Raw genomic sequence first — 143,186 nt, forward strand, 5'->3', positions numbered from 1 at the left:
CTCTCCCCCTCCGTCAGCTTCCTCACCGACGCAAACCGCCACGTGCCCACGGACGTACAGTGGTGTTTTGGCTCGATTCGTCGTCGTCGTCTTCCTCCCTGCGCTCCCTTGGCCGCCTCTTCCCCGTGAGATCTTCCTCCTGTTCCCTCTCATCGCCTAACACCGAGCTCATGCGTGTGCACACGCGTCCGCGGTGCCGGACACGTATCCACGGCGACGCCAGCTCGGCCTCCACGCCTCGCACCTATTTAAGGCCTCCCCCGAGCCCTCCGAGCGCTCCAAGCTCTTCCTCACCCTCCTAGCAACCTCCCCGACCCATTCGTTCGACTCCAGAGCCCTCATCGCCTCGGTTGGCCGCCATGGCCGCCGCGGCCACGCTCCCCGATTGGCTCAAGCCGAAGCCCCTCTCCTAATTCCTCCTCCACCCGTAGCCCAACCAGACCCCGGCGAACCTCTCCCATCCCTCTTTTCCTCGCCGGAGCCGCTGTGGCCACGCGCCCAAGTTTCGGCCGTCGCCCTCGTTCTCGGTCGCCACAAGCCGCCATCGTTCCGCTCCGTCCTGGCGCTGCTGCGGGGTGCAGACGGGTGCGGGATGTCTCGCCACACTCGCTAGTGCCCTCACTCCGGCGGGAGGTGGCCGGAGATGGCTGGGCCGGCACCGGCCTCGCTGCTGCCTCCTCTGCTCTGCGGGCGCGCGTCGGGCGAGAGGAAGGAGATGAGGCCGCTCCCTGCCAGCTGGCCATGGACCCCGCGGTCCCACCTGGCAGTGGCTCAAGCCGCGGCCCCACCCCTGCTGACTGGATTAAGTGGAAGCGTAAACCCGTTAGTGCGTTTTCGCTTTCAGAAAGCGTCTTTTCCTTCTCCTTCAGCCAGAGTACGCTTCCCTTATCTGAAAACGTATTCCATGTCTGTGTCAGCAAGGTATGCGTTTTCCCTGAAGCGAAGGCGTATTCTTTAAAGTACGCTTTCTGTTTTTCTGTCCAGGCCCAATTTGTTCAGATTTTTCTTACAGATAGGTCCCTGGCAGAAAAACAAGTGTATCTTTTCAACCGTAGCTCCAAATCAGGTGATTCTGAAGCCCACGTATTCGTTTCATCGAGCCCGTTCTGATGGAACCATTTTCACCATGTGTTTGACATTCTGAAAACGACCATTTTGCCCCTGCCCTTATTCATCCCCCTCCGAGAGAGTACGTTTTCCGGCGATCCTTTCCGCGAGTTTCTCGCAGTTTCTGCCGGTGATTTCTTCCACCCCAGGCAAGCCACACCCTCCATTTGCATCACTGTAATGCAGTGACATGGTTTAATCTATTTGAACTTGTTTAAAATATTGCTTTAGCTACATGACTTTGTGCATGGCATTTTCTCGGAGTATTATTTTGATCTTGTTGTTGCCATGCTATTGTTTGGATTACTAGGAGTTATGTTTGTAGTTGATGAGTATCATGTTGCCATTGGAGTATTGGTGGTTGATATTATGATTGTTTTCATGATGATATCTGTTATTATATTTTTGGAGTATTACTTTGGATGTCATGCTGCCATTGGATTATTAGTGGTTAGTATGATTATTTTCATGATGCTAGTCGATGTTCTGTTACTGTTGCTTGGAGTATTAATTTTGGAGATGATGTTTACGTGTGGATCTTAGCTGGATAGCTTTGTTCTTGTTATTGGAGTAGTAGACTTATTGTTTTCAGATTCATCATGATAGAAATGTTACGCTATCCTTGGAGTATTTTGATATGATGATATTATGCTCAGATTATTTGTTGGATATTGCTATGACTTGGATTATAGTTTGATAGTTGATATCAGAGTATCATTTATCACAGTTATATTTTTGGGGATAAATTCCGTCATTAAGTTGGTCAGGTGCCACCGAACCGGGCTTTCTCAAGTGCAACCACATTTGACTTTATGGGAAGGCCCTAATGTGATGCTATTGCCGTGTCTCTCGCCGGTGCCTCCAACGAGGGAAAGTTATGGGCGAGCGCTACCCTGATCAGGCAGGCGGACATAAGCCTTGTGTGCCCGTAGTTGGATTTTGCGCGCTTTTGTCCCCGTTTGGGACCGTTTTTGTTTGCCACGACGGTGGCCGTTGGTGCCTTTGGTAGGCGCGGGGCCACCCCGGACTGAACCCAAAGGGGGTGTTGGTCGGAGTGGTCGGGAGAGTGTCATGGCAGTAGATCGGATTTGTCGGAACGCCGTTGGTCCACCCGAATGGGAGTGCGAGGCCATGGGGTTCCGTGGTGTGGGTACAGTGCGCTACCTCTGCAGAGTGTGTGTTTAAGCTATCGATAGCCGCGTCCGTACTAGGTCACACCGTTTGATCAACACTCTCGTGACGGAATGACTTATAGTTGATTTATATGATGTATGTGAGCGGTAACAGTTTGGCAGGATGTTGATGATGATGTTGAGATGATCTTGAGGATGATCATTCAGTTTGTGATGTGGTCACGAGGTGACCGTGTGGATATGTTGATCACGAGGTGATCATATGGACCACGAGGTGGTCGAGATGGTATATTGCTTGGTCGGTTAGCCAAGAATGAGATTGTTGTTGGGAATGAGATGTTGGTTTATCAGTATTGTAGTAGTTTCATATCATGCTTAGTAGTTGCTGTCGTATCATGGTAGATGTTAATTTAATTAACCTGCTTAATGCTATGTTGTTGTCTTGCCTTGATGCTTTTGGTTGTTGTGAGCTTGCAAGTACATTCAATGTACTGATCTGGCGTGTCATGCCAGATGGCAGGTGATGTCGTGATTGCTTGTCATGGTTTCCGTTCGTGCGAGCTAGATCGTGTCCCAGCCAGAGTCCCTGCGGAGTGGAGTTCACCACCTTCGTCGTTGTTCCGCTGCTAGAAGATTTCCGCCGCTTCGAGTTGTTCCGCTGCTAGCATAGAGCAAGTGTAGTATCGCAGGCGTAGTGTCGTCGTGCTGATGTGAACCTTTTAACATCAGACCTTTGTATTTATTCTTGTAATAAGAGATGATTTGTTCTATGTCAAGCAGTGCCGTATTCCAGAGACTTCTCCTCGATCTCTGGGCTGGAATACGGGGCGTTCTGGTTTCTCTGATCCGGGGTGCCACAGGCTTGGTATCAGAGCAGGTCTGGCTATAGGACGCCCTAGTCAGGGCGAGCGGTAGAAACCGGTAGAAATCTGTAATTTAAAGTCCGGCTTGTATATTGCATTTGGTTACTGCATTTGTTTGTTGCATAGCATGCATATAGCCTTATTATTTGTTACTAACGGTTTATCTGGTGAGTGTAGCTGGTATCGGTTCGGATCCACTACAGCTCAGCCTCTGCATTTCTCCAGTTCCTTTTTCTTTCGGTGTTTGGTGTCATTTCTGTCCCAGCAGAGTGATGCCAAGTGATCCCGACACTGTTTGCAGAAATGGTGCTCAGGTATCGCGCCGATGTCTTTCTTTCAGTCTCGCCTATCGTTTCGGTGATAGACATGCTTCTATCCCGGATCATTCTTTTATTTTTTTCGTGTTGGCAACCCTTAATGATCTTAGCTATCAAAAAAAAGGGCAAAGTCAACAGCCTCCGTTTTTCCTCGCTATCCTTATTTCTTGGACGAGTACAGATCTTTTTTCGTCTGCTTGATAATAATGTGGTTGCGACCTTCGTGTCCCACTACATGGTTACCGAGTGCGTCCTCGCCTCCGAGCTAGTCCATGTTGCTACCTGGCTAAGCTAGCACTTGGTGTAGCGCTGTTTACACCAATTTTTCCACACATTTATTCGTCCTCGTGCACATCGTCACAGCATGCTAGATCGTAGAACCGGAGATTCCGCGAAAATTGTGTGCTTAAGTAGACATGCATGTTGTGTGACTAGCAGTAATATGTGACATTGATTGTGTGTGAATTGATTGTTGTTGTGTGCTCTTGTTAGTTGAGTTTTCTTTTGCTTCTTTCTTTTTGGGCCCCGGTATTACATTATTTTCCCCTATAAAGAGTTGCTCATCAACTGACACCGGACTCGAAGAAGCAATAAGGATTTCAAATAATTGGAAGAAGCTCAGCTGAACATTATGGTCCACCCAGTCAACTGCATTATGGCATTAATATCTGCTCAGAATACCAATAGTGTCTTGGATTGATTATCAGCATCAAGTCCCCATCAGTACCAAATCCTCACAACGGTAATGATCAAGTCAGCAGCAAGACAAGTCAGGTACAAGCCCAACGGTATATTTTCAGGCAGAGGTATGGATCATATACAAAGTTTTGGCTCAACAATGCATGATGCTTGAAATATGTTATCATCTGAAATAAAGCCAGAATGTGACATGCTCGAGGAAGACAGTCAAACCATTTTTCTCATGCAAATAATCAGCCTCAGAATATTATGGGCGTGTGTATGGATTTCAGTCTGCATATCAGTATGAAGTTTTGGATATAAGAAACCCAGTATTATTCCACACGCTATAGGAAGAAATTTATGAGGCAAGGCTCCTCAATTTTTCCTCAGCATGATATGTGAACAATTTCCGGCACACGATACCTGGTCTTTCTCAACAAGATACCTCGGTAAAATCTTCTGACAGACGGAAATGAATTTTTCTCAACAAGCAAAACCGAGCAGAAACTTCTCAAGTACGGGACTCAGGCTTCTCCAGCACAATAATCAGACCAAGCTTCGTGTGTAAGCTATAGAGCCTTTTTCTGCACGATACCCAGACGAAAGATTTGAGCAGAAGTTAACAAGTCCTCCTCAGCAAGCTACTCGGATGACTTCACTCGTAAGCCATTCAGTCTGCGTCAGTATCATACTATTACACCGTCCTCAGAGATTATATGATGAGTTGCCAATATATGGCAGTATCGCTCAAGAATCAGACTCATAACATTTTTGTCGGAAGCACAAATCAGTCAAGGCATAGGTCTTCTTCAGAAATCAAGTGTCTGATTACGTATCTTTCCGCATATATGGTGAACATGTATCCCCAGTCATATCAGTCACTCATATGAGATGCGGCAAGGATCCAGCAGATATACCTAAGGAAAGTAAGGATTCAACAACCTCACGTGTCAAGTAAAGGAAAATAAGCATAGATACATCTCATGAATTACAAGGATCGACAAGATCTAGGGATGACATCACAGAATCCACAGTCTTGACAATGGTCATCAAGGTCATTATTCCCACACCAAACAAGGTGATATCATGAAACCTTGTCACCTTCTTGTATGATTGGCCTCAGCAATGAGTTCCGTACAGCTATAAACCCCGAGTATATGTCATATATGTGCGGACACAGGTCAGAAAAACAAGCACAAGGAATAATGTCAAAAATATTAATCACATCCATGGGCATACGAAGAATCAAGGACAGGCGTGGCCAAGTTATTTCAGCAAGCTATCCTGACAAAGAAAATCATGATCGTTAAAAGGTGAGACCGACAACAAAGGTATGATGATTTTGCACGACCATCAGGGTCCGGATACCCCAAGTCAGTTGGAGGCCATAATTCCATATGGATCCACAAAAACATACAACTTCAGCGGCCTACTCTATTTACAAGGATTTTCATATCCCGCTGACCCGCTTGACATGGTTAGTGTGGAATATCCAAGTCTGTTCTGTCAGATCCAAGATTCCTTTGCAACCTCAACAGTTTGACCTCAGCGGCAGTGTTAAAACATATCACAGCGTATTACCAAAGATGGGTATACCTACAAAATGAGAAATTCAAAAGCCGAATAATCAGCTCAGACCCGGTATACTCGCCGATGGAAAATCAAGTACACGGTCAGTCTATCAGGAAAGGCATTTGTCCGTCAGCCCCCTGTCGGGCAAAGTCTCAGGATGTAAATATTTGAGGTATGACATAGCTATAACTCCATACACCGTTATATTGCTCACGACAGAAGGCAGTCAAATCTCTGGTATATGCCACATGCTCGAGCCAAAGGAAATAAATCAAGATAAATCAGTGCCACCTATGAGCAGTCAGATCCCGTCAGAAGATGGCCACGATTAATTCTAAGCATTTATTGAACCCAGAAGGCTTGCATTTATTTGAAGCAACCCCATGACAGAAGTAAAAAGGTTTTCATGACCAAAGGAAAATTTATGCTCAGATCCATTGGATATCATCGCAGATATGAGAAAATTCACATCAGCAAAAGGAAGTGGTATATGAGAAAAAAAACCATCATAATTTGGGGAAAGGTGAAGCAAGCCACCCCAGAGCAAGGTAAGTTGATCATCTGAAATTCTTGGGGGAACAATAAATAAAGGAAAAAAGGATACCCGAGTTGGAAACAGTATCCTCAAGTCATACTTGTTCCCAGAGCAACTAAATCTCGAGGACGAGATTTCTTTAAGGAGGTAAGAGTTGTAACAGCCTGGATTTTGGCCCTTTTCTTTTTCTTTTGATTTATTTGGTTTTTGCTCTATTTTTCTTTTTGAAGTGGTTCTGTGGCCTTGCCACCTGGGAAATCATCCTCATTCCCCCTCCCAAGTGGCTCGGCATTCTCAAAACCTTGCCAAGATCATGTCACTTCACTCCTTGACCAAACCCTAAAATCTTTTCTAGGGAATATTCCTTTTTCTAATAAAGGAATAACCCTATCTGCCCTAGGTTGTGAAGCAACCCATATTTCTTTCCATCCAAAAATTCCCAATTAATTCTCAAAATTTCTTTGGGTCATATGTTGATCAAATATGCCCAAACTTCCCTGTCCTAGCCCAACAATAATTCCCCAATAATTATTCTTCATTTCTGTCCTGAACGGCACTTTGTGAAGGAAGTGTCATTTATATTTTCCTAGTGGCTCCCAAGATTTTTGGGCATGCTTGTATATCCAAATAATTGCCTCATGCACAAGTTCAACTTTATTTGTCGAGCCATCTTCCTGAGTGAATTTTCAAAGTTTCTGTCAGACAGAAGGCTTTGTGAAGGAAGTACTAGCTAGGAGTATCCAAATGAGTTAAACTTTTGCACACTCCTTAATGTGCTCATATTAACCCCCTCCACCCATTTTCAGCCTCATCCAATCATCTATGTGAGCACAGGAGCAAATATTTGATTCTGGCAATATTTTCAGGTTGTGAAGCAAGTGTATTTTATATTGCTTAAAAAATCCTGATAAATTACCAGATCATTATTCTACACATAAAACATCTCTCCACTCAATTTGGCATCCATTTCATGGATCCATTTGATCACCAAAATTATTTCAAGTTTCTGGACAGAAATGATGCTTGTGAAGCAAGTGCAATTTTGGCTTGTCCATTTGGCATGAGCTTTTTACAGCATCTTTATATGTCCATATCATGAGGATTTGGCAAGTAGCATCCCATTCCATAACACCATGTGAGTGCATCATCCAAATCTTGATTATGGACCAATTTTGGGGTTACACAGCAACTATATTAGTTTGTGCTCCATTATGCTCCAAAACCTCCAGGATCATAATCCTTCCGTAGCTAATCATCCCAGACAACACCATTTGACCCAATAAGTTTCCTGTTGATCAGCAGTGCTCTGCCAAGTTTGTTTCAGTAAACTTCAGAGCTTAGTTACCATTTAACCACAGCACCCCAAATCAAGCCATAGCATCATAAATGATTCTCCATGGAAGGACTAGATCCCAGACATAGTTTTCCATCATCTACAGCCCTCCCCGTGCCATGTCATGTGGTGACCACACAGATGGCATGCACATTTACGCGCTCTGTGCGCTGTGAAGTGTCCAGAGCACCGTTTGTGCATTGGCACCGCTCCCTCTCGTCGTCTTAGAGCTCGTGAACCTGTCCAGTGGCTGCATCTCGTCGTCGCCGTTCCCCTGGACCCCTCTCCCCCTCCGTCATCTTCCTCACCGACGCAAACTGCCGCGTGCCCACGGACGTACAGTGGCGTTTTGGCTCGGTTCGTCGCCGTCGTCTTCCTCCCTGCGCTCCCTTGGCCGCCTCTTCCCCGTGAGATCTTCCTCCTGTTCCCTCTCGTCGCCTAACACCGAGCTCATGCGTGTGCACACGCGTCCGCGGTGCCGGACACGTATCCACGGCGACGCCAGCTCGGCCTCCACGCCTCGCACCTATTTAAGGCCTCCCCCGAGCCCTCCGAGCGCTCCAAGCTCTTCCTCACCCTCCCAGCAACCTCCCCGACCCATTCGTTCGACTCCAGAGCCCTCATCGCCTCGGTTGGCCGCCATGGCCGCCGCGGCCACGCTCCCCGATTGGCTCAAGCCGGAGCCCCTCTCCTAATTCCTCCTCCACCCGTAGCCCAACCAGACCCCGGCGAACCTCTCCCATCCCTCTTTTCCTCGCCGGAGCCGCTGAGGCCACGCGCCCAAGTTTCGGCCGTCGCCCTCGTTCTCGGTCGCCACAAGCCGCCGTCGTTCCGCTCCGTCCTGGCGCTGCTGCGGGGTGCAGACGGGTGCGGGACGTCTCGCCACACTCGCTAGTGCCCTCAATCCGGCGGGAGGTGGCCGGAGATGGCTGGGCCGGCGCCGGCCTCGCTGCTACCTCCTCTGCTCTGCGGGCGCGCGTCGGGCGAGAGGAAGGAGATGAGGCCGCTCCCTGCTAGCTGGCCGTGGACCCCCCGGTCCCACCTGGCAGTGGCTCAAGCCGCGGCCCTGCCCCTGCTGACTGGATTAAGTGGACGCGTAAACCCGTGAGTGCGTTTTCGCTTCCAGAAAGGGTCTTTTACTTCTCCTTCAGCCAAAGTACGCTTACCTTATCTGAAAACGTATTCTGTGTCTGTGTCAGCAGGGAATGTGTTTTCCCTGAAGCGAAGGCGTATTCTTTAAAGTACGCTTTCTGTTTTTCTGTCCAGGCCCAATTTGTTAAGATTTTTCTTACAGATAGGTCCCTGGCAGAAAAACAAGTGTATCTTTTCAACCGTAGCTCCAAATCAGGTGATTCTGAAGCCCACGTATTCGTTTCATCGAGCCCGTTCTGATGGAACCATTTTCACCATGTGTTTGACATTCTGAAAATGACCATTTTGCCCCTGCCCTTATTCATCCCCCTCCGAGAGAGTACGTTTTCCGGCGATCCTTTCCGCGAGTTTCTCGCAGTTTCTGCCGGTGATTTCTTCTACCCCAGGCAAGCCACACCCTCCATTTGCATCACTGTAATGCAGTGACATGGTTTAATCTATTTGAACTTGTTTAAAATATTGCTTTAGCTACATGACTTTGTGCATGGCATTTTCTCGGAGTATTATTTTGATCTTGTTGTTGCCATGCTATTGTTTGGATTACTAGGAGTTATGTTTGTAGTTGATGAGTATCATGTTGCCATTGGAGTATTGGTGGTTGATATTATGATTGTTTTCATGATGATATCTGTTATTATATTTTTGGAGTATTACTTTGGATGTCATGCTGCCTTTGGATTATTAGTGGTTAGTATGATTATTTTCATGATGCTAGTCGATGTTCTGTTACTGTTGCTTGGAGTATTAATTTCGGAGATGATGTTTACGTGTGGATCTTAGCTGGATAGCTTTGTTCTTGTTATTGGAGTAGTAGACTTATTGTTTTCAGATTCATCATGATAGAAATGTTACGCTATCCTTGGAGTATTTTGATATGATGATATTATGCTCAGATTATTTGTTGGATATTGCTATGACCTGGATTATAGTTTGATAGTTGATATCGGAGTATCATTTATCACAGTTATATTTTTGGGGATAAAATTCCGTCATTAAGTTGGTCAGGTGCCACCGAACCGGGCTTTCTCAAGTGCAACCACATTTGCCTTTATGGGAAGGCCCTAATGTGATGCTATTGCCGTGTCTCTCGCCGGTGCCTCCAATGAGGGAAGGTTATGGGCGTGCGCTACCCTGATCAGGTAGGCGAACATAAGCCTTGTGTGCCCGTAGTTGGATTTTGCGCACTTTTGTCCCCGTTTGGGACCGTTTTTGTTTGCCACGACGGTGGCCGTTGGTGCCTTTGGTAGGCGCGGGGCCACCCAGGATTGAACCCAAAGGGGGTGTTGGTCGGAGTGGTCGGGAGAGTGTCATGGCAGTAGATCGGTTTTGTCGGAACGCCGTTGGTCCACCCGAATGGGAGTGCGAGGCCATGGGGTTCCGTGGTGTGGGTACAGTGCGCTTCCTCTGCAGAGTGTGTGTTTAAGCTATCGATAGCCGCGTCCGTACTAGGTCACACCGTTTGATCAACACTCTCGTGATGGAATAACTTATAGTTGATTTATATGATGTATGTGAGCAGTAACAGTTTGGCAGGATGTTGATGATGATGTTGAGATGATCTTGAGGATGATCATTCAGTTTGTGATGTGGTCACGAGGTGACCGTGTGGATATGTTGATCACGAGGTGATCATATGGACCACGAGGTGGTCGAGATGGTATATTGCTTCGTCGGTTAGCCAAGAATGAGATTGTTGTTGGGAATGAGATGTTGGTTTATGAGTATTGTAGTAGTTTCATGTCATGCTTAGTAGTTGTTGTCTTATCATGGTAGATGTTAATTTAATTAACCTGCTTAATGCTATGTTGTTGTCTTGCCTTGATGCTTTTGGTTGTTGTGAGCTTGCAAGTACATTCAATGTACTGACCTGGCGTGTCATGTCAGATTGCATGTGATGCCGTGATTGCTTGATTGCTTGTCGTGGTTTCCGTTCGTGCGAGCTAGATCGTGTCCCAGCCAGAGTCCCTGCGGAGTGGAGTTCACCACCTTCGTCGTTGTTCCGCTGCTAGAAGATTTCCGCTGCTTCGAGTTGTTCTGCTGCTCGCATAGAGCAAGTGTAGTATCGCAGGCGTAGTGTCGTCGTGCTGATGTGAACCTTTGTAACATCAGACCTTTGTATTTACTCTTGTAATAAGAGATGATTTGTTCTATGTCAAGCAATGTCGTATTCCAGAGACTTCTCCTCGATCTCTTGGCTGGAATACGGGGCGTTCCGGTTTCTCTGAGCCGGGGTGCCACATCGGGATAGTGCGGTTCTTCTCCGAGTTGTACATGTCGGATCCAAGCTTTTGCAAGCTTGAGATGCGTTCCAAACAACGGTGCCCGGGCCACGGGCTCATTCCCACTCGTTGTGTGGCCTGGGGAGGAGCCAGCACGGGGAGATGTTTCCTTGGTTGCCCACATGATGTAATTCACATAGATTTTCTCTGTTTTGCCTTACATTGTTGCCAAGATTGCATTTTTGATGAGATTATTGATGTTGCAGCTTCCTGATGAATGTGAATTGGTTGTTTGGGTTGACCCTCCTCCTCCAGATCGTGTTGGACGTGCTATCGAGGAACTACATGGTGGGCTAGAGCGAAGTTGGCTCAAAGCTCATCGTTTAGGGAGGAGGGTGGCACATCTAACCAAGCTGATGGAAACATGCGCATTTTTATGATTGTTGGCATATGCATTGTGGCGTATTTATTTCCTTCGAAGAATGCATATTAGGTGATGCTGTAGGCAGTGAGATTTTAATGTGTTTGGTTGCTGAAGTTGAGTAGAATTTGCTGTGAGTGGTTCTTGGTGGTGAACCTTTGATGTTGTGCACATTTTGCAAAGGAAATGAGAAGCATCAGCTTGGTCTTGTGATTTTTTTTACTGTATGTTTTCTTTATTTTGGTACTTTAAATGGCAATGCATCAGTGTGGTCTTATAACAACAGATTAAATTGCAAGACTGTATCAGAACATGGCAGGTTTATATGAGTTTAGAAAATGACCAAAACTTGATCACAGAGCACTTCACAGAAACATCCCACATGATTTAAGACCAACAACAACACATGATCAATAGCTCCCCTAGAAAAAACATGATCAATAGCCCAGAATCAGCAGCAAGATATGGCCAACGACAACACATCAGTTAAGATAGTTGGACAGATATTCAACAGCAACAACATCATAAATCACGCATAGTTCACACAGCAAGATATGACCGAAGCACCTCGTGCTGACAGAAGATGGCCAGCTCAAGCCATCAAAAGCCAGGGGACTCCTCGTACAAGGTCAGTAAAGACCCGCCATGCCGCCGGAATCCAGATCCACTACCGGTGCCGGGCAACCGAGTAACCAGTCCGCGTCACAAAACTGCCTCCGCCACACCACCACTATTGCCGCTGTTGATCTCCGCTACCGCGGCCGCAGTTGGTCACCGCCCTCCAGAGAGAAACATACATAGATAATTATTTTTAGACTTGTGTGCTTCATGAGTTGCTTTGGTTGGGAGGAAACAGGAGTATACCTGGTACGGTGTGATGAACGGCTAGTTAGCCCAGCAACGAGTCAACCTAAGCCAGGGTGGCTGGCTTCCCTGGTTGGCTGGTTTGTCTTGAGCATTTTACATTACGTATTTCTCTACTCTGTACCCCGCTAATCATGGACCAATCTGCTTACTTGTGCTGTTCTTGCGCAACGTTGACCTTGGCGCCAATAATCTGGAGGTGTACCTGCAAGCTAGCTATTGGATGAGCTCGTTGCCTTGCAGTTGACTTGAGGTGAATAGATATATAGCTGCGTGTCAAATGATAAGGTTTATCACATGTACGTGCAAGTATCTTGGTTGCATGACTCTTTGATCTTGAGATGGCTAACCGCTCATCCCAAGCGCCTTTGGCTGCATTGCATGACTCTGGGTGAAGGCTCTACTTATATGTCGCCGAACATGTACCTTTTGTCCAAGTTAGCTAGCCCCTCTAAGCGCCGGCTGCACAGGTTGTAGCATCTCTGGCTCTCTGCACCTGCACGTTGTCGCGGTGAACTGGAGCGATCATCGCCGAGAGCAATGGCGGCCCCGTGGTTGCTGCTCCTGCTCTGCGTGGCCGGAGGCGTCCCTCGTGTTCGTTGCCAGAGCGCGCCCGACAGCACTGGTATTGAGCTCCAACATCTCGTACGTTATGCTAATTCAACTCGCATGCAGGCAGGCAAAGGCTCAAGCATCATGTCCATGCTCTCAGGTTTCATCAGCATCGACTGCGGCCTCTCGGAGCAGAGCAGCTACGTGGACGATGCCACCGAGCTGGCCTACACCTCGGACGCCGGCTCCAACTACAACGTCTCGGCCGAGTACATCGACCAGTCCCACTGGAGAAGCCACCGGCAGGTGCTCAGCCTCCGCAGCTTCCCCGGGCCACCGGGGCGGCGCGGCTGCTACACCCTCCCGTCCTTCGTGGCGGGGACGTCCAAGTACCTGGTCCGGGCCACCTTCATGTGCGGCGACTACGACGGTCTCAACAAGCCCCCCATCTTCGACCTCTACCTCGGCGTCAACTTCTGGAAGACGGTGAACATCTCGAGGCCCGACGCGGTGCACGTCGCGGAGGTCATCGCCGTCGTCCCGGACGACTCCCTGCAGGTCTGCCTGGTGAACACGCGGTCCGGGACGCCCTTCATCTCGTCGCTGGAGCTGAGGCCGCTCAAGGACACGCTGTACCCGCAGGCGAACGCGACGCAGGGGCTGGTGCTCCTCGGCCGGCACAACTTCGGCGCCGCCGATCTGATCAGGTACCCGAACGACACGTACGACCGTGCGTGGACCCCGTACACCAACCCGGAGGACCAGTGGACTACCATCTTGACGTCGTCCAGGGTGGCCATGGAGGTTGAGGATCGCAAGCCGCTCTACGACGTGCCCTCGGTGGTGATGCAGACTGCCGTTCGGCCAAGCAACACCACCAGGAACGTCATGTGGTTCCCCTGGGACGCCGAGCCCAACCACGTCTATCCCATGCCTGGGTACGTACAGTACTCGATTGATTATGCAAAACTTTACAGCCTTTTTGACGAAAAAATCATAAATTTTATGAAATTCTTTCATACTTTTTTAACAGCACATATGGTTTCACTTTCAATGGGTTTTTGATGAAATCCACTGAATTTCTGTACACATTAAAATATTTACCTTTCGGTCAAAATATTTCAACAATTTTTTCAATAGTACACAAGAATTCAAATATTTTTTAAAAATTCTAATATTTGGTTCAATTCAAGTGAATGTCTCAGCTTTTGGCCGAAATGAAAACCAAAATTCCTGAAATTCACCGAATATCGGTGATTAAGGCTGTCACTGAAATATTTCTGAAACTAAAAGTGGAAACCAATGTGACATCAATTTTTACTCAAAATCTTTGCATTGGAGACCGAAAAAATCATAAAAGAAAGTACTCCTAGCTAGTATAGTTTGTAACCAGATCAACAATACTTCCTTGTCTAACCAAAATACACGTACCCATTGCAGGCTCCTGCCTGTCTTCTATTTGGCGGAGCTGGAGACCGTGGACAGCAAGCAGGAGCGGCGTCTGTTCCTCATCAGCCTCAACCGGCCCAACTCCTCTGCTTCGTGGCTCATAGGCGACTTTGATTACCTTGTCACCACCGTCGTCTCCAGGACTACTAGGAGCCGCCAACGCCACGACACTGCGACCGATCATGGAGATCAACTCCACAATACTACCGCCATTCATCAACGCCGCAGAGCTTTTCACCCCTATTTCCACCGCCGGGGTTGGGACCGACGCTCAGGATGGTGAATACTGACTCTGGAATTTTCTTAATATACATAGATGCACATGGGCTGACTAACTTGCGCTGTTTTCCCCCCTTGTGTTACTGAAAATATAGTATCTGCCATCACTGCAATCAAGGCTAAGTACCAGTTGATCAAGAACTGGGTGGGTGACCCATGCGCCCCAAAGAACCTAGTGTGGGATGGGCTGAACTGCAGCTATCCCATCTCCAGACCTCAGAGAATCACAAGCGTGTAAGTCTGAATATGTTTTCTGGCAGGCGTAAGGGGTTAATCTGTCACACAATGAGAGTTGAGCATAAAATGTGCTGTCTGAACTACTGTGCATTTCTACAGAAACATGTCATTTGGCGGTTTGAGTGGTGATATATCATCATACTTTGCCAATCTCAAAGCTATCCAGTACCTGTAAGTACTGTTTTTTTAATCCATTTTCAAAATGAATTTTGGCAGTACAGCGCACTATTACGTATGCTGGCATATGTGTTAGGGATTTGTCACATAATAACTTGACTGGATCAATTCCTGATGGTCTTTCACAACTACCCTCTCTCGTGCTACTGTAAGTACTTCTGAATCATGTTAACTTTGGTATCTATTATCTCCATATCAAAATGTAAGAATAATCCCTTAGGTTCTTTTTAACCAAAAAACGACTCTAAAAAGGTAAAATTATACGGGGAGTGCTTCGGTACAACCCCCCCCCCCCCTAAAACGTATAATGGATAGTATGGTCATTTCACATTAGGTATAGGAATACCCACCCGACGCCGTACGTCCGCGCGCGACGTCGTACGCCCGCCCGCGTATGCCGCACCCGTCGCTGTACGTACGCCCGCCCGCGTACCCGCACCCGTCGCCGTACATCGCCGCCGTACGCCCACACGTCTCCACGTTGGCGTCGACAGTTATTGGAGAGAAAAAAAAAAGACACGGTAGCCGCCGACGCCCGCCGTCGAAACCCTGAACCCTAACGCATCCACGCCGTCTCCACGTCGGCCCCCGTCTGTACGAAGTCGCCGTCGCCCGGGTCGCCGCCGAAACAGGCCGCCGCGCGTGCCCCGGCGCCGTTGCCGCCGCGTTCCATTCCCGTCGCCCAGATGGCCGCCCACCCATGATCTACGTCGCCGCCTCCCTCCGCGCACTACGCCTGCTACGACCAGCCATCGTCCTCACGCCGTTGACACCTGCCTCCGCCGGCCAGCAACATCACGCCGTCATCACGTTCGTCATCGGAGAAAATGGATCCGGCTGAAATCCTCGCCGCCGTGCAAGAGGTTGGTTTGAGACATCGTTGTGCTTGATGAAATAATTGTTTTAGGGATGATGTTACACGGTGTTTGATTGATCTTAGAATTTTTTTTTAAACATGTATAGTTAGAGGAGGAGGGCGATTATGATGGCGATGATTACGGCGAGGACAACGAAACCTCGTCACTGAATATGGATGAACCTACTGAGGAGAACTACATGAGTTTGGATGAATCTTATAGTGGCAATGTAAGTGTGATCAATGTTGATAAGAACAATAAATATGATAAACCGCACGGACAATTACATGTTTTTTTGCATCATGCAGCGACATGGCGATGATGATGATGATATGGATATAGATGATTCATTTGCTGAAAGTGCACTCCGGGTATGTTTTTAAAAAAATCAGAGAAGAAATGACATAATAACCATATGAGTGCTTACATGTATTTTTTTGCAATGTGCGCAGATGGACGAGGACGGGGACTTTGTGAGGAATATTGTGGACGATGAAAGTGACAAATCGCACGTTGATGCATCTCATGATGACAGCTCCAGCAAAGTAAGTTTTGAAACTTACATACATTACATATTAAAATAATAACTGACAGACATAAATGGTTTAATGCATTAATTTACAGGGAGATGTAGATGCTACAAGCGGGAAGGATGAGCATGTTGGTGATGATCTGTTTAATTTCGACATCGGATTTGATGAATATCAGCAAGAATCATTGGACATGCATTGGAAGGTCATGAGGAAGACGTTCAAGTCACTAGGAGAGGCTTACAATTTCTATAACCAGTATGCTTTCGAGCGTGGTTTCAGCGTAAGAAAGGACTCACTGAAATATTCGAAAGGTCCTGAGGGAACTAAGCGCTTGAGAAAGTATATGTGTGCGAGAGCTGGGAAACGACAGGCAAAACTTTGTACAATGGAAGGCAGGACCCACAGGCTGAGAGGGGAGACTCGTTGCTTCTGCGATGCGCATATAACTTTGAAACTTGATAAAGAGCGTGACGTTTGGTATGTCAGCAGTTTCAGTGATGATCACAGTCACGTTCTAGCTAGACCGGATGAAGTCACGTTTCTTCGGTCTCATAATCAGATAAAAGAATATCAGAAAGCTGAGATCTTAACTATGGCAGGTGCTGGAATCAGGAAACATATGATTTATGATCAACTCGTCAGTAGGTACGGGTCATATGCAAAGGCTGGTTTTGGCAGGAAGAAGCTTTATAACATGTGTTATAGAGAAAAAATGAAGTTGCTTGCACAAGGTGATGCAGACACTGCCATTGGGATCATGATGACCAGAAGAGAGAGGGATCCAGATTTCTTCTTTGAGCACACCGTCGATGATGAAGGAAGGCTGAAAAACCTATTCTGGTGTGATTCTCAATCACGTCAAGACTATGCTGACTACGGTGATGTGACCATCTTCGACAGAACATACAGAATGAATAGGTATGGCATGCCATTTATACCTTTTGTCGGTCTGAACAACCACCGTTGCACCACGGTATTCGGTTGTGCTCTTGTGTCTGACGAGACGGAAGATTCATATGTCTGGTTGCTTGAGACGTTTTTGAGGGCTCACTGTCAGAAGAGGCCCAGGTCAGTAATTACTGATGGAGATGCAGCTATGATTAAGGCCATCAGAAAGGTACTTTCAGAGGTTTGGCATCGTCTTTGCTCATGGCATATTGAGAAGAACATGCAGAAACACCTTCATCATAAGTCTCTAAAGGAGTTCAGGTCTCTACTTTATTATGCCACTTCAAAAAAAGTATTTGAGGAGAGATGGGTAGCGTTTACCGCCAAATGGCAGTCGGAGAAAACAAAGACATGGTTACGTAGGATGTACAAGAAGAAAAGGCTTTGGGCTGCATCATATCTGTCTGGTGGGTTTTTCCTAGGTATGCGAAGTACCAGCGAAGTGAGAGTCTGAATTCATGTCTTCACTTGCATCTAGACTCCGGTATGACTATTGTTGATATGATTGTGCACTATGAGAACTGCATAGTTCGTCTCCGTGAGAACGAGGTGCATGACGATTACACAAACTCACAGACAGTCCCAGTACCAGTATTGGACGAGTGTAAAGATATTGAGAAATCAGCTGCCCGTGAGTTCACTGCGGCAAACTTTTATATCTTACAGGAAGATATGAAGAAGGCACGGGAGCTTGAGGTCCTTGAGAGACTGAGAGGAGCAGACACTCACAGATTCATACTGACATGGAAGGAAAATAGGGATATCAGATTCACTGTGGACTACACCCCAGGTAACTCCAAAGAAACCGTGAAGTGCAGTTGCAGAAGCATGTATCGCAAAGGACTTCCTTGCAAACATATTCTTCACGTTCTGATTCAGCTACGCTTACGTGAGATACCTAAGTGTTTAGTACTGCGGAGGTTGAGCCAAGTTGCAAGGGGTGGACTTCCCGTGAAGCGCACTAGCGATCTGTTTGCGTGGGGATGGGCAGGTGCAGGGGACAGAGCTAGGTACAGCGAGTTGACTATCTTATCTGCCGAAGCAACTCATAAAGCATGCCATAAACCATTTTTATTCGACAAGTTGAAGGCGGCTCTGAGGGACATAATAGATAATGATTACACTGAGGAGGATGAGCCTGGTGCGGAGGTAAAGTTTGTGAACGACGATGCATTTGAGCCTAATCAAGATCATGGTCTTGTTCGTGATCCCGCAAAAGTTAACACCAAAAGGGCACCAAAACAGAATGTTAAAGGCCGCGGTAAGGATGGTCTTGATGTCACTAAAAATGAGCGACCTAAAGCTTTTGATGAGAAAAGCAAACGTCAATGTGGACAGTGCGGTCTTACGGGTCATTATAAGTCCACGTGCCCTCAAAATCCTAAGTATGATTTTCGTATGTTATTGTAAATCTTATTGTTCAAACCAAATTTATTTGTTTATTGTGAATTAACACATATCTTACTGTTTTGGTATGTAGGAACTTTGCTTGAATTCTGGAGTATTAAAGATTGCTTCGCCCTTTGATTCAAGACAGTTTTTTGATGGATTGCTAAGGAAGATTGCTTCACCCTTTGATTGAAGACAGTTTTTTGATGGATTGCTTCTATCTATGTGATCTTTTATAATTGTTACATTATGTTATATGGGACTTATTGTACTTTGTTGATGTCAGAGTATTTGCTACGATACCGACATAAGTATTTGTTTGATGACAGACTATGTAAAGCAAGAAGTATTTTTACTATGTTTATTTTGATGTGCTCATTATGCACTGTAGTGCCGTCGCTATTTACTGTTGATTTTCTGCACTGTACGGTCGTCGTCGCTTACAACCCCGTCGTTTTTATTTTTTATTTTTAAAAAAGCCCGACAAGTGCGCCGGCGGCACTGTCCCACAGGGCAGCGTCGGACGGCAGCACTGTCCCATAGGGCAGCGTCGGACGGCGGCAGCAGAGCGAGTTAATCAGAGGAGTTCGACTGCCTATGTGCCGCCGTGTATATAGGCCGGTCGTCGCGCGCTCCGTCGGGCGAGGTGGGACTAAACATTTCCCGTTGCCCCGCGTAGTACTTGGGCCGTCGTCGCGCCGCGTGGTACTTGGGCCGTCGTCGCTCCGCGGGCTGTGCAGTGTTATTGGGCCGGCCCACGCGGTCACGCGCGTCGCTGCAGGCACGGCGGCTGCGATAGGAAAGGTTTAGTCCCACCTCGCCCGACGGAGCGCGCGACGACCTGCTTATATACCCGGCGGCGCATATGCAGTCGAACGCCTCCGATTAAATCGCTACGCTACCCGTCGTTCGACGCTGCCCTGTTTGACAGTGCCGTCGGTCAAGTCTGACGTCAGACTGGCCGGCGCACTTGTCGGGCTATTTTTTTAAAAGAAAAACTAAGAACGTCGGTGTTACAAGCGACGGCGGCAGTGCAGAAAAACAACAGTAAACAACGACGGCACTACAGTGCGTAATGAATACATGGGCATTTTTTTAACATTTACCAGTACAGGAAAACATGGACTGTTATATCCAAACAATTTGACGACGGCACAACTATGAATATGAATAATTCAAATTTAAAGACAATGGCATGAACACAAAATAATAATCCAAATGTCATTCTCGACTTAAATATTCAAAATAGTAGTGTCTTCTCCGTCACAAGATATCAAAGTCGAAATAAATGTAAACATTATTTGAGCCTACAAAATTTTCTAGTACATAAATTTTGCCACATTTATTTCTTCTTTGCAAGCCGGGTAACTTTGTCCTTCACATCGTTGAGCGTATTTCTCTCCGAAAAAATAAGCTGCGCAACCATTAAGTCCCTCGATTTATCAATTGACCCCTGTTAGAACTTCATATTAGTACAATCCAAATAGTATTACATAATGAATTCAATTGAATATAAGCATTTGAAATAAAACCAGACCTGGGAAAAATGGCTTGTCCATTTTTCACCATTCCAATATTGAAAGCATCGAAGAACAAATATTCCACATGAATTGCTGGTCCATACAAACAACGTTTCATGAGCTCGCATTTCAGGTAAGATATTAAAATAATATGAAAGTGTTTACTCACCCGTCTTCTTGTTATGGCATCGTATACGTGTTGATAGGCCAGGTAGACACATCCGGATAATTCACAGCACCGCTCGCATTCGCATCACGTATGTCATATCCAAGTTGTTTTCTCTGTTCATATATATAATAGCACGGAAAGAATTTAACATAGTTCAGTTACTAAATGATAGTTTCAATATGCTCATGAAAATTTATGCCGTACCAGCTCCTCAACTTTGTCTCTAATTTCACTGTCAAGTTCGGATCCCATCAAAGAATCAAGAACCTGGAACTCTTCCTTCGGGCGATGCATGACGACCGAAACCCAGTGGGTATTTCCCTTATTAAGAGGAATATAAATCTGCATCACAACGAAAATATGATGTAATCAACACATACTCTCTTATTATTTATATCCCATATATGCATACATTAAGGCAGTTGAACTTACCTTATCTTTTTTAAAATACTCATCGGTGCATCTATTCACGGGTCCATTCTTCTTCGCCACAACTTCGTTGTCATTTTTTCCTGGCTCGGTGTCCGGTCTAAATTCAAGTAACCAATTGACCAGCCAGGTTGGCATTATATGACGATCGTCATCAACAACTCCCAACAGATACGATGAATAAGCATTGATAACCTGAAAATAATTTAAATGATGTATAACAATTCCAATTTGCATTGAATGCTAATAGAAAACACAACAATAACTTACATCACCGGTTAGCCATTGATGGTCAAGAATCTTACAAGCCCTCTCTGCACTGAGACCTTCGCGCATGCCATCATTGAATATTTCCTTCTTTCTATGTTTTGCTGACCGCTCATAAGCACGAACAAACTTAACACTAGCTTTAATCACATCGTATTCATCTTGAAAGACTTCTTTCTCGAATAGTTCTACAATACATGATGGTAATATGTTAATAAGTCAATGATAAGTAGTAAGTTCAGCTCGAAAACAATATGATAAAACTCACTTGCTTTTGTTGAACGTTTTGCACGCTTTGTCGGTATAACTGGCACATAAGGAGACTTTATAAGGTTTGATACCTTCCGCTTCCGTTTCCCTACAACCTCCTCCTGTACCTCATCTTCTCCAATAGAATCTACGGATACACGTGATGCGATTTCATCTGTTCCTAAAGATGTAATGGATTTCTCATCAGATACCTCAGGAACTTCGATAGGATCTTCTTTATCACCCTTGAAACTATCAAAATATTCAGGTGTGCAATAATAAGGTCTCTTCTCTTCAGAATCATTAATATCATCTTCATCATCCTCTTGCACATTCTTTTTTCCTGGTGTTTTGAAATTGTCCATGTCAGGATTATATAGAAATTCTTTACGAGGTTTTCCACCATAGTTTCTAGTTTCACTATTTTCACCATACTCATTCTCTTCTTCTTTTTCAATATCACCGGCTTTGTAGAATACAACGCTTTTGTTCAATTTCTCTATGACCCTCTGTGGTTAAAAATTAGTTGTAATTAGTTATGTGACACATCAAAAAACAAAGTGAACGGCAAAATAAGAAAACTTGTACCTGTGCGCATAGCTCCGGCATACGAAGCATGTCCTTACGAATGTGCTTCAGCTCAGTCAAATCCGATCCATAATAGGGTTCTGGGTAGCTGAAGCCTCAGATGTACTCACACCTGTTCTCCTTCCAGTAATGTTAGACTTTCTCGTACTGGATTTCTTGTTATTTTCAGCATGTTCCATTCTAATTTTGTTTAATCGGTACTCTTCAGTAATGGTGTCATCGATCTACAACATAAATAAGAATCATACAATCGTATTTAATTAATAATTAATTGCAGACTTTAAATGAAAAAATATATATTTAACGTATTACCATTCCAACACCACGACCATATTGAAAGTCGTACTTGTCTCTTTTCTCTGGTGCCGCTTCTGTCCAATTCCTCATCAAGGGGCTCAACAGCGCTAAAGGATCATACCGCGAACCGGTGCTTGGCTGCACCTTCTCCCAATATAGATACTGCAAAACAAAAAACTACCATTTAGCATCTGTTACACTATTATACATAATACAAATATTCAATTTAAAAAATAAATCATACCTGCAGAAGTGCTAGGTTGCCACGTGGCCATTCCCTAACACGGCCGGGCTGCAAGACCATACCAATCTCCGACAAACAAAACCGCAAAGTGAATGCGTTCCAGTTGAACTTTTTTATCTGCCTGACATCTTGCACTAGTGCATAATAATTCTTCGGAATGTACTCATCAGACACTGGTGCAATTATAGTCCCTAACAGGACGAGAAACGCCATCCGAACAAATTCATCGTCCGTGTTTTTATTTCTCTCAATCTTCTCAATAAGATCATCAATCAATATTTTACCATTCTTCTTGTTAACAAAACTAGATGGATTTTTTTATTGCTTTTCCTTGGTCCATACTCAAAAAACTAGAAACATCTACTCCTTCATTCTTCAAACCAAATATAGCGAACACATCATCAGGCCTCAGTGAAATCAACCCTTTTTTTCCGGCTGCCTCTTGGACCATGAATTTTTTTACTACTAGGATTGTAACCATGAATCATAAGTGCAAGCAAATTATCACGCATCTCTTGACCGAAGGTATTCGTAACATGCCCTCCATCTCCGTTTCGTAAAATGTAAATCGTTGACTTGGTGTTAACTTATTAACAAGACTAACCCACTTTTCTACGGAACATGCAATCACACCATCGATGTCCATACTGCATATAATAATATCTATGTGACGTCGCATGCAGCTAATGTGTTATATTATGATGAAAATAATAAAAAAAATACCTACCCGACGGTGACTAGTGCGGGCGACGGCAACCACAACGGCTGACGGCGACAGGTGCGGATGACGGCGGACGCTGACGGCGGGTGGTGACGTTGACTAGTGCGGGGTGACGACGGGCGTTGACGGCGGGGCGACACTGTCGGGCGGGGACCGACAGTGTGGGCGGCGGCGGCCGACGCGGATCAGATCGGGCGCGTCGTCGGCACGTACGAGGCAAAAGTGCATGCGCGACGTGATTGGGCGACGTGCGTGATTGTCGGGAATATTCCCTCACCTAGCGACGGCTCGTGCAGATATTTGCGGCGTCGGGTCCGCGGCAATTATTAAGTGGGCGACGGCCCGTTGATTTTAATAAGCATATGTCTACAGTATCAGTGTGGGCGACTGCTAGTTTAATCCCACCTCGGCCGTTGAACGACGCCCCGACCAGCTTAAATAGCCGCGTCAGTTAACCCATACATGGTCATATTTAATATTGTGATATGGCTCTACATAACTGCCCGGCAATACAACTGTCCGGGCTGTACTGCCCGGGCAGTTAGGTAAAGTCACATCGCACTATTAAATATGTATTTATTTATTACTAGAATTTTGTATTTTTTTAAATTTTACACGAAAAACAAACATGTTTCTAATATTTTTTTACTCCGTCAAACGTCACGAAACTTTTTTCACACGTTGGCATCACCATCCATAACACCCACGCCAATTTACATATTTTTCCGACACTCTACGGATTTTCTATGATTTTCCGGGCCAAAAACCCCGAAAACACTGCCCGAACGTGACGCAACGTGCGTTCGTAGTCGGATTTCGTTCATCTATGGCGTGCGGTACCCGGGGGGTCCCCACACGCGCTGGCAAAAGTTAGGTGCATTCCGGCGAACCGCACGGGCACTTGCTGTGGAAGCCGGTGGTTTCGATATGGGTTGAGGGGACCCTTGGTTGTACGTCTCTCCGTCGCATCTGCCAAACTCGCTGATTTTTTTCCACGGGCCACAGTGACCATGCAGGACACGCACGCCAAAATTTGTCGCGTTTCGACGCTCTACGGATTTTCTATGATTTTTCGGGCCGAAAACACTGCCCGGACATGACGCAACGTGCGTTCGTAGTCGGATTTCGTTCATCTCTGGCGTGCGGTACCCGGGCGGGTCCCCACACGTGCTGGCAAAAGTTGGGTGCATTCCGGCAAACCGCACGGGCACTTGCTGTGGAAGCCGGTGGTTTCGGTATGGGTGGAGGGGACCCTCGGTCGTACGTCTCTCCGTCGCGTCCGCCAAACTCGCTCATTTTTTTTTCACGGGCCACGGTGACCATGCAGGACACTCACGCCAAAATTTGTCGCGTTTCGACGCTCTACGGATTTTCTATGATTTTCCCGGTCGTAAACCCCGAAAACACTGCCCGGACGTGACGGAACGTGCGTTCGTAGTCGGATTTCGTTCATCTCTGGCGTGCGGTACCCGGGCGGGTCCCCACACGCGCTGGCAAAAGTTGGGTGCATTCCGGCAAACCGCACACGCACTTGTTGTGGAAGCCGGTGGTTTCGGTATGGGTGGAGGGGACCCTCGGTCGTACGTCTCTCCGTCGCATCCGCCAAACTCGCTCATTTTTTTTCCACGGGCCACAGTGACCATGCAGGGCACGCACGCCAAAATTTGTCGCGTTTCGACGCTCTACGGATTTTCTATGATTTTCCGGGCCGAAAACCCCGAAAACACTGCCCGGATGTGACGCAACGTGCGTTCGTAGTCGGATATTTCATCTCTGGCGTGCGGTACCCGGGCGGGTCCCCACACGCGCTGGCAAAAGTTGGGTGCATTTCGGCAAACCGCCCAGGCACTTGCTGTGGAATCCGATGGTTTCGGTGTGAAAAGATGTGTACGGAACACTTTTTTCTGTTATGTTCAAATATGCCCAAATTTTTGTATCGCGTTGTATCTACATGAGATTCATGCATGCCAATTTTCTGTGCATTTTGCATTTTCTACGGTTTTTGGCGTCGTACGTCCAAAAACACTGTTATTAATCAAAATTATTTCATACTAAATTTTTTAAAAAAATTACAAATTCCTTCTTCTAATTTCGTTTTTTTCCTTTTCCTTTCTTCCTCTCTTCATATTTTCTTTTATATAATTTTTATTATTCATTTAATTTTACTGGTAAACTATTTAATTTTAATTTCTTTCGGGTCATTTTATTTTATAAAATGATTCACTTTTTTTAATAATTTTCATTCCAACATAACGATAGTTCATTCAACATTACGACAGTTCGTTTTACATTAAAACATAAAAAACTTAATTAAACAGGACTTAACCGAAATTAATTAAACATAACGACCTAATCTAAACCTAATCTACTCGTCGTCGTAGGAGGCAGCGAGGTCGACGATCTCCCCCGCACCGACGTCACCGTCGCCGTCGTCGCTACTCTTGCCGCCGTCGTCCCAGTAGCCGCCTCCGCCGTCGCCCTCCTCCGGAGCCACCTGCGGCTGCACCGCTTCGATGGCCGCCGCCGCATCCAGTGCGGCCTGCAGCTCGGCTGCCTCTGCTGCCGCCGCCATAGCCGCCGCGGCGTCGAGTGCGGCCTGTAGCTCGGCGGCCTCTCTCGCCTCCGCCGCCGCCACCGCGGCCGCCGCTTCTGCCTGCGACGCCCGCAGTGCGATGAGGTAGCCGGGGCAGTCGTCGGGGTCGCCGTCCTCGCGCCGTGCAAACTGCTCCGGCGGGATCTCGACGACGGGAGGGAAGGCGGGCCGGGCGAGGCGGGAACCGGACGGCGGGACGAGCTTGGAGACGGCGCGGCCGCCGGAGGGGGACGGCGGGGCCGACGCGGGGCGGAAGACGAGCCGTGCGGGGCAAACGACGAGCCGCCGGTCCGCGACTCCCGATGAGCCTGCGCGACGACGACCTAGTAGTCTTTGCCCTTCCAAAACCTAGCGCGGCCGACGATGTTCCACCGGCCGCCCTCGTGACGGCGGAGCTCATCCGGCGACGCGCCGGGCCCCCTCGTCGGGTACCCGTCAGCGGTGATGCGGAAGACGTGCGGCAGACGGCAGCCGGCGGCACCATCATCCCGAGACGGATGAGCTCGTCGGTCTCCGGCGTGCTCAGGCTCATCGGCCACGAGCCGCCTCTGCCGCCGGACGCCATGGGGGCCGCCGGGAAGGGAGCTCGTCGGCGGTGGAGCGCGTCGGTGGGTGGGGTGAGCGGGGCGAGGTGCGTCGAGTGGAGTGGGGGAGGCAGTCTGGTAGGTGACCGACGCCCGGCGTAACGCCGGCATTAATGGCGCATCGGGCCGGCGGCCGCCTCGGGAACCGCCCTTGACCGACGCCTAGACGGCACGCAACCGCCCGTCCCACACGTCACGTCGTGTTTTTTTGTTTTTCTTTTTTTTTCATCTAGCCGACGCCACGTCGCCACGAGTACGTCGCTCGACAGGTCGCGTCGTGTTTTTTTTTCTTTGGTCGTCGTCGTACGTACGCGGACGGCAGCGTGTACGGGGAGTCGACATACAGCCCTGTCGCGCGGGTACAGCCCCGTCGTGCGGGCGGCGGCTTTTTAAGTGCTGGGACAATCCTACCCTTTTTAATGAAGGGGTACGGAGCGATCTCAGTCGTTGTTGTATTTAGGGGTTGTACCAAAGAAGAAGTGAAATTATACATGTCCTTTCAATTGTTGATACTTACGACACTTTTCTTCCGATGTCAAAACTGTTTGGTTCCTTCAGAGATTTGACAGGCAACAAGCTTAGTGGAACGATTCCGTTCGGCCTTCTGATACGAATTCAAGATGGCAACCTAACTCTAAGGTGAATCAATCAGATACGCCTCTGCCGCCATTTATTTTATTCCCACGCCATGCTAATCGCTTCCTCTTTTTGATAGATATGACCACAGTCCAAACCTTTGCAGCAACAGCAGTTCTTGCCAGCCTATGCAAGCGAACCGAAACTCTAAAACCACCGGCTACATTGCTGTTGTTGTAGTGGCATCCGTGGTTGTAGTAGTACTAGTGGTACTACTACTCTTTTTCGTAATAAGAAGAAAACAAGGTGAGCCTAAGAAACACTTGGCATTAGCACAACTACTGTTCTACCTGTGTCCATTTGTAACTGCAAGCAGTGGTGATGATGCCACAGTGGGTAACACTTGTTTTGTTCTTAATTGCCATATGAAGAACCGGCAAATGTACATAATGAGGAAAGTGACGTGCAATCGCGCAATCGTCGATTCACATACACGGAACTGAAGGTGGTAACATCCAACTTCCGGCGAGTGCTTGGGGAAGGAGGGTTTGGCCTCGTATATGATGGCTTCTTGGAGGATGGTACTCAAGTTGCAGTCAAGCTGCGGTCTCAATCTTCCAATCAGGGTGTAAAAGAGTTCTTGACAGAGGTAATGCATGATCGAGTATGTAAATAGTCACCTAGATTCGTTTGGACGGTGTCTAATTAATCTGTTTTCTTCTGGCTCAGGCACAAAACTTAACAGGGATTCATCACAGGAATCTAGTCAGCCTGATTGGCTATTGCAAGGATGGGGAGTACATGGCCCTTGTATATGAGTATATGTCCGAAGGAGACCTCCAACATAAACTCAGAGGTCATTTCAACTCTAGGAGCATTTGGAATCTCCATTTTCGAGCTCCCCGATGCTAACACTCACCATGTTCTGCAGGGAGAGATCACAATGATGGATGTTTAACCTGGAGACAGAGGCTCCATATTGTACTGGAGTCCGCGCAAGGTAATACATTCTTCTGGCTTGGATTATGTTCTCCCATCATTTGTTGGTTTTGATCTCTGGGAATTTGCATGCTAGCACATGTGGAGTAGCCAATGTCAATGCACTCAATGCTATGATGTGCATGCAGGGCTCGAGTATCTGCACAAGGCATGTAGCCCGCCTTTCATACACCGGGATGTGAAGACGTCAAACATCCTACTGGATGCAAATCTAAAAGCTAAGGTTGCTGATTTTGGCTTGATGAAGGCTTTCAATCAGGATGGTGATACCCATGTATCCACAGCCAGGGTGGTTGGCACACCAGGCTACCTTGCCCCCGAGTATGTCTCCTTGCATTAAGTTCTTGAGAATTCAGTATAATTCTAGTGATGTGACTGAGACGACTAAGCACAAATCGATCACATATGTGTACATATGCACTGCAGGTACGCAACAGTCCTAGAGCTCACTGAAAAGAGCGATGTGTACAGCTTTGGTGTCGTGTTGCTGGAGGTGATCACGGGGAAGCCTCCATTCGTGCAAATCCCGCAGGCGCAACCCATTCATATTGTCAAGTGGGTGCAGCAGCGCCTTTCATCTGGGGACATCGAGGGCGTGGTGGATGCACGCATGCAAGGTGACTATGATGTCATCGGCGTGTGGAAGGTCGCCGACCTCGCGCTCGAGTGCATGGCGCAAACTCCCGCGAAGCGACCGACGATGACCCGCGTGATTGCGCAGTTGCTGGAGTGTCTTGAACTCGAGGAGAGCCGCGGCACCATCTACACCAGCGTCAGTGGCGACACGAACGGCATCGTCAACACCGCTAGCACCAGCGATGATCCCAGCTCAAGTTCTATTATGTACGCCACCACCGACCAGCCCGCCTCCGATGTCGCCCAGAGCAGTGCAGCGCTCAGGATGGGGCCTGACTATAGCAGGGCGTCAACGGTGGCCGCCGGTCCTGCAGCACGATGAGGCTGGCCGAACTTTGTCGCCCATGCCTTTGTGCATCAAAAGGGCTCGGAGGCTTTAATTATGTAACTCATTTCTATTTTGAGGGATTGATCATGGAACATTTGGCATTTGGGTGCTCAACTGATTTTCTCGATTCCAATTCCTACTGAGTTTGCTGGCCAGGGTTTCAATCGTAGCGACCGCCAACTCATGCTATCCTACTGAGGTCCCTTCCTTCACTGCTTCTTCCTACTAGCTCTGAATCCACAGAGAAAATGGCCATGGATGCTGTACATGAGTCTTCTTCCGGGAAGACCAAAGCTCAACAGAATAGGTCTCCCTCCCTCCCTCCTCCGCCGCCACCCGCGAGGCGCCGGGGAGGGCCCCAAATCCCCGCCGCCGAACACCCCTCCGCCTCCCTCCTCCTCCCTCGCCGCCGCCAAAGGGCACAGCCGAGCGAAGCCTGGTCGTCGCCGGCGGCGGCGGGGCCTTCTCGTCCCCCGCGCGTGGGGGTTGGCACGGATCCGATCCCGCGGGCGGGGCGCTGCGCTCGGTGTCAGGCGTGGCGGCGCCCCGGAGCAGGCCGGCGATGGTGGCGTGGCGTCGCGCGGCGGATGGCATGGTGGCGGTGCGGGCTGGTGTGGCGTCGGCGGCGGTGCTCCGGCAGCGCCTCGGCGTCGCGTCCGGCGCCGCGGGAGGCTTCTCGCCGTGGTCTCTAGTGGGGGGCGGCGCGGCAGCGGCGGTGGTGAGCTGCTCCCTCCCAGTCGGGCCCTCGCGGCTGGGTGGCGGCGCTCTGCTCGGGCGGGTCCCTCTGGTGGCGTCTTTGGGCGGCGGCTGCGACAGCTCGGCCACCCTCCCTCTTCGGCGTCTGGCGGCGGCCGATGCCTCCTTCGACGCGGGGGCGGAACTCGGTTTCGGGGGGGAGCTGGAGCCGGCAAGGCGTCGATCGTGGCCATGGGCCACTTCTCCACCTTTCCCTTCCCCCGGTCGATGTCTGGTCGCGGCCCTTCCCGTGGCAGCTGGCCGCCGGCGATTCTGGAGGTGGTTGGGGTTGCAGATCTTAGCAAAGCCGTGGCCTTTGGTTGCTACAGGGTGGTCTCATGGCGGGGCGGTGGCCCTGGCGGTGGGAGCCGTACGTTGGTCGTGGGCAGGCTGCGCGGCTCGAATGCCGGCAGGCATCCATGGCCGCTTGGGCGGCATGGCTGCGGGTGTTGGCGGACCGGGGCGACGGAAGAGCTGAAGCACCGGGGTACATCACCTACCCAGTCTGGGCACTGTTCGATGGCGACGGCGTCCGTGGACGTCGTGTCCTCCTTGCAGGCTCCGTCGTGGTGCTTCTACCCCTTTCATCTTACTCCGGGTGAAAACTCGATCCTCGGATCGGACGGTGGCGCGTTCGTGGTCATGCCCTTCCTGGAGGCATCGTCTTGGAGTCCTCGGTCCGGCATATCCGTTACACATCCTCCCGGACGATCGCCCCTCGGTCGTGTTCTCCGTCGGCTCTAAGCGGATTCGTTTTGGTCATCTTGTAGGTGCTTTGTAGTCGTTGTGGTTGTGTGTCGGTGCCCGGCATTCATGTATCTTGCCTTGGGTGTGTGGTGTACGTTTGTATCGGATACTTTGTTGTTGACTTGTTGTGGTTCGTGATTTATAATATAAAGCAGAGGGAAACTTTTTTTTAATGAGTCTTCTTCCGGTTCCTACGGTGTGGGTTTTGCCGCCACCGTGGTCGTTGCAGCCCTCTGTGATCCCCGAAAAGATGTGTAATTCGTACTGATGGCACCTGAGGCACGGCACCCGGCCGCATTCAAATCAACAGCAGCCATGGATGCTGAGGCAATTTTCTCTGAAGGAGAGCAAAGTCTTAGAACCATCCTTTGCCACCAGATCTACATCATTTGTGGAAGGTACGGGAGGCAACGGCATAGAATTAAGGGTGCACGCCGGTGCACTCTGTTCTACAGTAATTTGCTGCCGGTGGGAACGGCGGAGACTACGGCAGCGGCGCCGAACCATAGACGAACTAGAGCTTCTCCGGAATGTCTACAGACACCGCAGTAGGCGGGGATTCTGGCATAGCTAGAAAATCATCGACGGGGTCAACCGGCCTCACCTCTGGGGCGCCTTCCGAGGAATGGGGCGCGGCGGGGTCGAACTCCGCCAAGGCCGGCGCCGCAGTGGATGGGGATGGCGCCCATATCGTCGCCGGCGACGAGCCCCTTTGGCCCCCGTCACCGCGGAGGCGTACTCTGCGCCGAAGTCGAGTCCCCTGGGCGGCAACCACATGGACTCCATCTCCTCCGGGGTGCCCAACAGGAGCGACCACCAGAGGGACTCCAGCCTCGCGCTGAAGATACTGGCGTCGTCTCCGCCCGGCCCGGCTTCGCCCGCCGGGGAAATCATGGACGGCTGGAGGCGGCGAGGGAGGCGAGATGGGCCGTGGGGCGGGGTTCCCCGAGCACGGAATAGACCGAGCAGCCCAGCAGGAAGTTCGCTAAGGCTCTATGTTGGGCTTCTATAAGGCTGGTTGGGGGAGTAACTTAAACCAGTAACATGCGTATGTTACTGGTCTATGTTACTACTTCTTCTATAGTGCATAGTATTATAGATTAGTATTATAGATGATCTCATTTATTGTCATGCATAACACATAGTAGCATCACATTTATTATGTTATGATATCTATCTATGTTACTATAACCATCTCTTTCTTCTTTAATTGCCTGCCACATAAGCATGTTTGCGAGTACCAAGTGCATGATACTACTTATGTTACCCCACTATGGCTAGCCTAACAGCTTCACACAAAAAACAAAGAAGAGGCCCAATCAAATGACATATGCACCGCTGGCTGTCCACCTTCGGAGTTGCTATTTCTCAAAACAAAAACAAAAACACTTCGAACTTACTTTCCAACAAATAATTATAATTTTTAATATTTTGGGAAATAACACATATCTATTACTCAGCGACAAATAATATGGATCCGCGACAGAATAAAGATTCACGATACCTGGCATCCCAACATAATAAAATTTACATTAAAGTCTCTCGAAACCATCGAACGGCCGTGCCACTGACAAAACGAGTCGTCAACGCTATGTTATTGTTGTTCCCATACCGAAGCCGACGAGACCCTGTCGATGACAATGTGCTCGTGCCCATGAGGACCAACGCCCCAGATCCACTGTCATCATCGTTGAACTCTTGAATCAATCTGAAGAATCCGACATCAAATCTCGTCGGTTGCGTACGCATAATGAGAAACCCTAACCTCGTCGCCTCGATGAGCCGGTAGGAATCTACGTCGGAGATCTGTCTAACCCGTCCCGAGAGATGAAATCGAGGAGGATCGGAGACTGAAAAATCGACTCAAAGATGAAGTGTTGTCATCTGCTTGAGTCCCCCCTCCCCCCCCCCCCAAGTACTAGAACCCTATCTATCTGTAGCCGAGGCACCCAGATTCTCCTCATTGACACCGATCATCAGAGTGGCAAGCAGAGGGGAGGCGATTCACGGACTCGCCAACGAAGATCGAGGGAACGAAGACTTTGCCTAGTCACCTTCCAAGAAGGAAAAGAAAGAGGCTAGCCAAATAATAAAAAATATGGTTTGATTGATATAGTTGCTTTTAGTTATCTCGCAACCACTCTACAGCTCTACTGCTAAGCAAACACCCGTCATCATAAATGATTAGTAGAGGAACTCTAGCAAGTCGTCATATTTTTTATTGCCATCTGCCATATCAAGCATGCTCCATATAGATATGGAGCCTACTGAGCTTATGCACAAACTCGGAGTCTTCATATTTGATGTGTCCACACTCATGGGACCTACTCATCAATGAGAAATCATTTTTTACGAACCTCCCTACCGTCGCATGTGGGATGTGGGCCATCTAAAGTTTTCTGCGTGCCACATGTGACTTATATGCAATAGCCATATGGAGTGCGCTTCGAAAGTCGGCATTTCCTATTTGGCGCTGCGGGCGCCGGTTATAGCCGTTTTCGCAAACCGGCGCATGCAGGGCGCTAGCTGGGCTCGGCCCAACTCCCATTTCGCCCCTGTTTTCGAACTCAAGAAAGGAGAGTTAGGAAAAGCGTGCACAACCAGGAATCGAACCAACGATCTCTCAGTTCACAGAAAACTCGCAGACCACTACACCACCACCCTAACTTGTGAATACAAGCCTCCTTTCCGTATTTTTATACCTTTTTGTTTCCTGTGTTTGTTCCCCTTTCTTTTTTTGATTCATGTTTTCTTTTTTCTAAATGCGTGAAATATCTACAAATAGACGATATTTGTTTTCTAATTCGTGAACTTTTTCTTTAAATTGATAAACTTTTTCAATTCGATGAACTTTTTTTCAATTTCAATGAACTTTTTCAAGTTCAATGTTTTTTTCAAACTAATTAACTTTTTTTTGAAAGTGAATGAACTTTTGAACATTTTTTTTGAACTTATTCCAAAAATCGATGAACTTTTTCTAAAATCCGATGAACTTTTTCTAAAATCCGATGAACTTTTTTCAATTCGATGAACTTTTTTTCAAATCCAATGAACTTTTTTCGATTGAATGAACATTTTTTCCAAATCCAGTGAACTATTTTCAATTTGATGAAAAAAAATTAATCTGATGAACTTTTATCAAATCAGATGAACTTTTTAAAAATTGATGAACATTTTTCAGATTTGTGAAGTTTCTTGTTCAAAATCGATGAACTTTTCTTAATAATATATGCCCTTTTTTCACAAACATATTCAAACTTGTAAAAACCGGAGGCCGGTCTTTTTCCTGAACCAGCGGCGCAGCACAGCCCAAAAAAGCCAGCAATGCGAGTCTTTTTTTCTTCATCGAGCAAGCGAGCGAATGGAAAGGGAGCAAGCGAGCGATCTTTTAATGGGCCGCGGCCCTTGGCTGGTCGCTGTAGGCGCCAGTTCTCCAACGGGCGCCTACAGCGCCCAATAGGAGCACCCTCGGAAGTCAGTCATGACTCGTCATATATGAAGGCTGGAAGGCCATATATGAAGGGTGTTTCATAAATTATGACGATATTGTCAGGTATAGTGACTCTGCTAGGGTGTCAATTTTTTGCCAAATGGTCATAATAATGATTTTATTATTATGATGATCGGACCGATACAATGACTCTAGTAGAGTTTTCTCTTAGCACAACAACTTTTCCCCCGCAACTGCCTCATGGTCATAGCTCAAAGCCTCAAACAAACAAGACCTGTGTTGTTCGAGGTGGCATAAAAGTAACGTACACCTCGTTGTTGCAACTGACATGCTCGCTGCAAAGATCATATATGGGCTAGTGTTTGTCTAGCTCCACAATACATTTTACATAATTCTCAAATGCATTATTTGTTATATATAAAAGTCTCAATAAAAATGTCTTGTGCTATAAAAACCCACATATAGAACATAAACGTTCGTACGTTAATAAAAATATTGCTATACTTGGAAACAAATTTTGATGTATTTTTTTTAAAAAAAGTGTGCATGTATGTTAAAAATGTTTGCAAAATGTAAATAGAATGTTAATCCATTTAAAAAAATATTCTTGTATGTCAAGAAAATTTATTTGGATCAAAGAAATATCCAAGTATTTAAAAAATCACATATGCAAGAAAAATGTTTGTGGATATATAAAAAGTTCATGTTTTCCAAAAATATGTTTCTATATAGGGAATTGGTCTTAAGAAAAGAAGAAAAGAAAAAGGAAAAATGAACAGAAAAGATATATATACAAAACATAAAAAGGACAAGAGAATAAAATCATGAAAAGATTTTAAAAATTTGTTTTCTTTTCAGAAATAAATCAGATGAAGACACCTTGAAATCGGACACGAGTCTTGTAGACTGCCGCTGGGTCGGCCATGGTGACAAGCGCGCGCCGCGGAAGCGCGCAAGCAGACAGCTTCCCCGCCGCTTCCAGCGATTTTATTGTCCGGTTATACCAGAAGAGGAAGCTGTGAATGCCAAGGAGATCGGGAAACATGCCGCCCATGGTGCGCACGAGGAGCACCACCGCCGTCCCACGCGCCGCCAGCGGCGGCGCGGAGCTCCCGGACCCCGGCCGGCTCGTCCCGCTGTCCCCGTTCGACGCGTTCTGGGTCGCGCTGCCCCCAGTCCGCCGTGTCTTCCTCTTCCGCTCCCTGCCCGGCGTCCCGTTCTCGAACGTCGTCGGCACCCTCAGGTCCTCCCTCGCGCAAGTGCTCCCAGTATTCCACCCCTTCGCCGGCGCACTCACGTACTCGCCGGACTCGCGCGCTCTGTCGATCGTCCTCCCGGACGAGTGGGAGGGCGGCTCCTGCGGCGGCGTCACGTTCGTCGAGCCCGAGACGGACCTCGATTTCGAGCGGCTCGTCGAGGAGGCGGCAGAACACGACCAGGACACTCTCGGACAGCTTGTCCCGGACATCCGCCGTGACCAGCTCCCGGCGCCCGTGATGGCCGCGCAGGTACGCGTCACATCACCTCACACGTGTAAGTTATCCGGGGCTGTCTTTCCTTATGCGGAATGCGTGGGTAAGCAGGTGACGGAGTTCGTCGGCGGCGGCGGTGGCGTGGCACTGGGGGTGGCCGTGCACCATACGGCGGCGGACGGACGCGGCATTTGGCGGTTCTTTGAGATGTGGGCGGCGGCAGCGGCCGGTGTTGAGGTTGACCGGGTACCCGCCGGGTCGACTCCGCTGCATGACCGGAGGCTGGTGCGGTTCCACGGCGACGAAGAGCTCGCCCGGCTGTTCTTGCGGCAAATCGCCCCGAACTTGCCCACGGTGAGCGCTCGGTGTCACTGTCTCCACAGATTGGCAAATCAAAGTTTCCAATCCATGTCACTGACAGTCACTGAACCACCCGCAGATAGCTCCGAGGCAAGATCCCGCGCTCGACGCCCGGCGTCGTCTCAGCCGGCGAACCTTCACCTTCGCCGCGCCCGCGGTGCAGCGTCTCAAGCAGAGGCTCGCGTTCGCGGCGAACATCGGCACGGCGCCGTCCACCTTCGCCGCCCTGGCGGTGCACGGGTGGGTGTCCATCGCGCGCGCCAGCGGCTTCGCCGACGACGCGCCGGTGTTCGCCGCCTTCCTCGCGGACTGCCGCGCGTACATGTCGCCCCCGGCGCCGGACACCTACGCGGGCAACTGCGTCGCGCTCTGCATGGCCTCGCTGAGCGGGTCGGAGCTCGCGGGGCCTGACGGGCCCGCCCGGGCACTCGTGGCCGTCAGGGAGGCCGTCGCGGAGGCGAAGCGCGACCCGCTCCGCGACCTCGCCCGGTGGCGCACCAAGTTCGCGGCCATCCCGCCGGGCCGCGCGGTCATCCTGGCGGGGTCGCCCTGGTTCCCCGCGTACGGGGTGGACTTCGGGTTCGGGAGGCCGGCGAGGGTGGAGCTGGCGTCCATGAACCACGACGGCGAGGTGGTGCTCGTCGCCGGGAGGGAGGCCGGCTCGGTGCAGGCGTCGGTGTCGATTGCCGCGGGGAAGATGCAGGCGTTCCGCGACGTGTTCATGGCGGAATGAGCGTCTACGACCGTCCTGTGGTGACTGTCAGTAAGCAGATGCTATGTTGAATGATCTGCAAATAATCGATAGTTTCAGGTGAATATTTGGCCTCAGACACCTGCATGTATGCATGCTCCTCTCTGAACCATATCCGATCGGAACAAATGATATAACGCGCACGCAAAGCGCAACAATAATCTGTACTTGGTAGAATCACCTGCTCGATGTGCATTGGTACAGAAACCGCCATAATAAACAAAACTCCTCCCCCAAGAAAAGAAAAGGCTAGGTTTATCTGTCTTCCGCCGGTCCACCTCTTCTCCGGTAGCCTTAGGGCCATGGCGGTGCGGTGGATCCCGGCCCTTGCTGGCGGGAAGGCTTCGTCTTTAGATGTTTCTTCAAATTTTGTTAGGGTTTGTGTCCTGCTCAGGAAGACGACACGATGACGACTTTCAAAGATGGAATAAGGTTCTCCCTGCCTAGTCCCCATTTCGGTGATGCGTCTAGCATCGTTGGTGGGTGTGTGAAGGTGTGTCTCCGGTGGATCTGCCATTGGTGGATTTGCTCGGATCTTGTCGTAGTTCGTCTACGTTCATGTGTCTTGAGGTTGGATCAGTGGCGGTGCCAGCATACAAAGCCTGTGATGTCACATGGACTGTGTAGTCAGCTTTAAGTAATTTGTTTAGCAGCAGGGTGTGCATGCATCTAGTAGTTATGTAGACTTGTTAAATTCATGTGTAGTCATTCGACCACACAGGTATAGCGTTGCTTCACCACTGGGTTGGTTCCTTTCGATCTCTGCTACTTTTCAACGGCGGCAATTGTTGTTCTAATACACTGGTCTTATGGGGTCTTAGCATGATGACTTTTCAACTGTCTACTACAATAAGATTTGCCTGGTTTCAGCGAGAAAGGGGTGATGACAACGTCCACAACCAATAAGCAATCTGATTCAATCTCGACTGAATTGCACCATGGCATTGTTAATACTACGTCCGAGACGTATAAATATGAACATGACACTGTTGTTTTTGTGTGTGTAGACGAAAACATGCCCAAAACAAACAACATACAAATAGGCCTCAAGAGCCCGGCCTGGTTGATTTTGGTTGTGACCTGACACGTTGACCGTTTTATCGATTTTATCTGATGAGTCTTTGGTTCGATCTACTTATGGGCAGCTTGTCAGCACCACTGACATACCGGACCCGTAGGACAACCACGCTGGGCCGGAAGGAGGCCGGCCCCAGCGCGTACCCAAGGCCAACCCTCGAGTCTATGGGCCTGACTGGGCCCGGTGAAGCCCAGCCGCGCTCACTACTTAGCCAAGGCCACCCGATGGAGCAGTTATCCAGAGGATCACGACCCGGCGGCGGCGGCAAGAACCCTAGTTTCCTATCGTTCCTCTTCATTCGTGTAACCAGCTTGTAATCGCGATTGAGATAAATACTTGAGGCAATAGATCGATCCCTCCACTCTTATCCTAACACCTGGTATCAGAGACCAAACACCACCCTCCCCTCGTGCGATCTGGCGCAATTCATCGAAACTCGTCGTCTTCGCCAAGCTCGGGTGCAAATCGAGGCCATGGATCCGACCATGAAGGAGTACATGGACAAGATCTCAAGCTCCATGGAGGAATTTCGGCTGGAGCTCCGCAGCAACACGGCGGCGATCCACGCAAACATCGCCAAGCTAGACGATCTGACGGCCTGGCGGCCCGATCTGGAGCGCCGCGTCGACCAGCTCGCCGATGCAGTGGCGGATCTGCAGCACGGACGCCTGCCTGCGGCGGTAGTGTCTGGTGTGGTGGCCAAGGAGACCAGCGCGCCCAGTCCAAGCCTGGACGCGGACACCGCAGCGGCCTCGCAGCCACACGGGTCAAGGGACCACGGCGACGCATTTCTTCACCGGGAGAAGGTGCTGGCGACCCTGCCGGCACCGCTCCCGGGCACTGGTCAGTACACTTCCCAGTCGCCCGCTCCTCCCCTGTCTCCCTTCGCTCATGCGAGCCAGCTCCTTGCCGGATTGGGCCAAGCACACCCATCCATGACGTTTCCCCAATTCGCGGGAGACAACCCGAAATTATGGAAAACGCTATGCGAGCAATACTTTTCCATGTTCGGGATCCATCCTTCTTTCTGGGTACCAATGGCTGCACTCAATTTCTCTGGGGCAGCCTCTGTTTGGTTACAATCTCTCCAAAACCGCCTCTCAGAATTTGATTGGGAGGCATTTGCAGCTCTGCTCTGCACCCGTTTTGGTCGAGATAAACACTAGCTACTGATTCGTCAGTTTTAGACCATTCGGCAAACCTCATCTGTAGCGGATTACATTGAGCGTTTTGAGCTAATTGTGAATCATTTAACATCTTACTCTGAAGCCATACATCCTTACTTTTACCTCACTCGTTTTGTCGAGGGCTTGCGGGCGGATATACGTGCGGTCGTGTTGATCCAACGACCGCCGGACCTGGACACGGCGTGCTCCCTGGCGCTGCTGCAAGAGGAGGTCGTCGAATCAGCGCAGCAAGCGCACCAGCCGCGGGCCACGCCGCGCGGCGCCGACGCCATGCTCCGACCAAACACGCCACTCCCGCTGCCCCCACCACCACGACCGGCTCCTGCAGCTTCACCAACACCGACAATGGATCGTCGTGGCATGGATGGTGCTCGCGCCGACACCTCCAAGGTCAAGGCCTTGCGCGACTACCGATGTGCACGCGGCCTTTGCTTCAAATGCAGCGAACGATGGGGGCACGATCACGTGTGCCCCACGTCCGTGCAGTTGCACGTCGTCGAAGAACTGCTGGAATTGTTCAGCCTCGACGAACCCATGGACAAACAGCTCCACTCACAGCCAGCAGACGACGTGGTGATGGCTATCTCTCGTTCAACACTTTCAGGGGGAGTTTCTGCAAAAGCATTTCAATTGCAAGCATGGATCCAGGGCAGGGAGGTTCTGATGTTAGTGGATTCGGGCAGTTCCACAACCTTCGTCAACAACAAACTGGCAGCATTTCTGGAAGGGGTCGAGCCATTACCCAGAACTTACACAGTTCGTGTAGCTGATGGAGGTGAACTCAAGTGCTCTTCGGTGATTCCTCAGTGCTCATGGTGTTCTCAAGGGCACAAATTTCGGACTGATATGAAGGTGTTACCACTGGGCATATACGATGCCATACTTGGAATGGATTGGCTCGAGGAGCATAGCCCAATGACAGTGGATTGGAAGGCCAAACATATCACAATTCCTTCAGATCAAGGATCAATTTCGCTGAGGGGGCATGACGCAGAGTCAACAGAGTGCTTGATCATTAACAACTTGCAACTGCAGGGGCTCTGCAACAACAATGCTGTGGCTTACATGGTGCAACTGCACGCCATCCCATCAAATGGAGAGCCGGCTGACCCCACGCCAGACTGCATCAAAGAAATACTCACAGAGTTTGAAGATGTGTTCGGAGAACCAACTGAGCTACCTCCCCGGCGTGCTTGTGACCACAAGATTCCTGTAATTCCAGGGGCGCAGCCTTTTAACATCCGACCCTACAGGCACAAACCAGAGTACAAGGACGAAATAGAGAGACAAGTTGAAGAACTCCTCCGCACATGCATTATTCAGCGCAGCTCGAGTCCTTTCTCTTCTCCGGTGGTCCTAGTAAAGAAGAAAGACGACACATGGAGGTTATGTGTGGATTACCGTCGTTTGAATGCCATCACATGCGTGACTAAGTTTCCAATTCCGATCATCGAAGAGCTGCTGGATGAGTTACACGGTACTCAATGGTTCTCGAAGTTGGACCTTCGTGCTGGGTACCACCAAATCAGGTTGGTAGAAGGGGAAGAGTACAAGACAACTTTTCAAACTCATTCAGGGCATTTTGAATTCCTGGTAGTCTCATTTGGCCTCGCAGGCGGTCCAGCCACCTTCAATGGAGCCATTCATCTCACATTGAATCCCCTCCTAAGGCACTGCGTCCTCCTGTTCTTCGATGACATACTTGTTTTCAGCCGGACCTTGCAAGATCACCTAAAACATTTGCGCCAAACTTTGGAGTTGCTTCGGCGAGACCACTGGAAAGTGAAGATGAGTAGTGCTCGTTTGGTCAGCAGCAATTGACATATCTAGGCCATGTCATCAGCGCGAAAGGGGTCGCCACTGACCCAGGAAAGATTCAGTCAGTTGCAAACTGGAAAGCACCTACAAACATTAAGGAAGTCCGCAGTTTCTTGGGGCTGGCCGGATACTACAGAAGATTCGTGCGCAACTTCGGGGTCATTGCCAAGCCCCTATCCAATCTCCTCAAAAAGGGTGTGCCATTTGTATGGACACAAACAACGGAAGAAGCTTTCCAGTTGCTGAAAACGCAGTTGATATCAGCCCCAGTCCTCACACTACCAGACTTCAAAAGGCCATTCTCAATAGAGACAGACGCAAGCGAATACGGCATTGGAGCTGTTCTGCAACAAGAAGGCCACCCGATAGCGTTCATGAGCAAGGCTTTGGCACCCCGCTACCAGGGATTGTCAACTTATGAAAAAGAGTATTTGGCAGTGATAGTGGTAGTGGATCAATGGCGTCCCTATCTTCAACACGGAGAATTCACAATCCATACAGACCAGAAAAGCCTCATTCATCTCGAAGAGCAACGCCTGACGACTCCGTGGTAGAGGGAGGCTTTCACTAAATTGTTGGGGCTGCAATACACCATCAAATACAAGAAGGGGAAGGAGAATTCGGCCACGGATGCCCTCTCTCGTGCCGAACCAGACGAGATTCTGAATCCAATCACCTCCTGCCAGCCAGCTTGGTTGGAAGATATCCTGTCCAGCTACAACGCAAACCCCCAAGCACAATGGCTACTGGAACAGCTTGCAATTCGCCCAGACTCGAAAGAAAGATTCACTCTCACCCAAGGGCTAATCAGGTTCAGAGGGCGAATTTGGCTGGGTGGGTCCACGACTATCCAACAGAAGATTATTGCAGCATTCCACGACAGCCCTATGGGGGGACACTCAGGCATTCCAGCAACGTATCGACGCATCCGGCGACTCTTTGCTTGGCCGAAAATGAAGACCCATGTGCACAACTACATACGTTGTTGCCCCATATGCCAACAGGCCAAACCAGATAGAGCTGCAAGTCCCGGACTCCTAAACCCACTGCCAACACCAACTGCGCCATGGGACATGATTACTATGGATTTCGTCGATGCCCTACCGCAATCCGGAAAATTCAACTGCCTATTGATCATTGTGGACAAGAGGACCAAGTTTGGCCATTTCCTGCCTCTAGCACACCCCTATACTGCATCAAAGGTGGCTTTGCTATACATGAACCAAGTATACAAGCTGCACGGTCTGCCCGGAGCCATTGTCTCTGACCGTGACCCGGTCTTCATCAGCCATTTCTGGCAAGAACTCTTCAAGTACGCTGGCACGGAGCTGCGGCTGAGCACGGCCAACCACCCGCAGACAGACGGTCAAACGGAGAGAGTCAACCAATGCTTGGAAACTTACCTTCGCTGCTTCACGCACACGTGTCCCCGACGCTGGAGCTTCTGGATCCCTCTCGCCCAGTTTTGGTACAACTCAACCCATCACTCGGCGATCGGGATGACACCTTTCAAGGCCCTGTTTGGTTACAAACCCAGGCACTGGGGCATCTCAGCCGCATCTTCCTGTTCGGTCCCGGCTCTGCAGTCATGGCTGGAGGAGCGACAGGTAGTTCAGCAACTACTTCAACAACACCTCAATCGCGCACGCCAATGCATGAAAGCTCAGGCAGACAAGAAGCGCTCCTGGCGCCAGTTTGAAGTGGGCGACAAGGTATTCCTCAAGCTACAGCCATACATTCAAACATCAGTTGCCCCGCGCGCCAACCACAAGCTAGCGTTCAAGTTCTTCGGACCCTTCCCAATCATCGCCAAGATCAACGATGTCGGGTATAAACTTCAGCTGCCTCCAGACGCCACCGTGCACCCGGTCTTTCATGTATCGATGCTCCGGCGTGCACTACTCCCAGGTACGGAGGCTACACCAGAACTGCCTATTGATCACGACATGTTGGCAGTACCAGTGCAGATTCTGCAATCGCGATGGCGCAAAGGGACGAGCGGCATGGTCGAACAGGTTAAAGTTCGCTGGTCTCAAGGCGACAAGGTGGACACCACTTGGGAAGACAAAGATGCACTACAGGCGCGCTTTCCCCACACAGAGGCTTGGGGACAAGCCTCGACACAAGGAGGGGGGATGTCAGCACCACTGACATACCGGACCCGCAGGACAACCACGCTGGGCCGGAAGGAGGCCGGCCCCAGCGCGTATGCAAGGCCAACCCTCGAGTCTATGGGCCTGACTGGGCCCGGTGAAGCCCAGCCGCACTCACTACTTAGCCAAGGCCACCCGATGGAGCAGTCATCCAGAGGATCACGACCCTGCGGCGGCGGCAAGAACCCTAGTTTCCTATCGTTCCTCTTCATTCGTGTAACCAGCTTGTAATCGAGATTGAGACAAATACTTGAGGCAATAGATCGATCCCTCCACTCTTATCCTAACACAGCTAGCCTTGATGGTTGAGCTGCAGTTTATTCCACAAAAGCTTCATAAGAACCATAATATGTTTGGCAAGTTATAGCTGCATTGAATATATCACTACAAGAGTAATAAGGCCTTGTGTGAGTTGTATGGGGTCATTCGTCCCTACTTGCCTTGTTAAACTCCTTTGTATTCGATGATTTCTTGCCTGACGGTTGTAACACTATAATTTTAGAATAAAACTCCTTTTTACCCCAAAAAAGTATGTTACCTGACAAGGAAATGCTAAAATTAGCAAATTGAACATGTAAATCTTGTTTACCCGGGGTAGTTTGGAATGCAAAATAATTGTGTCTCTCTCCTTCCCTGAAAAATTAATAAATGTACCTCTCACTACATAGTTTAGAATTTGCCGTTGATGAACTGTTGAGATTATTTAGATCTCAAAAGAAGAACACACTTCTTTTAATATCAGTTTCCACAACACAGTCAAATATGAGTTTTCACAGAGTTAAATATTTGCCCTATAGCTCAAGTGCTCAAGTGCCTTTTTTAGCTCAACATCGGGATTTTGACTGTCGATGCTAGATCAAACCGCCATCATGTTTTTGGCAGGTCTTTGTTGGCTGACATAGTGGAGGAGACAAAGAGCCTTCAGCATGGGATCCGACGAGATTGCTTCGTCCACGTCCGAAGATCGGTGAATGAAGCTGCATACTTCATGGGTCGGATGGGATCTTGCTCCCAACACACGGTGGTCTGGTTAGGATTTGGCGAATAATTTATGTAAAATCTATGAAAATGAGTGTAACATTATTCCTTAATTAATACAAGCTCGTTTCACCCCGCACAAAAAAATTACTTGTTATGTTCTTCCTTCTCCAGCCATTTTATGTAAAATTGGTGAACTCCCTCTATCCACGACCAATGTCACTATGGTGTTGCCTCACCGATTGACATTGACCCAACCACCACCATTGTCCTTCCAAATCATCCATCTAATCTTGTGTGTGAGGGGGGGGGGGGGTAACAGTAATGGTTTCCTTCTCCAACATCGTTACCCACCACCTCACCCCAAAGCCGTGCAAACTCAAAACTCTCACATTCATCATCACCACCATTTCACGTCATTATTTTATTATCTGCCTCTATTCGTGTTTGTAAGGCCCCAGTCGTCCTCATCGTTGGCCCATGTCATTACCACCTCCACCTAGATGATCACCCTTGGCTGGAGGTGGACATCGACCATCACCACTAAGAAAAGAGAGTAGATAACTAGATTCTATTAAGCAACCGTGTTGTTCATCAAGCAGAGGAACACTAACCACGGTGACAATGAATCAAAACCAGGGTCGGACGCCCTGTCCAGAATTCAGGACCCCTTTGAATTGAAGGAATTTCATAGAAATTTTGCAGATTCCGATCCATAAGAATATTTTCTAAGAAAACATTTGGATCAAAGGAACAGGTTCACCAAATTTCTAGGGAATCCATTCATATGCCCTCAATTTTATAGTAATCTCAACATGAGCTTAAAATTCATGTGTTTATTTCCTGTGTAACATCAAAAGACACCGACCTCTCATAATATTCCTGTGTATTTTCAAGGACCTGGATATTCAGCGGACGTTAGATTTGTAGGCATGACAAATCTAACATTTTTTTATGCCAAGTTATGTTCATTGAGGATGGCAAGTTCAATTGGCGAATATTGCAAATCCGTTTCAGTTTACTTTTTGCTAGAAAAATTGCCGTCATCGTGCCATGAAAAGCTTTCCCGTATTTAAAAACTAACGTAAGATTTTTAGCCTTTTCATTTTTAAATTATGTGGAAGTTCATATTACACCGACATCCTAATCATGCATTTTCCCTAGGATTCTTGCAATTCAAGAAAGCCCTAAGGTAACAGTTTTTCTTTTCCTTTTCAGCCTAACCTAACCTAACAGCTGTACTGGCCGCCAGTACAGTGTAGAGCAACTGCAACACGAAATCTTGCAGGTTGCACGAATCACGAACAGAACCTCTACGCCAGCCGTCCCTCAAAACCCCACAAAAGCTGGCGCATTTCCGCCTCTTCCTGCGGCGGCCTGCCCACCCCGGCTCAGTCCAGTGTGATGATGGTGGCGACGGCGGCGGAGAGCGTCCATGAACAAGGCCTGCCGGGTGGCGTGGATGTGGTGGCGGTGGAGCGCGACTGGGCCGCGGAAGCTGCGGGTGGGAGGAGGAAGGGGAGCACCTCCGAGGGGGCCGCCAGAGCGTACGGCGCGGGGAGGGCGGCGAAGAAGAAGGCGCCGCCGCGGCCGGAGGCCCGGACCGAGTTCCGCGGCGTGTCCCGGACACTTGCCGGCAACTACGGGGCGCGGATCGACCACTCCAAGGGGCAGAAGCGGTGGCTCGGCACCTTCGACACCGCCGAGGAGGCCGCCAGGGCGTACGACGAGGCGGCCGTCAGGCTGCACGGCGCGCGGGCCGTGACGAACTACGAGCAAGACGGCGTCTCCGGGTCGGTCGGCCGGGCGGCGGCAAAGAAGAAGAAGCCGGCGGCGCCCAGGCCTGACGCCCGGACCGAGTTCGTCGGCGTGTCCCGGCAGCCGAACGGCAAGTACGTCGCGGGCCTATGGGACTCGGGGAGGCGAAAGGTGGTGACGGTCGGAAGGTTCGACACCGCCGAGGAGGCCGCCGGAGCGTACGATGCGGCGGCCGTCGGGATGTACGGCGCCGCGGCCAGGACCAACTTCGAGCAAAAACCCACGGCGGCCGCGGCCAAGACCAACTTCGAGCAACAACCCACGGCGGCCGCTGCTGATGACGGGGATATGTCGTCCGTGGACCTCCTCAGCGACTTCCCGGAGCCGCCGGCCTGCAACGTCCGCTCGGACAGCATCATCCCAGGCCCGGCGCTCGACGATCTCAGGACTGACGCTGACCTGACGCCGGCTGAGCGGCAGCAGGTGGACGAGTTCCTCATCGACATGGACTTCGCAGACGTGGTGGATTAGCAGCTGGTGGACGAGTTCCTCAAATGCTCTGTTTTTCTGTCCGTCGGGCGTAAAATGGGGAAACACGCGACGAATTAGGGTCAATTTTGCCGGGGCTTGCTGTTGCAGAGGTGATCAGTATCCTCCAATGTTTTTTGTTTGCTAGGGAACATGAATATATATTCAGCTTTAATGTTAGTTTTAGCGTTAGCACATCCATATGTGCAAGAAAAGGGTTCAGAGTTCAGACAGAACTATGCTTTCTACAGTATCTCTCTAAAACGAGTAAATTGCATAAAACCACCACTTTGAGGGCTTGGTTTGCGAAAAACACTAGGATACAGATTCTCTGCAGAAAGCACCACGTCTTGCGTAATTGTTTTGCAAAAACCACTGATCGGCGGATCGGGCTGAGTTAAGTGAGTTTATGACAGGTGGGGCCCATTTTTCGCGTACGTGGCACTCCAGGCCGTCCCGACAGCCGTTAGACGGCGTTAGACGGCGCCGTTCGGTTCTAGCAGTCAAAAGAGCGAACCATTACTCCTTCTCCACTCTGCTCGCTCGCTCTCTGCTCGCGCTCGCTCTCTTCTCGCTCTCGCTCTGTTCTTGGTCGCCGCGCCCGTCGCCGCCGCGCCGCAGCGCCATGGTGTCGTGGAGTGATGGGTCGGATAGCAGCGAGCACACCAGGCAATACATGAGCTCAGATTCCGACGACGACACCATTAAGGTCAGTTCTCAGAGTTAGGGTTAGGGTTTGATATTTGGGGATTTCTGGAATGAGCTTCTTTTCAAACATTGGACCAAATCTCTGTCATTCCTTCGCACTCCAGGTTCCTGCTAGCACCGAAGACTCAGATTTCGAGGGCCCTGAGACAGATATGTATGTTTTGTGCCATGGACACGGGAAGGCAGCAGAAAGGCGCGTTGCTTTCGAAGGGATTCACACTGGCAGGAGGTTTCTTTGTTGTGCAGAGAAGGTATGGTTCCAACTTAACTAATTAGAAGTTGTTGATTAACTTAACAGATCTGTCATTTGTTTGCCATGGACATGTAATGTGGCACTCCAGCAGGCATTGTATTATAATGTGAAGTTCGGACAGTGGATTCATTAAGTGTTTACTCTGCCAGCATTGTTTAGTCTGGTTCTGGCAACATTGTTTAGTTAGGTCATTTTTTAACTCTGCCATGTTAGCTTATTTTAGGACAGAATATTCATGGGTTAGCACACCAGCATTGTTTAGTTTGGATCTGGCAGTATTGTTTAGTTAGGTCATTTTTTAACTCTGCCATGTTAGCTTATTTTAGGACAGAATATTCATGGGTTAGCACACCAGCATTGTTTACTTAGTAGTTGTTTACTTTAGAGCATGATCTGAATTTTAGTATAAAGTAATCTAGCCTATCATTGTAAGCAAGCCACTGTTATGTAATTCATTTTGTTAATACTCTTTTTTCAGGAAGGTAAAAACTGTGGACTAGTAGAATGGATTGATCCATCTTGGCCCACTACCCTTGAGAATGCACTGTCCAAGTTGTGGTCTATGTATGAACAGAGTAAGATGGACAGAAATGAGCAATGTCTGATGCATTCATTTACTGTTCATGACCTGACACAAGAGAAGAAGAAACTCCAGGCCAGCTATGAGAAGTTGGTTGAAGATGTCAATGCACTTATGGATGCCCAGGAGCAGAGGGCAGTGATAGAAAGGAAAGATGCTGAAACAACCAAGTTGCAGGAGAAGTATGACACTTTGAAGAACATAGCAGCTGCTCAAGGTACTGTCATTAGGAACATGAAGTTGAAGCTAGCTGAAGAGAAGAAGAATTTGCAGATCCACATTGATGAGCTCAAGAAGACAGTTGAAGAGAGCAATGTGAAGCTGGAGGGGATCAAGGCCATCATAAATGGATAAGCAGTGCAAGATAAGAATGGGCAATATCATTTGGCATTTGCTGACCTTTTGCAGGGTGTGGTTTGGCATTTGTTGTAATGATAGTAGTTTAAATTCTATTAACTATGAGTACTCCTGAACTATGGATATGTAATCTTAAGAAAGATGTTTGCATTTGAACTAGTGCTGAATGTGGTGCTATTTGAACTAGTGCTGAATGTCAAACTATGATTATGTATGGAGTTGAACTAGTGCTGAATTTGGTGGTATTTAGAGCTGGTTAATGTTATCTTAAGTAATCTGTTTGCAATTGATGATTTTTGCTTTAGTATGTTCCTGTTCAACTAATGATTCTGAGTTAAGTAGGGTCAATTAGGGTTGTTTGGCTTTTTGTCGATGTCGAGGCATCAAGTAGGCCAAGTTAGGGTTTTTGGCTTTTTATCGACGCCGAGGCATCAAGTAGGGTCAAGTGATGGTTTTTTGGCTTTTTATCAACACCGAGGCATCAAGTAGGGTCAAGTGATGGTTTTTTGGCTTTTTATCAACACCGAGGCTTCCAGTAGGGTCAATTAGGGTTGTTTTTGGCTTTTTGTCGATGTCGAGGCATCAAGTAGGCCAAGTTATGGTTTTTGGCTTTTTATCGACGCCGAGGCATCAAGTAGGCCAAGTTAGGGTTTTGGGCTTTTTATCGACGCCGAGGCTTCAAGTAGGGTCAATTAGGGTTGTTTTTGGCTTTTTGTCAATGTCGAGGCATCAAGTAGGCCAAGTTAGGGTTTTTGGCTTTTTATCGATGCCGAGGCATCAAGTAGGCCAAGTTAGGGTTTTGGGCTTTTTATTGACTCCGAGGCATCAAGTAGGCCAAGTTAGGGTTTTTGGCTTTTTATCGACGCCGAGGCATCAAGTAGGGTCAAGTGATGGTTTTTTGGCTTTTTATCAACACCGAGGCATCAAGTAGGCCAAGTTAGGGTTTTGGGCTTTTTATCGACGCCGAGGCATCAAGTAGGGTCAATTAGGGTTGTTTTTGGCTTTTTATCGATGCCGAGGCATCAAGTAGGCCAAGTTAGGGTTTTTGGCTTTTTATCGACGCCGAGGCATCAAGTAGGCCAAGTTAGGGTTTTGGGCTTTTTATCGACGCCGAGGCTTCAAGTAGGGTCAATTAGGGTTGTTTTTGGCTTTTTGTCGATGTCGAGGCATCAAGTAGGCCAAGTTAGGGTTTTTGGCTTTTTATCGACGCCGAGGCATCAAGTAGGCCAAGTTAGGGTTTTGGGCTTTTTATCGACGCCGAGGCTTCAAGTAGGATCAATTAGGGTTGTTTTTGGCTTTTTATCGACGCCGAGGCATCAAGTAGGCCAAGTTAGGGTTTTTGGCTTTTTATCGATGCCGAGGCATCAAGTAGGGTCAATTAGGGTTGTTTTTGGCTTTTTATCGACGCCGAGGCATCAAGTAGGCCAAGTTAGGGTTTTTGGCTTTTTATCGACGCATCATGACTATCACAGCATCATGACTATCACAACATCAAGAGTATCACAGCATCATAACTATCACAGCATCATGACTATCACAACATCAAGAGTATCACAGCATCAGCAGTACTACTAGAATGCCATAGTTTGACACAAATTGATCATCACAGGACTAATAGAATTCCAGAGTAGCATAACTGGAGTAGCATAACTGGAGTAGCAGAACAACACAACATAGTTCACAACACAACCAAAATGCCATAGTTTGATACAACATCAACACAACAAAATCACCATCATCACCATTTTGCACCAGAGGCAGTCAAGTAATCCTTCATTTTGTTGCTGGGCTTCCTGACTCTCTGGGAACCATCACTTGGTCTTGGAGGCATGAAAGCTAACCTTGGTCCCTTGGCAGCAGCTGATGAAGATCTGGTTGCTGGTGCCTTACCCTTGGGAGCAACTGGTGCCTTACTCTTGGGATCAGATGATGAAGATTCTGCTGCCTTACCCTTGGGAGCAGCTGGAGCAGCTGGCTGCCTCCTAGCTGGAGCAGTAGCAGATGTTGCCCTCCTTGCTGGAGCTGGACTAGCAGCAGATGTTGCCCTCCTCGATGATCCACCAGCAGTGGCAGCAGCAGAGGCTGCAGTCCTTGCTGGAGCTGGACTAGCAGCAGATGTTGCCCTCCTTGATGATCCACCAGCTGTGGCAACAGCAGAGGCTGCAGTCCTTGCTGGAGCTGGTGTGCTTCTACTATCAGGTGGGTAAGAGCTGGTGCTTGGCTGCAATGAAACAAGTAGTTTAATATTAGTAAGCAACAAAGTAACAACAAATTTAGTCTTTCTCATAGCAGAGTGGTTACCTGATGTTTGTTCTTTCTCATAGCAAGTGCAGGCTTTAGAGCATCATGGCAATTGGTGTACCTATGGCCCACCTTTTTACAGTTGGAGCAGGTAATTGAGGCCATTCTTGAAGTGTCTTTGGGAGCTGGCTTCTCAAATTGGCCCTTTCTCCTCTTAGTCTGTGCTCTGCCCTTGTGTTCTTTGAAAACAGGAGCCTCAATGTCCAAACTATCTGTCCTTGGCCACATGTCAGGGCCAGGTACAGGATATATTATAGGACTGTAAGCTGCCAGGTACATAGGTTTTTTGAAGAAATCATCAACAAAGTCCTCTGGCTGAAGCTTAGCCTTGTGTATAGCAGAAACAACATGATTGCAAGGAATTGCTGTCATATCCCACTTCTTACAACCACAAGTCCTATGTGCTAGGTTGACAGCATATGTTCTTTCCTCACTAGTAACTTGGTAAAGGTTGGGGCCAGCCATCAATGATTGGCAGTTTCTAGACCACTTCTTTGCTTCCTCCAATTTCTCTGCATATGTTGGACAAATCTCCCATCCGACAGTCTGAGTCTTGGTTCTATTTGCATTAAACTTGACCATTAATTTTGTTCTAATTCCATCAACCATGGTCCTTATTGGCTTAGCCCTGACATCTAGAACCCACTTGTTGAAAACCTCACTTAAGTTGTTAACTACTAAATCTGTTTTGCAATTTGTGTCCATGGCATGTCTGGCCCAAGTGTGCTTTGGGATTTTACTAAGCCAAGCCCATGCTGCCTCACACTCTCTCTTCAACTCATCCATTGCAACATTATAACCATGTTCAGTGTATGAGTAACTTGCTTCATCCATGTATTTCTTTAATTCTGGCCCTCTAAACCCAGCATTTTGAAAGTTCTGGTAAATGTGTCTGAGGCAAAACCTTTGTGGACAATTGGGAAAGACTCTGTTTATGGCTTTAAGCAGGCCCTGTGTGAATTTAAGTAAAGCTAACTTAGTGACTACACCTAAATGATTGTGTAACTACTACAAAGAACTAACTGATTGTGTACAAAAAGTAGCTACACCTAAATGCAACTAACTACTAGAAAGAACTAAATGAAAGCTAGCACAAGTGGATTTCATTACCTTCTGCCTATCAGAAATTATTGTGTAGTTGCCAAACTTCCCAGATTGGCCACCTAGTGCTACCTTCAGCTGATACAGAAACCAAGTCCAGGAATCTGTGTCCTCCTTATCAACAATTCCAAATGCAATGGGAAATATATTATTGTTCCCATCTCTTCCAGTAGCAGCAAGGATCTGTTGACCAGTAGTGAGCTTTATGAAGCATCCATCCAGACCTATAACAAGTTAACACATTAGGCAAACTATTTCAAAACACACATTATTCAAACACACATTAGATACCAAGGAATTACCTATGAATGGTCTGCAGCCACTGAGAAACCCTTCTTTGCATCCATTTAGGCAATAGAATAATGCATGAAACCTAGGGTTTGTGCTTGGATGCTCCCTCAAATGTCTTGTTGTCACTATACACCTTGAACTTGGATTAGTATCTAGCACAGCCTGCAAATAATCCCTAATCCTGGTGTACTGGGCCTTCTGATCTCCTAACACAACATTCTTTGCTGCCTTCTTAGCCCTGTATGCCATGTGGGTTGATATTTCCACTCCATACTTGCTCTTTGTAGTGTTAATTATAGTAGTGATTGTTGTGCATGGGTCATTTCTGATTGCTTCCTCACAAAACTTTGCAACCCACTTAGCAGTAACTTTTGTGTTCTCTGACACAGAAGGACAAGTGTGCACCACATACTGCTTCCTTATGGTAAAAGTCTTCTCATTTGCAATCTGAGAAGCTGCTATATAAAAAGGGCATGTCTCATCTATGCATTGTGCTATAACCCTGTCACTGCAATTTCTATGGTACTCATAGTTCCTGTTCTGTGCAATGTGCATTGTTTGAAGTGCATTCCTGAACTGGTACACATCAATGAAGCAAAGATGCTTCACAAATTGCTCAGCTGGGTGAGCTCTCTTCTCATCATACCATAACCTTTCCTTCATCTTTTTAGCTCTGCTTTTCCTGCCATTGGGCATAACATATGCCAATGCCTCTGCACCATCATCATCTTCCACACCCAAGTCCATTGGTTTCTTGTCTTCATCAGAAGATGGTATCCAGTCCTCCTCTAACAACTCCTCTACACTTGCATGTCCTCTGCTTGTTGGGCCTTTTCTGTGTTTCTTCTTCTTTTTCTTCTTCTGTCCATCTTGCTCCTGCTCCAGATTACTCTCTTCCTCCAGAGTACTCTCTTCATCCTCTTCCTCCTCTTCTTCACTTTCAGGCTCATATAGTGCATCCTCCTCCTCTGTCTCATACATTTCCTCAACATCTGTGTCCCCTTCAAAATGAAGGAGTGGATCTTCCCTCTGTCTTTTCATCTCCTCAAGCCTAGCAAGGATATCACCATATTCTTCCAAATCATCATCATCACTGTCCTCCTCATTATCCATCACTGCAGCTTTTCTCTTCACAGAAGTGACCTTCTCTTTATTTTTCTTATTCTTTCTAAACATTTGAATTTCCTTCCTCCTTGTCTCCTCCATAACCTTTTCAATTTCCATTTGCTCCTCTGAACTGTATACATGATTTTCTTCCACTTGTACATAACCTAAAGCAACTTGCTCCTCCAAATTGGTGCTATGCTGTGTTTGAAACTGTATGGGCATTGGCTCCACTTCTGCTGCTTCTGAACTTGCTGCTGCTACATGCACATCTGGTGCACTGAACAGCACTCCTTCATCTATCTGATACAGTTTGGGCTCTCCAATTTCTTCTAGAGGGATTTGCTGCTCAATAACATTGGAGCTGGTGTTTATACTTGCAGCATTGAGAGAACTGGCCCTAACAACTGTCACATTCAATATCTTCTGATTTTGCAATGCTATGTTGTCTAGAATTTCCTCAAGCTTGTCATCATCATCTATTTCTTCCATTCCTTCTATCCCTAGCCCAGGATCCCTGACATAGTACATGTAATCTTTAAATCCATAACCTTCTGTTTCTATCAGTGCTACTAGGTTGTAAAATGTTATGTCTGACACCATCATAGATCTCTCAATGTTGTCTCTGTCATGGAAATGCATCCTCAATTCCCAAACCTCATCATCCAGACTGCAAATAATATAAAGCACTAATGAAACACTAATAAAACTAATAACCAAATGTAAACCCTAGGGCACAGGACAAACAAAGCACAACATCAGAACTAATCTAAAAATGTCAACCCTAGGCACAGGACAAACAAAGCACATAATCTGAACTAATCTAAATAATGTCCTAGGGCACATGACAACAAAATCACAACATTTGACACTTGTAGTGCATCTAATAGGATAGAACAATATGAACACTAACCCTAGGAGTACCCTCGCAACGCAATTGAATGGAGAATGGGAAGGGAAGAGCAAAGAAAAGTGGATCTCACTATACGCCGCCGAAGGATGACGCGATGTGCTGGCTTCCCGTCGGATTGGCCTTCACCGCCGCGGCGAATGCTCTGGCCGCCCTGTATTCCATCGAATACTGCGGGTCCTCCTCCTCCTCTTCCTCCGACGGCTTGCTAGGGTTCGAGCTCGCGCACAGCTCGCCTAGATCCACTGCGGGTCCTCCTCCACGTGCGGCGCTGCCGGGCGGACAGCCGCCACCAGCATCTCCACCTTTCGCCGGACTGTGCATCTCTGTGTTTCTATGGAATGGCGACGGCACCAATGGGGGAGGGCGACGGCAGCGGGAGCGAGGAGGAGGGGAAGAAGAATGGGGGAGGGCGACGTCGGCGGGAGCTAGGAGGAGGGGGAAGAAGAATGGGGGAGGGCGACGGCGGCGGGAGCTAGGAGGAGGGGGAAGAAGAATGGGGGAGGGCGACGGCGGCGGGAGCGAGGAGGGGGAAAAGAGACGGATGCGGGAGTGGATGACTAAAGACGAGCCCGAACGGCGCCGTCTAACGGCTGTCGGGACGGCCTGGAGTGCCACGTACGCGAAAAACGGGCCCCACCTGTCATAAACTCACTTAACTCAGCCCGATCCGCCGATCAGTGGTTTTTGCAAAACAATTACGCAAGACGTGGTGCTTTCTGCAGAGAATCTGTATCCTAGTGTTTTTCGCAAACCAAGCCCTCAAAGTGGTGGTTTTATGCAATTTACTCCTCTAAAACAGAACTATGATTTCTACTAGCTTGATGTGGACATATGAATCTAGACGAGAATTGGCCATGCCTTTTTCTTCTTATATACTGTAAGTGAGAAGAACAGTTTTATGGGAAGATACTAATAAATTGGGGCCCATTTTAATGCAATTTGAATCCCAACGCTCCAACGTAGTGTCCTAGTATGTAGTAGATTTTGCTTTGTTAGAGTTGTATTGCGATTTAATTTAGTGCTACAGGGTTTTAGATTTCTTTGTTAACTTGAGCAGGAAAATTAAGTAAGATGCGTATTTGACACATAGTAGTATTGGCAGGGACAGAATAGATAGTGCTGGGTGAAAGATAAGCATTGAGATTTTAGCTGGTTTCAGAATGTCTGTTTCACGGTCTTTTCTGATAATGGAAGAACTTATTAATCTGATGGCTGTTGGTTTCTATGTACATGCTTGTAACAGCCTTGAACTGTTAGAGAAATATATATGAACTAGTCATTTCAGAATTCAGATAGAAACTACCTTTTGGGGTGCCCTCTATTCAGTCATAACCTTAACATCTGGTATAGTTATCTCAGTACTTGGTGTCTAGCTAGGTTTCCCTCTTGTCGCTGATCTGGCTTTATTATGGAGCTGATGTGTGCACCTTTCAGTGCTGTGATCTTCATGTTGTAAGGGTAGGGATGTATTGATCTGTATTACTGTGGCGATTACAAGCAAGGATACACGAATTTGGGGAGAAACAGGAGATGGAGATGAACTAGGGTTCGTGCCGCCGCTGGGTTCATTGATCCACTGGATCCTCTCCTCTTCGGCCGGGGTGGAATAAGTACCAGGAGGTTGTTGGGCTCACTTCGTCTACTGTGGGCTGGTGACGAGTGGGTTGGGCTTCCTCTCCCTGGTGGGCCGTTGGGCAGCGACTGGGTCGCTGCCTGTTGGGTTCTTCTCGTCAGATGCCTGGCTGATGCGTGTAGAGCTGGAGGCGCTGACATCCCCTCCCCCTTGCGACGAGGCTTGCCTCCAAGCCTTAGCTGCCGGGAATCGAGCTTGCAGAGCCGCTTTATCCTCCCAAGTGTCCCCGAAGGCCGACTCGTCGGACCAGCGAACACGGACTTGCTCGACCATGGCGTCGTTCTTCTTGCGCCAACGTTGCTGAAGGACTGCAACGGGCACGACCGGAGCATCAGTATGGTGTGGAAGGGTGGGGTTGGACGGCGTACCCGGTTGAAGGCAGTGGCGAAGCTGAGACACGCGGAAGACCGGGTGAACTTGCGAGTGTGGAGGGAGGTCCAGCTTGTATGCAGCATCATTGATCTTGGCGATGACTTGGTATGGCCCATAGTATTTGAACGCCAACTTGTGGTTGGCTCGCCGGGCGACGGAGGTTTGAATGTATGGCTGGAGTTTAAGGTAAACCGAGTCTCCCACCTCAAAGGTATGCGGCGATCGCCGCTTGTCTGCCTGGGCCTTCATGTGCTGTTGTGCTCTGTTGAGGTGCTGTTGAAGCAGGTCCTGCACCACTGCACGCTCATCCAGCCAAGAATGGAGCGCCGGGACTGTACATTCAGAGGTAGGAGTGATCCCCCAGTGCCGGGGTTCATGCCCAAACATCGCTTTGAAGGGCGACATCCCAATGCTGGAGTGGTGAGAGGAATTGTACCAGAACTGGGCAAGTGGAATCCAGTGACTCCACCGTGTCGGACATGCATGCACAAAACATCTGAGGTAGGTCTCCACACATTGGTTCACCCTTTCAGTCTGTCCGTCAGTTTGCGGGTGGTTTGCCGTACTCATCCGCAGCTCCGTACCAGCGTACTTGAATAGCTCGCTCCAAAAATGGCTAGTAAAAACCGGGTCACGATCAGACACAATGGCTGCAGGGAATCCGTGGATCCTGTACACGCTGTTCATATAGAGGAGGGCCACTTTTGCTGCCGTGTACGGGTGTGTCAATGGAAGAAAGTGAGCAAACTTGGTGCGCTTGTCCACTATAACCCAGAGGCAGTTGAATTTACCGGACTGAGGCAGGCCTTCAACAAAATCCATCATGATCATTTCCCACGACTGTTGCGGGATGGGCAGCGGCTGAAGCAACCCCGGCGATGCTGCTCTATCTGGTTTAGCCTGCTGACAAGTTGGGCAGCAACGGACATATTGCAGGACATGCATCTTCATTTTTGGCCATGCAAAGAGGCCATGGACGCGCCGGAAGGTTGCTGGGAACCCTGAATGGCCGCCAATCGAGCTGTCATGAAAAGCTGCCATAATGCGTTGTTGGAGCTCGGTCGATCCACTTAGCCAAATGCGCCCACGGAATCGTAGAATTCCATTCTGTAACGAGAAACGCCCCTTGGGATCTTCTTTCACTGCGAACTGCTCCAGCAGTTTCTGCGCCTGTGGATTGCAGTTATAGCTGGCGATGACATCCTCGAGCCACGAGGGCTGGCAAGAAGTGACGTTGAACAGAAGATCTTGCGACCGGGCTCTGGATAGGGCGTCGGCGGCTGTGTTCTCCGTGCCCTTTTTGTAACGGATGGTGTATCGCAGGCCCAGTAGTTTCGTGAAAGCACTCTGCTGCCAAGGCGTTGAAAGCCTTTGCTCCTCCAAATGTATCAGGCTTTTCTGGTCCGTGTGGATGATAAACTCGCTGTGTTGAAGGTAAGGCCGCCATTGGTCAACGGCGACGACGATCGCGAGGTATTCCTTCTCGTAAGTGGACATCCCTTGGTACCTGGGACTCAGGCTCTTGCTCATGAAGGCGATGGGGTGGCCATCCTGTTGCAAAACCGCGCCAATTCCTTTGTCGCAGGCATCTGTTTCCACTGTGAAGGTCTTGCTGAAATCAGGGAGTGCAAGTACGGGGCTGTGATCAGTTGTTTCTTGAGCAGCTCAAACGCCTGTGCCGTGTTATCTGTCCAGACGAACGGCACACCTTTCTTGAGTAGGTTGAATAGAGGCCTGGCTATCACTCCAAACCTGCGGACGAAACGGCGATAGTACCCTGCAAGGCCGAGGAATTGGCGCACTTCCTTGGCATCCTTGGGTGTGTTCCAAGCTTGCACCGCGCGAATTTTGCTGGGCTCCGTGGCTGCCCCGTCACCGCTGATGACGTGACCAAGATAAGACAGTTGTTGCTGGCCGAATTCACATTTGGAGCGCTTGACCTCTTGGTTGTCGTTGACGCCGAAGAGCTCCAGCATTTCCTCGACGACGTGAAGCTCGACTGTAGTCGGGAAGATGTGGTCGTGCCCCAAGCGCTCTCCGCATTTGAAGCAGAGGTCGCGGGCTCGACGGTAATCGCGCAGCGCCTTCACCTTGGATGTGTCTGCGCCCGCCGCCTCTGTCCCCCGACGATCAGTGGCCCCTGACGGAGGAGCGGGGCGTGGTGGAGGTGGAGGAAGTGGTAGCGACATGCTTGGCCTTGGGGTCGACTCTGGCGGCCGAGGTAATGCGCTGAGCGCGCCATTAGCCACTTCCTCTTGCAGTAAGGCGAGGGCGCAAGTCGTGTCCAGGTTCGGTGGCCGCTGAACCAGGACCACCGCCTGGATGTCCTTCCTCAGCCCCTCCACAAATCGAGTGAGGAAATAAAACGGATGTATAGTGTCAGAATATGAGCTCAAGTGATTTATGATCAATTCAAACTTCTCAATGTAATCAGCGACAGAAGTAGTTTGCCAGACAGTGTAAAACTGTCGGATCAGCATCTGGTGCCAATCACGACCGAATCGCGTACACATGTTGCAGTGAAAGAGTTCCAGTCAAAATCAGAGAGGCGTTTTTGGATCGACTGAAGCCAAATTGACGCCGGACCAGAAAAATTCAAAGCAACCATGGGTACCCAGAACGACTGTGCGATCCCAAACATGGTGAAATACTGCTCACAGAGCGTTTTCCACAAGTTGGGGTTCTCTCCCGAGAACTGCGGAAAGGAAATGGACGGATGCGCTTGCCCGAGCCCGGTGAGGAGCTGGCTGGCGTGCGCGAAGGAAGAGAGCACATTGGGAGAGGGGGGAGGGCCACACTGAACGTTTGCCGGGAGCGGTGGGGGCGTCTGGAACGGCGCCCCCGACGGCCCCCGTGAGATGTTGAAGCCGCCGTGGTCATCGGACCCGTGAGGAACGCGAGCCGCGCCTGCCCCGGCACCGGGATCGGTGCCGAGCGCCGCTGGCGGTGGTGGATCCTGGAGTGCGTCCTCGCTTGGTGGTGTAGAAGTCAACGCCGTGAGTTGCAGCGCCGTCACGGCCTCGCTGAGATCGGTGACGCGACGCTCCAGATCCGGCTTCCAGGTGAGGAGGTCGTCGATTTTGGCTGCAGTCACCTGCTGGGCCTTGGTGTTGGCGGCGATGAGCGACTCCCAGTGGTCGAGGAAGGCTTGGATCGACGGATCCATGGCCTCCAGAAGCGAACGAGTGTGGCGAAGACGTCTGGTCTCCACGAATTGCGCCAGATCGGGGTGGTAGGAAGGTGGTGGTCTGGCTCTGATACCAGATGTAAGGGTAGGGATGTATTGATCTGTATTACCGTGGCGATTACAAGCAAGGATACACGAATTTGGGGAGAAACAGGAGATGGAGATGAACTAGGGTTCGTGTCGCTGCCGGGTTCGTTGATCCACTGGATCCTCTCCTCTTCGGTCGGGGTGGAATAAGTACGAGGAGGTTGTTGGGCTCACTTCGTCCACTGTGGGCCGGTGACGAGTGGGTTGGGTTTCCTCTCCCTGGTGGTCCGTTCGGCAGCAACTGGGTCGCTGCCTGCTGGGTTCTCCTCGTCAGATGCCTGGCTAATGCGTGTAGAGCTGGAGGCGCTGACACATGTCATGTGCACATGATTTTGTGAAGAACAGGAAGTTAGCTAGGCAAACATTGTAATGGATGGGGTAACTTATGTAAGTTACTAGATCTGTAGCTGTATGCTCTTTTCCTGAAGTATAGATATGCATTCAGGTACGATCTTGCCTGATCTTCATTATTGTGACCTGGGAGTCCTGGACTAGGTCTCAATGAAGATCAGGTTGTTGCATGGTCCAGGACTAACATTTCATTTCAAAGTTGACCACCTGAAACATTGTTTATTCTGATTTCAGCATTGGCATCTACAAACATTTTTGCTGTGATTTCCCCCTTTAAGCTAGTTTGTCGTTGTTTGGGTCGACATAGGATACGGAGTTCAACATGCTGATCCAAACTGCAAATCGAACAGGCGAGCTCACTGTTTCACAAGAATAACATCTCCTGATTCCAGAGCTTTAATAGGGAAACAGTGGTCAATATATCTTAGACTGCAAGAATCTTTGATGTTTTCAAATCCATCAATTCTTTCAGACACTCCTATTTATTTGTTTAATTCCATGATCATTTTGTGTATCATGTGATGACATAGCTGAGTAAACACTGTTTAGAAAAAATGTCCAGTGTGATATTATCTATTGAGTAGTCCACACTTGAGCAACCTATTTTAGTCAAGTTTGCTTCTTTTAATTTAGGGTATATTCAGTATAATGTACTACTAAAAAACGACCATCTGGTTATCCATATCATTTTGGTGCAAGTGGTGATGTTGAAGTCATAGAAGACGAAATGCGAGACGATGAAGTATTAATGATTTGCTTGACTGCTGATGATATGAAATTCCTTTTTCTAAGACCGTTGTAAAGTTGATATGACCATGTATATCTTTATGCTCTCTTATAGTTCATTTTGGAAATGCCATTTCTGAAGCTGGAATGTATCCGGAAAGGGTTTTTGTTGAATTTAGTTGCAACTATCCTATGACGAACATGGTTTGAAAAATGTGCATAACTTATATTGATAGAGACGTGGTTGGCACGTGCATGGTTACTGATAAAAAATAGAGAAAATACAGGAATTACTGTTGCCAGGATATGTTCCTCTTTCCATGTAAAAATCATTTACTGCTCTTAGTTTGTGCAACTTATCTTCAATATATGTTGCATTTATGACATACTCCCTCCGTTCCAAAAGAGCAGTTCTACGAAGCCGACGATCTTTAGACCGATGCATGCACGACACTAGCTAGTCATCGATAGATTAAATTCCTCCATCACTAAGTAACGTGGGATCCGCCACATGTCTTCCAGAGAACGTCGTGTTGAAGCTATTCCAGTTCCAAAATACTACTTACTACATCTGTGTTAGTTCAGTTAAACTTATTACATCCGTGCAAATACTGTATCATGGTTTTAGTTCAGTTAAACTAAAACAAGGACGAAGGGAGTAATAAATACTGTATTTGCAGACAAGATAAGCACGACCATCCTACATAAATTCCTTGTGAGCGCACGCCAACATCTGATCATGTTCAGGAGCCATTAGCCGGGCGATCACTAGCCAAAATTTCTAACAAGACCATGATGATTTATGAGGACCTGCTGCATGTTCTTCTTGGTCCTTGCCCTGGTGGTTCTATCCTCAGGTACGTTTCCTCCTCCGAACAAATTCTTTTCCATGTAGGAGTAATTGTTCTTGTACCTCCTCCATATGATAAAATCGTGGTAAACTTAACCACGTAGCAGATGTATGGTGATCTTCTGATCAATTTTCTCTTTGTTATTATTTGCTCCAGGATCGACCCACGGACGTGGGCAGACGTATGGTGATCTTCTGATCGATTTTCATTTCGTTATTATTTGCTCCAGGATCAACCCACTAGCGTCGGCATGAAGGTGGCGGCAGAGGACTGCGAGGATCTCCAATACAAAGGAGGATGTAACCTCGAAGCGTGCATATGGTGTTGCAACAAACTATAGGGACTATACTAAATCAGCGACAATTAATATGGATTAGTTGCGTGGACAATGTCACGTGTAAATGCACGGTCTGTCCTTCCTGTCGAAAGAACTGAATCAACCACATGCTGGGAATGGTTTCCAAGTAAAAGTACAGGAATGATGTCACTGATGTGCTACTGGTCGTGAGACCGCAAACCAAAGTAGAACATCTTCAGACCATGTACAATCAATTTCAAACTGGCAAGCACTGGAAACTATTAACCTTCAAGAGATGAACCTTACAGGGTAGCAGAATGTTAGATGTGTTTGTTGGAAGAAAAAAATGTAGATCTAAGCCAATCTTTTTTACAAACTGTAAGTTCAATTTACAAGTTTCTCCAAGATCATGTAAGTTCAATGTAGATAAACATGTCCAGGATCATGTAAGCTCAATGTAGATAAACATCTCAAAGATCATGTAAGTTCAATGTAGATAAACATGTCCAGGATCATGTAAGCTCAATGTAGATAAACATCTCGAACATCATGTAAGTTCAATTTACAAACTGTGGCAAGCACTGAAAACCATGAACCTTCAAGGGTAGAATGTTGGATACATTTGTTTCAAGATTTGTTTTTGTAGATAACTAAGCCAATCTTTTTTTTGTAACTGGATGAAGCTAGAAGAGAAGGCAGAGTCAGCTATTTGCTTACTACATGTAGCATCATCTTCCATTAATGGATAAAGACTATTCTTATGAAATATTTGACCAAATCTACTGGGTCGTGGCTATTGATTTCCATGCTAGTGTTGCTGTCTTTTGTGCAGCCGGCTGCATGATTTCCATGCTAGTGGCTATTGACATGCAGAATTTTCTGAATGGTACTCTGCACAACCCCCTGCTGCATGATTTAACTAGTACCAGCACTGCATGCATTCTTCAAGAAGCAGCAAAACAAGAAGTGCAGAAAATGCGTGCCTTCACCATTCTTCTGGCCGTGCTGCAGCTGGTCCTGCTGCTCTCCTTGGTCTCGCCTGCCACCTCATGCGCCGAGCAGGAGAAGCATGCACTTCTCCAGTTCCTCACTGGGATATTGGGAGATGGCGCGCTCACCGCATCGTGGCGCCATGAGACAGACTGCTGCGAGTGGGAAGGCATCACTTGCAATGGAGATGGGGCCGTCACTGAGGTCTCCCTAGCATCTAGAGGACTTGAAGGGTGCATCTCGCCGTCCCTTGCCGACATCACCAGTCTACTGCATGTCAACCTCTCGCACAACTCCTTCTCTGGTGGCCTTCCGCCAGAGCTCATGCACTCCTCCGGAAGCATCATTGTCCTCGATGTCAGCTTCAACCATCTCAACGGGCTGCTGCCCGAGCTGCCATATTTGTTTACCACCGAGCGGCCTCTGCAGGTACTCAACATCTCAAGCAACCAGTTCAGCTCAAAATTTCCATCAGCCACATGGAAGGTGATGAAAAATCTGATCGTGCTCAACGCTAGCAATAACAGCTTCACTGGGCACATACCGTCTTCTCTTTGCATTGGCTCGCCATCTTTGGCTTTGCTTGACCTCTGTCACAACCAATTGAATGGCGACATTCCGAACACAGTGGGTAATTGCTCCAGGCTCAAAGTGCTCAAGGCTGGCAACAACCACCTAAGTGGGATTCTCCCTATTGAAATCTTCCGTGCAACCCCGCAAAAAAAAAACAACTTGCTGGAGTACCTCTCCTTTCCCAACAATGGTTTGCAAGGAGAACTTGACGGAGCACACATGGTTAAACTCAGTAATCTAGCAATTCTTGACCTAGGAGGGAACCCGATCAGTGGCAACATCCCACAGTCAATAGGTCACCTCAAGAGGCTGGAGGAGCTACATTTGGGTAGCAATAACATGTCTGGGGAGCTGCCATCATCTCTGGGCAACTGTAAAAATCTCAAAACCATCGATCTGAAGATCAATAAGTTCAGTGGAGATCTAGGAAAGGTAAACTTCTCCGCCCTGCAGAATCTAATAAGTTTAGATCTCATGAGGAATAGTCTCAGTGGCATAATTCCAGAAAGCATTTATTCATGCAGCAATTTGGCTGCACTGCGGCTGTCGGCCAACCATTTCCATGGTGAGATCTCACCGAGAATAGGCAATCTGAAGCACCTGTCCTTCCTATCACTTGTTAGAAACTCCTTCACAAACATTACAAAAGCTTTGCATGTTCTTAAGAGCTGTAGGAACATCAGCACCCTGCTTATTGGCAAAAACTTCATGAATGAGGCCATGCCAGAAGATGAAGCCATTGTTGGCTTCCAGAACCTTCAATATCTCTCCATGCACCACAGCTCGTTGACTGGAACGATACCTAATTGGTTGTCAAAGCTCACAAACCTGAAGATACTAAGCTTATTCAGCAATCAACTCACCGGACCAATGCCAAGCTGGATCAACTCCCTAGACCAACTCTTTTGTTTGAATGTATCTAACAACAGTCTTACTGGGGAAATCCCAATCACCTTGATGCAGATGCCATTGTTAAAATCAGATAAGGTTGGCATGTATTCGCAATCAGAACCAAGCCTCCTTGATCTAGGTCTACTTATTTATGGAGTGAATCCATCACGACGTCAATACCGCATAGGCAGTGCTTGGCCCAAAGTGCTGAATCTTGGTAATAATTTCACAGGTGTAATCCCACAAGAGATCGGTCATCTGAAAGCACTCCTTTACCTGAACTTGGGTTTCAACAACTTCCATGGAGAGATCCCACGATCTGCAACCTCACAAACCTGCAGGGGCTCGACTTGTCTAATAACCATCTCACGGGTGCAATCCCTGTGGCATTGGAGAATCTTCACTTCCTATCACGATTCAACATTTCTAACAACGACCTAGAAGGACCTATTCCAGCAACATGCCAGCTGAGCACATTTCAGGCTTCTAGTTTTGACAGGAAGCCAAAGCTGTCTGTCTCTGTGCTTACTAATCATTGCAGTTCAGTTAAAGCCGCTACTGTCCCCATCATCTCTGCAAAAGAATACATCATGAAAGTCATCTTTCGGTTGCCTTTGGTCTTTTCTTTGGGATAGGGGTGCTATATGACCAGTTAGTATTATTCAGATATTTTTGCTAAGCACACTTCAACTGTAATATGGTCTAGTATGATGTATGTAATGGATAAGGTAAACATGCCTTGGTTGTTCACATCTTTGTATCCACCTGCAAGTGGGTCGCTTACTTATATGTTCGTCGACTCACTTCTAAATTTGCATATTGTTGCTTGTTGAGTAATACAGGTACATGATGTTTGTTTCTCTAGCTAGCAGACTTGTTAAGCGCTGTAAAAAATCAGTTATGTGCTCAAAATGCAGGATTTTTTTAGAACCAAGAAATCAAATGCAGGATTCTATCAGAATACAAAGAGGGGGGCCTAGCTACCACCTAGATGGCTGCTGATATAAGAAATGGACCTCTTGAAAATAACCACTGACAAAGTGTGCAAGATTAATAACTCTAACTTTTGCATTAACAAAAAAGTAAAGAAGTGTATATACCCTCATGATTCTACATCAACCCTCCCCCCACCCACCCCCCACACACAAAAAGAAACTCAAAAAACAGTTACTTAATCCCCAAATTTTGCAATACTGGCCAAAACACCCGATAAGAGACTTCAAAGCTGGTTTGATGATGGTTTCACCCGCGTGGGACGCTGACCAAGTTTTGTTGTTTGACTTATACTGCCACCTCATCTCGGTGTAATAAATTTATTTCTTCCCATGCCATCTCTCCCTCGTCACGCATGCGTACACAGACTGTCGTGCCACAGGGAGAGCCGAATATCATCGACAACTGCAACATCTCGCACGGATGTGCTCCACAGCAACTGCGATAGAGTCCGACGGTACCGAGATGCGGCGAGGACTCCGCAGCCGCCGCAAGTCGTAACCACACCGACCGCTGTATCAGAGCACTTTTATCCTCCACTGTATTAGTCATGGTTTCAGAGAAAACCTTAATGTGATACAATTCTCATCATTTTTCTCGTGCAAGGTCGAACTTGTTTCTTGTGAACCCTTTATCAGCACGCTGAATTTGTTGCGTTATGAACTTATGAACCATGTACTCCCTCTAATACCAATCATTCTGTACCAAGATACACAATGGGGTGGGTGAAGAGCACCAGAACAAAGGTTAGATAGAGTCAGCATGTAAAGGAGACGAATTTAAGTCAGTCATAGGAGAGAGATGAGCCTTGTGGTGCTAACGGGTAGGTTTTTTAGTTGCTCGAATGATTTGAACGCAGTGTCCAGCCTTATATAGCCAGCGGGGTACAAGCTTAGAGATAGCAAAGACAGTCAAAATCATAATGCCGTCCATAACTAATTGATAGACTAGTTGGGCAAAGCTATAAGAGAAGACAGTCTATTGCCCCAGTCAGCGGGTCAGTTCTATTGACTAAGTACTATCATCTTTCATTACTGAACAATGATAGACAAATCTTCTAATTTGAAAGATTACACTCGGTTCATCTAACCCCAATGGTAGTTCAGATACCTAGTTGACCGGATAGCCACCTGTAGCTAATTGATAGACATGGTTGCTACTTTCTGTGCTAGTGCCACTGTCTCTTGTGCAGCCGGCGGGCCATGGGGCCAACTTGACGGTGGCCCAGTGCCCATGCTCCCTCTCTCCTTAAATGGTGTTCTGAAGCTAGGTAGCATGTACTCCCTCCGTCCGGAAATACTTGTCGAAGAAATGGATAAAAATGAATGTATCTAGAACTAAGATATGTCTAGATACATCCATTCCTCCGACAAGTATTTCCGGACGGAGGGAGTACAAGCACTGCAAGCCATTCCAGCAGCAAAACAAGGACACACAAAACTAACGGCAAAAATGTTTTAGACTACAGTTTGAAAGTCCATGTGTGTTTTTGTTGTTCCAGCCTTCCCGCATCAGAAAGGCTGCCAGAGAGGGGAAACCAGATTGAACATTGTGGAAAAAAACAGGGAACAGAGGAAGGCATTTTCTAATTTAGTGTCACTATCTTTTTGGAGCCAGTCAATCATGGCCCCATGATACAACTATTGTGTACTGAACACAGCTGGGCCAAAGGCAAGGAAGTCAGCAGAAATGATATTCTATCACAGGCCAGAGAGAGAGAGAGAACATGACGGTTTCTTATTAACTGATGATTGAGTTGGACAGTGTCTAGCCTTATATATAGCCAGCTCCACGCTGGGGTAGATACATTTGCGTCAAGAAAAATATCTACTCCCTCCGTTCGGAAATACTTGTCCTAGAAATGGTTGTTGTATCTAGACTTATTTTACTTATAGATACACCCATTTTATCCATTTCTAGGTGTCGGGGGTTGGGTGCGACATATGGCAAAGGATGGCTTATCATGGTGGGAGCGAGTAGAACGTCGTCGGTGCCTGGAAGCGGGATGAGGCGTAGACACATACACCGTCGAACTTTACCCAGGTTCGGGGCTCTCCGTGGAGATAACACCCCTAGTCCTACTCTGCGGGGTCTCCGCATGATCACTAAGGCACTAGTGGTACAATGGTGCTCCTTGAGCTGTTTGCTAGAGGTGGAAGAGAGCAAGGCTAGCTCTCTCCTTTCTCTATGGGTGAGTCTAGTTCTAACAGGTTCGGAACCCTTTGCATGGGTGCCCTGGGGGGTTTATATAGGCCTACCCCCAGGGGTACAATAGTAATCCGGCCAGGTGTAGGACCCGGCTGTAAGTATCTCTGGTGGCCGGCTTCTCCGCCGGCTGCTGGGCCCGCCGCCTGGTCTGGTACGGAGCCGACAAGCCGCCTCCGCCGCTCACGGGTCTTGTCGGCTGCTGATCACTGTAGCCGTAATGCTAATGACGCAGGCTCGGTCAAGGGAGCGTGGCTACAGCCCCGCCGCCTGGCGGGCGATTACTGTAGCCACTCTGTGTCTTGTCTGGTTGATGGCGCGTGGGTCCCGAGGAAGGGGCGGGCCGACTGCTGGGGGCCGACTTCCCTCGGATCTAACTGGTGGGGCTCTAGCCGTCTTCCGGGCTCTCGCTGATCGGTGGGGCCCGTCGTCCTTGGGTCGTACCAACAGGCCGTCGTGGGAGCAGGGCTCCGCCTGCTCGTGGTGACGTCAGGGGTGGAGTGGCAACAGTGCTGCGCCGGGCGGAGATCTCCGCCGGTACGGTGCACTGTGGCCACGCCCATCCCTGGATTTGGGAGGGATGGGCTATACTGCAGCCACCCCCTGTCTTGTCTTTCTTGATGAGGGCGCAGGCTTCGTGGGCGCCTCGGGCCGACTGCTAGGGGCTGGCTTCTCTGGAAGCCGCCCACTAGGAGTCGGCTTGTCTTGATGCCGGTTTCTGGAACTCGGCCGTCTACGGGCAGCCGGCTATTCCTTCAGCCGGCCACCAGAAGGCGGCACTTCGTCTTGGTGCCTTGAGGGGTGCAACCAGCCCCGATGTCTTGAATGGTTCTGGGTCTCGGGTTGGCCTACTTGTGGCCCATTACTCCGACAGTAGTCCCCGAAGCTGGTGAGGTGCCGCGGCTGAGCAGCCGAGGAGCCTCAGCAGTTTCTTTCTCCAAGTGCTTGAGGTGGAGCTTCGTCCGACTTCTGCCGAGCCGACTGGCGGGAGTCGGCCTCGCCCAGCCTGACTTATCCAAACTTCGAACGCGTCGGCGGGAACCAAGTGGCGTGCTAGCTAAGCCTCCAGGCTGCCGCCCGTTGTGGGCATGTCACGTGGCGCCGAGCGGCCGGGCCAGTCTGCCAACCCACGCTCACGATGGGACACGTTTGCTGGCAGGGCCCGCCACTACCACGCCTCGGCACGCGAGCGGATCCGCTGCGGCCGAGGTGGGCGGTTGAGTTTTCCCGCGGAGTTACTGCGCACAGTAACTCGCGCGATAAATGTGGGGCGTGGGGTCGTGGGCGCAGTAAATCCCACAATCGCCCCCTCGGCTTCGCAGCCCGTAGGCCTATAAGTAGGGGGAGGAGGGGGAGCGGCAGAGCACGCGCGCCCCTTCTCCCCATTCTTTCCTCCTTCTTCTTCCTCTCGCCGGAGCGCCTCCAAGCCACGCTGAGCGCTGCGGTGGTTCGTCTCTGATGAGCTCATCTTCCAACCCCACGCCCCCCATGGCGCGCTCCGGAGCATGGGACGGCTCCGAAGTTCATGACGACCACATCGACTTCCTCCATCAGACGCGGCGGCTGCCCGGCAAGGACTACGTGAAGGTCCGCCTCGCGCCGGAGAGGGAGATCTCGCCGGCGCCGGAGGAAGGCGAGCGGGTCGTCTTCCGCTCGCACTGCCAGCGTGGCCTCGGCTTGCCGGTGAGCAGCTTCTTTCGGTCCTTCCTCGAGTTCTACGGTCTTCAGCCGCACCACCTCACCCCGAACACGGTGGTGCTGCTGTCCGCCTTCGTCACTTTGTGCGAAGGCTTCCTCGGCGTCCTCCCCACCATCGAGCTTTGGGGGGAGTTCTTCTACACCAAGCTCGGCACCCTTGTCGCGGGCGTGCCGGCTCAATGCAGCGCTTTTATTGCGGTGCGGAGGACGGCGGCCGAAAATCCGTTTCCTCCCATCACGCTGATCAAGTCGGTGAAGATGTGGCAGCGGTCATACTTCTACGTGAAGAGCGTCTTCCCGGAGGGCGACTGGGTCAACTTGCCGGCTGACGCAGCCTGCCCGCCGGCTGGGAGGCGGCCCAACTGGTCGTACCGGGCCAAGACACTGTCGCCTTCTGGAGCCGCTGCCATCGCGCGGCTCCGAGTGTTGACACAGTCGGAGGGCCTGACCGGGCCCAACTTGCTGTCCGCCTTCGTGGCGCGCCGAGTGCTCCCGCTCCAGGGCCGCCCTCATATGATCTATCAGATGAGCGGGCATCGGGACCCAAGCCGGCTGTGCACCAAGGAGATGCCTCACGCCGAGGTATCTCACATGGTGAACTATCTTGCGAACTACGAGCTCACGGAGGAGTGGCGGTTTGGGAAGGAGCCGTATTCACGCGCCGACCCCCCGCCTATGGTAAGTTATCTTTCTTTTTCTCTATCTCTTTGGTTGCCGAGTTCGGCCTGTCCAACCTGACCAATCGGCCTTTGAACAGAGCCCCCTCCTCCAGCCGGCAGCCGGCGCCGCGGGGCCGGAGCGCCAATTCCTCCCCGACCGAGCGGAGAGCGATGTCGACGACCCCGACTTGGGGGCGGCGGCCTTGGAGGACGACGCCGAGGGAGGAGGCGGCGAAGCAGGTGATACGTCTCCAACGTATCTATAATTTTTGATTGTTCCATGCTATTATATTATCCATCTTGGATGTTTATGGGCTTCACTATTCACTTTTATATTATTTTTGGGACTAACCTATTGACCCAGAGCCCAGTGCCAGTTCCTGTTTTTTCCCTTGTTTCAGTGTTTCGAAGAAAAGGAATATCAAACGGAGTCGAAACGGAATGAAACCTTCTGGAGAAGTTATTTTTGGAAGGAAAGCAACCTGATAGACTTGGAGTGCACCTCAGGAAAGAAACGAGGGAGCCACGAGGTAGGGGGGCGCGCCCTCCACCCTCATGGGCCCCTCGTGGCTCCCCTGGCGTATTTCTTCCGCATATATATATCCATATACCCTAAAACGATCGGGGAACAGAATAGATCGGGAGTTCCACCGCCGCAACCCTCTGTAGCCACCAAAAACCAATCGGGACCCTGTTCCGGCACCCTGCCGGAGGGGGGAACCCTCACCGGTGGCCATCTTCATCATCCCGGCGCTCTCCATGATGAGGAGGGAGTAGTTCACCCTCGGGGCTGAGGGTATGTACCAGTAGCTATGTGTTTGATCTCTCTCTCTCTCTCGTGTTCTTGATTTGGCATGATCTTGATGTATCGCGAGCTTTGCTATTATAGTTGGATCTTATGTTGCTTCTCCCCCTCTACTCTCTTGTAATGGATTGAGTTTTCCCTTTGAAGTAATCTTATCGGATTGAGTCTTTAATGATTTGAGAACACTTGATGTATGTCTTGCCGTGCATATCTATGGTGACAATGGGATATCACGTGACTCACTTGATGTATGTTTTGGTGATCAACTCGCGGGTTCCGCCCATGAACTTATGCATAGGGGTTGGCACACGTTTTCGTCTTGATTATTTGGTAGAAACTTTGGGGCACTCTTTGAGGTTCTATGTGTTGGTTGAATAGATGAATCTGAGATTGTGTGATGCATATCGTATAATCATACCCACGGATACTTGAGGTGACATTGGAGTATCTAGGTGACATTAGGGTTTTGGTTGATTTGTGTCTTAAGGTGTTATTCTAGTACGAACTCTAGGGCTGTTTGTGACACTTATAGGAATAGCCCAACGGATTGATTGGAAAGAATAACTTTGAGGTGGTTTCGTACCCTACTATAATCTCTTCGTTTGTTCTCCGCTATTAGTGACTTTGGAGTGACTCTTTGTTGCATGTTGAGGGATAGTTATATGATCCAACTATGTTATTATTGTTGAGAGAACTTGCACTAGTGAAAGTATGAACCCTAGGCCTTGTTTCAACGCATTACAATACCGTTTATGCTCACTTTTATCATTAGTTACCTTGCTGTTTTTATATTTTCAGATTACAAAAACCTATATCTACCATCCATATTGCACTTGTATCACCATCTCTTTGCCGAACTAGTGCACCTATACAATTTACCATTGTATTGGGTGTGTTGGGGACACAAGAGACTCTTCGTTATTTGGTTGCAGGGTTGTTTGAGAGAGACCATCTTCATCCTACGCCTCCCACGGATTGATAAACCTTAGGTCATCCACTTGACGGAAATTTGCTACTGTCCTACAAACCTCTGCACTTGGAGGCCCAACGACGTCTACAATAAGAAGGTTGCGTAGTAGACATCAAGCAGTTTCTGGTGCCGTTGCCGGGGAGGTGAGTGCTTGAAGGTATATCTTTAGATCTTGCAATCGAATCTTTTAGTTTCTTATTTTATCACTAGTTTAGTTTATAAAAGAAAACTACAAAAAAATGGAATTGAGTTTGTCTCATACGCTTCATCTTTTTAATATCTTTCGTGAGTATGATGGAAAGGAAAATTGTGCCAAAGTGTTATAAGAAGAATGCATTAAAATGTTTGGCACTAAATCTTTGAATGATGAGCATGATTGCAATGTTGTTAGTATGAACTCCTTGAATATCCATAGTACTAATGATGATTGCACTAGTTATGATGAAAATGTCTCCTATAAACATGTCAATTTTTGTGGAGTGCATTGGGTTTGCAAGTACACACCAAATAGGGAAGATAGATATTGCAAGAGGCATAAGCATTTAGAAACTAAATTGTTGCAAGAAAGGCTAGATGTTTGCGCTGAAAATTTAAATTTTCTTGGCCATACTTGTGAACTTTGCAATGAACGGGGTCATTTAACTATCCGATGCAAATTGTTTCATGATCTAATCGTGTCCAAAAATTGTGATGACTTGATTTCCCTTGCACATTATAATGAACTTAGTTTGCTTATGGATTATGAAGAAATGAAACGTATAACTAACTATCTTCCAGAATTTGCCCGTTACAAACTTCTTGGTTTTGATCTAGAGGAAATTTATATGTATTGTGCGGTGAATTGCATTGAAAATCCTTATATTGCCAATTACATAAAGAAAAGAAAACAAATAGGAGATGAAGAGAATACTAACGAAAGGGAAGAGACTTCCCAATATTCTCCTATTATTTCTTATGATGAATCAGGTAACGAGGAGGAGCCTTCTATTCAACCAATCTCATTAATAAGGAGCTCCAAAAAGGGGATTGAACCCACACATGATGTGGTGAAGAAGAAGAAAAGAAAAAGGAAGAGAGGTAAAAATATATCTCTCCCAAATAATGTTGCTCCTATTATTGTTGTGCCCCATGAAAATGAATCAAAAATAATTGTGGAAGATGATGCACTTGATGATGATCTCGTTATGCCTATTGCTTGTTGTGATGATTATGATTGGGAAGATAATGATACTTCTTATGATCTTGAAAATCTTTTTGGCACTTGCTTGGAAGAATATGATAATAATGTTTGCTATACTATTGGTGCTATCCATACTATTAACGATGAGAGTGATTATGCTTATGATATGAAAAGGCCCAAGCTTGGGGATGCTATGTTTGAAGAAGATGATGTTTTTGAGAATATATTTACTGAAATTAATGTTTATCCCAAGCTTGGGGATGCTATGTTTAATGAAGATGATATTTTTAGCCTCCTAAGTTTTGATATGCAAAGTTGTTATGATGATAGCATGCCTTCTACCTATGATGATTATATTGATGAAAGTGGGTTTGGAAGAGTGTCAACTTTAGGAAGTAATGATCCCACTATTTTGGAGGATGTTGAATCTTATAATATTTATGAAAGTGGATTTGGAGAGGTCATGACTTTATTTAGTGATGTATCCACTATTTCGGAAGAGGTTTCAATTGATTATGATGAGAACAAAGTTGCTACTTATGATGATTATTGTGATGAAACTTATGCTATAAAGAGTAGTGATGATTATATTTATAAAACTTGTCATGATTATGAGTACCCTTTCTCTGAACATTACTCTTTTAATGTGGAAACAATTTATAGTATTCAAGTCTCTTATGATACTCCCACTATTCCGAATGAGAAGAATTTTGCTTATGTGGAGAGTAGTAAAATTTCTATGCAAGTAGATCATGAAAAGAATGCTTTAGGTGCTGGTTATATTGTTGAATTCATTCATGATGCTACTGAAAGTTATTATGAGGGAGGAATGTATGCTTGTAGGAATTGCAATAATATCAAGTTTCCTCTCTATGTGCTTAAAGTTTTGAAGTTATGCTTGTTTTGCCTTCCTATGCTAGTTGATTATTGTTCCCATAAGTTGTTTGCTCACAAAATCCCTATGCATAGGAAGTGGGTTATACTTAAATGTGCTAGTAATATTCTTCATGATTCTCTCTTTATGTTTCAATTCTTATCTTTTATGTGAGCACCATTGAAATCATCATGCCTAGCTAGGGGCATTAAACGATAGCGCTTGTTGGGAGGCAACCCAATTTTATTTTAGTTTTTTGATTTTTGGTTCTGTTTAGTAATAAATAATCCATCTAGATTCTGTTTAGATGTGTTTTTGTGTTTTAATTAGTGTTTGTGCCAAGTAGAACCTTTGGGAAGACTTGGGTGAAGTCTTTATGATCATGCTGTAAAAAACAGAAACTTTAGCGCTCACGAGATTAGCTAAATGTTTTTACTGGAGAGTGATATTTAGTTGATTCTTTTTGCAGATGATTACTAGACAAATTCCTCAGGTCCACCAATTTATTTTAGAATTTTTGGAGTTCGAGAAGTTTGCTTTTGATACAGATTACTACAGACTGTTCTGTTTTTGACAGATTCTGTTTTCATTGTGTTGCTTGCTTATTTTGATGAATCTATGGCTAGTAAAATAGTTTGTAAACCATAGAGAAGTTGGAATACAGTAGGTTTAACACCAATATAAATAAAGAATGAGTTCATTACAGTACCTTGAAGTGGTGTTTTGTTTTCTTTCGCTAACGGAGCTTACGATTTTTCTGTTGAGTTTTGTGTTGTGAAGTTTTCAAATTTTGGGTAAAGATTCGATGGACTATGGAATAAGGAGTGGCAAGAGCCTAAGCTTGGGGATGCCCAAGGCACCCCAAGGTAATATTCAAGGATAACCAAGAGCCTAAGCTTGGGGATGCCCCGAATGGCATCCCCTCTTTCGTCTTTGTTCATCGGTAACTTTACTTGGAGCTATATTTTTATTCACCACATGATATGTGTTTTGCTTGGAGCGTCATTTTATTTTCCTTAGCTTTGCTTGCTTTTTGAATAAAATACCTAGATCTTAAATTATTAAATGGGAGAGTCTTCACATAGTTGCATAATTATCCGACTACTCATTGATCTTCACTTATATCTTTCGGAGTAGTTTGTTTTTGCTCTAGTACTTCACTTATATCTTTTAGAGCACGGTGGTGGTTTTGTTTTATAGAAACTATTATTCTCTCATGCTTCACTTAGATTATTTTGAGAGTCTTAAATAGCATGGTAATTTGCTTAATCCTAATATGCTAGGTATTCAAGACTAGTAAAAACTTTCTTATGAGTGTGTTGAATACTAAGAGAAGTTTGATACTTGATGATTGTTTTGAGATATGGAGATAGTGATATTAAAGTTGTGCTAGTTGAGTAGTTGTGAATTTGAGAAATACTTCTGTTGAAGTTTGCAAGTCCCGTAGCATGCACGTATGGTAAAAGTTATGTAACAAATTTGAAACATGAGGTGTTCTTTGATTGTCCTCCTTATGAGTGGCGGTCGGGGACGAGCGATGGTCTTTTCCTACCAATCTATCCCCCTAGGAGCATGCGCGTAATGCTTGGTTTTTGATGACTTGTAGATTTTTGCAATAAGTATGTGAGTTCTTTATGACTAATGTTGAGTCCATGGATTATACGCACTCTCACCCTTCCATCATTGCTAGCCTCTTCGGTACCGTGCATTGCCCTTTCTCACCTCGAGAGTTGGTGCAAACTTCGCCGGTGCATCCAAACCCCGTGATACGATACGCTCTATCACACATAAACCCCCTTATATCTTCCTCAAAACAGCCACCATACCTACCTATTATGGCATTTCCATAGCCATTCCGAGATATATTGCCATGCAACTTTCCACCATTTCGTTTATCATGACACATTCATCATTGTCATATTGCTTAGCATGATCATGTAGTTGACATAGTATTTGTGGCAAAGCCACCGTTCATAATTCTTTCATACATGTCACTCTTGATTCATTGCATATCCCGGTACACTGCCAGAGGCATTCATATAGAGTCATACTTTGTTCCAGTATCGAGTTGTAATCATTGAGTTGTAAATAAATAGAAGTGTGATGATCATCATTTTCTAGAGCATTGTCCCAAGTGAGGAATAAAAAAGAGAGAGAAAAAGGCCATAAAAAAAGAGAAGGCCCAAAAAAATGAGAGAAAAAGAGAGAAGGGACAATGCTACTATCCTTTGCCACACTTGTGCCTCAAAGTAGCACCATAATCTTCATGATAGAGAGTCTCTTGTTTTACCACTTTCATATACTAGTGGGAATTTTTCATTGTAGAACTTGGCTTGTATATTCCAACAATGGGCCTCCTCAAGTGCCCTAGGTCTTCGTGAGCAAGCAAGTTGGATGCACACCCACTTAGTTTCTTTTGTTGAGCTTTTATACATTTATAGCTCTAGTGCATCCGTTGCATGGCAATCCCTACTCCTTGCATTAACATCAATCGATGGGCATCTCCATAGATCATTGATTAGCCTCGTTGATGTGAGACTTTCTCCTTTTTTGTCTTCTCCACATAACCCCCATCATCATATTCTATTCCATCCATAGTGCTATGTCCATGGCTCGCGCTCATATATTGCGTGAAAGTTTATAGGTTTGAGATTACTAAAGTATGAAACAATTGCTTGGCTTGTCATCGGGGTTGTGCATGATGAGAGCATTCTTGAGTGACGAAAATGGAGCATGACTAAACTATATGATTTTGTAGGGATGAACTTTCTTTGGCCATGTTATTTTGAGAGGACATAATTGCTTAGTTAGTATGCTTGAAGTATTATTACTTTTATGTCAATATGAACTTTTATCTTGAATCTTTCGGATCTGAATATTCATACCACAATTAAGAAGAATTACATTGAAATTATGCCAAGTAGCATTCCACATCAAAAATTCTGTTTTTATCATTTACCTACTCGAGGACGAGCAGGAATTAAGCTTGGGGATGATGATACGTCTCCAACGTATCTATATTTTTTTATTGTTCCATGCTATTATATTATCCATCTTGGATGTTTATGGGTTTACTATGCAATTTTATATTATTTTTGGGACTAACCTATTGACCCAGAGCCCAGTGCCAGTTCCTGTTTTTTCCCCTTGTTTCAATGTTTCGAAGAAAAGGAATATCAAACGGAGTCGAAACGGAATGAAACCTTCTGGAGAAGTTATTTTTGGAAGGAAAGCAACCTGATAGACTTGGAGTGCACGTCAGGAAAGAAACGAGGGAGCCACGAGGTAGGGGGGCGCGCCCACCCCCCTAGGGCGCGCCGTCCACCCTCGTGGACCCCTCGTGGCTCCCCTGACGTATTTCTTCCACCTATATATATATCCATATACCCTAAAATGATCGGGGAACAGAATAGATCGGGAGTTCCACCGCCGCAAGCCTCTGTAACTACCAAAAACCAATCGGGACCCTGTTCCGGCACCCTGCCGGAGGGGGGAACCCTCACCGGTGGCCATCTTCATCATCCCGGCGCTCTCCATGACGAGGAGGGAGTAGTTCACCCTCGGGGCTAAGGGTATGTACCCGTAGCTATGTGTTTGATCTCTCTCTCTCTCTCTCTCGTGTTCTTGATTTGGCACGATCTTGATGTATCGCGAGCTTTGCTATTATAGTTGGATCTTATGTTGCTTCTCCCCCTCTACTCTCTTGTAATGGATTGAGTTTTCCCTTTGAAGTAATCTTATCGGATTGAGTCTTTAATGATTTGAGAACACTTGATGTATGTCTTGCCATGCATATTTGTGGTGACAATGGGATATCACGTGACTCACTTGATGTATGTTTTGGTGATCAACTCGCGGGTTCCGCCCATGAACTTATGCATAGGGGTTGGCACACATTTTCGTCTTGATTCTTCGATAGAAACTTTGGGGCACTCTTTGAGGTTCTATGTGTTGGTTGAATAGATGAATCTGAGATTGTGTGATGCATATCGTCTAATCATACCCACGGATACTTGAGGTGACATTGGAGTATCTAGGTGACATTAGGGTTTTGGTTGATTTGTGTCTTAAGGTGTTATTCTAGTACGAACTCTAGGGCTATTTGTGACACTTATAGGAATAGCCCAACGGATTGATTGGAAAGAATAACTTTGAGGTGGTTTCGTACCCTACCATAATCTCTTCGTTTGTTCTCCGCTATTAGTGACTTTGGAGTGACTCTTTGTTGCATGTTGAGGGATAGTTATATGATCCAACTATGTTATTATTGTTGAGAGAACTTGCACTAGTGAAAATATGAACCCTAGGCCTTGTTTCAACGCATTACAATACCGTTTACGCTCACTTTTATCATTAGTTACCTTGCTGTTTTTATATTTCCAGATTTCAAAAACCTATATCTACCATCCATATTGCACTTGTATCACCATCTCTTTGCCGAACTAGTGCACCTATACAATTTACCATTGTATTGGGTGTGTTGGGGACACAGGAGACTCTTCGTTATTTGGTTGCAGGGTTGTTTGAGAGAGACCATCTTCAACCTACGCCTCCCACGGATTGATAAACCTTAGGTCATCCACTTGACGGAAATTTGCTACTGTCCTACAAACCTCTGCACTTGGAGGCCCAACAACGTCTACAAGAAGAAGGTTGCGTAGCAGACATCAGCAGGCGGCTCGAGGCTCGGAGCCAGCCTAGAGGACTAGCCCGACAATGATGCGGGGGAAGTCACCCCGCGCCACCAGCCAGGGTCCGGCCAGCCAGGCGCGAGCTCGTCTGCCGCGCCGGATGCCCAAGGTGGCGCGAAAAAACGCAGGGCCGTGCCGAGCTTGTTCGGCAGCCGGCCGAAGAAGCCCAAGGGCTCGGCCACGGCGACCAAGCGGGATGAAGCGGCCGCGAAGGCCATCCGCTTCCGCAAGGCGGTGAAGGAGCCGCAGCTGGTTTCAGCGTAAGTACTGCCTTCATCTCGTACTTTCTCCCTCCTTACCGATCTTGTCTGAGTTTCTTTGCTTTGTTTACCTTGATCTAGGGCTCCGCTTTCTCTTGAGAAGTCGGCCACCGCCTCCATCGTGGGGTCGGCGGAGACTTCCACCACCACTCGGCGGATCGACCCGGCCGCCGACCTCCGGGACGCGACGGAGCGGAACACGCGGGAAGCGCGCGAGGAGCAGGAAGCCGCCCGCCTGGAGAAGGCAGAAGTGGAGAAGGCAGAGGCCGCCGCCCTGAAGAAACTGGTGGAGGCCGAGGCAGCCGACGTGGCGAAGAAGTAGGCCGAGGAGGCCGCCCGCCGCCAGTCGGCGGTGTTCGCCACTCCCCTGAACTCTGCGCCGCCACCGCCGGAGTTCGTGGCGCAGACTGGGGAAGCCGGCGACGAGCACCCGATCATGGAGAGGGACGGCGGCGACGTCGCCATGCCAGACGTGATTGTGCCTCCACCGCCGCCGTCTGGGAACGCGGAAGGCGAGCAGCCGGCGGACCCGCCGGTGCCGCCAGCCGGAAACGAGGTGGGGACGGGCCCGACTCCTAAGGTCTGCACACCGACGCACCGCCGACTTGCAAAGGCGGCTTCGGCGCCACGCCCGCTAGAGACCGGCGCCGCAAGCTCCTCGATCCCGGACACCGAGGCGACCAGTGCCACGCCCACTGGGTGGGTGCGGGGTGGCGGGACGGGCCCTCTGAACAAGGCGATCCTGGATGTTCAAGCCAAGCTCCGCGCCGAGGCCGACACTATCAAGCACTGCAACAAGACGTTCCTGGAATCGCGAGAGGCCATCTGGGTACGTTTCTTGCTTCTTCGGTTTTAACTCTTGTATTGCTTCGTGGGGGTGCGTCAGCGCACCCACTGGGTGTAGTCCCCGAGTTCCGGGCCGGCTGCTGAGCAGGCGGCTCGGAACTTTAATTAGCAGGCTCTGAGCGCTGATATCCTTGCTGCAGGATTATCATAACCTACGTGCGGCCGCCTTCAACTCCAAAGTCCAGGAGTTGGATCAACGTGCTGCCGACTTGTCAGAGAGCCGAAGTAAGTCCTCTTCTTTCTCTGCGGGGGCGCGCTGGCGCACCCGCGGGCTGTAGTCCCCGAGATTCGGGCCGACTGCTGAGCAGTCGGGCCGGATCTCCCCGGCAACTGTTCTTCTTTCTGCTGGTTACTAACGCTTTTCCCTTCTTCTTTTCTTCTGCAGAGGCCAACGCCGCCTTGCAGCAGCAGCTGGGCGAAGCCAACACCGCGCTGCGCGCTAAGGAGGAGTGCGGCAAGCTGGCTGAAGAGAGTGACCGGCTGGTCGCGCAACTGGCGGAGCAGGCGGAGCTTCTCCAGAAGGCCCAGAAGGAGGTGGAGGACAAGGAGACCGGCCTCCTTGCTGAGTTCGCGACCGAACGCTCCGCCTGGACCGACAAGGAGGCGATGTTGACTTCCGGCTTTCACGAGATTGAAGACATAGTTGATGGTGAGCTTCCCTCTTTTTCCTTCTTTGAGCTGCTGGTTGCTGGTCGAGCCGGCCTCTTGTCTCTAACTTTGGCTCTTTGCTTTTTGTCTTGGCAGACTTCTTCCCTAGTCACTCGGATGCCGCCAATCAGGCCATTGAAGCTGATCGCGAAGGACGGAGAGCGGAAGGCGCACAGATCGCTGCCGACGCCCCCCGAACCCTTAGCGAGCAGCTCCTGAGCATCGAGGCCCATCTTCGGCCGGCTCACCGGATGCTGCGCCGTCTTCAGCGTGTCGGCGCCCAGGCGATCGCCGCCCTGTGGCCGGACATGCCGGCACCGCCCACTCCCAGTCGGACTGCCGACTGGCTGGAGGTGGCGGCCGGCCGTCTTGAGGCCTGGAAGGGCTCCTCGGCCCGGGCTGGAGCGCACTGGGCCTTGGAATTCGTCAAGGCATGGTACCCTGGGCTAAGTCTAGCCCAGCTGGCCACGTTCCGGCTGGAGGCTCAAGAGGAGTTGGCGGTCGTGGAAGATGACCTTGTCAAGCGTGCGGCGGCAATTGCCGAGTACACCGACACCAGCGTCTTCGTCCCGGAGCAGGTTGAGAACGGCGCCGAGGCGCCACCAGAATGGTTCGGGCTGAACCCGGAGGATGGCGAGGACTCGGCCGAGGTGATCGACTCCAACGGTGAGGAAGAAGGCGAGGAGGAGGAAGGCGAAGAGGAGGTGCCAGAAGTCGGAGCGGACGGCCAGCCTCAGCTCGACCGCGCCTCCAAGTGAGTCGGCTACCACTGGAGGCGACCAAGCGGAGCCTGACCAGCCGGCCGCTCCACCAACCGGCGCCACCGACTCCTCCGATCCACCGAATGCGTCTGCCGCTCCCTAGGCCGCCAGTTTATCTTTTGCTTTACCTGCCTATCAGTCTCAACGAACTTGTTAATTTTGCACAATTCCACCCGCGGGGTGTATCTCAAACTTCCGTTGAATATCGGCCAAGGGCCTTTTGCTATGTAAAATATTTTTCCGAGTTCTATCTTTTCTTGCTTGCTGCTCTTTGGCTTTTTTCCTTTGCCGCCTTCCCTTGGTTGCTGTCTTGTCAGTCGAACAGCCGCTCTGCGGACTGTGGCTGGGTCAAGTACTTAGCTACTTCCGGGGAGGCAAGTACTTAGCTGTTTTAGAGTTCTTTAGCAAGTTAAGTAGAAGCCGGCCGGCCGGCTGCTCAACAGCCAGTCGTAGAAGGCGAGAAGCCGTCTTAAACTATGCACATGCTTTGGGTCCTTAGCCATTTTTCATGTGGGCACCCTTTCTGCCTTACTCCTGCCCACCAGACAGTCACTCTGCGAGCTGCGGCTTCTGGCAGGAGACGGCTTAGGTGCCAACACATTACTTGTCCGGCTGCAGGAAGCATTTCATAGCACAAGGCGGCGAGTCCCCGGGCCGACTGGTCGGACCCGGTGCCAAGCGGCATAAAGGAAATGACACATTCATAGGCATAATTCTTATCATATAGATAAAAGAGGGCAGTCCCCGAGCTCTTCTCGGGGGACTCAGAGTCTTCGTACTTTAATACAAAAGATAGCATGGTACATACTGCATCAACTGTAAAATCTTCGGAGGAGATTTGTATTCCATGGCCGCTCTGTCTCCTTGCCAGAGTCGTCCCTCTTGCGCGCGCGGGGCTTCTGAGCGTCGATCAGGTAGTAGGATTCGTTGACCAACACCTTGCTGATGATGAAGGGGCCTTCCCAAGGCGCTGAGAGCTTGTGCTGGCCGGCTGTTCGCTGGATCAGCCGGAGCACAAGTTCTCCCTCTTGGAAGGATCTCGGCTTGACCTTCCGGTTGTAGTATCGGCGCAGGCTCTGCTGGTAGATGCTGGACTGGCTGAGTGCCAACAGCCGGCCCTCTTCCAGCAGATCGACGCCGTCTTGACGTGCTTCCTCTACCTCCTCTTCGGTGTACATGGTGACTCGAGGGGAGTCGAATTCTATGTCCGTTGGGATGACGGCTTCGGCACCGTAGACGAGGAAGAAAGGCGTGAAGCCGGTTGACTTGTTCGGAGTTGTGCGCAGGCTCCGGAGGACGGCTGGCAGCTCGTGGAGCCAGCAGCCGGCCGAACACTCCAGAGGCTCGACCAGTCGGGGCTTGATGCCGGATAAAATGAGGCCGTTTGCTCGCTCCACCTGGCCGTTTGACTGCGGATGGGCAACGGACGCTAAGTCTAGTCGGATGCCCTGCGTCACGCAGAAACGGGCCAAGGCGCCTTTGGCAAAGTTCGTGCCATTGTCGGTGATAATGTTGTGTGGTATGCCATACCGGATGGTGATGTCGGAGATGAAAGTTACAGCAGTCGGACCATTCAATTTCTTGATTGGTTTTGCTTCTATCCACTTGGTGAACTTGTCCACCGCGACAAGCAGATGAGTCATGCCACCTCGTGCTGTTTTGAATGGTCCCACCATGTCCAGGCCCCAGACAGCAAAGGGCCAGGCAATGGGAATAGTCTTGAGGGCAGAAACCGACTGATGTGGCTTGGAGCGGAATTTCTGGCACCCTTTGCATTTCTGGACCAAGTCTTTGGCGTCTTCTAGAGCAGTCGGCCAGAAAAAACCATGGCGGAAAGCTTTGGCGACAAGTGCTCTTGAAGCCGCGTGGTGACCACACTCGCCTTGATGGATGTCTTTGAGGATTGCTTGGCCTTGCTCCGGCTCCACGCAACGCTGGTAGACACCAGTGACACTGCGCCTCACAAGCTCTCTGTTGACTATGGTGTATGCAGCTGCCCGGCGTTGCATTTGCCGGGCCGAGATCTCGTCAGTTGGCAGCTCTTTGTTTACCAGGAAGTTGAGGATGGGCTGGGCCCATGAAGGTGCTGCAATTTCTTCGACTGCTAGGACTGCAACTTGGACGAGGGCGGTTGGGCCGGGAGGCGGCGGGTTGGAGTCGGCTGCCGCTTGCTGGGTCGACGAAGTCCCTGGGCCGACTGCTGCAGTCCCCGGGTCGGGCTCTGAAGTCCCCGGGCTGACCGCTGTAGTCCCTGGGCCGGGTTCTGAAGTCCCCGGGCCGGGTGCGCCTGCCGCGGCCCCCGGGCTGGCTGCTGGAGCTCTCAAGTCGGATCCGACTGCTTCAGGAGGAGCCGGCACGAAGATGGAATCCGACTCTGGCGATGGCTTGACAGATGGCTTGAGGAGGCGTTGTAGGGCGACGCCGGTTGGTATTGCTTGACGGGTGGAGCCGATTCGTGCCAAGGCATCTGCTTGCTCATTGTCATTCCTTGGCACATGGAGAAACTCGCACTCTTCAAAGTATCCACTGAGTTGCTGTACGAGGAAGTGGTAGCTCGCCATGTTTGCATCTTTGGCGTCCCAGTCGCCCGACGACTGCTGGACCACCAAGTCAGAGTCACCATAGTTCAGGATCCGGCGAATGCCGAGTTCCTTGGCAAGCCGGAGCCCGTGAATGAGTGTCTCGTATTCAGCGATGTTGTTGGAGGCGGCAAAGTGAATTTGCAGCACATATCTGAGCTTGTCGCCTTTGGGAGAGGTGAGGACGATGCCGGCTCCTAAACCGGTGTGCATCTTGGAACCATCAAAGTGCATTCGCCAATGGGTGGAGTCCAGCGCTGGCGGCAGGTACTGGGTCTCGGCCCAGTCGACGAGGAAGTTGGCCAGTGCTTGTGACTTGATGGCGGTACGAGGCTGGTAGTAGATGGTGTAGGGGGCCAAATCTATGGCCCATTTGGCCACTCGGCCTGAAGCATCTCGGCTTCCAATGATCTCGGCGAGTGGAGCCGTGTAGACCACAGTGATTGGGTGCTCTTGAAAATACGGCTTCAATTTCTTGGCGGCAAAGTGCACGCCGTAGCACATCTTTTGATAGTGGGGGTAGTTTTGCTTGGAGGCTAACAACACTTCACTCAGGTAGTACACCGGTCTCTGGACTGGTAGTGCCTTGCCTTCTTCCTTGCGCTCTACCACTATGACTGTGCTGACCACCCGGCTGGTGGCGGCGATGTAGAGGAGCATGGGCTCCTTAGGAGTCGGAGCCGCCAGGACAGGCGGAGTGGTCAACATCTTCTTGAGCTGGAGAAAAGCTTCGTCCACCTTGTCGTTCCACTCGAAAAAAGTGGTCTTCTTCATGAGTTGGTACAGGGGAAGAGCCTTCTCACCCAGCCGACTGATGAATCGGCTGATGGATGCCAAGCAGCCGGTGAACTTTTGTACGTCGAGCAGTCGGGTGGGTACTTCCATCCTCTCGATGGCCTTGATCTTCACAGGGTTGCACTCTATGCCCCGCTCTGAGACCAGGAAGCCAAGAAGCTGGCCGGCTGGTACTCCGAAGACGCATTTCTCCGGGTTGAGCTTGATTTGAAATCGGCGCAAGTTCTCAAAGGTCTCCTTGAGGTCTTCTAGCAGCGTTCCACGCTTCTCCGTCTTCACCACAACATCATCCACATAAAACGTGGGCGTTCCTGCCGAGTTGCTTGAGGAGGCACTTCTGCATGCAACGTTGAAACGTGGCGCCGACATTCCTCAAGCCGAACGTCATGGTCAAGTAGCAGAAGGCTCCAAATGGTGTGATGAAAGCGGTCTTCAGCCTGTCGACCAGGTTCAGCTTGATCTGGTGATACCCTGAGTATGCGTCCAAAAAACTCAACAGCTCACATCCGGCTGTGGAGTCTATCACTTGGTCAATTCTCGGCAAAGCAAATGGGTATTTGGGGCAGGCTTTGTTGAGGCTGGTGTAATCAATACACATGCGCCACTGCCTGTTTTTCTTCAGCACAAGGACTGGGTTGGCCAGCCACTCTGGAAAGAACACTTCCATGATGAAGCCGGCTGCTAGCAGCCGGGCTATCTCTTCTCCAATGACTCTTCTCTTCTCTTCTGACAGGCGGCGCAAGGGCTACCTGACTGGTTTGGCATCGGACCGGACATGTAACTTGTGCTCAGCGAAATCCGTCGGAACACCCGGCATGTCTTTAGGTGACCATGCAAAGATGTCCCGATTCTCACGGAGGAAATCGACGAGCTCGCCTTCCTATTTGCTGTCAAGATTTGCTCCTATGACAGCGTGCCTCTCCGGGTGCTCCGGGTCCAAGGGTATCCTCTTTGTCTCTTTGGCCGGCTTGAACGAGCCCTCGGCTTCCGACTCCTTGGGATTGGGTGACATTTCCGGCTGTTTGCCTGCCATCGCCACAACCCGGTCAAGGAGCCGCTTCTCGGCCGCGATCACAAGGGACTCGGCCAGCCGGCTGCTATCTGCTGCGTAGGCGAACGACTTCTTGTAGTCCCCTGCTATGGTCAGAATTCCCTTGGAACTCGGCATCTTCATCTTGAGGTAAGCATAGTGGGGGACCGCCATGAACTAGGCCAGAGCAGGCCAGCCAAGTAGTGCATGGTATGGGCTCTCAAGGTCCACCACCTCAAACCAGACTGGCTCTCGGCGGAAATGATCTTTATCTCCAAAGAGGACGTCTATCTGGATCTTGCCGATTGGTGAGCAGGAAAGGCCAGGAACTATGCCATGGAATACAGTCCGGCTGGGCTGAAGCTGCCTTTGTTTGATTCCTAACTTCTCCATGGTATCCTTGTACAGGATGTTGATGCTGCTGCCGCCATCTATCAGGACTCGGGAGAAGCGAGCAGCTCGCCTCTCTGTGGCAAAGGTGGCATCCAGAACCAGGGCATAGGAGCCGGGATTGGGCATTACTTCCGGGTGGTCGGCTCTGCTCCAACTGATGGGCTTCTCGGACCAATGCATGAACTCGGGGGTCTCTGATGCCACTGCATTTACTTCTTGCTGTCGTTGCCGTCTGCTGTGCTTGTTGTCGGCCACGCTGGTGAACACGACATAAGCTCCGTGCTCTTCAGGATACTCGTCCTGTATGGCTCCGACCGGTCGAACTGCCGGCTGCTGGGGTGGGGGAGGAGGCGGCTGCCCAGCAGGCGGAGGAGGCAGAAGGCCGTCTCCCTTGGCGATCCTGGTGAGCCAATGGCACTTCCGAGTGGTGTGGTTGGACGGCTTCACGCCGCTGTGAAATTTGCAGGGTGCATCAAGAGTCTGCTCATACGGGAAAGCAGGCAGCCAATTGGGCTTGCCGCCCTTCTGGCGCTTGGACGGAGGCTGCCCTTCCGGCTGCTGGTCTTCGACTGTCGCCACCTGCCGGCTTGTAGAAGCTGGCTGCGCGGCCTTGCGTTTGTTGTCGTTGGGTTGCTGACGCCGACTGGTGTCACCAGCCGGGGCTCGAGGAGCTGGAGGAGCCACTTTGCCAGATGCATCAACTTGGATCTCTGCCTTCATGGAGGAGTTGGCTGTGGCGTATTTATCTGCTATGATCAGGAGCTCGTCGAGGGTTGCTGGCTCGTCGCGGAGGAGGCTGTGCTTGAGAAGGGTGCCCTCTCAGCACCCGACGGTGAAGTATTCGATGGCCTGCACCTCATGCACGCCCTCGCAAGAGTTGCGGAGCTCGGCCCAGCGTGTGAGGTAGTCGCGAGTCGACTCTTGGGGCCCTGGACACACAAGGAGAGCTGTCGGGGCTTGGGCGGCCGCTTGTAAGTGCTGGTGAAGTTGCGGACGAAGGCTTCGGTGAAGTCAACCCAGCTGTTGATGCTGCGGGGCTTCAGGCTGTTCAGCCATGTCCGGGCCGTGCCCTGGAGCATGAGCGGAACGTACTTCACGGCAACGCGCTTGTTGCCGTTTGCGATGCTGACGGCTGTGGAGTAGTCGACCAGCCAGTCCTCCGGCTTTACGGAGCCGGTGTATTTGGGCGTATCTCTCGGGAGCGTGAACCCTTTGGGAAAGGGCTCATCTCAAATGCGGGGGCCGAAACAAGGCGGACCCAGCTCATCTTCTTCTTCTAGCGCCAGGGATCGGTTGAGTCGGTCGATCCGGTGGCGGGCATCATTTTCTCCGACTCCTTCTCGGTGGCCAAGGCGGTCACCGAGTGTCGGGTGCTCAACGGGCGGCAGGGAGACGCGCCTCTCCCTGCGGAGGGGAGGAGGCGGACAGTCATCCCGTCGTTCCACTGCTCTTGGGCGGCCGTCTTGGTCGCGCTCGATGGTGATGCGAGTCCGGCTGCGGCTGGCAGCCGGCTCCTTGTCTCTTCTTCCGCGGACGCCACCAGTCGGCATCCGAGATGTCGCGCCTTGGTCTCGGCGGGGAGGCAGACCGTCATTCTGCCGGTTGGGCGCCTCACTGCGGCAGCCGGCCTCGTGCTGCTCAGCAGCCGCGTCGAGGAGTCGCTGGACGCGCTCCGCCATCTGGCGACGCTCTTCGCCCTCGAACTTGTCCAGCTCTTCTGTTGCCGCCTGGGCAGCTCGTATGTTCTCCGCAGGCGTGGCGTAGACGGGGCGATCGCCCCGAACAGGCTGGCGATGGCCACGCCGCGTTGCTGGACAGTGCTGATGCGGCTAGGCCCACCAGGAGCCGCGCGTGCCACCCACAGCGCGGTCCATCTCGCGCTGGTAGGCCTCCGATAGGCGTCTCATGTTGGCCAGCTTCTTGGCGCTCTCGACGAGCTGGACGCGGCATGCTTCCAGCATCTCGGCGTCGGCGTCTTTTGGAATAGGCGCCGTCAGGTCTTGCAGTGCCGCATCGAGTGGGTCATGAGCACCTCCGCTGGAGTGCTCGTTGTGGCCGATGACAAGCACCTCCGTGACGGCGCTTCTGCCGCTCTCTACGCGAGGAAGCGGCTCGTCGTAGACCACCACGTTGGTGGGGAACGCGTCAAGCGACGCAGTGTCGGAATCGACAAGCATCAGGTCGGTGGACAGATTCCAAGTCTACAGCAGGCTCGCTGGCGACGTGGAACTGATCGAGGAGGCTGACGAGGCGGCTCCCAGGGCCATCGGTGCCCGCATCAGACGCGGGCTCGTCGGAGAGGTGAACCTCGCCGACAAGATTGGCGAGGCAGCTCGCCGCGCAGGCGACCTCCACGCCGTGCAGCGCGTCGGCGCAGACTCCGTCTGGCGTGCCAGGCTGGCTGCGCTCGCCAGGGAGGAATAGGGTTACCGTCCAGAATAGGTCTCCGGACGACGGTGCACCTCGCCCCACGGTGGGCGCCAAATGTCGGGGGTTGGGTGCGACATATGCCAAAGGATGGCTTATCATGGTGGGAGCGAGTAGAACGTCGCCGGTGCCTGGAAGCGGGATGAGGCGTAGACACGTACGCCGGCGAACTTTACCCAGGTTCGGGGCTCTCCGTGGAGATAACACCCCTAGTCCTGCTCTACGGGGTCTCCGCATGATCACTAAGGCACTAGTGGTACAATGGTGCTCCTTGAGCTGTTTGCTAGAGGTGGAAGAGAGCAAGGCTAGCTCTCTCCTTTCTCTATGGGTGAGTCTAGTTCTAACAGGTTCGGAACCCTTTGCATGGGTGCCCTGGGGGGTTTATATAGGCCTACCCCCCAGGGGTACAATAGTAATCCGGCCGGGTGTAGGACCCGACTGTCAGTCTCTCTGGTGGCCGGCTTCTCCGCCGGCTGCTGGGGCCCGCCGCCTGGTGGGCCCCGCCGACTGGTCTGGTACGGAGCCGACAGGCTGCCCGCGCCGCTCATGGGTCTTGTCGGCTGCTGATCACTGTAGTCGTGATGCTAATGACGCAGGCTCGGTCAAGGGAGCGTGGCTACATCCCCGCCGCCTGGCGGGCGATTACTGTAGCCACTCTGTGTCTTGTCTGGTTGATGGCGCGTGGGTCCCGAGGAAGGGGCGGGCCGACTGCTGGGGGCCGACTTCCCTCGGATCCGACTGGTGGGGCTCTAGCCGTCTTCCGGGCTTTCACTGATCGGTGGGGCCCGTCGTCCTTGGGTCATACCGACAGACCGTCGTGGGAGCAGGGCTGCGCCTGCTCGTGGTGACGTCAGGGGTGGAGTGGCAACAGTGCTGCGCCAGGCGGAGATCTCCGCTGGTACGGTGCACTGTGGCCACGCCCATCCCTGGATTTGGGAGGGATGGGCTATACTGCAGCCACCCCCTTTCTTGTCTTTCTTGATGAGGGCGCAGGCTTCGTGGGCGCCTCGGGCCGACTGCTAGGGGCTGGCTTCTGTGGAAGCCACCCACTAGGAGTCGGCTTGTCTTGATGCCGGTTTCTAGAACTCGGCCGTCTACGGGCAGCCAGCAATTCCTCCAGCCGGCCACCAGAAGGCGGCACTTCGTCTTGGTGCCTTGAGGGGTGCAGCCAGCCCCGATGTCTTGAAAGGTTCTGGGTCTCGGGTTGGCCTACCCGTGGCCCATTACTCTGACAATAGGACAAGTATTTCCGGACGGAGGGAGTACTAGATAACAAACCCAATGTTTTTTGTAACTCCCTTTTACTAGTTCAATGAAGCAAAAAGAGAAGATCATGGGGTCAGCTTAATTACTTACTATATGTAGTGTAATCTTCCATTAATGAATAAAGAGTATTCTCATGAAAGATTTGACAAAGTCAACTGGGTCATGGCTATTGATTTCCATGCTAGTGTCGTTGTCTTTTGTGCAGCCGGCTGCATCCATGACTTGCAGAATTTTCTGAACGGTGTTCTGCACACCCTAGCATAATAAAGCTACAGCTAGATGATAAATAGTACTAGCCCCACATGCATTCTTCAAGCAACAGAAAAACAAGAAGGGGGAGGAAAAAACACCAACCAATGCATCCCTTCAACATTCCTCCGGCCGTGCTGCAGTTGTTCCTGCTACTCTCCTTGGTCTTTCCACCACCTCATGCACCGAGTAGGAGAAGCATGCACTTCTCCAGTTCCTCGCTGGGACGTCGGGAGATGGCACCCTCGCCGCGTCGTGGCGCCATGAGACAGACTGCTGCGAGTGGGAAGGCATCATTTGCAATGGAGATGGGGCCGTCACTGAGATCTCCCTGGCATCTAAAGGACTTGAAGGGCACATCTTGCCATCTCTAGCCGACCTCACAGGCTTGCTGCATGTCAACCGTTCGCACAACTCCTTCTCAAGTGGCCTTCCGCTGGAGCTCATGTCCTCCAGCAGCATCATCGCCCTTGACGTCAGCTTCAACCGGCTAAATGGAACGCTACAAGAGCTGCTGTCTTCGATCACCACAGACCAGCCTCTGCAGGTACTCAACGTCTCAAGCAACCAGTTCAGCTCAGAACTTCCATCAGCCACATGGAAGATGATGAAGAATCTAATCGCGTTCAACGCCAGCAATAACGGCTTCACTGGGCACATACCGTCTTCTCTTTGCCTTGGCTCGCCATCTTTTGCTTTGCTTGACCTCTGTCACAACCAATTGAGTGGCGACATTCCAAACACACTAGGTAATTGCTCCAAGCTCAAAGTGCACAAGGCCGGTAACAACCACCTAAGTGGGACTCTCCCTGTTGAAATCTTGCACACTGCTTCGCTGGAGTACCTCTCCTTCCCCAACAATGGTTTGCAAGGAGAACTTGATGGAGCACAAATGGTCAAACTCAGTAATCTAGCTACTCTTGACCTTGGAGGGAATCAGATCAGTGGAAACATCCCAGAATCGATAGGTCAGCTCAGGAGGCTGGAGAAGCTTCATTTGGGTAACAACATGTCTGGCGAGCTGCCATCAACTCTGGGCAATTGCACAAATCTCAAAACCATCGATCTGAAGATCAACAACTTCAGTGGAGATCTAAGCAAGGTAAACTTTGCAACCCTGCAGAATCTAAGAAGTATAGATCTCATGATGAATCATCTCGGTGGCATAGTGCCAGAAAGCATTTACTCATGCGGCATGTTGACTGCACTGCGGCTGTAGGGCAACCATTTCCATGGTGAGATCTCACCAAGAATAGGCAATCTGAAGCATCTATCCTTCCTATCACTTGGTAGTAACTCCTTTACAAATATCATGAAAGCTTTGCATGCCCTTAAGAGCTGCAGGAACATTAGCACCTTGCTTATTGGGAAAAACTTCATGAATGAGGCCATGCCACAAGATGAAACCATTGACGGTTTTCAGAATCTTCAGTTTCTAGTCATGCATCATTGTTCGTTGACTGGAAGGATACCTACTTGGTTATCGAAGTTCACAAGTCTGAAGGTACTATTATTATCTAGTAATCAACTCACCGGACCAATACCAAGCTGGATCAACTCCCTAAACCACCTCTTCGGACTGGACGTATCAAACAATAGTCTTACTGGGAAAATTCCAATGACCTTGATGGAGATGCCAATGCTAAAATCAGACAAGCCTGCCATATATTTCGACCCAAGCCTCCTTGACCTACCAATTTATGTGGACGGCGCCAATGCTAAACTTCAGTACCGCATGGGCAGTGCTTGGCCCAAAGGGCTGAATCTCGGTAAGAATAAATTCACAGGTATGATCCCCCAAGAGATTGGTCATCTGAAAGCACTCACTTACCTAAACTTGAGTTTCAACAACTTTTATGGAGAGATCCCACAATCAATCTGCAAGCTCACGAACCTCCAGGGGCAGATTTGTCTAATAACCATCTCACCAGTGCAATCCCTGTGCCGTTGGAGAATCTTCACTTCCTTTCGCGATTCAACGTTTCTGACAACGACCTAGAAGGATCTATTCCAGCAGAAGGGCAGCTGAGCACGTTTCAGGCTTCTAGTTTTGACGGGAACCCAAAGCTGTGCGGCTCTGTGCTTACTAACCATTGCAATTCAAGTGAAGCAGCTCCCGTCTCCATCATCTCTGCAAAAAAATGCAGCGAAAAGATCATCTTCGCGATTGCATTTGGTGTGTTCTTCGGGGTTGGAGTGCTATATGATCAGTTAGTATTATTCAGATATTTTGGCTAAGCCCACTTCAACTGTAATATGATCTTGTATTATGTATGCAATGGATAAGGTAATCTGCATATTGTTAGCTTGCTGCCCAATACAGGTACATGATGTTTGCTTTTCTAGCTAGCAAACTTGTTAAGAGCTCTACGAAGATGGCTGCCGGTATAACAAATGGGCCTCTTCGCTGACTGGTTATTATAGCTCTAACTTTGCTTTTGCCTTTACAAATAATGGTGGTTAACTCCACCACAATTTCTAAGCGAGGACAAAAATAAAATAGAGGACTGGGAGAGTTAGCTCTGAGTCGCAGACCGACGGATCGTATGAGCTACACTGGCCGCCAGCCGCCGGTTCGCTAGCTTCCGCGGCTTGCTGTTCGATTCCGGCCGCAAAACTCGTCGGGTGACTGGGAGGGGCTACAAAGATGTTCGCCAGCAGGCTGCAAAGATCCGCTAGCAAGTGGGGAGGAGTATGTTCGATGGCTTCAGCGGGGCGCGCACCGGAATCGAGGGAGAAGGTGGCACCAGCGGCGGCGCAGCAGCGCAATGGGAATATTGCCAGTTGAGAAGGTTGGGCTTAGATTTTCTGGATTGCCCAAATCTGTCCGGAACCAGCCCAGCTTATAACTGGACTCAGACGTCGCTTATAACTGGGCTTCGAAACCAGCCTAGTTGAGCTTTATTTTCAAGTTAAAAATTAGAGAAAATTCTCATTTTCACCCCATTTTTAGCATTTCTTACAGTAATTATCTCATTTAGGAGTAAGAGATCTTCAGCTGTTACTAATTTAGGGCCCCTTTGATTTACATGATTTTTTAGGAATTTAAAAGGATAGTAATTTCATATGAAAATGTTCTTTGAGGCCTTTGGTTTATAGCAATATAATCATATTCCTTATTCCTGTAGAGGATATGAGTCAATTCTTTGCATTCAAAGGAAAAAAGAAAACATTAGCCTAGACATAATGAAAAAAAAGTCTTACCACATGAACCAAACGTCATTTCTTGTTTCATACGATTTGAGATACATGCCATCACTTATGGTTTTTCTATTCACTTGATATTCATATCCTATGAACAAAAGAAGGTCTCTGGACACCGGCTGGACCGTGGATTCGCCTCCCCTCTGCTTGCCGCTCCGGCGGCAGGCGGTTGGAGGAGAATTTCGGTGCCTCGACTCTGACTAGTAGTTTAGGTTAGGGTTTTTAGTCCCCGCAAAGCGGTGTTCAGGCAGATGACAATGCCTCTTCTTTGAGTTGGTCTTCTGAGCTCCGATCCTCCTCGAGTTTGTCCGTCTGGATGGAACCAACGGAGTGCCAATGTAGATTCCTGTCGTCTCCTTGGGCACTGAGGTTAGGGTTTCTCATCATCTATTGCGATGGCGAGATCTGATGCCAAGCATGTCAGATCAATTCAGGGTTCAAGCGAAGTCGTCTAAGATGCGTTTTAGGGTTTCAACGTTTAGGATGAGAACTTAGGTATGATAAGGGCGTCGTCCCATGTATTCTAGTGTCGTTGGTGGTAGGTAGTTGTAAATGGATAGGAGAGAGAACCATGACTATGATTTTTTATTACTTGTTCAAGAATATTAACTACAATAATGAAGAGATAAGGTGAAAGGGGCTTGCCTTGTCTCATATAGTGTTTGCAGGCAATCAAGGGCCGAGTACCGCCATTTAGCATGGTCATCGTTTTGCCGGTAGAAAGGATGGTTTCTACCAAAAAATGGTTGGAAACCACGAAGTCTTAGAGTGGATATAAGTGAGGTCCAGGAAACTGAGTCTGATGTTTTATGGAAGTCAAGCTTAATCACTAGTAGAAAAAGGGTCAAATGTCAAGCACATTAGTGCCGGTTTGCTTTTGAGCCGGCACTAATGTGTGCATTAGTGCTGGTTCCAACGGCTAGCCGGCCGCTTTCATTAGTACCGGTTCGTGGCCGACCTTTAGCGCCGGTTCGTGCCACGGACCGGTACTAAAGTGAGTGGTGGCAGGATGTTGTCAGTCCGGGGCCCCTCCAGCACCTTTAGTACCGGTTCGTGGCACGAACCAGTGCTAAAGGTCGTCCTACATAAACCCTTCGTCCACCCGAGCTCGCTCTGTTCTTCCCCTTTCCCCTCTCCTCTCTGTTCTTCCCCTCTTCCTCTCGAGCTCATCACACATTTTGCCCAAAATTTGTCAAGATTTGAAGGCCCCCATCCATTCAAATGATCACAAAGGTTAGCAACTTTGTCCTTTCATCTCTCATTGCTAGATTAGCTCTTACAATGCTTTGTATAGTGATTAATTTATGAGTTTAGTAATTCGGGAGGAAATATATGTGCTAGTATTTGATTTATATGCAATTTGAGGTCAAAAATAACACTTAGTTTGCATATGTAGGTGTGGTTTACTTAGTGCCTTCTAAATCTCCATCGTAACCACAGTCGATCGCCCGCACCGTTCCGTCGCCGGCACCACCTTGTGGTGAGCCTCTTGTTCATGAATGTTTTACATTACCAAATTGATGTTTGTGTGATTTGGATATATATTTACTCGTATAATTATCTTACCCGTACGTTGTTTGTTATACATAGTGCCATGGTTTTGATATCCGTCCCCGTCGGCCCTCGTCCTTGTTATGATTCGGATGTGGTATATTCTCTTTTAAAACTAGTTGTTGCATTTCGTGTTTATGACAAATTATGCCCATCAAGTTGACATAGATATTTTTGTCTAGGAGGTTTGTGAACCGGAAATTCCAACCGACCCTATTGTCGAGAGGTTAAATTTAGTTGAAAGAGAAAACGAGTATTTGAAAGAAAAATTGAAAAGAATTGAGTGGGAGAAGATGGAATTGGAGTTGCATGTTGCCGATGTCGTCGATGATCACAAGATCAAGATGGAGAAAATGCGCTTGAAGATTAGAAAGATTAGAAAATATGCCATTGATAGTGAGGCTTGATATCATTATGCTGTTGGATCAATTGTTACCTTAGTTGCGATCTTGATCGCATTTGTTGTTGCATTTAAATGCTTTAGTTAGAGAGTTATTTGTTTGTTGCATTTAAGTCTTGTATGAACTTTATGTATGGACTTTATGTATGAACTTGTATTAATTTGGTCTTTTCGGTGTTGTGTAATGAAGATGAGCCGACAATGGATGTACGATGACCGATGCTCTCCCGAGTTCATTAATGGCGTGCAAACTTTTCTGCTTGCGGCTGAGGCAAACAAGCGGGCGGATGGTTTTATGCCTTGTCCATGTTTAGTCTGTAAGAATGATCACAATTACTCTACGTCAAGAACCATTCACGTCCACCTGTTTAAGTCCGGTTTCATGCCCCACTATAATGTTTGGACCAAGCACGGAGAAAGAGGGGTTATGATGGAAGACAATGAAGAAGAAGAGGACGACGACAGCTATCCTGGCCATGGGTTCCCTGAATACGATGATACAACAATGGGGGAAGAAGTTGAGCCGACAATGCGGGAAGAAGCTGAAGAAGAGGCATCAGATGAGCCCGCTGATGATCTAGGTCGGGCCATTGCCGATGCAAAGAGAAACTGCGCAAGTGATTTGGAGAAGAAGAAGTTGCAGCGCATGTTAGAGGATCACAAGAAATTGTTGTACCCGAATTGCGAAGCTGACAAGAAAAAGTTGGGCACCACACTGGAATTGCTGCAATGGAAGGCAGAGAATGGTGTATCTGACAAGGGATTTGGAAAGTTGCTGGTAATGATAAAGAATATGCTTCCAAAGGACAACGAATTGCCCGAGAGTGCGTACGAAGCAAAGAAGGATGTCTGCCCTCTAGGGTTAGAGGTGCAGAAGATACATGCATGCCCTAATGACTGCATGCTCTACCGCGGTGAGTACGAGGATTTGAACGCTTGCCCGGTATGCGGTGCATTGCGCTATAAGATCAGGCGCAATGACCCTGGTGATGTCGAGGGCGAGCGCCCCAGGAAGAAGATTCCTGCCAAGGTGATGTGGTATGCTCCTATAATACCACGGTTGAAACGTTTGTTCCAAAACAAAGAGCATGCCAAGGCGATGCGATGGCACAGAGAAGACCATAAGAAAGACGGAAAGTTGAGAGTACCCGCTGACGGGTCACAGTGGAGAAAAATCGAGAGAAAGTACGGGAAGGAGTTTGCAGATGACGCAAGGAACGTATGGTTTGGTCTAAGCGCAGATGGCATTAATCCTTTTGGGGAGCAGAGCAGCAACCATAGCACCTGGCCTGTGACTCTATGTTTGTATAACCTTCCTCCTTGGTTGTGCATGAAGCGGAAGTTCATTATGGTGCCAGTGCTCATCCAAGGCCCTAAGCAACCCGACAACGACATTGATGTGTACCTAAGGCCATTAGTTGAAGAACTCTTACAGCTGTGGAATGGAATAGGTGTACGTGCGTGGGATGAGCACATGGGGGAAGAATTTGACCTAAAGGCCTTGCTGTTCGTGACCATCAATGATTGGCCTGCTCTCAGTAACCTTTCAGGACAGACAAACAAGGGATACCGCGCATGCACGCACTGTTTGGATGATACCAACAGTATATATTTGGACAATTGTAAGAAGAATGTGTACCTGGGACATCGTCGATTTCTTCCGAGCAGGCATCCCGTAAGAAAGAAAGGCAAGCATTTCAAAGGTGAGGAGGATCACCGGACGAAGCCTCGCCACCGTACTGGTGCTGATGTACATGATATGGTCAAGGATTTGAAGGTAGTCTTTGGAAAGGGTCCTGGCGGACAACCTGTTCCGAATGACGCTTACGGACGCGCACCCATGTGGAAGAAGAAATCTATATTTTGGGACCTGCCCTATTGGAAAGAACTAGAGGTCCGCTCTGCAATCGATGTGATGCACGTGACGAAGAATCTTTGCGTGACCCTGCTTGGCTTCTTGGGCGTGTATGGGAAGACAAAAGATACACCTGAGGCACGGGAGGAGCAGCAACGTATGCATGGAAAAGACGGCATACATCAGGGTCATGCCAGCTACGCTCTTACCAAAGAAGAGAAGGAAATCTTCTTTGAATGCCTGCTCAGTATTAAGGTACCGTTTGGCTTCTCGTCGAAGAGATTAACGTTTTGGGTCCTGTATTTCTACACAATATGTTCCCCTTTGAGAGGTTCATGGGAGTCTTAAAGAAATATGTTCATAACCGTGCTAGGACAGAAGGAAGCATCTCCAAGGGCCATGAAAATGAGGAGGTCATTGAGTTTTGTATTGACTTTATTCCTGACCTTAAGCCGATTGGTGTTCCTGAATCGTGGCATAAGTGCAGACTGGATGGAAAAGGCACGCTAGGAGGGAATCAAAAAATATGTATGGACGGACATTCTCTCACTGAAGCACACTACACAGTTCTACAGGATTCCGCCTTGGTGGCTCCGTATATGGACGAACACAAGAATTTTCTACGCTCCAAACACCTGGAGCGGTCTGATGACTAGATTACACGTGAACAAACCAGGAGTTTCGCCGGCTGGTTGTAGACACGTACCATGCATGACGCCTCTATTGAAGATGACATGTACTCGCTGTCCCAGTTACCATCTTCGAATATAATGACTTTCAAAGGGTACAAGATAAATGGTAATACATTTTACACGATCGCCCAAGATAAGAAGAGCACCAACCAAAACAGTGGTGTCCGCTTTGATGCAACAACCAAGACGGGAAAGGAAACATATTATGGTTACATAGAGGAGATATGGGAACTTGACTATGGACGTGGTTTGAAGGTCCCTTTGTTTCGGTGCAAATGGGTGAATATGACACGAGGCGGGGTAACGGAAGACCCGCAGTATGGAATGACAACAGTGGATCACAACAATCTTGCGTATGCAGACGAACCATTCGTCCTAGCTAATGATGTGGCACACATTTTCTATGTGAAGGATATGTCTACCAAGCCGAGAAAAAGAAAAGATAAGGAAGCGAATGCATCATACGATGAGCCAAAGCGCCACATAGTTCTTTCTGGGAAGAGAAACATCGTGGGAGTGGATGACAAGACAGACATGTCAGAAGATTATGAAAAGTTTGATGAAATTGCTCCATTCACAGTGAATATTGACCCGAGCATCCAGTTAAATGATGAAGATTTTCCATGGCTACGGCGCAAAGGGACACACGCGAAGAAAAAGTTTCACACCCAAAGATCTGGGATGTGATCGGCTTCACTATCATCACTTTCTTCTGTGTTTCACACCCAGGAGGGAATCTCTATAATAGTTAGGGTAGTTATGTGTTTTGGCATTTGAAACGCGAAGAAATTTTATGTGCAAACAAATTCTTTCATGCATTTACTGATTTTTTCAGCTAAATGACCCTGAAATTGAAAAGCATTTTAAATGAACTCAGAAAAGGTTGAAAGTTGGCATGGTATCATAATTTCACCCACATAGCATGTGCAAAAAAGTAGAGAGGGTTACCGCAAAAACTGGATGCACATCGTGTACAAAATGGACAATCTCTTTCGAAGTATTAGGGTTACGGACGAAAACTCATCTATTACAAAGGCATTTCATTTTTTAAATAACCTAAGCATTACCAAATTGAATATAATGATAAAACACACTAATATTAAACATAAAAAAAAAGAATCACTGAAAAATCTATTTTCAAAGTTAAGTTATTCACAAACTAGTGATTCACACAAATTTCAAATAATTCAAAATGTAAACTATTCAAATTTGTAAACTACCGACACTAATAGAAAGTTTGTAATTTTTTGTACCTAAAGCAAAAATATTCACAAAGAAACTCTAAATACAGCAAAAAACAACTAAAAAATAAATAAAACAAAAATAAATAAAGCAAAAAATTAAGAAAATAAAAAAGCCCGCCTACTGCGCCACAGTGGCCTGCATACGACTAGAAACCCAAGCTGTTGTTGGGCCAGGATGCAGGCCCGCAAAGGCCCAGTAGGCCCACAGGGCAGCACAGAACATTTAGGCCTAGTAGGCCTGCTTTGGAGAGGAGCTCAAGAGAGCTACCGCACTGGGGCTTATAAACCAGTGCGGACACCCCTCGGCTAGCGAGGTGGGACTAAACATGACGCACCGCACCTGCGCCAGCGCACCCCCTTTAGTACCGGGTGGTGGCTCAAACCGGTACTAAAGGGGGGGTCTTTAGTACCAGTTGGAGCCACCACCCGGTACTAAAGGGTGTTCGCTTCCCGCCGCTTGGCCTGGCCAAAACAGACCTTTAGTACCGGTTGGTGGCTCTAACCGGTACTAAAGGGGTGTTCTATATAAGAAAACACTTCAAAAAAAATTCAGTTTCTCATCTCTCCCTCTGCTTCTTTCTCCTCTGCCTCGTCGCCGCCGCCCCTCGTCGCCGCCCCCGTCGCCGTCCCCGTCGGCGTCCGTCGCCCCGGCCATCCCCGTCCCCGTCGTCCCCATCGCCGCGCCCCGCCCCGTCGTCCCGTCGTCCCCGTCGTCGCCGCCCCGTCCCCATCCCCGTCATCACCGCCCGTCTCCGTCTGTTGGGGATCGTAGCAGAATTTAAAAAAAATTCCTACGCTCACCAAGATCCATCTATGGAGTATACTAGCAACGAGGGGAAAGGAGTGCATCTACATACCCTTGTAGATCGCGAGCGGAAGCGTTCCAATGAACGTGGTTGATGGAGTCGTACTCGCCGTGATCCAAATCACCGATGACCGAGTGCCGAACGGACGGCACCTCCGCGTTCAACACACGTACGGTGCAGCGACGTCTCCTCCTTCTTGATCCAGCAAGGGGGAAGGAGAGGTTGATGGAGATCCAGCAGCACGACGGCGTGGTGGTGGATGTAGCGGGATCTCGGCAGGGCTTCGCCGAGCGTCTGCGAGAGGGAGAGGTGTAGCAGGGGAGGAGGGAGGCGCCCAAGGCTGTAATCCTACTGCCCTCCCTCCCCCCCTTTATATAGGCCCCCTGGGAGGGGGGGGCGCCGGCCTGGAACCCGTCTGGAGGGGGGGCGGCGGCCAGGGGGGTCACTTACCCCCCAAGTCAAGTGGGGCGCCCCCCCCCCCCCACCCTAGGGTTTCCAACCCTAGGCGCAGGGGGAGGCCCATGGGGGGTGCCCCAGCCCACTAAGGGCTGGTTCCCTTCCCACTTCAGCCCATGGGGCCCTCCGGGATAGGTGGCCCCACCCGGTGGACCCCCGGGACCCTTCCGGTGGTCCCGGTACAATACCGATAACCCCCGAAACTTTCCCGGTGGCCGAAACTGGACTTCCTATATATAATTCTTCACCTCCGGACCATTCCGGAACTCCTCGTGACGTCCGGGATCTCATCCGGGACTCCGAACAACTTTCGGGTTTCCGCATACTCATATCTCTACAACCCTAGCGTCACCGAACCTTAAGTGTGTAGACCCTACGGGTTCGGGAGACATGCAGACATGACCGAGACGCCTCTCCGGTCAATAACCAACAGCGGGATCTGGATACCCATGTTGGCTCCCACATGTTCCACGATGATCTCATCGGATGAACCACGATGTCGAGGATTCAATCAATCCCGTATACAATTCCCTTTGTCAATCGGTATGTTACTTGCCCGAGATTCGATCGTCGGTATCCCAATACCTTGTTCAATCTCGTTACCGGCAAGTCTCTTTACTCGTACCGCAATGCATGATCCCGTGACTAACGCCTTAGTCACATTGAGCTCATTATGATGATGCATTACCGAGTGGGCCCAGAGATACCTCTCCGTCATACGGAGTGACAAATCCCAGTCTCGATCCGTGCCAACCCAACAGACACTTTCGGAGATACCCGTAGTGTACCTTTATAGTCACCCAGTTACGTTGTGACGTTTGGCACACCCAAAGTACTCCTACGGTATCCGGGAGTTGCACGATCTCATGGTCTAAGGAGAAGATACTTGACATTGGAAAAGCTCTAGCAAACGAACTACACGATCTTTGAGCTATGCTTAGGATTGGGTCTTGTCCATCACATCATTCTCCTAATCATGTGATCTCGTTATCAATGACATCCAATGTCCATAGTCAGGAAACCATGACTATCTGTTGATCAACGAGCTAGTCAACTAGAGGCTTACTAGGGACACGTTGTGGTCTATGTATTCACACATGTATTATGATTTCCGGATAACACAATTATAGCATGAACAATAGACAATTATCATGAACAAAGAAATATAATAATAACCATTTATTATTGCCTCTAGGGCATATTTCCAACACCGTCCCCGTCGTGGCCCCCCGTCGCCGCGCCTCGCCGGTGAGCTCCTGCCCCGGCCGCCATGTCCACACACACACACATTAGTTTTTGAGTTATAGAAATTTTTTCTGTTTTTTAGTTATAGAAATATTAGAAATGTTAGTTATATAGAAATGTTATAAATTTTATCTGTTTTTAGTTATAGAAATATTTATAGAAATGTTAGCAATTTTTCTATTTTTTAGTTATAGAAATATTAGAAATGTTATAGAAATGTTAGTTATATATATAGAAATGTTAGAAATTTTAGAATTAGTTTTAGTTAGATGAATTAGATTAATGTCAAATTGTTAGAATTTGCATATAGAATTTTAGTTATCACAATCCAATCATTTAAAAAATGTTACTTTTTGCGGGCATATAGTATTTGTTCTCGACGATGCCCGGCCTGCATCCTCGCCGTCGACCCGTTCGCGACGACGGCCGGCTGACCCATGTCCGGGATTGGGCTCCGCCGGGTTGGCACTGGGAGGTGCTACCTGGAGGGGCGCGCCGCTTGGTGAGGAACCCGGCCTCGGGTCCCGTCGTCGACCCTGATCTCCTTTGGTGGCGTTCGCGTGGGCCACATTCGGTGCAGAGGGAGCCGGCCCCGCCGGAGGTGGTGCGTCGTCGTGTCAGGGAGGAGGACGAGCACGTCCATCGCTACATGGCTGCTATGGACGTCAGGTTCTCCAATACCTGGCAAGTTCTTTGGGCAGATGATCAGAGATATGATCCTGTGATGGTTCCTTGTCTTTGGGTGTCCACCGCCCGCGCCCCAGGAACCGCGAGTGGCCTAGATTCTTCTATAGTATTCGATCTTTATTAGCTACCTAGCCAGTGATGTATTCGAGATTATATATTATTCGAGACGATGCATATTATGTACTGTATGATTCAGTTTTTCCTTATTGATTGCATCCATGCATTGTAATTTGAATACTAAATTGTTTTATATTTCTTCTGTATTAGTTAAATAAAAGCTATGGCGGACAATACCGGCAGAGAGGGAGAAGAGGCCCTGTTCGAGATCATACGCAGCCCTAACAGGCCAGATGATCTGAATGAAGCAAATGACGGCTCCCAATATCTGAACAATACCGGGGAGGGTGATGATAAGATATTCGATCTCGACGACCGAGCTGATGAAGTCATGAACTATGATTATGATTATGATGACGCAGACAATGATTATGATGACAAAGACTACCGACGAGGTATATTTATATAAGCAGGCATCTAGTGATCATCACATGTTTTTTTATTTGAAGATATATTAACGAATCGATCTTTCTTCTTTCAGCCCTCCGGATCGAGCAAATCTGCTTCTACAGACAGCAGGACAAAGCGCGGCCCGGGCAAAAAGTTGAAGGAGGGTGTAAAGTACAACATCGATTCCATCAAAGCTAGTGGCGAACCCCTCACGCCTAAGAACATTGCGAACAAGTTCGTTCGTCAGTGCGGAGTTCTTGTGAAGGACCAACTCCCGATCTCCATTCAAGAATGGAAAGAGCCAAAAACTAAACGCCCAGATGTTACTTGGGTCGACGACAGAGCAAAACAAAAGCTTTGGGAATCTCTGATGGAACATTTCACCCTACCAGATTATTTCACTGATGCAGATGTGCAGAAAGTCAAGGACGCTGCTCTTAAGAAGATGGCAATTGCATTCAACACCCACAAGAAAATTGTATGGGCCAACTACCTCGCTGCAGAAAGGAAGACTCCAGAATTCAAGGGAACACTGGAGAAGCAAAGAGAACACTGGCCCGCTTTCGTGAAATTCAAGGAATCAGAATTATCTAAGGAACGATCGAGAAAAAACAAGGCCAATGCCGCAAAAAAGACGCAGTTCCATAGGCTGGGTCCAGGTGGCTACGCGGTGGCAATGCCTAAGTGGGACAAGTCTGAGCAAGAGATGGAGGATGCAGGGGTCACTCCGGTTACTAGGAGCTGGCCCCCAGGTGCAGAACTTGGTTCTATGAGCATGGGGGGGGCGTTGGACCCGAAGACAGGCCTGTTTTCGAAGAAGGCAAGTCTAAAAGGAGCAGAACAAAAGTTACTTGACGCAATAGAAGATGCTCGAAAGGGGGTGTTCACACCCGACAGAGAGCACGACGAGCTTACGCGCGCCCTGGGAAATCCTGAACACCCGGGAAGAACACGAGGCAAGGGCGTTATTCCCTGGTATGAGGGCTTTTCGGAATGGAACGACGACTACAGGACCCGTGCAAGAAAGAAGATGGAGGAGGAGAAGAAGAGGAAGTTGGAGGAGGAGCAGAGGAAGCAGGACGCGAAACGCCTTCAAGGCCTAGAAGCAAGGCATGCGAACTTGGCACTCAAATTCCAGCAGCAGCAGCAGCAGATCGACTCACTTAGCCACGAAAGGGGGTCTCAGCAGCGGCAGCAGCAAGCGGATGATCATCCAGCATTGGATAGCACCGTCCCATCCATGTCGAGAAGCAGCGTTGGTTCTGCCCCGGGCGACGCACTGCTGGATACATACCTTGTGGATGACATCATAGAGAACACTAACTATGAGCTACACTTCAAAATGAAGAACATATCCATGAAGGTGGCGGACGCCGTTGCTTTTACAATTACCCCCGAAGCAACCTTCCATTGCGCCCCGATTCCAGCAGGCTATGCTCGTGTCTTGGTTGATGAGGTGGTGGACCCATATTCGGGGCTACAGCTTGACATTCCTAGAGGTGACGACGAGCACACGAGGCCATACATCGTATCATCCTATAGAGAAAGGATTGCATCATCTTTCGAAGTCCACCGACACCGCGTCTGCCGACTCCTCCTCGAAGTCCACGAACGCGTGAGCAGACTCTTGCTTCAAGTCCGGCACAGCGTCAGGCCACTCCTCCTGTTTCAAGTCCGACACCGTGTCAGGCCACACCTCCTGCTTCAAGTCTAGCACAGCGTCAGGCCACACCTCCTGCTTCAAGTCCGACACCGTGTCAGGCCACACCTCCTGCTTCAAGTCCGGCACAGCGTCAGGCCAATCCTCCTGCTCCAACTAAGCCACATCAGTCGTCTCCTCCGCCTAAGCAATTGCAGAAGAGACACGCCGTAGCTATGCTGCGTAGCGGTATGAGTCGAGGTAGTACAGGAAGTACAGGCGGAGACAAGCGATATAAATATGGTCCAAGCAGCCTCGCTCCTCTTCCTCAGAGGCCTTACGACATGACCGAGGAGCAAAACGATGCAATAGTGCGGGCCGAAGTGGACGCCCATTTTGGACCGAAACCGGCACCGCCGCCGAGGGAGAAAGTGCCTGAGGAAAAGATTGACCACTTCATTCGTATGGCTAGACCACCAGCTCCCAAGCCTGTTGACTCAGACTATGAGCGCCAAATCAGGAAGGCACATCGAGCACGACTACAGAAAGAAGCGAGCTCGAGCTTGAGCCAACAAGCAGCTGTCAAGAAATGCGGGAAAACCATTCCCCAGCTGGGAGAACAGGCGGCGCAATCGATCCCCCCGCTTGTTGTGCCAACAACACATGAGAGTACGTGCGCCCAATATTATTGTGGGCAAACCGTTTACGTTCCCGAGCTGGGCGATGTGGTAATAATCGAGGAGCATATAATGCAGGCTGAAATGCTCAAGATCACTGTTGGACAACTCCTCGATATCGAGCCCATGTCTCCGCTTAGTGAGAAGGAAATAAAACGGAAATATGTCCGGGGCCAACCTTTGGTCGAGCCCGAGGAGGTCAAGAACCTCCCAACGAGAATGTATGAATTGCATGGTTGGTACATGAAAATTACCAAGATTTCCAATCGAGAGTCCCTCATGGTGCAAGTCGAGGAAGATCATTACTTCAATAAGAAAGCTCTGTCCGTTGAGTATTCAGAACTATTTCAGCTATTCAATCAAGATACACTCGACAAATCTATCGTCAGTTGCTATTGTCTGTAAGTGATTTCTTTCTGTAATTTAAGTCTCAAGCTAGCTCTAGTGCTCATTAATTGATCATTAATTACCTGTAATTATATATCCTCACTATATATTCTTTTCTGTGGTATTATGCAGGATGAAGATGTATGAAATGAAAAAAGCTGGACGCTATAGCATTGGGTTCATTGACCCAAATACCGTTAATGAATACACATGGAAATTGGAATGGTGTAGACAAGATGTAGAGAAAAACATGGTAGAGTTCTTGAAGCGCCTCAATAGCAATGAAGATATACTACTTCCTTACAACTTCGAGTGAGTCACACTGTCTTGTACTACAAATTCGGTTTTTGCTTACTAGCTAGATGTTAATAAGTGTATAGGGTTTAGGGTTATAGTTGATTAGTGTTATGCACATGCCCGCTTAATTTATACATGCAAACGTATGCCTATGTAGGTTCCACTGGATCTTGTTAGACATTAAAGTTGACGAAGGAAAAGTTGAAGTACTGGACTCACTACTTAAAAAGATAGTGACTACAGCATCGTGAAGGGGATAGTCGACAGGTTATTTCAATCATTATTAACTATATCTCGGCCTATTTAGTTCATCATTTCTTGATATGAACTATTTTTAATAACCCCTTTATTAATTGTCTTTGCCGGCGGGCAGGGCTTGGGCAAAGTACATCAAGGTGACTCCAGGAAAATGGCGACAAAGCTATGTTGGTATCGACCCAAGGTAAGTAATTAAGTAGTACTAGCTAGCTAGCTACCATCTCTTTAATTCTTGTTTCAATACCATTAATTAATTAACATGCTTGATTAATTATTATCTGATTACATTCTATTCTCGTAAAGACCCTGAAGCAGGCGCCGGGGACTGAAGTGTGTGCATACTACGTTTGCGAGAACATTCGCATGATGGCGTCCGAAAGGAGCAGATCTGATAGACAGGACTGGGTACGTTTGCCAGAACACTATTCACAAATCTTACATGATTGTCGATATCTAGTCACATAACTAATACACATGCATATTGATCTCCTTCTTAACAGTTCAAAGAGGTGCGGGACCAGCTCCTACCAACAGAGCGCATACGAGCACTTCAAGAGGAAATAGCGGGATTTTTGCTCGACCGGGTCATAGATCCCAAAGGAGAATACTATTACCCGCTACCGCCCCATGAACCACTTGTCATCGTGCTCCGAAGGCACCAAGGCAACATGTAGGAGAAATTGTATATATATACATGTGTATGTGTGAATAATTAATGGTGGTTGTGAGACATTCGATTATATATATATATGCATAACGTGTACAATATGTAGTATCGTAAAATACCAGCAAACAAAAAAGAATTAAATGGAAAACACAAAATTAATGAAAAAATAAAAATTAAAACCAAAACCCCCCCAAACATTTAGTACCGGTTGGTGCTACCAACCGATACTAATGGTCTACCAGCAGCCGGGCCTGGCTCGTGCCACGTGGTGGCACTTTAGCGCCGGTTCGTGCCGAACCGGTAGTAAGGGGGGGGCTTTAGTCTCCACTTTTTAGTGCCGGTTGCAGAACCGGCACTAAAGGCCCTTACGAACCGGCGCTAAAGTCCGGTTCTGCACTAGTGAATGACCATGGGTTGCTCCTTCCTACCATGGCAAGACTTGATGAGGTAGGCAGAAAGATAACGTGATCCACGATATTTCTACCATCAATAAAACCCATTTGATCGCGGTGGACTAGAAATGGGATGAAGGTTGGTAGTTTTTGTGTGGCAGAATGTGCGTACCTGGAGTGTTTCCCACATACCCTCTTGAAAACTGGGAAAATCATATATACTAGTGTAATATCTAACTTTACAAGTGCACATAATTCATGACAGATATTATGCATGATTAACATCTTGTTCTCGGGACAAGAAATAACTTCTCCTTCCGACGCATCGTCATGCCAAACACACTAGTCATATCCAGGTCCTCTTGCCGCATGCCGTCCGGGAGCTCCCAATCATAACAATAGACAAGGTTGGCGAGCATGATCTCCACAGACGCCATCCCAAAATTTATCCCGGGACATATCCTTCGCCCAGCTCCAAACGGCAAAAACTGAAAATCCCTCCCTTTGAAGTCGGGGGACACGACGTCCACAAACCTCTCCGGCATGAACTCGTCGGCAGCCTCCCACGATCCAGGGTCTCTACCAAGAGCCCAAGCGTTTACGATCACACGGGTTTCTGCGGGGACTTTATAACCGCCGATGTCGCATTCGGCCATGGAGAGGTGCGGGAGGAGGAGCGGCGCTGGTGGGTGTAGCCGGAGCGTCTCCTTCACGACGGCCTTTAGGTAGGCCATGTTGCCCAAGTCGTCCTCGGTCACTATTTGTTGGCCCTTGGGTGTATTTTCCCTCACCTCAGCTTGAAGTTTGGCCATGAGATTCGGCTTTCGCATGAGCTCAGCCATGGCACACTCAAGAACTATGTATGATGTATCTGTGCCTGCCACAAACATATCCTGTGTATGGGTTCAATCTGAAGTGTCAGACACTTAAAAATATGACCATATTTAATTACCATAATAAGCTACCATAATAAGCTACTTCCTACTTTTCATTATTGTAAAATATTTTGGATATTTTAATATGAACTACATAATAAAATAAGTGACATCCGATTCGAAGAAAGGTCAGAACATTTTGTAATAGTGAACGGAGGAGTAGCTACGTATGTATGAGACGAGATTTACCATCAATATGGACTTGGTATGCTGTCTGGTGAGACTGTACTCCTCCTGAAGACTGAGGAGCACATCGACGAAGTCTGCCTCTTGATCTTCTTGCTGATCGTGCGCGTGGTGTTGCTGTGGCGATGCCTTTTTGCTGACATGGTCGTCGATGATCCTATCGAGCAGCTCGTCCCATTTCCTCTTTAACCGACTGGTCCTGGCAAACACCAGTCGCGCGAGCACGCCCACCTTGGCCAGGCCCGGGAAGTAGTCCAGCAGTTTGAACCCGCCAAACGCGGCCACGTTCCCGTCGATCGCCTCCCTGAACAGCTCGTTCCGGCCTTCCTCCCGGAAGAACTTCCCGGACACGGCACGGCACGCTACGTCCAGGGCCGGTCCTGGGATTTTGGGGGCCCGGGGCGAGAGTAGAGCTCGGGGCCCCTTAGAGCGTGCCCTCAGGACTGATTTCCTAACCGTCTTTTTCTTCCTATTCGATCCCAAGGGTTAATCTTGCATCCAACATCCGACGAATTTGCTTTACTTACTAGGAGGATGTGTGAAAAATAAATTAACCGTAATCATGGTATAGTTTCTTTTCCATGACTAGTGCTTGCATTTGTGTGTTCCATATATCATTGCAAAGATCAGACGCAATCCAATCAATTTATTTGATGGGGCAATCTAATCAATTTAATGAGAAAGCATCTATACGTTGCAATTAGCACCATTTATATGTTTTTCCTAAGCCTCACATCAAGGTCTCTACATTGGAGATGCCCTTAGTATGGAGTACCATATTAACTCGACAAAAAATCTTATTAATTATAACATTGATTTCACAAATGACAAAAGCCTAATAATATCTACAGTAACCACGGCCACTCAATCAATTATCAACGAAGATCGAATATTTATTATCATTTATAACTTTTTATTAATTATCATGGGAAAAGCAAAATTGTTAGGGCACAATACCTTATCTAGAATCAGCTTTTCATCTCATTGATGGGAAACGCCGGCAGCGCAGCATGGGGCATGCTTGGTGGCGATCCCTTGTACGCCGTCGTCAACTGATTCCGGCGGTCGCGAGGTGAAGAGGCGAAAAATCCATCTGGCGGCAGCCGCCGACTGTGCCCGGCGTGCGTGCGTGAAGTCGTAACTGACGCGTGGCTGACTCGATCTATGATCCAGGCCTGTGCGTAATTAGTGACCAACAACGTACTCCCTCCGTCCCATAATATAAAAACGTTTCTGACACTAGTGTAGTGTTAAAAACGTTCTTATATTTTAGGACAGAGAGAGTAGTAACTTGGGCCAACTTAGCAGCACATTTTCTCAGCGCATGCAGGGTTTCAACTTAGCAGCAGGCCTGGGTGGGGGCCCGCCCCCGCCCCCATCAGGACCGGGCCTGGCTACGTCGTTGGTGAAGCTGCCGAGCAGCCTCATCATGTCCACGGGGGCGCCGGCGGCGGCCGCCCCCTGGATCTTGGCCATCACCAGGCGCGCCTCCTCCTCGCGGCCGCGGCGGAGCGAGTGCACCTTCCTGGCGCTGAGCAGGTGCGTGATGACCAGCCTCCTGGCCTGCCGCCAGAACTCGCCGTAGGGGGCGAAGGCGACGTCGGCGCCGCCGTCCAGGAGGGCGTCGGCGAGCGCGTTCGGCGGCCGCGAGGCGAAGACGTGGTCGTGCGTGCGCAGGACCGCCTCGGCGGCGCGCGGGGAGGAGACGACGAGGGCGCGCGTCTGGCCCAGGCGGAGGAGCAGGAGGCTGCCGTCGCCGTGCTTGGCGGCGAGGGCGGCGAGGGAGACGTGCGGGTCGGGGCCGACCAGGTGCAGGTGGCCGATGAGAGGGAGCTTGTTCGGAGGCGAAGGGAGGGGACGGCCCCCATGGTTGTCCGCTGCGGCTCGCTCGCCGGCCGATCGCCTGTTTGTTGCCCGGAGGAGGAGGAGCACAGGGATGAGCAAGAGATAGAGCAATAGTGCTTGGGGAGATAAGAGCAGTGGTGTTTGAGCCGCCATGGCCTGCTAGTAGCACCCTCCCTTGGTGTCGTATTTGTAGCTGGTCGAGAAGAGTGATCTTCTGACCACGGTTGGATGCGTAGCGCATGGCTCGATTTGCTACGTGACAATGAAGTTTGGACCTTGGAATTTGGTGCGTTTCCTTCTCCACTTCTGTTCATCGTTTAGTGGTGGTGGACTTGAATTTCTTCATCGATGGACATGCGCGGCGCAACCATGATCACATATGTACATATCTTATCCACCTGCCAATGCATGGAAAATATGCTTTTCCTTCCGCAATAGTTGCATGTAAGTTGACTAAATTTACAATTTGGATAAGTTAATTTTGTGGAAGGAGAAACCAATAGAGGAGGAAGAAAGCTAGAGGAAGAAGAACAACTGTTGGATCTTTAATATAATGACCAATTGAGAAGACGCCAGCCATGTTTCCCGAGCAGAAGACCTGGCCTCCCCCCCCCCCCCCCCCCCCCCCCCGCGGCCCCCGCGTCGTCCGCCTGGGCGACTCGGGTGGCGATTAGGGTTCCCCCCGCGCCGCCACCCCCTTCCCCCGCTCTCCCCTCGCCGCCACTTGAGGATCTCGCCGGGCTCTATCCCGCGGACGCCCGGGAAGGTGGCGGCGAGGCCTCTGACGCTCCGTGCCTGGCGGAGGTTCCCGGATCTGCGGCGGCGGCCCTTCTTGGCGAGGCAACGGCGTCCTCCTCGGCTGGAGCCGGTTGCGGGTGATTCTGGCCGGCGTGCTCGACCACACGGGTGGTGAGCCGCCAGCGGGGGTTGGCTACGGCGCGGAGATCCCCCTCCTCGCCGGATCTGAGGTCTGGCTCCTTCCTCTTTGACTCCCTCAGCACCCTGTTTCCAGGCTCTAGTGTCTTGCGCGCCGGATCTGGAGCTGGTGTGTGCTCGGTGGTGAGGTCTAGGACTGCGGGAAACCGTTGGTTGGCTTGTCCGGCCCGGCGGCAGCGACGCCATAGGCGTTGTTCTTCCTCCTTGGAGGTGCAGCCGAAGGTCCTCACCTCCCCACCCTCGTTCCCCCCTCTCGGGTGAAAGCCCAAAATCCGGCTAGGATTGGGCGGCAACGGCGCGTCCCGTGTCGTGCTCCTCCTTGGAGGTGCCGCCTGGGGAGGGATCGTGTTCGGGTGAGGTGGGTCAAAGGTTGGAGCTTTGGGCGGCTCTGGTTGTCTGGTGGCGGCGGTTCCGTCGGGATTTGCTTGGCTGGCATTGTCTCCGTTCCCCTCATGGTTGGAGCCCACTGGTTGCGGCGTGTTTGTCACAAGGCTGGCGGTGCGGCGCCTTCGATCCGGCGGTAGGGGATAGGGTTCCCCTTCCCAGCAATAGCAACACGTCCCGGCTGTGGGCTCCCGGTTTTCTTCTTCTTCAACGGCCGACGGGCCTTGCTCCTTGACGTTCTGCGGTCCTCCGTGATGTCCTTGCTGGCCGTTCTTCAGCAGCTGCCCCCGGTGGCTTTCCTGTATCTTACTGGTGTCCTATGTTGCGGCAGTTTGGTGGATGTGGTGTGCTCTTTGGCCATGGGGTTGTGCTCTGCGGTTGCTCCAGGTCTCGAGGTCGGCACCTCTTCTGCTCTAGGGTGAGCGCCTCTCAGGTCCGCTGGTTCGACGCCTTTCGATCCAAGGCGAGAGGGAAGGGTCCCTCTATGGCACGAGAGGAGGAAGATGTTTGGATCTCTCCATCCTGGGTGTCAGCCCAGTTCATGCCCACGCTCTGTTTTAGCAGATCCTCTTCCTGCTTGCTGGTCGCTACCCTCGGTACCAGTTTGTTGCGGTCTTCAGCTAGTGCAAGCAATGGGCTTTGTTTTCTTTTCTTTCGTGCTTGTGCGTTGCGTTGAGTTGTAAGCTCCCTAGAATGCTCCCTTGTATCGTTGGGCCGATGTTTCTGGTGTGTATTCATGGCCGGTTGATGGCTTTGTTAATTCAAAGCCGGGCTCTTTCGCGAGCCTTCGTTCTAAAAAAATAATATAATGGCCAAAAATCGACTTATCCAAAATAAATTTTCATGGGAGTTACATATGGCTTATCTTCAACCTAAGACAATGCTCCGCTGCTGCGGTTATTTACTAACTAACAAAAAGGCCCACGCATTGCAGCGGGAGATTTTTTTTTATAATCTTCAATGATCGTGACCATATCTTGCTGCATCACGAAGATACACTATCACTCAATTTTCTTGAAATCATTAACATTTTGTAAACTCATGCACATATTTGAAATCGTGAATATTTTTCAAATTCGTGAACACACTTTTAAAATATTTCAAACATTTTCTAAAATCAAGAACAAATTTTAAATTCATGAAAAATTTATACTATTTGCAAAAAAAAATGTTGGATTTTTTAAAACAATTTTCTTGAATAAGTCAACATTTCTAGAATCGACGACCATTTTTTTTAATTAGTGGAACAATTTCTGCAATTCACAAACCACTTTTTGATTTAACGAAATTTTTTCATTTCACGAATATTTTTTTAAATGCATGATAATTTTTTGAATCAGCGAACGTTTTATGAATGAATAGACTATTTTGTAACTCACGAATAGTTTTTGAATTTTCAGGATATTTTTACATCCATGAACAATTTTTGAATTTGCAAAAAAAAATCGATTTTATTAACATTTTTAATACACGAACTTCTCAAAAAATTCATGAACATTTTTATTTCCCTACCATTTAAAAAATCGAACATGTTTTGAATAAGCAATGTTTTTTACAAAATCGCAAGCATTCCTTGAATTCATAATTTTTTTAATGATTTATTAAACATTATATTTCAAAATTCTGATTTTTTTTATATTTCAGAAACTTTTGAAATCTCAAATTACTTAAAGTAGAAAATCATGAACATTTTATGGTATTTGCAAACGTTTTTAACTAAGAACAGTTTTTTAAACATTTTCCTTCAATCGGTGAACTTTTTTTGTAAATTGGTGGAATAATTTTTAAAATTTACAAACTTCTTTTTGATTTAATGAACATTTTATTGATTTAACGAATATTTTTGAAATGCATGATAATTTTTTGAATCAGCAAAAAGTTTATGAATAAATAAATTATTTTGTAACTAACGAATAATTTTTGAATTTTGACGGTATTTTTACATTCATGAAAAACTTTTGAATTGGTAGAAAAATTGAATTTCATTAGCATTTTTTAATACACAAGCTTTAAGAAAAATCATTAACATTTTTTATTTCCCGAACATTGTTTTTCAAAATTTCAGACATTTTTTGAATAAGCAATATTTTTTTACAAAATCCCGAGGATTCTTTGAATGCACAAACAATTTTTGATTTACTAAACATTTTATTTCGGAAAACTGATTTTTTTTTTTAATTTCTGAGCCGTTTGAAAATCCCAAATTATTTAAAGTAGAAAAATCGAAAATGTAAAAGGAAAATAAAAAATAAAAACGAAATTTAAAGAATAGGCCGCACACACATGGGCCGGCCCAAATGGGCGCATTGCGTCCTCTCGTAGCGCGCGGAGCGGAGTATAGGAGGTCCTTGTTGCATGAGCTTGCCCAGCATGGGAATTTCCCTTTGTGAAACGTTTTTTTATCACTTATTATAGATGGTATTGATCCGTAATATTTCGCAATTTTGGGGGCAATCTCGATGACGTACCGCCAGAAACAATAGTCCATTTATAATTAGGTACTAGCAAAAGGGCCCGTGCGTTGCAACGGGAAAAAATCATAATCTTCAATGGCGATGACCACATTTTGTTCACATCTCATCGCATGATTTTAAAATTTTGTTTGCGAATACAAGAAAATGTTTCTTTTTTAAATTTTATTCACAAATTAAAGCAATGCTCACAATTTTTTAAAATATCATGATTGTCAAAAAACTTGGTAATTCAAAGAATTATTCTGAGTTTCGAGAAACATTTTTTTTAAACATACTATAATATTCCAATCCAACCTGGCAGTTAATTCTTCTAAATTCACGCGGGTATATAGTCACAAAGACTCAGAAGTATTAGAGTTTATCTACATACCTCCGATCATTCGTAAACATTTCTACAAATTTGGGAATATTTTTCAAAATTGTGAACACTTTTTACTTTTTACAAAGAATTCTTTAAAATTGCGAACGGTTTTTAAGCATTTCCTTTTGAATCGGCAAACAATTTTACAATAGACGGACATTATTTTGTAAATTGGTGGATTTTCATAAATTCACGACCATTTTTTGAAATCTATGAACATTTTCTGATTCGGCAAAAAATTTATGAATCAATAAACTCTTTTGTAATTCAAGAAATGATTTTAAATTTTAGGACATTTTTTAAAATGGATGAACGTCTTTTTAATTAGCAAACATTTTGTTCAATTTTGTTAATAATTTTTAATACACGGCCTTTTTTCAAAATCATGTATTTTTTACAAACAATTTTTTTGAAAATTGCTATTTTTTGAATATGTGAACATTTTTTGAAAAATCCAGAGCATGTTTTGAATTTACAAACATTTTATGTTTTCTTAAACGTGTTATCTCAAAATTTTCAAATTTTTTTAATTTCAAAAGTTTTTTGAAGTTACAAATTATTTAGAGTAAAAAAATAGAACAAAAATATAAAAAGAAAAAATGAAACTAAGAAAACAGGCACACATGGGCCGACCCAAACGTGCACGTTATGTCTTCTCCAGCGCGCAGAGTGCAGTATAGTAGGTCCCTACAGTTGGGCCGTCCCAGGTGGGTGATTCCCTAGAAAACGTTTTTTGTCACTTATAATTGGCATTGGTGGATAATATTTTACAACTTTAAGGCCAATTTAATGACGTACCGCCAGAAGCAATAGATCCTTTATTATTATTAGGTATTGATAGATATGGATATAGATATAGATATACTCCAAGGACCAAACAAACATTCGATATTTTGTCTATAATCAAACTAGAAGTGATATAAGAAATGAAAAAAGTATTTAACGAATATTAGATTTTTTTTGTCTACGGCCACACGCTTAATTCCTGTTTGATCTAGATCATGCGACGCTCACTTTCTTCCTTATCTCTTTCCCATCGCTTCGTTCTACTGTGTTTTCCTCCTCTTCCCTCACTCAGATCCCTGGAACAGTTCCCCTGCTCTTTTCGTTCCCGCATGTGGAATCGAAGCCTTGCCTCCTCCCTCGCGCTCATCCTCCTTGTAAATCTCTTCTCTTCATCATCTCGCCACAGGATCCCATGATGCACCGGCAGAGCGTCGTGTTCTCGTCCAAGGAGATGGGTGAGAGGTGGACTTGATCTACGGACGACAGAGATCATGATGTACTCCCTCCATCCGAATTTATTGGACCCGGAGACCAGTTCTCTCGGACCAAGGCATATAGTAATTTGCTCACATTAATCCTTCAATCTCACTTCAAATACACTCTCTCACATGCAGTCAATCGAAAAGCATGCATGCATCGTATTTATTCTTCAACCATGAAACTAGCAACAATGTCTCTCACTACTGTCATGAAATGGCTGCATGCATGTTGTTTTCTATAAAGAAAGGCCTTATGAAAACAGATATGCTTGTGTTGTTCTTAGAGCATCTACAGTCGGACGCCTCAAACGTTCAGGTGGGCCGCCCGGTCACTAACCGGTCACGATTTTTTGACTTAGACGGACGCCTCAAACAAGCCTCAAACGCCCGGGCTAACCGGTACCCCTCATATCTAGCCCAAATATGGGGCGCGTCCGCCATGTCGGACCCGGCTCATGCTGGCCCACCCGACCCCACATATATTCACCCCATCCGCTTGCCGGAGCAAACCCTAGTTCACTCCACTCTCCTCCGTCACCCGATCTCACCTTCGGCAGATTTCAACCTTCTCCGGCATGGCCGGCAGTGGATCGGACTCTGACCACTCCGAATCCGTCGACTGGGGTGTCATCCCGCGCTGGTTGGAGGAGGCAATGGCACTCCACATTGCACTTCGCCACTCTCGGGAGCACAACGCCTGGCCGATGGATGGATCTGTCGGCCGCGACTCCATAGCGTCGGCTCACCGGGCGCTCGGGTCCTCTGGTGCTGGATCCTCGCGATACCGACAGTCAAAACACCTCTCCTTTCCCATCATTGGTTGGGCAGACTATGAGTCCCACCGGGAATGGGCGGCTCGCCGTGGGAAGGTGATAGAGGCGAGGGTGTCTCGATGTTTAGATGAGATGATAACTATTGATGTGGTGGAGATGACTTTGATGATCCGACTACAAACATGCACGACATTGCGCCTTAGCAATCGCTAAACCAACTCCGAGAGGTTATTGACCACGAAGGTCTATTCCTGCAAGCAATCGAAGAACAAGCAAGAATATGATAAAGCAATCTGAATATTGCGAATATATATATGAAGTATTGATAATGGTGGGGATCGGTAAGCGGTCTTGGCCTAGTTGTTGGACACAAACGAAGTACACGAAGTTGCAATGGCTAACTTTTAACTAAACAAATCCCAAGGAAAAAGCTACTAGATGGATCTACTTATATAGGAGCAAGGGGTGGCGGCCAAGGAGGTGGGAGGACATCCCAAGGCAGCCTAAAACTATCCCTAGGTCGTGCAAGGCTCATGGGCCCAAGTGGAGGTGATGCAACACCTTTGGACTTGTAGTTTGACTCGGATTCTGCTGCATTATCAGATTGTTTTGTCAATAACTCAACGCTCCGGACGAATTTTAAGGTGAATCCAATTGGGTTGGAAAGCGCACAAAATCTACTTTTCAACAAAAAAAGAATCACCCAATTCGGAGTCCGTATGAAAGAGTTATTGGCGTTTTGAGTCAGGTATGTCTGTGTAGTCCGAATCTGAATCCAGAACGTGAGAGACTTGGACTCTATCTTCTCTTGGCCCAAAAGTGATGTGATACGTCTCCAACATATCTATAATTTTTGATTGTTCCATGCTATTATATATTCTGTTTTGGATGTTTAATGGGTTTTATTATACACTTTTATATTATTTTTGGGACTAACCTATTAACCCAAGGCCGAGTGCAAATTGTTGTTTTTTTGCCTATTTCAGTGTTTCGCAGAAAAGGGGGAGAACCTCTCCTCCTCTCTCTCGGTGGCGCCAGAGTGCCATCGGGAGGGGAATCATCGCTGCGGTGATCGTCTTCATCAACATCACCATCATCATCACCATCCTCATCTCTTTTACGTGGTCCACTCTCCCGCACCCCGCTGTAATCCCTACTTGAACATGGTGCTTTATGCCACATATTATGATCCAATGATGTGTTGCCATCCTATGATGTTTTGAGTAGATATCCTTTGTCTTTGGGTTGATTGATGATCTAGATTGGTATGAGTTGTATGTTTTATTTTGGTGTTGTCCTATTGTGCCCTCCGTGTTGCGAAACCGTGAGGGATTCCCGCTGTAGGGTGTTGCAATAAGTTCATGATTCGCTTATAGTGGGTTTCTTGAGTGACAGAAGCATAAACCTGAGTAAGGGGGTTGTTGCGTATGGGATAAAGGGGACTTGATATGTTAATGCTATGGTTGGGTTTTACCTTAATGATCTTTAGTAGTTGCGAATGCTTGCTAGAGTTCCAATCATAAGTGCATATGATCCAAGAAGAGAAAGTATGTTAGCTTATGCCTCTCCCTCATATGAAATTGCAATGACGACTACCGTTCTTGCTAACAATTGCCTAGGATAATTACGCACACCGACCCATCATTATTCCACACTCGCTATTTATAATATTTAGTAATCTATTCTAACTTTATGATAACAGCACCTACTTTTATGTTTTAGCTCTCCGATATCATGCAAAGTTACTCTCTTCATACCCACAATGTAGTTTTATTTCTCGTTTCTAGTTGGAAGCAAACGTTTGGTGTACGTAGAGTCATATCAGTGGCAGATAGGACTTGAGAGAATATTGATCTTACCTTTAGCTCCTTGTGGGTTTGACACTACATACTTATCACTTCCACCATTGGGAATTGCTACGATGATTCCCTGCACTTGGGGATTATCAAGCTCTTTTCTGGCGCCGTTGCCGGGGAGCAATAGCGTGGGGTTGATATTCTCGTGTGTGCTTGTTTGCTTTCTTCACTAAGTAGATTTTGTTTTTCCTTTTTGTTTCTGTTTAGTTGTGGGTGAAACATATAAAAAAATCTAAAAGAATGAAAATACAAAAAAATTACTTGCCTCTCATGCCTAAAAAGTTTTTCAATAAGAGAAGTGATTGGAAGGTTGTGCATTGGAGAAGTGAGGGTCGACCTTGAACACTTGTGTTCATGCTCATGGAAACAATGTAAAAAATTTCATGGAAGCTTCTCTGAAAATAATTATCCCCTTGTATATATCCATTGTATTATAAAAATAATGTGCCAAGCTTTGGTTCTAGGGTGATTAGATTGCTTGTTTACTATGTGCAGTACAAAAATAAAAACTTTGGCCATAGCGCGTGAATTTACATTTTTTACTAGAAAGTCAAATGGGTCTGAAACTTTTTGCACATTACTTCCGTACAAATTGTTTAAATTTTCATATTTTTTTAGAATTTTTGGGAGTTACAGAGGTTTACTAAACTTCCAGATTACTACCACTACAAAAAAGACACATCCGTGACATTTTGGGCCGAATGAAAATCTTTTCTGTCATACTTATGACACTTCTATGACGATAATTGTGACAAAACCCAGTATCATCATAGATGTGGTGGGGTCCTACTTCTATGACAAAAAATCATGACAGAAAATGGGCTTTTCGTCCTGGGCGGGCCGGAGACGCAGCTGCATGACATTCTTTGGGCCGTCCATGACGGAAAAAACCGTGGTAGAAGCGAGGGCGCGGAAAATATCGGGGAGTCCCCGGTTACGGTGGGTGGTCGGAGGCCGAGCGATGCGCGTTTCTCTCGTACGTACGCGCGTGTGTGCGGGGCGTTGGGCTCTAACTGAACCCGAGCGAGGCATTGGGCTCTAACTGAACCTGAGCGATTGCACTGCAGGCTACGCGTTACTGAACCCGAGCGATCGATCGATGGCTGATAACTGAACCCGATCGAGCGATTCCTTCGCTACTGCAGCTAACTGAAGCCGATCGATGCTGCCTCTGGATGAACAGTGAGCGTTGCTGGGGGGGTTTGGATGAACAGTTCCCGGTGGGGGTGGATGAACAGGACCCCGTGGCGTTGCCTCTGGATGAACAGTGAGCGTTGCTGGGGGGTTTAGATGAACAGTTCCCGGTGGGGGTGGATGAACAGGACCCCAATCGTTCGAGCCGGTTGGGGCTCGATGAACAGGACCCCGTGGAGGGCAGGATGAATAGTAGACGATGGAGGGCAGGATGAACAGTAGCCCGTGGAGGGGTGGTTGAACAGGAGCCCCTGGAGAGGGCTGGTTGAACAGTAGCCGGTGGAGTAGCGCGCGGTGGAGGCTGGATGAACAGGAGCCCGTGGATGAACAGTCGCAGGTGGAGGCTGGAGGAGGTCGACGGTGGATGAACAGTAGCCCGTGGAGGCTGGAGGGGGTTGACGGTGGAGATGAACAGTATCCTGTGGAGTCCCGTTTTGCGGTACGCCACACCCCTCCGATGAACAAGACCCCCGTTTCGACCGTAGCGCTCCAACACAAGTCTGTTTCCTCCGTTTTGCAGTACGCCACACCCCTCCCGATCAACAGGACCCCCGTTTCGACCGTAGGAGGTCCGTTTCCTCCGTTTTGCGGTACGCCAGACCCCTCCTGATGAACATGATCCCGTTTCGAACGTGGCCGGTCGAACACAAGGCCGTTTCCTCCGTTCTGCGGTACGCCAGGCCTCGTTTCCATCGGCTGTTCCGTCCAAGCCCTCCCGATGAACACGACGACGCATTCCGTTCCGACCCAGCCGGTTGGCTCCCCATGAACACGACGACGACGATGTTTCTCTGTTCCGACCCAACCATGTACACGAGCCCTGGCCGTACGTATGCGCGAGTAGGCGTTCGAGACCCTGCCTGTATGTACGTACGTGGTCGTATTTTCTTTCTTGCACACTGGCCGCTGTATGTACGTGTACATGCTACGTGCGCGCCTCTACTACGACACGTGCGCGCCTCTACATCGACCAGTATGTACGTACACGTTCGCGACCAGAATGACAACGCTACGTACGCTTCGTCCAGGTGGGTCCCGACTGTCAGGCACTTCCTTGCCTGCGAAGATGTAGCTGATGGGTCCCAGCAGTCAGGGGGGCGAATCGTTGCCCGGACGCACTTCCTTGCGTGCGAAGATGTAGCTGGTAGGTCCCAGTAGTCAGGGGGAAATGTTTTTTTCGCGAAATACAGTTGCCCGTCCGGTGGGTCCCTGCTGTCAGGTGGAGGAATAATTATTTTTCGCGTAATAAGGAGGCACTTCCTTGCGGCTGCCGTGGACCCAGCTGTCAGCCTCTCCACGACAGTACTCTTCCGATGGAAGTCATTCCTTGCCCACGCTGACCATGCCGCGCCGAGAGCACCAGGGCGGTGGACGACGGCGAGGCCTAGGAAGGGGACGACGCGGAGCCGGGGAAGGCGTGGCAGTGGATGCCCACGCGGAGAGGAGTACGAGGGTTAACTGGTTCGGCTGCGGTGTGAGGCTGCCGTCGTCGCAGAATAACAGGGGGTGTGGGTGAGTAGAGGGATGCCCTGGCCAGCGGTGGGAGTAGTAGGGGGCGGTGAGGCCTACACGGGAGGCGGGAGCAGGCGGTCCTGCCGGCACTGGATTTGGCGGCTGTAGCAAGAAGATCAGAGATTGAAGAAACACGACGGCCGTTGGATTGACATCCAACGGTTACGTCTGCTAGAATCGTTTGTTGACGTATATAATAACTAAAAAAATCTTGCATACGCGTCAACTTAATAGGCCCATAAGTCAGACCATTCCCTCTTTTTTTAATAATTTATATATAGCTCATTGCGACTTGTTATGCAATTTATTGCAGTCCGTTTTTTTGGTTGGCCAGAGCCAATTTCGCATATTTCTGTGGGTTCCAAACTATTTTTAATACCGAAATGTCGAGCCAGATTTAAAGTACTTTGAATATATATTTAAATTAGGTTAATGCCCAATGAAATAGGAATCTGAAAATGTGAAAAAATTCAAAAATTATAAAGTAATTGCCAATTTGTCATCTGTTTTTATATTTACAACCCATTTCATATTACTTTCAAGATTTGCAGGCGTCTTGAAAGAGTTGCAGCCCATCAGGGCGTAGAAAAATAAGTAGGCCTGGATTGGGTATTCTTCAGAAAAAATAAACTGGGCTCATTTTCACAAAGAAAAAAATAGCTGGTCTGGTCACATGGTGAACATAAAATATAAACCTGGGCTAGATGGGCCACAGCCCAGTTCAAACCCTGCTCCGTCTCAATAATAACAAAAAAATACTGCTCGAGCTGCTACGTCCCAGGTGTCAGCCGATCTTGTGTTGTTCTCTTGTCTGTTGACTATATACGCTCACAATGTCATGGGTCCCAGATGTCAGGAAAACACTAGGAGGAAGCATTTTATTTTTCCATACACTGACATGGTGGGCCCTAATGTCATCCTCTCCACGTACTTCTGCCGATTCCTGTTGTTTGTTGACCATGTTGACAACGCGAGAGGGCGGCGCGGCGGCGAGCGCACCAAAGCGCGCAGAGGACGACGGCGAGGCCTCGGACGTCGGCGTTAACGATTTAGGAGACGGTGGGGCGGCGATGCGTGCGCGGAGGCGCAGCCAGCCGTGGGAGGCGGAAGCAGGCGGCCCCGCCGGCGCTGGTTTGGTTTTGGCGGCTGGAGGAAGACAGGACTGAAGTAAGACGACAGACTGTAAAAGCAGCAGGAGTACTTAACAACCTTAACTGAAACCAGCAGGGGCACTTAACAACCATAGCTGAAAGCAGTATGAGTACTTATAGAGGTTCAACCGTACAAAGCACGCCTCGAACAGTGCTGCTTTGCCTACAGTTAACCAAGGGTGAGGCCGCCAAGCCCCAGGCGCGACCCCGCGCATCTACAACCTTCTGAAAGCGGCTTCATCTCGCAATGTGGTCAATAAACAGGATATTCGCTTTAGATCCATGGAAAAGCAGGAACATAATATTCTGTCGTATTCTCTAAGATGGACGGGCCTTCATTATTTGAGACCACCCATGAATAAGTATCTTTTCACCTCCAAGGGGAATGGAGTAGGTCGACATAAACATCATGTTGTGACCAAGCGCAAGTCTGACCCGACCATGGTCAGGCATCTGTATAGGAACAATAGAACTGGGCAGTGTCTGTTTCAAGAAGATCACAGCTGTAAAACTGTGTATAAGCAATAGTTTATGAACAACATATATAACAGAAAATAGCTCGTACCATAAGTGTCGGGAGGATGGACCCCGGGCAGGCAACGGAACCCGGATCCTCTTCAAAAAACAACGGGGCTGGCACCGCCCCTCTATATCGGCGCGCGCTTGGCCGGGTCGCTCGACCCGGCCAAGCCCCCCAAGCCGGCCAGACTAGCCGACCCGGCAAGACACGTCGACTCGGCCTCAACAACTGGCGCAAGACAGCCGAACCCGGCACGGCCAAGGCCTCCTCACCAAGCCAGCGCCACCCATGGCGTGCTACGCAATCCAGCCGCGGGTCAACTCCTGTCCCATCCAGGCCGTATGACGGGTACAAGACTTCAATCAACGATGACCGAGGCAACAGTGCCCCGCCCATGCCTCTGGTCAGCAGGAACGTGGCAACAGTGCCCCTCACCTACCCGCTGACCAGGGCCGGCGTGGCAACAATGCCCCCACCCTCACCGCTGACGACAGTAAGCGGCAACCTGACGGAGAGCACTGTACGCGGCTCGACTCGGCCACGCCCTGACGATCGACAAGACGGTGCACAGTCCCCCTAGGCTGGCGGGGCCCGCACCTAGGGGAACCTGGCGAACCACAAGCCCTCAGCGGGGCCCAGCCCGGGTTCCCGGACACCGACTACACGGACCCACCTACTTATAACATTACCATTGTACCCCCGAGGGGTTGGACTATAAAACCCCGGGAGCCCACGATCATTCAGGGGCGAAGCAGGAGGACTAGCCACGAAACAGCAACACCGGAGAGAAGGAGCAGCCCAAGCCTTGGCCAGCTTCCTTCCTCCTTCATACAGATCCAGGAGCAACATTGTACTATCGATCATCCAACTACACTCGGCAGGACTAGGGGTATTATCTCTCCGGAGAGCCCCGAACCTGGGTATGTACGGCGTCCCGCGCTCGCTCATGCCAACCTCGCCTCTGGAGCCCACCAGCGCCCTTGAGCCTCCTCCTCTCTTTAGCCTTCCCTTGGCATCTGCCGTGCGCCCACCACGACAGTTGGCGCCCACCGTGGGGCATCTCGAGGAGTTGGCCGGGAGCATGCTTCGGACGGGGCCCTTCTCCTACGCTGACGAGTCCGTCGCTCTGGCGGACGACGTCGTCGGCGTGCTTGTCGCCTCCTTCGCCGCACTGCGCATCTCCGATTCGTTCGCGGCCGACGAGTACCCCAGCGAGGTGCTCAGCTACTCCGACTCTCCCCTCTCCCTCGGCGGTGGCGTTTCCGCCGGGGCAATGGACGTCCATGTGGAGGTCTTCGTCACCGGCGACGGCGCCTCCTCCTCGTCGAGCAAGACGAGGAAGGCTGCCGAAGCCAGGGCCGCAGCGGATCGGATCGAGCCGTCCGATCCATTGCGCGCCGCGATGCAGAGCCTCCGCATCCCCATCGGCACCGACGTCAACGCCACAAACGTCGCTGAGGCCCGTACCCAGCTCGAGGAAAGGCGCCAGCGGATGCTGGACCTATCTAAGACGCTCGCCGCCACTCAGCGTCGCCTGGACGCCGCTCAGCTGGAGCGCGACGCCGCCTACGGATTCACGCCCGCCGCGGCCGAGCCAAGCCGGGTCGCCAATGTGCGTGCCCGGGAAGGAGCGATCGGCCGGGCCCTCGGCGCCGTCCCAACCGTCTACGGGACCCCAGCGAAGACCATGCGCGCTGCCCAGGCAGCCGCACTCGGCTTGGACCAGCTCGCGGGTGAGGAGCTGAAAGAGCACATCGGGCGGATGCGCGAACTCCTCCACGCCGCCAACACCCAGCAGGACCGCCTCAACCTGCTCGCCAAGCCGGCGGGCCCGGCGAGCTTGTGCACACCGCTTCCTCGCCACCCGGCGAGGCGCACTCCGGCCAAGCCCGGACTCGACGCGTTCCGGCCGCTACAGCCGCCGGCGGATTGGGCAACGAGCCCGTCCTAAAGACCCAGCGCGGACCCGGCCAGCATGGCCGGCGTCCGGCTCCAACCGACCCGCCCCCCGTGGCCTGGCCGCAAGTCGACTCGGCCCGCGCGCCATCGACGACACCAACACTCGCCACCGCCTCGATCCGCTCGCTCACTCCCTGGAGGTGGAGGAGAGCGGCGCTATCGGGCCGGCGAGCTTCGGCCCGCACATCCGGGAGGAGCCCTTTCCCAAAGGATTCATGCTCCCCCGGGACACCCCCAAGTACAACGGGACGGTGAAGCCAGAAGACTGGCTCACCGACTACACCACGGCCATTGGCATCACCGGTGCCAATCGTCGTCTCGCCGTGCGCTACGCACCGCTCATGCTCCAAGGGTCGGCCCGCACGTGGTTGAACAGCCTGCCGATGGGCAGCATCAACACCTAGGTGGACTTCGAGGAAGCCTTCGTCCGCAACTTCACGGGGACCTACAAGCGACCGGCCGCCCTAGCCATCTCGCCATGTGCGTGCAAGGGCCTACGGAGACCGGCCGCGAGTACCTCGCACGCTGGACCGAGCTCCGGAATAGCTGCGAGGGCGTCCATGAAGTCCAGGCGATCCAGTACTTCGTCAGCGGGTGCCGAGACGGCACCCTCCTCAAGCACAAGCTCTTATGCTCCGAGCCAGCCACCATGGCCGCGCTCATGGTGACGGCGGACAAGTACGCCAACGCCGACTCCGCCATGAAGATCCAGGTGGCGCTAGATGAAGCCGGCAAGGCGAAGCCGGTTCCCCTTCCGAATCCGGCCGGCGAAAGCAGCCGGCAGCAGCATCACCAGAACAACAAGCGCAAGGCCGACCAGCCGGTGCCGCGTCACGACAACCGGCTCGTCGCGGCCACCGAGCCTGCGGCAGACCCGGCGGCGAAGCGCCGGCAAACCGGCAAGACGGCATGGCAACCCGCCATGAGCTTCGAGCAGATGCTCGACGCCCCCTGCAAGCACCACAGCGGCGCAAGACCCTCCACGCACACGCTTTGGCAGTGCGCCATCACCAAGCGCATCATGAGGGGCGACGTCCCGCCTCCTCCGGCTCCGGCTCCAGGCGCAGGACAACCGCCTCCGCCTCCACCGCCGCCTCCCTGAAGACGTCCTTCATCACGCCCTTTGGGGCGTATTGCTACATCACCATGTCGTTCGGCTTGAAGAACGCCGGCGCCACCTTCCAGCGCTGCATGCAGAAATGTCTGCTGCCGCAACTCGGCCGCAATATCCACGTATACGTGGACGACATCGTGGTGAAGACCAAGCAGCACCTCACGCTCCTCGATGATTTGAAGGAAACCTTCACCAACCTCCGCGAATACAAGGTCAAGCTTAACCCGGAAAAATGCGTCTTCGGCGTCCCGGCCGGAAAGCTACTCGGCTTCCTCGTCTCGGAACGCGGCATTGAGGTGAACCCAGAGAAGATCAAGGCCATCGAGCGCATGCGCAAGCCGGCTCGGCTGCGCGATGTCCAGAAGTTCACCGGATGCTTGGCCTCGGTCAGCCGGTTTCTAAGCCGGCTGGGCGAGAGGGCGCTACCCCTGTACCAGCTGATGAAGAAGACGAGCCTGTTCGAATGGAACGGCAAGGCAGACGAGGCCTTCCAAGACCTCAAGCGCATGCTCTCCACCATGCCAGTCCTAGCCGCACCGACTGACAAGGAGCCGCTGTTGCTCTACATAGCCGCGACCTCGCGGGCGGTCAGCACGGTGCTGGTGGTCGAGCGACCAGAGAAGGGCAAGATCCAAGCCGTCCAGCGCCCAGTCTACTACCTGAGCGAGGTGCTCTCCATCTCCAAGCAGAACTACCCGCACTACCAGAAGATGTGTTACGGCGTGTACTTCACCGCCAAGAAGCTGAAGCAGTATTTCCAAGAGCACGTCGTCACCGTGGTCAGCACGGCGCCTATCGGAGAAATCATCGGGTGCCGGGATGCCTCTGGCCGGGTTGCCAAATGGGCGATCCAGCTAGCCGGCCACACCATCCTCTACGAGCCCCGCACCGCGATCAAGTCTCAAGCCCTGGCCGACTTCCTCGTCAATTGGACCGAAACCCAGTACTTGCCGCTGCCTCCCGACTCGACGCATTGGCGCATGCACTTCGACGGGTCCAAGATGCGACTCGGTTTGGGGGCCGGCATTGTACTGTCGTCCCCAAAGGACGACCGGCTCCGCTACGCGCTCCAGATCCACTTCGCCGCCTCCAACAACGTCGCCGAGTACGAAGCCCTTGTGCACGGCCTCCGGCCGGCCAAGGAACTCGACATCCGGCGCATCCTGTGCTACGACGACTCGGACCTGGTGGTGCAGCAATGCTCCGGCGAATGGGACGCCCGTGACTCCAACATGGCAAGCTACCGCTTCCTCGTCTAGAAGCTGTCCGGATCCTTCGAGGGCTGCGAGTTCCTCCACGTCCCGCGCGCGAAGAACGAAGCAGCCGACACGCTCGCCAAGATCGCCTCGTCACGACAATCCAACTCGTCCGACGTCTCCCTCGAGCACCTGCGCAAGCTGTCCGTCAAGCCATCGCCGGACTCCGAGTCCATCCACGTTCCAGACGACCCGGCCGCACCTCAACCCGGCCCGGGGACTGCTGAACCCGGCCCGGGGGCTGCTCAGCTCGACCCGGCCACCATCGTCCCGGACCCGGCTGTCGCCATCCCCGACCCGGGGGCTGCCGACTCGGGACCCACCCTGGTGGCCGTCTTCGCCGTGGTTACGGCTCGATCTTGGGCCCTCTCAATATCAGAATTTTTGGAGAACGGGGTTCTCCCCATGGACGAGACCGAAGCTCGGCAAGTGCAGCGTCGGGCGTCCGCCTACAGCATCATCAACAACGAGCTCGTCAAGCGCAGCTCCACCGGCGTGTTCCAGCGCTGCGTCGAGCAGGAGCGGGGCATCGACATCCTCCTCGACATACATCAGGGCGAGTGTGGGCACCACGCCGCATCACGATCCCTGGTGGCCAAGGCGTTCCGCCACGGCTTCTACTGGCCCATGGCCCTCCAAGACGCCGAGTCGCTCGTCCTCAAGTGTGAGGGATGCCAACGCTTCAGCAAACGCAGCCACCAGCCGGCGTCAGCAGTCCGCACCATACCGATCGCCTGGCCCTTCGCGGTCCGGGGACTCGACATGGTGGGACCCTTCAAAACCACCCGAGGCGGCATGACGCACTTGCTGGTGGCAGTGGACAAATTCACCAAGTGGATCGAGGCAAGACCCATCAAGAAACTAGACGGGCCAACAACCGTCCGGTTCATCAAGGACATAGCAGTGCGCTACGGCATGCCGAACAACATCATCACCAACAACGGCACCAACTTCGCCAAGGGCGCGCTCGAGCAATACTGCTCCGTCTCCGGCATCCGCCTCGACCTGGCCTCCGTTGCGCATCCGCAGTCCAACGGGCAGGTCGAGCGGGCCAATGGACTCATCCTGTTCGGCGTCAAGCCGCGACTCGTCGAGCCGCTCATCCGCTCACCCGGCAGCTGGCTTGACGAGTTACCAGCTGTTCTCTGGAGTCTACGCACCACGCCGAATCGGTCGACCGGGTTCACCCCATTCTTTCTCGTCTACGGAGCCGAAGCCATCATCCCGACCGACGTCGAGTTCGACTCGCCGCGCGTCGCGATGTACACCAAAGTCGAAGCCAGAGAAGCCCGCGAAGATGGCGTCGACCTGCTCAAAGAAGCACGCCTCCTGGCGCTCAGTCACTCGGCCATCTACCAGCAAGGCCTGAGGCACTACCACAGCAAGAAGATCAAGCCCCTCGCGTTCCGCGAGGGCGACCTCGTCTTTCGAATCGTCCAAGAGCAGGCAGGCCAGCACAAGCTGTCCCCTCCATGGGAGGGCCCATTCATCGTGAGCAGGGCCTTGCGCGACCGCAACACCTACTACCTCATCAACGCACACAAGTCGAGGAAGCGCAAGAAGGACACCGCCGGTGAAGAAACGACCCGGCCGTGGAACGCCGAACTCCTCCGCCCGTTTTACAGTTAGCCGCACGAGCATATGTATCATCGCCTTTTGTAAACGGATGAAACTATGGGGTCTCCGAACGAGACTCGGGGGCTGCCTTTTGTCGACCAATTTATTGTGTCCCTATTTTCTTGCATCACTATACCACTGAACCCGGCCACCAGTCCGACTCGCTCGACCCGGGGGCTCGGGGGCTGGCCGGCTCGGTCGCTACCCCGCCGCCTTACTTGGTGATTCCTGATAAAGTTAGGATGCCGCGGTCCCCCACTTCGCCCTAAAGCCACAGATCCAGCTTTGGCTGTCGGCTGGCAAGCACAACGGGCCAAAGCTCCTGTACGCTTCATACACTAAGCCAAAGGTCGCCGGGTCGATCAACCCAGTCCGCCATTCATCAAACGAACAGCCGCACGACTGGCTGCTCGCCAACCGGCTTCGCCGGATTGCAGCCAGCCGGCCTAGTGGGTGTTTCGCTCGCGCTCAACGTTTCGAGGGACCCAAGTCCTGCGCGCTCCTCTCAAAGAACCGAACTCCTTGTCACGGACCGAAGCCTCGTCCGTCTGACTCGCAGGGGGGGAGGTTTGAGAAAGGAAAAGCGCATGAAGTCGGTCCAAAAAACGGAAGGCAAAAAAGCAAAAGCACCCACGACATCTGCAAGTATTTAAGAAAAGGCCCACGACCCGAGTTCATTACACCCTAAAACCCCCAGTGGGTGGGTGGACCTGCTATTTAACAAATTTTACACAAAGTGTCTCAGGCATCTCCAGCGCCGCGTCGCGACATCGACGGCCCTCCCCTCGCGGCCTCCGGGTCCAGCGAGGTGTCGGTGCCCTCCTCAGCATCCGCGTCGCGGTAGACGCCCGTCTCCTCTGAGCTCCCCTCCGTATCGTGGAGGAGCAAGCCGTAGTCGTCGCCGTCCATGACCCCGCCGTCTTCCGTCCGCTCCGGATGGAACTCGTCGTGGAAGGCAAACTCGGCGATGTAGCTGGCCCGGGAGGCGATCCGGCCAGCTTGCTCCTACAAGAGCTACTCCGAACCGGCCCGCTGGCCCATCAACGCGTCCAGCTGCAGGTCCGGATGCCAGGAAAGCGTGAACCGGAGCGCCATCTCAGCACCGGCACGAGCGGCGGAGACGCGCCACTCGCCAAGTAGGTCCGGCCCCATCTCCAACCAACGCGCCAGGCGCGAGAAGCTGCTCGGTTGGACGGAGTCCGGCCATAGGGCCGCCGTCATCGCGGTGCCGGCCTGGGACAGCCGCCTCAACTGCGTTCCCAGAACCTGCAGGCGGGCCTCAGCGATGACGATGATCTCCGGGAAGGTCCAGGCCACCCGCGGATCCGTCCCGGACCCAACGACGCCGGTCGGGTCACACTGATAGCGGACGGCTTCCTCGCTAGCCGCTGCGTCTCTGGGAAGGCCCCTGCCGCAAAGGAAGAAGCGAGTTAGAAGAAGAACAACAAGGAAGAAAGGCCGAATCCCGACCCGGCAAACGACAAGAAAAAAGCACTTACTAGAGAAGGACTCTTCCAGGTGCTGCGCCACAAGCAACGTACCGCGCCGCTCCCGCTCGATGGCGTGGTCGCGCTCCTCGAGCGCCTTCTCCAGATCGGCCGCCTTGGCAAGGGCCGCCTTCAGCTCGGCTTCCTTGTCTTCGGCCGCCTTCTCGGCCGCCTCGCGGCTACGGGCCTCGTCCTGACGGGCCCCCTCAGCCGTGGTGACCTGTCCCTGCAGGCGATCCACCTCGGTCTGGAGCCGGCCCTTGTCGTCGGGCAGCTGGCCGCGCTGCTGGTCCGCCTCCACCAGGGCCTGCTGCGCCGCTGCCACCTTGGCGGCTTCTGCCTTAAGGAGCTCCACCTCGGCCTCGAGGCGGCTCTTGTGACCCGCCAGCTGCTCATGCAGCCGGTTGGCCTCGTCGAGAGACCGCCAAGCCGCGGCCGCCTCCGCCCTCGCCTGCGCCGCCTCGACGCCAAGACGGTCGGTGTCGGCAACGAATCGGTCGTAGTGATGACCGGCCCGGAGCAGACGAGTCTGCCAGGACAGCACCTCGGCTGCGAAAAAAGGACTCAGCAGAAGAAAAAAGCAAGACTTAAGATTTGGCCCAACTGTTACATAGTTGGCCCGAATCTCGGGGGCTACACCCAGTGGGTGCGCTAGCGCGCCCCCACTAGAAAAGAGCACAAGGATACCTGCGGCGATGCGGAGCTCCTCCTCCTTGGCGGCAAGCCGCTCCACGAGCTCCCGGTGCTTGCCCAGGAGACGATTGTAGGCGGCGACCCGGAAGGCGTCGAGATGCTGAAGAAAGCAGAAATCAGAACAAGGCCAACACTCTAAAGATTCGACCCAACTACTACGTAGTTGGCCCGAACCTCAGGGGCTACACCCAGTGGGTGCGCTGGCGCGCAACCACAAAGAAGAAAATTGCAAGAAGACTTACCAGGACGGCGGGCTCCAGGTCACGCGTCCGCTCCACCTCAGCCTGGGCGAAGGCCTCGAGCCGTTCCGTCCGGCCTCGCAGGCGGCGACTGACGGCGTCCAGCGCCGCCTCCTCCTGGGTCTGAGGCCCGAAGACAACGGCGCCCCCGCTCCGCGCCGGCTGCGGCACGGCAGCTCGGCGCTCTCCCTGCCGGGGCACCAAGGCGTGCTCCTCGCTGGCCGCTCGTGTCGCGGCCAGCACCTCCTCCGGGACGCCCTGCATCGCCGACCCTGACCCGGACGCCGGGACGCCCTGCGTCGCCGTCTCTGGCCCAGCTGCTGGGGTGACCTCCGGCACCGCCGCCCGTGGTGCCTCCTCTAAAACCGGTGGCACCTCCGCCGCCGCCGCCCGCAGCGTCTATTCCAAAACGACGCCGCCTCCACCACCATCAGTCCCCGCTCGCTCGGCCACGTCGGCCCACGGCAGGGTGTCATCCTCCACCTCCACGACCCCCCGGTCGGGGATCACCACCTCAGCCCGGCCTCCACGGCCGCACTCCCTCACCGACGACGGCTCAAAGACCGTCGCCGCCACCACCGTGCCCTCCGGCATCTCACGCCGGGTCGTGCCCATGCCACCGCCGCGTCGGTCCAAGCCCGGACCGACGCCGCCTCCAGCTCCGCCTCGGCCCGGTTCCTGTCCCGCCAGGCCAAGGATTCGGCGTCATTCGGATCCAGGCCGAGGTCCCAGTCGGCCCGTCCCTCCGCCTCGGCCTGGTCGGCAGGGTCGGACCGGCTCCTACGGAACGCGGCCCCTTCGGCGGTCGCGGCTTCCGCCGCCACCCTCGCCAGCGCGATTGGCGACCATGTGGCGCCTGCGCAAAGCCCGAGGGATTGCCCCAAGATTCGGTGGACTTCTCGGTCCCCGCCACAACCGAGACACCACGATCCGGTTTCCGAGAAAACCGGCACACAGTGGGTGTTGCCGGACCTGGCGCTCGCAGAATCCACCTTGCTTAAGGGGGCAACTGCGAAGGCCCACTCATCCGAAGACGGCGGACCTTCACAGCTTCGGGGACTACTGTCGGGGGGATGGACCCCGGGCAGGCAATGGAACCCGGATCCTCTTCAAAAAACAACGGGGCTGGCACCGCCCCTCAATACCGGCGCGCGCTTGGCCGGGTCGCTCGACCCGGCCAAGCGCCCCAGCCGGCCAGACTAGCCGACCCGGCAAGACACGTCGACTCGGCCTCAACAACTGGCGCAAGACAGCCGAACCCGGCATGGCCAAGGCCTCCTCACCAAGCCAGCGCCACCCATGGCGTGCTACGCAATCCAGCCGCGGGTCAACTCTCGTCCCATCCAGGCCTATGACGGGGACAAGACTTCAATCAACGATGACCGAGGCAACAGTGCCCCGCCCATGCCTCTGGTCAGCAGGAACGTGGCAATAGTGCCCCTCACCTACCCGCTGACCAGGGCCGGCGTGGCAACAGTGCCCCCACCCTTACCGCTGACGACAACAAGCGACAACCTGACGGAGAGCACTGTACGCGGCTCGACTCGGCCACGCCCTGATGATCGACAAGACGGCGCCCAGTCCCCCTAGGCTGGCAGGGCCCGCACCTAGGGGAACCCGGCGAACCACAAGCCCTCAGCGGGGCCCAGCCCAGGTCCCCGGACACCGACTACACGGACCCACCGACTTATAACATTACCATTGTACCCCCGAGGGGTTGGACTATAAAACCCCTGGGAGCCCACGATCATTCGGGGGCGAAGCAGGAGGACTAGCCACGAAACAGCAACACCGGAGAGAAGGAGCAGCCCAAGCCTTGGCCAGCTTCCTTCCTCCTTCATACAGCTCCAGGAGCAACATTGTACTATCGATCATCCAACTACACTCGGCAGGACTAGGGGTATTATCTCTCTGGAGAGCCCCGAACCTGGGTATGTCCGGCGTCCCGCGCCCGCTCATGCCAGCCTCGCCTCTGGAGCCCACCAACGCCCTCGAGCCTCCTCCTCTCTTTAGCCATCCCTTGGCATCTGCCGTGCGCCCACCACGACAATAAGTTTCTTGACACATTTGGACCTGTTCGACGAGTGCAGCAGTGGCACACATATCGCACGTGGCCTTCCACCATTGAAACGTCCCACAAGGACCTCAAGACGATCAATAAAGTGTAGGAACTTGTGGATGTCGTCCCAGTCAACTTCAGTGCCATCAGTAACAGGCGAGTTGTTACATAATAACAAATGAGCAGCCTGCTTAACTCTGAAAAAACCTACACATGCCACTAATTATAAGAAAATATTAGTTAGAAGTAGCATCTTCGTGAGAGATTCATTGCTACTTCTAAAGTTAAATTGTGATCAGTTAGACAGAATAGGTGGATTAAGAAGTAATCGAGGCAACAAGCAAGAACCAAATACAAAACTAACATGGATGAACAATTGGAACGACGATGGGGTGGAAGATCGCAGTGAAGATGAGACCAGGTTCTGCTATTTCCATCAACATTCATGCGCCAACTTTCAGTCCGTAACACTTGAGAAAGTTTATCCAAGTTCGGCCATAAAAATGCAGCGATCTTCTTGGTGCATGAACCCAACTCGAAACTTATATCCATGGCTTGTCTTCACTGTTACCATTAAACTGGTGTATTCAGTTATGGCAAGGCCGAGCATCTTGAGTACAAGTGTTCTGGCAGAGCAAGGAATGCACTGCAGGAAAATTAATATGAGAACACAATGTATTCCCTATATCCAAATCTAGAAATACTTTCCTCCTTCACGTCAGTGTTGACCATGGTACTAGTACCTTTTATCCAAATATAGCAATCCAAATTTCCAAATTAGTCGACATCATGTTCAAAAAACCCCACCCTCCCGGATAGAAAAGAGGATTCTAGGAACATACTGTGCGTGTTTTAAAAATCCTGTGTTAGGATGAGATGGAGCAAGTGTGGCGTCTCGCCGAGGGTGCAGAAACCTGTAGGGTCCTCGCACTTTGGGCACTGCAAATGAAACACACTAGATTCAGTAGGAAGAAAAATGCATCAACGGCGGCGGCTGCCATCCTAGGAGTACCCGCGACCAAGGGACTTTGATTTATCGGAGATGGATGAAGAATTCGTACCAGGTTCTCCATGAGAAAACCCTATGCAATCGCCGAGCGGGGGTTTTCTCTGAACAAGCAGATAAGGGAAAAGGGATTCAGGACGAGTGAAATATTGCCGCTTCGTCCATCCAGCTTACTGCTAAAGCTGGAAAGGTGGGGTTTTTTGTGATTTGACGGCTCATTGGGCATTAATGCGGTGCTACGACCGGGGTGTGTGTACCGTGCAGTTGTGCACTCTAATTTGGTGGATATGGCATGTGGACCCCGTTGCCGGATGCCCCACATATCAGCGCAAGGAAGTAGAAGACAGGAGTAATTAGTTATTACACATAAATATATTTTTGACAGAGAGATATTCCCTCTGTAAAGAAATATAAAGATCTTTTATATCACAACTTTATACATAAGAAAAATCAAGGGGAATATATATAACATGTATAATTATAAAAAACAGAGTTTTTTTAACATGGTATAGACGAGTTGGTGATGATGGTGTGCCTGTCATCCTGCAATATAGGCCGTCCGATTTATATCTGACGGATAGGAAGGAAACTATGGCAATTTTGCAAAAAGGTACCCACACACCTCTCCGCATTTGCAAATAAGGCCTTCCCTCGTTCATCCTTTTCTCTCACAAGATAAAATACTCATACAAATGCATCTTGATGTTACGTGCAACGCACGGGCATTATGGGGGTTCAGCTGAGAAATACTCAGACAGGCTCACGGTTCTGGACTTTGGGCCATAGGCCGGTAGGCCTGCATGTTTGGGGGCCCATGTGTTCTACCTCAATGCTTTTCATATTGCAAGCGGTCGGTACGGCGCTGGTTTTAGATGCTGTCGCAAGGCGAATACACAAAATTGAATAAAGCACAGCAGCTGTTGGAATGAAATCAAACGACAGTTCCTAACCAGCAATCAGAGTTGCAATTCTATCAATGATACTGTCGTACTACTTATACACACAGGACACTTGTTTCACCATGCCAGAGTATTACATCAAAATCTCTCGGCGGATAGATCAGTTCGGCAGTACTGAAGAATTTCAAAGTTGATTTGGACCAACTCTCCTTGCCGAGAAAGTTTGATTTTGACATCATCCCCTACCGCAAGATATGATTTAGATTTGAACCTTGACCATCCTTTAGCATCAATCATCATGCGACCATCCTTTGTACTTACGGTATATTGAGCAGGTTCATTCACACCAAGGCTGCGCATGGTAAGAGAAACTTGGTCGCTGTCGCCCGGATTGTTGAGCGACTCCCTCGTTGCTCTAGGAATTCTCTGTTTGCAAACAAGAAGACATACCCAAACAGTTAGATCAACACAGTGAATCATGCGAAACAACATGGAAATAAAAAAGAACGAAACACTTGGGCGGCCAATGCTTACCAAGAAGGTGGACATGTCGGTTTTTGTAAGGACTTTGGTATATGAAGTGCGAACTGCAGCCCAGTCTGTTACCGGTGCAACTGCTCGTTCAGTTGCCGCTGCACGGGCCGGAGCAAATGCAAGTGCAAGTGTTGGTGCAGGTGCCGAAGCCGCTGCTGCTACCGGAGATGGTGCTCCTTGTAGAGCTGGTGCCGGTGTCGGAGCATGTGCCGGTGTCGATGCCAGATCCTCCGGTAGATCAGCCTAATCCGCTGACGCGGTCGGTGCCCAATCCTCAGCTGGATCAGACTGAGCTGCTGCCGCTGTCAGTGCTAGAGCAACTGCCGGTGCTCGATCCGTTGCTGAAGGTGGTACCGATGTGCGAGACAGCAGCGATCGTGTCTGGTTTGGTATGATCAGCTTTCTAACTTGACTAGGCTTCGTGACCGTGATCCAGTTTTTTTCTTCATTTCTTTTAAACGCGAGAAGGACTAATTGTGGTGTTTTTGTTAAACCAAACTGCAGTTCATCATAGGGATTTAGGTTGTACTCAGACAACAGACTGATCCAATTTTTTCCAGTAATATAAGTGATGGACAGTGCCTTCGTTACTGACACGACATAAGAAGTGAAACCTGCAAAAATAGCCATTGAAGAGCAAACCAAACGGTTTATTCTGTGATGAATGTCACATGGCCAAACCTGCATCATAAAATTGCAGGAAAAGAAAGAAAACATGACATTAAATCAATAAGATTTAGATAGCAAATCAATAAGATTTACTTGATGTGACACGAGTGAATCCTTACCAGGAAATCACTATGTTGAAGTACTAAACAGAAGATTGATCGTCCAACTACGGGTGGCATGCAGGGGCCCCGCCTACTCCCACAAGCAGGACAGTCCAAAGGTTATGACAAATCGTATGGACCGAACATCCATGGGACTGGAAATACTGGTGGGTGCGATAAACCCTGCAGTGCATACAGATATTGGAGTGTAACCATAATTGATAAACCGTCCTCACAAAAAAGATGATCTGGATACTTCAAAATATACAGACTGAATTGAGTGGACAGACATTAACATAGACCGTTCTCAGGACTGACCACACACCAAAAGTGGCAGTACTAATAAACAATACAGGGTTCACAAACACAAATCAAGTACTGAACAATAGTACTTACTACAGACAAGCAAAGTTGCACTAATTAAACTCTGCAGACTATTCTTGCCACCGACCTACGGGATGAACCCCGCATAACTGACTAGGCCATGGACTTCGTGAGAGATGTCTACATGCACCATCACCATCTTGTCAACCTTGGAGAACCTAACAGAGTGGTCTTTCCACTCATAAACATGATCATGAAGACAGGCCACATCAGATTTGTTGGGAAGCTTTACAAGAACCACACCCTTCATAATCGAAGGCACAGCCAGGAAATTGTTGCGGTCAAGTACAGACTCGAGAACACGCCTGACAACAATGCTACAGGAAAACACTACTTCAGGACACGTGGCGACAAGGACACAGCAGCTGGATAGTTTAGCAGTAGAACTCATCCTCAGGTCTTCCAGTTCACACGACATGACTTTGAGAACTTCATCTCCACCGCGGACTTGGTTCTAATTCAAATAGAAACCATATTTTATTACTACCTCCGTTCAGAAATGTAAGATGATTTTCAATATTATACTCCATACATGACTACATATACACACAGAAATGAGTGAACAAAGACACTAGAACATATCTTCAAAGGCATGAGAGCACAGGGATTACTTGCAATATCCATAACACAAGTTACTGAGGCAAATATGCCCTCTTCAAAGGTAGCATTGATGTTCATAAAGTACTCCCTCCATCCCAAAATTCTTGTCTTAGATTTGTCTAGATACGGATGTATCAAGTCACATTTTAGTATTAGATACATCTGTATCTAGAAAAATCTAAGACAAGAAATTTGGGACAGAGGGAGTAGTTGAAAGTAATCTATAAGAAATCAGTGTCAACCTCTCGCATGTTTTGGTCAAAAGAGGAATTTAGAACCGTCATTTGGCACACAAAAATCACATGCAAGATCACCCAGAAAGTTGTACTACTAGTACTAGTACTGCGTGTTAGATGAAAAAACACGATCAAGATCGAGAAAAAGATCGTCAAGAAGAGATATTACCTGGACTTGCTTAATGATGGATCCCGGAGAGGGGGGCTTGGACAGGGCGATGACTTTGAGCTTTTCTGCGGCAGTCTCGGCGGGGTGCTTGCGCTTCTTCGTACCATGAGCCTCGACGGTTTTGGCCAGAGCCATAGACATCACTTCGGCCAGTGCTCCAGCGTCCATCAAGAAACTGTCAAATAGAAATAAAAGAAAAGAACCATAATCACAAACCCAAAAGAAGAAAAGAGAGGGAGTTATAGGATCAGTCTCGGGGTTGCAAGACCGAGCCTTGGCCAGAATCAACACCATTGATGCGCTCACCTTTCCTTCTTTGGGAGAGAAGAACAATGGTAGAAGCAGGTCGGGGTTTTCTTGAAGAAATGAGGAACAAGATGAGGGAGAAGCGAGGGTTGGGTAGAGAGGAAGCTGAGAGACAAGAGTGAAATGATGGTTGCTTCGTCCGTCCAACTTACTGCTGGAAAGGAGGGGATTTTGTGTTTTGACGGCTCATGGGGCATTACTGCGGCGCTTCGATCGGGGTAGTCTACCGTCACTCTACTACGGAGTAATTTAGTGCATGGCTGGTGGACCCCGATGCTGGCTGTCCCACACGTCGGCGAAAGTGAGTAATTTATTGCATGGCTGGAGGAGGATCCGCACGGTAGAGCGTGTCCACTGTTTTTCTGAAGAAAAAAATGATTACAGCAAGCGTTTCCACTCTTACGATGGAGGAGTGCGAAACACGGCAGCCACTTGAACATACACAGTGCTCCTACTACTAGGCATGTGCAGTGGTTCATACGTCAGTACTACATAATCTTGTTGCTAGTGTAGTAAGATATGACGACGACAAATGATGTTGTGCGCATGTCAAATATATGAACAGTAATGTAGTAACATAGTACCGCTTTCTCGACTGTCCGGTCGAGAATGAACGGTGAGATCAATGTTAACAGAACTAGGTCTACAGCGCACGGAGAGTACGGTGCTACAGTACTCCACGAAACATGAACCATATGAAGCACGAATAGTGTTAGGCAGGGTGTATGAAGGGTGCACGGGATGGGAGCAAAAGTTCCCTTCTCGACCCACTTTTGGGTGTTTGGCAGAGTGCATGAAGGGTGCATGAGTCCACACTAGTAGGTTAACACAAATACACGAAGAGGAAATAACTACTCCGTCTAGGTGTGTAAGTCATCTTACGTTGTGCACTGCGACCAAGGCGGAGAGGAAAACGAGAAAACTTAATGTCTTTTTGCTAATTAATAGCATTACATGCAATGAACTAACCACTGCATGTCATGTTTATTAGTCACAAGTCATTGAAAGCATGCATGGCCCACGTCTCTTATTGGTTGATATGTCACAAAACAAGAAACGGGGAGGGAGTTAATGTACCGTGCCTAAGTGTTTTGGGATTATTTGGTTTTCGTAAGGTGACTTACACACTATATTGAGACGAGAATGCAACCAAACACACCCACACGCTTTGTGCTACAGTGACTGATCTGCACCGTCTGAGTTTGATCCAACAGTCATGTTGCGCCGCGACATGGACATGCCCATGCAGAGGGCTCCTAAACACCACCGAAGTCCCTCTGCTTCTCGAGGCGCACGACTTCGGTGGGAGTCATCGTGACTAATTGCTGGCGCTACGGGAAGGCGGAGGGAGCCAGCCGAGGAGCGGGGAATCTTTTGGTTTTCACCATGGTAAAACACCAGTCGGCGACTTCTCACATAAGGGAGCAGTGGGTTTTACAGGCGGAGTCATCGTGACTAATTGCTGCCGCGCCTGCTCCCGTCAATCAAAAATTTAAAAATCCTGCCGCGCCTGCTCCCGTCAATCAAAAAATAAAAATCCCACCGCACTCAAACACCAGAGCAACGCCGCAGTGGATGTTTAAATTTACCTGCCGGCAAGTAGATAAAAAAGGGGTGAAAAAACAAATGTGGCGGCGGCCTAGCTAATCGGTCGAACTAGCCCAACTAGCTAGCCACCGTGCTTCACTGATGTACTCGGCGGGAAAAGTGGTCTTTCGTGATTTGATGACTCATTTATTTACTTGCTTCGGCGAAAACGCGCGGTAGGGCGTCCCACGTCAGGAAGCATATATGCGTGCACCACCCGGGAGGACCCTGAAACCGCGCGGTAGGGTGTGCCATGTCTCGGCATGGAGGAAAAATGTGTGTGTCAAAATTTACTGTATCAGACGTAGTACCTATGGTTCGACCTCGGGACCCAGCCAGTCGGTCGAAAACACCCCACTAGCCACACAGCTTCATCATGCTAACATGGCACAGAGGATAGGTGTGGTTAGCTCCGTCTCGACCAGCCACAACGTCTCTTGTTCTAGGCGATTCTTCTATTTTCCAAGCTTTTTTTAGTTGTAATAACACCACGGCAAGCTAGCGCCGCTCTTCGTGTGTGCCCGTGCAAAGGTTAGACGATGGAGAGAAGAGAGATTGAGATCGCAGACCTGGGACCCACCAGTAAGTGAGACAACGGTCATGCACGTGTTGACGAGGCACTCCCTCTACTCTACTCAATGCAAGTACTGTATAAAATCAAGTTATGGGACAAAGCCAACAACCGTTCATTTTTTCAGGCTATCGACTTACGCTTTGTAGTCCAGGTTGCCAGTTCGAATCTCGTCTTTCAGATTTGTTAGTTTTAGGTCCAAATTTCATTAATGACAAGTGGGACCCCCATGTGTTGTTCCGATGTTTCAGTGTAGGATGGTTTTTTTGAACAAACACTTTGCGCGGTTAGACAAGTAACGGCATGAGTTACACGTATTTTGCAAGTTTACGAACAAAAATGACAGTGACATAGAATATCACATCCACCCCGCAGCTTAGATACTATGGTGATACGAGTTTTTACACCGTTGGAAGTGAGATCCAATGGCTTGGGAGTAGTCTTTGTAATTATGCGCAATTTCCAAACTCTCCAAAGGTTTTTTTGCAAATAAAACATTCAGGCCTCGTGTGTGCCGCTGCATCTTGGATCCAACGGCTCCCCGTTGCTCATATTAGGTGCTCCCCGTAGCTTAATTTCCCGCTACGGTGATATGAGCATCTAGGTCGTATGATCAGTGATCAGATGGCACATGCATCGTACTTGTACTTTCTGCGCAATTCCCAAACTCTCTCAGCCGTATATTGCAAAAACCATTCAAACCTCCTACTGTGGGCCGTTAGATCTCCGTGAACTCGTATCACCATCAAATCTACGGTGCGGGAGCACCTCATATTCTCCCGTGCGAGAAAACATAAGCTGCTCTCGTAGCTTGGATGCTACGGTGATATGAGCTTCGAGGTCATTTGATCTGAGATCCAATGGCATCTGAGCAGTCTTTGTGCTTGTAAGCAGTGGCCGAACTCTTTGGGGGCTTTTCTGCAAAAAACCATTCGAACCACCGAGGAGGCGTTGGGTCACAAATCCAACGGCTCCGAAGAGCTTGTATCACCAAAGCATCTAAGGTGTGGTAGCACATGATATTCTTACATACAGGAGAATATGATGTCCTCCTTCATCTTAGATGCTACGGTGATACGAGCTTCGAGGTCGTTTGATCTGAGATCCAATGGCATCTGAGCAGTCTTTGTGCTTGTAAGCAGTGGCCGAACTCTTTGGGGGCTTTTCTGCAAAAAACCATTCGAACCACCGAGGAGGCGTTGGGTCACAAATCCAACGGCTCCGAAGAGCTTGTATCACCAAAGCATTTAAGGTGTGGTAGCACATGATATTCTTACATACAGGAGAATATGATGTCCTCCTTCATCTTAGATGCTACGGTGATACTAGCTTCGAGGTCGTTGGATATGGGATCCAAGGGCATCTGAGTAGTTTTTGTACAAATTGTGTGCAATTCTCAAACTCATCAAGGTTTCCTGTAAAAATATTAAGACATCATGTGAGCTGCTATATCTCAGATCTACAAGCTCCAAGCAACTCGTATCGGCATATAGCATCTAAGGTATGGGGGTACATGATATTCTCCCGGGGAGGAGGGGTGGGGGGTGCACAACCAATCGGTGGTTGGGAGGGTGGGGACAAATATAATCTAAACAACCCTAAACAGAGCTTCACAATTTTATCTAAGGTCGAGGGGGTGACCCCCGACAATCATAGCTCCGCCTAATTAAACACAACATTTGCATGTACTGTAGTACTAGACTTAATATTCATGTTTCAGTTTCATGTTCGTTTTAAATATTGAATTGAGGACCATGCATGTCTTACATTTTACTCCCTTCGTTCCTAAATATTAGTCTTTTTAGAGATTTCAAGTGGACTGGCACATACGAATGTATATAGACATATTTTAGAGTGTAGATTCACTCATTTTGCTCCGTATGTAGTCGCTTGTTGAAATCTCTAAAAGACTAATATTTAGGAACAGAAGGAGTATTTTTGAATTCGTGTCATACATGCATGGTTTGGAAAAATAGATGCACTATACTTATTGGATTGTTGTTGTGTTCGTGTGTGGGTGTCATTAGCATTGAAAAACTTAGCAGGGATACCATGAAATGTGAAATCCACGTTGAGATCACTATATCACAAACTCACTCTAATTCAACAACTCGTCATAAATCAATTACCACGTTGAGATTAGTATTTGCAAGAAAAATACGGGCATTGTAATACACATAGATTCGTTCGGCAACTTAAAAGGTTCCTTTCGTATTCTCTAATGGTAGGACCCAACGGCGTACCAGCCAGACCTTGGCTCGTGTTGATCCTAAAAAAATAAAAAATAAAAAAATCGGGCTCGTGTCCTTCTGGTGGCGTGCGTGGTATGCACATTAGGCAACCCCAACCAGTCAAGCCTCCGCATTTTGAGTCGAAATATCCGGCGGCTAGAATTCCAGCCCTAGGAAATTCCTCTCATGCCCCGGTCCATAATGACTACCGATGAACAACGGAGGGATGCTTTAGTAACTAGACAACGTTGTGTTAAGAAAAAGTAACTAGACAATGTTACCTACCGTGCCGAGCACGGTTCAATTCCCTCGGTCGCTGCTCGCCAAGGTCATCCGTCAACTGGATTGCCTAGTAGTAGTACTACTACTACACCAGGATGAGCACAGAATTGAGCCCGTTTGTTCGTGCCTAGTACTTGAGTTAATATATCAGGCAATGCACTGGTACGGAGGGATTATCCTTTTGCTCTGCATATATAACTTGTCTGAAGTCTAACTAAGCAAAATGTTTGACCAAATCCTTTTTTAAGAAATACAATAGGACAGATGTATGGCTTGAAAATTTATTGCATGATGCAGGTTATGATATTGTTTCGAATCCTGGATCTCAAAATTTCAGAAAATCCAAAAGTGACCATAAATTCTTGAAACAGAGCATGGTCACGTGATATGGCACAAATATTACTTCGTAATTTTTTTCTTCAATTTGAGACAAGCTGCTTATGACAAGTTGCACAAATGAAGAGCCAAGGTATTTTAGAACAAAGACCTGTCACGTTAAGGCGAATGCTTTCACTATTGAAACCGTGGGCGTTTACGTGCCGCCATGAGTCCCGCTTCTCATCGGCAGGTGCCGTCCGAGCAAGCGTGTGAGTCGACGGGAGGCGTGCGAGCAGACTGCTGCGCCGGCTGACAGGGAGGTGCGCGAGCAGACCGCTGCGCAGGCTCACCAGGAGGCGAGCCCTTTGACCAGGCTCCGCCGCCCACCTTCGTCCCAACTGCTCCCACTTTTAATGTCGCCGGCGCCGCAGTTTAAAATCAACCCTGCACTACCCGGTATCGCTACAATCTTCTCTCTTCCTCTCCGATTCTCTTGTCGTCTACCTCCAACCAGCCTGACCTAAACGTACGCCATGCCGCATCACGATGGTCTGCCCTTAGTCTTCCAGTTTCCTGAGGAAGACACCCAGCCGGAGTCTCAAGAACATAAGGCGCTTTGGGACGAGCTTGAACTGGCCTTGCGGGAAGGCGTCGCGCCTGTCCTCGCTCCCGTTCCGGCTCCCGTCGCCCCGACTGCACCAGCGCCCATCCCCGTGGCATTAATGGGCTGGGAGCCGCACATTGTCGCCGAGCTTGATGCCACGGGGTTCCACGAGGTCCCCACCGACTTTCACGCGCCCGTGCACCTGCCAGCGCATGCGCCTGCGCGTGCACTGACGCGCACGCCCGTGCCAGTGCCCGTGCACCTGCCAGCGCATGCGCCTGCGCGTGCACTGACGAGCGTGCCCGTGCCGGTGCCCGTGCACCCGAATGTCTCTGCCGCGCCGTTGACAGCGCCTGTCCCCGCGCGGGTGCCAGTGCCCCCCTCAGCGGCATGGATGGCCGCCGTTGACCGCTTCCTTGCACCAACGCCAGTCGCCTCCTCCCGCCAGTTGACTTGCTCCTGGAGACCGAAGTCCGGAACATTGTGGCCTTCCTTGAAGCTAGGGCCAACGTCCACGAGTACGCCAACAACAGCGCAAGACGCCGCCGTCGCCGTCGGTCAGTGGCCCGACGACACACAGAGCACGGCAGAGGAGCCGCTTCCCACCGCAAGACGCCCCCGCCGCCGCCGCGTAATCTAAATTTGCCATGAAAAACGTTCGGATTGCCATGCTTAAAATCCGAACGTTTATCATTTCCGTTTATTTTAGATCGATCGTCGTATAATTTAAAGTTGGAGTCAGACTGAACGAAATCTATGGTTTGATCGACTGAATGTTCTGCTAGAGCCGTATCAAATTAAATATAAAACATCATCAAGCCACATGTATTCCTTGTCATCCAACGACCTAGACTGCTCCAATGTCGAGCGCTCAACACGTTTAGCGTGCAGTTAATTTCATGCAAAAAATAGTGCTAATCACATAATAACACGCAAATAATATCCAACTTAATATCCGCATGCACTTAATATACTTCCAAATTAACGTGCATTGCACGTACACACTAACTAGTGCTGCTAGCACGTGAAACTGGTGCCGTAACTTACGAATGCGTCCAGATATGGTCAACGGCAACATCGCCCGCGAGTTCTTCGTGTATGCCCGTGCGTCTAAACACAGATGGGGAGGAGAGAGAGAGCACACATGGAACCCACCAGTAAGTGAAGGCGAATAGTACT

The 143,186-nt window shown here is 49.5% G+C and overlaps 5 protein-coding genes, 1 long non-coding RNA gene and 1 pseudogene across 8 annotated transcripts; 6 read left to right on the plus strand and 1 right to left on the minus strand.

Moving 5' to 3' along the window:
* Positions 1-8,131: 8,131 nt before the first annotated feature.
* On the plus strand, positions 8,132-11,555 carry LOC123493368 (uncharacterized). Of its 3 annotated transcripts, XR_005759562.2 has the most exons (3): positions 8,132-8,645; positions 8,744-11,099; positions 11,179-11,555. It is a non-coding gene; the product is annotated as an uncharacterized lncRNA (long non-coding RNA). The 3 variants fall into 3 exon arrangements; XR_012187314.1 differs by having other exon boundaries at positions 8,132-8,649; positions 8,744-11,555; XR_012187313.1 differs by having other exon boundaries at positions 8,744-11,555.
* A 1,069-nt stretch (positions 11,556-12,624) lies between these two features.
* On the plus strand, positions 12,625-28,812 carry LOC109787501 (probable LRR receptor-like serine/threonine-protein kinase At1g51820). The gene is made up of 12 exons (XM_073500663.1): positions 12,625-13,790; positions 14,303-14,477; positions 14,573-14,711; positions 14,814-14,885; positions 14,968-15,039; positions 26,838-26,918; positions 26,995-27,173; positions 27,281-27,504; positions 27,585-27,711; positions 27,787-27,855; positions 27,983-28,175; positions 28,281-28,812. The coding sequence occupies exons 1-12, from the start codon at positions 12,738-12,740 to the stop codon at positions 28,810-28,812; spliced, it is 2,916 nt and encodes a 971-aa protein (XP_073356764.1). The 5' UTR covers positions 12,625-12,737.
* Positions 28,813-34,683: 5,871 nt separating this feature from the next.
* LOC109787503 (anthocyanin 5-aromatic acyltransferase-like) lies at positions 34,684-36,511 on the plus strand. Its single transcript, XM_045229759.1, has 3 exons — positions 34,684-35,259; positions 35,335-35,577; positions 35,663-36,511. Exons 1-3 carry the CDS (start codon positions 34,774-34,776, stop codon positions 36,314-36,316), a joined length of 1,383 nt encoding a protein of 460 aa, XP_045085694.1. The 5' UTR covers positions 34,684-34,773; the 3' UTR covers positions 36,317-36,511.
* A 9,948-nt stretch (positions 36,512-46,459) lies between these two features.
* On the plus strand, positions 46,460-48,003 carry LOC120966888 (uncharacterized). Its single transcript, XM_073501798.1, has 3 exons — positions 46,460-46,543; positions 46,647-46,793; positions 47,274-48,003. Exons 1-3 carry the CDS (start codon positions 46,460-46,462, stop codon positions 47,727-47,729), a joined length of 687 nt encoding a protein of 228 aa, XP_073357899.1. The 3' UTR covers positions 47,730-48,003.
* A 13,919-nt stretch (positions 48,004-61,922) lies between these two features.
* Positions 61,923-64,036, plus strand: LOC109787481 (receptor-like protein 2). Its single transcript, XM_073500640.1, has 2 exons — positions 61,923-63,505; positions 63,634-64,036. Exons 1-2 carry the CDS (start codon positions 61,923-61,925, stop codon positions 64,034-64,036), a joined length of 1,986 nt encoding a protein of 661 aa, XP_073356741.1.
* Positions 64,037-88,837: 24,801 nt separating this feature from the next.
* Positions 88,838-90,968, plus strand: LOC109787482 (receptor-like protein EIX2; annotated as a pseudogene).
* A 14,922-nt stretch (positions 90,969-105,890) lies between these two features.
* On the minus strand, positions 105,891-108,953 carry LOC109787486 (indole-2-monooxygenase). Its single transcript, XM_020346032.3, has 3 exons — positions 108,201-108,953; positions 106,819-107,177; positions 105,891-106,587 (listed from the first exon to the last, which is right to left on the minus strand). The coding sequence occupies exons 1-3, from the start codon at positions 108,811-108,813 to the stop codon at positions 105,973-105,975; spliced, it is 1,587 nt and encodes a 528-aa protein (XP_020201621.1). The 5' UTR covers positions 108,814-108,953; the 3' UTR covers positions 105,891-105,972.
* Between the last annotated feature and the right edge of the window lie 34,233 nt (positions 108,954-143,186).

This window comes from Aegilops tauschii, chromosome 6 (assembly GCF_002575655.3).
Source record: "Aegilops tauschii subsp. strangulata cultivar AL8/78 chromosome 6, Aet v6.0, whole genome shotgun sequence".
Taxonomy (NCBI): domain Eukaryota; kingdom Viridiplantae; phylum Streptophyta; class Magnoliopsida; order Poales; family Poaceae; genus Aegilops; species Aegilops tauschii.

Excerpts from the sequence above, each read along its gene's own strand:
- LOC109787501 (XM_073500663.1), top strand. The coding sequence starts at position 12,738 with ATGGCGGCCCCGTGGTTGCTGCTCCTGCTCTGCGTGGCCGGAGGCGTC. Across the intron at positions 26,919-26,994 it reads GATGGCAACCTAACTCTAAG|ATATGACCACAGTCCAAACC; the intron begins GTGAATCAATCA and ends TCTTTTTGATAG. Across the intron at positions 28,176-28,280 it reads CCAGGCTACCTTGCCCCCGA|GTACGCAACAGTCCTAGAGC; the intron begins GTATGTCTCCTT and ends TATGCACTGCAG.
- LOC109787503 (XM_045229759.1), top strand. The coding sequence starts at position 34,774 with ATGCCAAGGAGATCGGGAAACATGCCGCCCATGGTGCGCACGAGGAGC. Across the intron at positions 35,260-35,334 it reads CGCCCGTGATGGCCGCGCAG|GTGACGGAGTTCGTCGGCGG; the intron begins GTACGCGTCACA and ends GTGGGTAAGCAG. Across the intron at positions 35,578-35,662 it reads TCGCCCCGAACTTGCCCACG|ATAGCTCCGAGGCAAGATCC; the intron begins GTGAGCGCTCGG and ends AACCACCCGCAG.
- LOC120966888 (XM_073501798.1), top strand. The coding sequence starts at position 46,460 with ATGGTGTCGTGGAGTGATGGGTCGGATAGCAGCGAGCACACCAGGCAA. Across the intron at positions 46,544-46,646 it reads CCGACGACGACACCATTAAG|GTTCCTGCTAGCACCGAAGA; the intron begins GTCAGTTCTCAG and ends TTCGCACTCCAG. Across the intron at positions 46,794-47,273 it reads TTCTTTGTTGTGCAGAGAAG|GAAGGTAAAAACTGTGGACT; the intron begins GTATGGTTCCAA and ends CTCTTTTTTCAG.
- LOC109787481 (XM_073500640.1), top strand. The coding sequence starts at position 61,923 with ATGCGTGCCTTCACCATTCTTCTGGCCGTGCTGCAGCTGGTCCTGCTG. Across the intron at positions 63,506-63,633 it reads AAATCAGATAAGGTTGGCAT|GTGTAATCCCACAAGAGATC; the intron begins GTATTCGCAATC and ends ATAATTTCACAG.
- LOC109787486 (XM_020346032.3), bottom strand. The coding sequence starts at position 108,813 with ATGGCGGCTCAAACACCACTGCTCTTATCTCCCCAAGCACTATTGCTC. Across the intron at positions 107,178-108,200 it reads CAACGACGTAGCCAGGCCCG|CGTGCCGTGCCGTGTCCGGG; the intron begins GTCCTGATGGGG and ends CCCTGGACGTAG. Across the intron at positions 106,588-106,818 it reads ATACCAAGTCCATATTGATG|GATATGTTTGTGGCAGGCAC; the intron begins GTAAATCTCGTC and ends ACCCATACACAG.